The following is a 132,794-nucleotide window of genomic DNA, read 5'->3' on the forward strand; positions in this document are numbered from 1 at the left end:
CTACCCAAAACCCCCACTCCTTACCACTTGAGCTATCCCCATTTTTGTTGCCACTCATTCAGCACTTGAATTTGTGTAAAGATGTGTTCCACGTATACTGAATGAAAGAGATTTTTTTTTTTTATCAAATTCAGAAACTAGGTAATACCAACTTTCTCTCTTCTATAGTAGAAACACAGAAAATACCATCCTTTTTAGTAAATAATGGAAGCAGTTCTTTAATCCTATTTCATAGGAAATGAAGACTGGTTAGCACATGCAAACTTTAGCCATTTTTCTGAACTGTCTTCCTTAATAGTGCTAATAGAATGCAATGTGTTAGTGCCTTCTCAACCTGCTGCCTTATGCATGAACATATTTGTGTATTCTCTTATTTGAAATTATTATCATTCCTGTTTATTCTGTGCAGGTCGTAGAGTGGGGAAGGATGAGTATGTGTGATGCTGAGAGGAGACTCCTAGCAAATGCACTGCTTGATATTTCCAATGAATGGTTCATCCTAGTGTCTGAGGCATGCATTCCTCTCCACAATTTTAGCATTATCTATCGCTACATATCAAGATCACGGTACAGTTTTATGGGATCATTTGATGAAGATGGTCCATATGGTAGAGGCCGATATAATTGGAACATGCAGCCTGAGGTCACACTTGCACAGTGGCGTAAAGGGTCTCAATGGTTTGAAGTGAATCGAAGACTTGCAGTTAATATAATTGAGGACACCACATACTACCCTAAGTTCAGAGACTTTTGCCAGCCAGCATGTTATGTGGATGAGCACTACTTCCCTACGATGTTGAGCATCCAAGCTCCACGTCTCTTGGCAAATAGGACGCTTACCTGGACTGATTGGTCTAGGGGAGGTGCACACCCAGCAACATTTGGAAAGGCTGACATTACAGAGCAGTTCTTCAAGAAGATGTTTGAAGGGCAGTCATGCACCTATAATAATCAACCAACAACTGTGTGCTATCTCTTTGCAAGGAAGTTCGCCCCAAGCGCTTTAGATCCTCTATTAAGTTTAGCTTCTAAAGTTTTTGGATTTTGATATAGGCATGGTTGGCTGTACACATAGTTTGAGAAAGTTTTACCTAGGTATGCGAGTTTAGTTGCCAAGCTAGCCCGCACTCTATCTTAGATATGGGTGTTCTATTTCAAATGAGTTTATATTACATTTTAAGCATTGATATCAAACCATTTCAGATGTATAGTTATTCTGATCCTAAATTACAGTTTTTAAACATCTTTGTTTAATAATATCATATTTCTCACCTGTTGCCAATCTACATTAATGGTTGAAGAGTCAAAAATTAACGATCAATAATGAAAAGGTCAAAAGCTAATAATTGAAAATCTAAACTTTTAGTGGTATAAATTATATTACCATTTTTGACGTAATAACTCTTGAAACAAGAATGAGAAAATGAAGCAGCATCCCTAGTGAAGGGCTGGACCACCTTCTCACATGCAATGTGAATAGCTGAAGGTGGCCCTACTCCTACAACCACACAGGTTTAGGTAAGCAGTTATGCATACAAATGCCTTGTCTGGTTCTTCACCAAACCACCAATTGGTCACCGCTGTGCATAGATTCTTTTGGGACTTGTCCATGCCACAAATCTTTTGCTGTTGATTTACATTAATTTGCATCATTAAGGAGGGTCCAGTTATTCCTGTAAGTGAATATGCTTCAGATAAGCTGTCCATGTTGAGTTTGGATATTGGAGAACTCATGCATCTAGCCTGCTTCTTTATTTACCTAAAGATGAACAAGTATCACCTAGCTAATTATTTCTATCTGGAAGGATTACAAAAACTCTCCTAAGTTTTGAGACATGATCATATTTTGTTGTCCCTTTCTCACTTTGTGAATATACTTTTACTCTATTATCCTACTAGGCATCAATAATCCCTTCTGAAGTAGTCTGCAAGGCGCATAAGAAGGATTTTGTAATGCAAATGGTTCAAAAGCCCTTCTGTGATTGAGGGCAAGAACTTAACATTCTGCTAAATGACCAGTTAACAGCACTTGATAAAAAAATAAATTCAAATTGGATATGTCAAATTTAACTTCAATAAGTCATATATACATCAGAAGCAGAATCACAATGTTGACCTGAAAAATTTTAAAGCTTTCAAGTCATCAAGTTTATATCAATTGTGAAGTCAGTCGAGAAAAATCTCACAGTTCGTCATGATGTGTTTCCTCTGGCAAAGGAACTTCTGTTTGGAATTCAAGAAGATAGTTAGCAGCCAATGATGCATGAAGTGCAGCACCATGAGGAAGGACATCTTCGTTAATTTCAAATAAGGGTGAGTGAGGAGATTGAAGCTGTTTACGTGTCTCATTCTGCATTCCAATAAAGAAGAAGTATCCAGGAATCACCTCTTGATAAAAGGCAAAATCCTCAGATCCCATTGATGGTGGCATATCTTTAATGTTATCAATGCCAAGCACACCTCCTGCAACAATTTTGAAATACTTGTGCAATTGTTCATTGTTCACAGTAGGAGGGTCATTCTCAAGGAAATCAATAGATGCTTTACACCTCTGTACAGAAGCTTGCCTTGTGATAACCTGTTATTGAACATGAAACACACTTGGTAATGATGGAATATAGGGCAACGAAATGGCAAACATGATTACAAGGTTGAAAGTACAATGAAGATGATAGCACAAAAATGATCATAGCAGGCGGACAAGAGATGACTTAAGATGGGAAAAACAGAAGAAAAGGAAAGCAAGTTTTATAAATTAAGGTTGGATTAAAGTAGATCATTCATAAATCACAACGCTTGAGAACAATCATTATTAAGAGTATAAAGCTCAAATTCAATAAAAATTGCCATATCATAGTTATAATAATTCACAATTCAGCAGCAATACCTCATTGATGCGCTGCCTAAGTTGCATAAAGCTTTCTTTTGAAAATGCTCGGAAGGTGCCACCAATTTTAGCAGAATCTGGAATAACATTGAACGCACCACCCCCTTGGAATTTTGCAACGGTCACCACCTGCAAGTCATGATAGTAATAAAATAGGGATAACAACAATTCCAACTATTTGACAACTCAAGAAATTTCCCCATTCTGCAAACAAAAGAAGTAAAGTGTCTTGTATTTTCATCCCCAACTTCCATCAGGGGATGAGAAAAGAAGACGGCTGTCCCGTGAGAATTAAAATTCTTTCTTTCAAGTTTGCTATGAAAACCTAATATTTATCTATTTATTTATTTTAATTAGCTAAAAATAATTTAATATATTTATCTAAAAAAAAAGAAATATTTTATTGGATGGTCTGCTTATTTATTTTTTTTATATATATTATTTTTGAAATTAAATATATATCTATAATCTGAACAACCCAATTCAATAATAACTCTTATTCCATTCTTCACCTAACCTAATAAAACTCTTGAAATATATAAACCATAATCATCTCTTTCTGCTAAATTTTGCTCTCAAAATCTGTTTATCATCTCCTTGTATACCAAATACTCTCAACAGGTATTTTTCATCATCTTTTATTTATTATTATTATTATTATTATTATTATTATTATTATTATTTTATATATATATATATATATATATATATATATATATATATTTACGATTTATAATCTGATGTGTGCAGATAATCTCTAAATTTTTACTTCTCTATTCATCACCTTCGATTTTATTTTCAAGGAGATTCGAATATTCAATCTGTCAGTTAAAATTGTCTCTCTTCCATTGAAAATAACTATTATCTTGGAGGTTCCAGGTGAGTGGTAATTATAGTACATGACATCGTTTTAGCTTCTTTTAAAATTTCTTAGCATTAAATTTGTTATTAAATGAAATTTTAAATCAATATTTTAATAATTATTTTACATGTGATTTTCTAGAGTTTTATTTTATTATTGAATTTTATTTCGATTTTGATTAAATAATTGATTTTGTCAACTATCTCTGCATTAGAGCCATTAGGATTCCGGGAACAGGCCTTTAATGTATTTATATTGATTGATATTTGACTATAAAATTTACCGATGTGTTACACTGAATTGATTTGAGATTGATTTGATCTTATTGACTCTCTGAAATTATTGAAATAAACTATTGGAATTGCACTATCAGTTATTATTTGTTATCTGAAATTTTTTATTGATTTTGATTGATTTGTACAAATTGATTTTCTGTTTTGAATTAGTACCTATGCCCAGTATCTGTTTCTATTGTCTGGCCCCACCGTGTAGACATCACGGTATTAGGTTGCATTGTCAAGTCATGCATCATTGCAGTTTATGGTTTGCATTAGTATTATATGCATTGATATCTGTGAAAAAGCAGGAAGGTATCTAATATCTGGCAGCGCGCTTACCATCTGGTCTTTGGTGATGTGGGGTATCATCACCCTGGTGCACTGTACTATAAGATTTTTATTGAATGAATTTCTTTTATATATATGTTTTATGAAATTATTTTATTAATGATTTTGACAGCACGAGCATGATTTTATTGAATAGAAAATTTATTGTGAAATTAATTAAGCGTCTGTCTGTTCCTTTTCTGTTGTGTGCTGTAATTATCATTCACTGAGCATTTAGCTCAAATCACGTTTTCTCTGTTTATTATCTGTTTCAGATCAGTAGAATTCTGTAGCTGATTCAAATATTCAGTCAATTTTCTAGAGAGGGACAATCTTTTATTTGTTCTCATGGTATGTCCGAATTCATGTTTTCTCAGGCTAATAATTAGTTTAGTTTATTGAACAGTTTAAGTTTTTATTTGAAATCTGTAAAGACTCAGCATTTTACTTATGAGATATTTATAATGTTTATTCAATATTTTGTTTATTTGAATTTTGTCTATTTTTTTGGATTAGTAAGTGATAATATATTTATTTAAGATACTCTGATAAGGTTGCATAATTTAAAAATACTTAAATTATGCGCCGGTCAAGGCTCAGAATTTTGGATTGTGACATTTTCCCTAGAAACATCCTCAAAATAATGGCCCTTCGCCACATTTTATATACACAGGAACAAGTAATGCCGTTATACTCTAGCTTCTTGCAGCCATACCTTCCTCTACAACAACAGAGCTTGACAACATTATCAAACTGTTGGTTTCTCAAAACAATCCACTAACCAAACCAGGGTACTATTCAATGCTGCACCAAACCTTTAAAATGGCTGGATCTAAGACATGCTAAATTTTATAAACAGCAAAGTAAAGGGCTTGAATTGATCATTTAACTAAAGTATATCTAAGAGAAGAATCAAGTCTCAATAGGAGCTGTCGCAAGGGTTTTGCGGTCGCCAAACAATTCTCACCGAAGTAGGAAAAGTGAGGAGTTGCCACTTTAATTTTGAGGGAAATTAAAGAAAACCATTTGTAAAAATTTTTAAAAAAAAAAAACCACTTTGAAAACAGAGATTCTAGGTTCGGGATCCGTATACGTGTGGGGAAAATTAGGCACCCCACCTCGTCTCTCAACGAGGGTAAGCAGATTTAATATTGTGCTCTTTATAAATTGATAATTTGGGGGTTGGAATGATGATGTTAATTCTTTGTACGGATAAAAGGAATATTTGATATTTCACTATTTTGGATTGTCCAAGAACACGAGTACATGAGATGACCCTTCAGTAAATAGGTGTTGTGTAATAGATTTTTTTTTTTTTGGGTTAATATGAATACTGAAGTTGTGATATTCTCAGGGGGGAATTTTTGTCCTATAAATGTGAGTGCCTTGAGGAGAACTCTCCATCGGACCTCAACCTAGTATTCAGGATACTTTGGGAAGACCTCTCCCGTCGATCCTTTGGTGTATTAAGCATTTAATTCGGGTAAGAAATCTCCCCCAATCTCTTAGTATATTTTAATTTGAATTTAAGCTAAGAAAATTCGGGTAAGAACTCTCTCCCAATCTCTTAATGTATTCTGTTAAAATTTAAGCGGAGGATTCGGGTAAGAACTCTCCCTGACCTCTATATATTTTATTAAGATTTTGTCTAAGAATTCAGATAAGAAATCTCCCCCGATCTCTTAATATATTGCGTTGAAAATTAAGCTGAGTTCGGATAAGAATTCTCCCTCGATCTCTTAATACATTGCGTTAAAAATTAGAATGAGTTCGGGTAAGGACTCTCCCCTGATCTCTTGATATATTGCGTTAAGAATTAGGCTGAGTTCGGATAGGGACTCTCCCCCGATCTTTTGATATATTGCGTTGAGAATTAGGCTGAGTTCGGGTAAGAAATCTCCCCCGATCTCTTAATATATTGGGTTAAAAAATTAGGCTGAGTTCGGGTAAAAACTCTCCCCCGGTCTCTTAATATATTGCGTTTAACAATTAGACTGAGTTCGGGTAAGGACTCTCCCCCGATCTCTTAATATATTGCGTTAAGAATTAGGCTGAGTTTGGGTAAGAACTCTCTCCCGATCTCTTTTTTAGTTGCTCGCCCGAGATCCGAACTTGTCTTGATTCCCGATCTATTGTCTTATCGTCTGGGCTCATTCCAAGGCCCGATCTCATAACTTATTTGTTTGACCTAATCTTGTTTCCAACCTATCCGACTTTTGCTACACCTATTTTCCTTTATCGCTTTTCATTTGTTTAGACCAAAACTCTCATGTTAAAGTACTCCTGCCTATATTCTTTAGAGTATTCACGAGTCGCCAATGACTCAAATACCTACTCTTGAAAGGAATGAAAACGAGGTGACGATAAATGGAATTTACGAGTAAATAAAAAAAAAGAAGACAAAGAAAATAACTACGAGCTAAGATAACCTATTCTAAGATTTAGTGTGAGTGGATATATATGAATAAAAACTTTAAAAGGAAACTTGAGAAAACAAACCAAGGATATTCGACAAAATGACAGTTTAGACGCTTAGCTGTGGAAAGTTTGGGAGGCAGGCGAGCCAATTCTGGTATCCACAAATCTTGGAGAGCTGACGACCGAAGAGCTTGAGCTTACCCAAGGTAATAGGAATAGAGAGGAATGAGGTTGAGGTCAGAAGGCAATGCACAGATACTAAAGTGATGGGAATGAGGCGGTGCGAAGATAGTTTCACAGAGTAGTGCACAGGTACTGAAAATGAAAATATCAAGATTTAGAGTTCCTTTCGATGAAATATTTCAGAAAACTGATTTCTAAAGTTTCTCAATACTTTGAAAGCTCCGAATGACAAGCAGCAAGACTGAATCAAAGTCCAGAGTTTTTCCACGGTAATCACCACCCTCTTCCTACAGTATTGCATGCAGGTATTTATAGGGAATGGGTGTCCAAAATGAAAGGTCAAGATCTTATCAAGTGGAGACGGAAGGCTTAGATTCAAAAGGACATAATCTGATGTCTGAGAGTTAAAGAGAATCAAAATGGAGCGTCGGGATTCCGTTCAGAATATCTGTCATTTCTTCCCTTAATCCAACGGTCAAGGGTCTCACCTTACGAAATGGATCCAAAGCTTGGGAATAAAAGGCGCCGAATTTGTAATCTGCTTTTGATCTAAGGGCCCTAGATCCATCCTTACAATTATAATCAATGGTGGAGGTCGAAATGTACAGGGCTGCTTTAACCATTTGGCATCTGGCAGCTAGGAGGGCGTCCTTGCAAATGAGATGTGTGGTGAGGATCTTATCATACCTGCAATGCTTTAACTAACTTAGATCTAACGGTGAAGAGAGTTAATTGAAAGTTCTGACCGGAAGTTATTTAACTCCTCTGCGCTCTCCGATCTCTATAGGTCGTCTCCTGTTTTTTTCGATCTTGTTGTGACTGACCCATCCTAAGATTATTATTCCAATCTCTATCTTCTTTTGCATCCAGTCTTTTTATTTCCCGATCTCACTATTTTTCCAATCTCCTGCTCAATCTAACCTGTATCGGTCAAAGCAATAAATTCTTCGGTTATCGATGAGCCCACTTCGAGTTCCGCAATAAATGCCAGGGCCCTATATATATGCAGCAATAGGAAATCACCTTCATACTTCACTTTTCCTTTTTCAGTTTATTTTCAATGCACAACTTCCCCAATTCTAGCTTTTCCGGTGATAATTCTAATTATGATAGCCATCTTTTTTCGACTGTTTTCTTCGCCCCTCGGCTGAAAATTTATGACCCCGGCAATCGGAGAGCTATGAGAATGTCATCTAATGACAGCGATGAAATCGGACTAATTTACCAATCAAGGTCGAAAGTGACGGCCGTGCCGATCTCGAATTGGTCTACCGGTACAATCGGTAGACCGATCTCGGACAAGAGGACTGCTAATTTCAATCTTGATATTAGTGACCGCCTCTTGAAGTTCATTTGGCTTCCAATCATATCGGGCGTCCCGACTGCAGCTCGGTTCTGATCAATGACATCGGCAATGACTCTGCTCAATATCATGAGTCATAGTCACCCTATCTGAGCTGCACATCTATCCAATATTTGTAGGTGGCTTTCTGATCAAACACATCTTTTGATTCAGCCACAAGACTAGACTTTGACATAGGCCAGCATTCTGAGCTTCGGAGTAGTCTTAAGCTAGGTAGAATGTAGTGTTGATTTTGAGAGATCACCCAAATGATATAATCAGATCTTTTGAGATTGCCCAAATGATGTAATGTGATCTTTTGGAAATGAAATGAAATTTTTACTTGAATGTTTTTGTTTTGTTATTGCACAGGTTATTTTTCCGATCTCTGATAAGTGTACCCGATCTGATCCCTAGACGAATCGCCATTTGCCGATTCGTAGGTTTGGAAAATTGTTCAATCCGATGACCTCAGTTGACCGATCTCATTTATCCGACTTTTTTTACTATGTTTCTGGAACCTTCTTGTGACGTGTCATGGAGGCAGCCCGGTCCCACAAACCGATGCGTCATTTGGGACTTCGTGAGCATTTAATGCTCAGACGGGTATAAATAGGGGAAAGGTTAGTCATTTGTTTCCTTATGTCATTTTTAGACCTTCCCCTAGCGATTTCAACAATTCCTCTCGCTTTCTAAAGTTTTCAGGCACCGATTTACACTCCGGTAAGGGTTTTAATCTTTTCTCGGTTGGTTCTCACTTTTGTTTTCTGAAAATGAACGTTACCGATGGTCAGAGAGCTGCTAGTTCTCCCTCCATTCATATCTCATGGACATCGGACGAAGTTGAGGTGGTCAGGCCGAGAGGGCGACCCGAACCTTCTACAATCTCTGTCTCCGCCCACAATCAGGTGGCGCAGTCAAAACAAGTATCTTCTTCAGGGAAAGAAAACTTACCCGTGGATGAGTTGCCGTCCGTCCTCAAGGAAACCGATCTGCAGTCCATTAGTCAAGAATACAATCTTCGGACTGACTCCTTAGAGTTCATCAGATGTCATAGCGATCTCCGAGCTAATCATTTCTTTGAAGAAAACAACATGATCATGGTATATGAAGAACAATTGAAGGCCGGGCTTCGGTTCCCCCTGGACGAATTCTTTAGAGCCGTTCTGAAGTTCCATCATGTATGCGTAGCTCAAGTGCACCCGAACTCTTGGCGGACTCTGGTGGCTTTCAGAGGCTTATACCATGCTAACAAACTCAACAGCAAAGGTTTTCGCTGAGTTGCATAGGCTCACTAGGCGAAAGGACGATGAGTATTGATTTTTCTAAGCCAAGGAGCACTATAGGCTTTTTACCGATCTTCCTTCTTCGTTGAAGAATTGAAAGAACCGGTTCTTCATATTGAGGAGTAAGATCTCGAATAGCTTTGAGGGTATCCCGTGCAGTTGGCAATACCTGGACCCTTCAATTCCAATGAAGATAACCCTAAATAGAGACGAGGACGTCATGGTAAAGGAATTGAAGGATCAGGCGGCTACTCACAAGTATTCATGTCTAGATACAGTTATGGCAGAACTGAAGTGGTAACTAATGCAGGTGATCGCCCATGAGGATTATGAGCTGCAGCTCTCTGACCTTAGACCCGAGATTGGTATAACCTAAATTTTTAGCCTCCTGACTTAGTGATCTCACTAACTTGTTTTCTGTGCAGGTATAGCTGGAGGCGAGGGCGCGAAGGAGAGCCGTAAGCGAAAAAGGGAGGTCGCCCAGAAAGTAAGAGAAATGAAGATTGTTGTTGTATCCCAGACGTCATGGCGAGACTCGGTAGAAGTGTCGGACTCTTTGTCCTGACCTTCGGGACAGCCGACCCCAAAGATAGAGATCGCTCCTTCCTCTCCTCGACAAGTTGAACCGCCACCTCCGCCGGTTTTTTCAAGTGCGAAAAGAAGGTCTTCCCAACCTGCTGTGAGGACCCTCTCTTGTGGTGCCCAGGTCCTCATCCACTAGCTAGAGAAGAATCGCTCGGTTCGGGAGAATCCTGGCCTGGCCAAGGTTTTGGGTGCCACCATCTACTTTCAGGACGACCGAAATAGGCTGACTCCGGATAGCATTGACGACCTCCTAACTCAAACGATAAGCTTGAGCATAGAGAGCCTTGTGAATCAACATATAATCAGAGAAAAGGCTCATCTCTTAAGACAAGAAATTCTGAAGGCGGTCCAGGATGCTGCTTCCACCAAAACCCAACTTTCGTCTGCTCAGTACTACATCGCCGAGATTGAGGGTCGGGCAAAATCTTATGAGGATAGGATAGCTGAACTGGAGCGGGAACTTGAAGAAACTCGGGCCTGCCGAACTGCCGATGTCACTCGCCTTACTGAGGAGATCAAAGTGAAAGAAAAAGAGGCCGTAACAAGGGAAGCTGGTGCTTATGTGAATGCTCATTGCTATCTTCCGGCCGAGCTTGTAAGCCGCTATCTTGAGAAAGACTTCTCCTAGATGGTGGATCTTGTCCCTAGAGGTAAAGTGGAGAGCGAGGAGCCTGAGAGAGAGAGAGAGCGGATGATAGAACTGATAATGTACCCGGAGAGCAAGTTGAGGGAGACCCTCATGCCGAATAACTTGTACATTTTTTATTTTGAAATGAATTGGAGTCTTTTATGTTCAATTTCTTGATGATATCGGAAAGCATCCAAAACAAATTGTCTGAGTACTTAATTGATTGAATGCAGATGAATATTAAACCTGAGAGCAACTATTAATCAAAAGATATCAAATTACTCCAAGAGATCGGAAAAACATTACACGCGGACATGAGATCGGACGGAGCCATGACCAAATACCGAATGGAACTTTAGAATATTAGAATTGTAAAGATTTGACACTGACTTGAACTTTTAAGGTCGGAACCATTATTCGACCGGATAAAAACCTTAACTTCATTTTAAGGAATATCTAGGCAATTCAAGCGAGAAGCCCGATCACAACATTAGTCAAATGGAATTTTGCAATATTTGTACATAGAGAGATCGGAGAATAACAGCAGGCAAGATTGGATGGTCCAGAGATTCAATATTGACTCAAACTCATCTGATAAAGATCAAGAGATCGGAAAGCAATCTAACTTGAGCGTGAGATCGATTTGTTCCAGGGACGAGCGATCGATAAGTTCGGAAAAGCTACCTGTGATCGGGACATCGGTGGAGAACGGATAATAAAGTTTTAATTTTAAAAGAAACTTGCCTTCGAAGTTCAGCCAAAATATGGTGTCTATAGGAGCAAACAAGCTACATAAGAATATAGAACGCTTTCATGGCTTTATGCTTTGAAGAATTGTAAAACACAAAAGAAGAATGTAAACAAATAGCACAACTTAAAATGGCAACTGAATAATGTATAGAATTTAATGCAAGGAGAAGAAAATGAAAGGCACCTGTGAGTCCAGTGGATCAGCTTCCCTTGAAACAAGATGCTGTAAGTTAACAATCACATTAGAAGCTGCCAATATTGGGTCAATTGATTGCTGAGGAATGGCAGCATGACCTCCTTTTCCACTTATTACCGCTTCAAAGAAGCCATTCCCAGCCAGCAGAGGACCAGGTCTGGAAGCCACTTGACCTATTGGCAACATGGGATCAACATGCAACCCAAAGATAGCATTGACATTCTCTAAAGCTCCTGCATCTATCATTTTCTTTGCCCCCCCACCTCCTTCCTCAGCTGGTTGGAAAACAAGAACAACAGTACCCTACTAACATAACAAAAATTGAATTTCATTAGGCATCTATAAAGACAATACTGTGAAATAGAAGAGTTTTCAGTAAAATCCATGTGCTCTCTAACTCCCCCCCACCCTCTTTTTTATATCGTGCATAAGATGACTGGGTTAGAGTCTCAAACAAAATAGCAGATTGTCTCAGTGCTAGACTACTAGTTACATAATCTAACCTCAATTAGCTCGTTCAAAACACTAGGAATTCAAGTTGCAAATAACTATCTGACAGGTGCCAAACAATAGTAATTTTGCAATAGAGAATTCAATTTCTTCTATGATCTATTACCTAAAAGGTGTCATGGCACATTTCAATCACTTTTTTAAGGCATTTTTAAAAGTTGGTCATCAATTGCAGATCCCTTCTCTACAAACAATCTGATATTTCTTTGTTCATACAGTTTATGGCTTGATCACTGCCTAAAGTTTAAGATAAAGTAAAAACGAAAATAGCTCAATAAGCATGTCCTTCAAAAGACAGATTGGGCTTAAGTTCAGCAGAATGTTTGAACCTTGGCATGGTTTTTTTTTTAGTAGTGCCGGACACATCCCCGGGCCCATGATATGTCTATTTTGATTTTATCATCAATATAGACAGATAGACCAAAAATTAATCAAACACCGGGAATGATGAATTGATGATTGATGTTATTTAATCCCAGTGATTATGATTTGTTATACTGCAGTAACATAGAGAGTTACAAAGAAGCTTATATATCCCATTTACACAAATAATCCCTTACTAATTACTATAAGACTTTAGTGAAGATTTGCTTCCATTATGTCAGGTAAAAATTACTTATAATCCAACTTCTACATATTATTTCATCAAAATATGAAATATCTTTACATTCTTTGAAGTTCTGCCCAAGTACACATAATAGTTTCAACTATGTTTGGTATTATCATCTCTGAACAAAAACAGCAGCAGGAAATACCACCATCCTAAATCTCATGTCTTGATGCCAAAACATGCAGTTGGGAGAAGATTCTTTTAGTTTCCTAACAAGTCTGAATATACTTTTGTGCATAACCATACCTATGAAGAAGTGCTCAAGCAGAGAGGACTAGCGAATGTCCACTGTAAATTTACGGCAGAATAATGAGATCCTAGAGATATTAAACAGCTAATAAGACAATAAATTGTTTACAAAGCATAATAAGAAGCCAAACAAACCTTTAACTCTTCCTGATGCTCCTGAAGGATCTTTGCAGCACCAAGAAGCATAGTGACATGAGCATCATGTCCACAAGCGTGCATCGTCCCAGGAACTTTACTCTTGTGCTTCCACTCTACCATTTCCTGTCAAATTCAAATGTCAATTAAATTCAAAATATTCTCTCATTAAAGAAAGGCGAATTCCTAAACAGATTATTAATTGAAGTATCATACTCGAACAAAATGACCAAAAGCAGAAAGAGGAACATACTATTAGAAGTCAACCTAATTTGGTTTCTGTGCAAAGATAATAACTATCAATTGAAACATTTGCCCTCTAGATATTCCCTATCAATTAAGACACCATCTCTAAATTCCGAACCACTATCGTATAATGAAACAAATCCTCAAAATCAATACCCAGAAATAGAACTCTTTTCTTTCATTTTGGGTAAAAATCCAGACAGAATAAAATTATCCATTCTGCAAGAATCAAACTAGTTAGCACAATTACCATTGAAGAAGACCAACAATAAAAAAAATAAAATAAAACCTTCATAGCAAGAGCATCCATGTCCGCTCTTAGCGCAACAAAAGGAGGTTTGCCAGTCCCAACGAAGCCAACAACACCAGTAACTGCAACTGGGTATTTATATTTGATACCCATTTTATCCAATTCTGCTCTAATAAGCTTACTGGTCTCAAATTCCTCATAACCCAGCTCTGGATTCTCATGTATCTTCCTCCTCACACCCACCATCCAATTGACAAGCTCCTCTTTCTTGGCATAATTCAGAAACCTTATTGAGATATCCAATGCCAACCCATTTAAGCTCAAAGCAGGGCTCAATAAATGCAAGATGAACACCAAAAAAACCCAGCTAAAGACCTTCATGGCTTCGCAAAGAACTGATGAGATTATAAAACAAAGAACAAAACTTTAATAGAAAGAAAGGATTTGGGCTACTAGAAGGAATCGATAACAGGAAGAAGACACTATAGTTAAAGTTGCAGTAATGGCGTTAAGTGGTTTCAGAAACGCGAAAATTGAGGAATGGGTGGTGGGGGAACCGTGAAGCAATGTTCGTAGAAGTGGCCCTCACAGTTCATATGCTTCACATTAACAACACAACCGGAGGAGAAGCCATTTTTCCTTATAAAATGGAGTGACGGCTGCGGCTGGGGACCTTCTAGTACCGTACACGTCAGTCACAAACTCTCACTTCTAACCCATGTGCCAAATTTGAATTTCTCACGTGCTTTTTCCTTCTTTTTTTTTACTTAAATTCATAAATTACTATATCTAAAAAATTTGGTATTATCCTAATTATATATATATATATATATATATATTAATTAAATAAATTTATATTTAATAAATATAAAAAAAATAAAAATTTAAGTTTTTAATAAATAGAAATAAAAATTTAAGATGTTATTAAATTTTCCAACCAAAGTACATAGGTGATTTATATATTTAGCCTTAATTTTATTAATTATCATTATTTTTTAAGAATAATTAATTGACTATCATCGTAATTTTTGAACTATTAGAAACAAGAGATAAGATTATATAATTATCCAAAATTTAAAAATTATTCTTTTAATAATTTTAAAAAATAAATTAAATTGGATTGATTTCTAATTTATATATATATATATATATATATATATGATCATGATCGAAGGATCAAGTGAATCCATAATTAATGTGAATTAAAAGGTATTCAACAACATAAAATGTCTTATTTATCCTTTTACCCTTTATATTTTTTGAGGTAAAATTTCCTTCCATCTTTTCTCTTTCCTCTTTTAATACTTTCCCTCCAACTACATCCTCTTTTTTAACAAATAGTAATAAAATATGCTTTTATTTAAAAAAAAAAAATTTCTCCTCTACACTTGTTTACTCTACCTACATTAAAGAAAATATATATAATTATTTAAATTTTAATAATATATACTTAACATTTAAATTTTAATTTTGAAAATTTATTTTAACTTTACTATATTAAAGTTTTAAAGAATACAATTTACATGTACTTTTTCCTTTAGCCAATATTTGTGATGAAATAATTTTTTCTTAGTTAATATTTATTATTTAAAGGCCTTTTTATTTTTTCCCTCAATTTTGTACCAATTGACAATAATCATGTATATTACATAAAATATGTAAGGTACAACATATCAAATTTTCTGCCATTTAATCTGGCTAGCTTAATTAAAAATAAAATGGCTGGTTAATGTTAGGATTAACTTTAATTAAATCAAATTATTCATATCACTTTTAATTTTAATTTTTGACTTTAATTAAATTTAATTATTTGATTTTTAAACAAAAATGATTTTAATTTAAATTAAATTAATTAATTATTATTCAATTTAAAATTAATTTAAATTTGATCTATGATACGAAGTTGAATTAGACAATGATAAATAAATTAATATGCTTGTTTGGTTTGAGTAAATAGGATGAATCTATATGAATTTAATTTAATATATATTTTAATCATTAAATAAATTAAGCATGTGACATGTCACATTGATTATATCAATTGTAAAATTATATTTAATTGATTCAATTTAATATATATTTGAGTCAGCTGAATCAATTTGAGTATTTGACATATCATATTGATTATATATTTTACTAAATTAAGCTTATAATTGAGTCAATTGAATCAATTAATTATGTGTAATATCACATTAATCATATATATTTAAGTCAGTTATATATGAAATTATAATTCAGTTGATTTAATTGAATGTATATATTGGAGTCAACTGAATTTTTTTAAATATGTTGCATGTCACATTAATCATATATTTAGTCACTTGAGTTTTTAATTGAGTCAATTGAATCAAATTGATTATGTGTAATGTCACACTAATTATATGCATTTGAGTCAATGGGAAAAATTATAATTTAATTGAATATATATTTGAGTATATTGAATCAATTTGAGTATGTGACATGTTACATTGATCATATATATTTGAGCCAATTACGAAAATTACCATTTAACTTATTCACTTGAATATATATTTAAATCAATTGAATTAATTTGAGTATGTAACATGTCACTTCAATAATTTATTTTAGTCAATTGAGCTTTTAATTGAATCAATTGACTATGTGTAATATCACATTAATCATATATATTTGAGTCAATTATAACAATTATCCTTTAATTGATTCAATTGAATATATATTTAAATCAATTGAATCATTTGAGTATATAACACGTTACATTGATTATATACTTTAATTAATTGAACATTTAATTGAGTAAATTGAATTAACTGATTATGTACAATGTCACATTAATCATATAAATTATAGGTTAATTGTGACAATTATTATTTGAATGATTCAATGAAATATATATTTTAGTTAATTTAATCAATTGAGTATGTGACATGTCACATTGATTATATATTTTAGTTAATTGAATTAACTGAGCATGTGACATATTACACTGACCATATATTTTTCTCAATTGAGCCCTTAATCGACTAACTTGAATCAATTGAATATATAACATGTCACATTATGTCAATTGGTCATATGTATTTTGAGTCAACTGAATCAATTGACCATATATATTTTGGGTCAATTGTGACAATTATTATTAATTGAGTAAATTGAATATATATTTTAATTAATTGAATCAATTGAGTATGTGATATGTCACATTATGTCACATTATTCATATATATTTGTATGAATTATAACAATTATCATTTAAATGATTCAATTGAATATATATTTCAGTCAATTGAATCAATTAAATACGTGACATATTAGATTGATCATATATGTTAGTGAATTAATCCTTTAATTGATTTAATCTAGTAAAAATATATAATTTATTTGTATAAAATATATTTTTTTAATTAAATCAATTGAATTCATTGGAAATTATAATATTAATTAATTATTTACTATTATATATACATTAATTGAATGAATTTAATCAATTTTTATTGTTAGTTTAATTGAGTTAATTTAATCAATTAAATTCAGATTGATTATTTGTTTAATTATAATAAATTAATATATATTGTAATTTAAACATAAAAATAAAAATAAATAAATAAAAATATATTATTTATTTTTATTTTTAAGTTTTTTTTTTAATTTACATAAATAAATTTTTTACTCTAAATGTGTAAACCAAGTTAAAAAAAAAATCGTTGATTAAAGAAAAGATGAGAGAGAGAAAGTAAATAAAAATTTTAATTTGTATTGAAATTTAAAGTTATAATAAATATAATAGACATAATTTAAAATTCAAATTTTAAATTTTTGTATTCTCCCATAAAAATAGTTTAAAAGATATTTTAGTAAAATGACCTAATTTTTATACATAAAATGACTTTATTATCCCTATTATTCCATATTTAATACAGATTTACTTGATCCCTCAAACTTTTTCCATAAGCATTTTTTATTTAGAAGCTATAGTCGGTCATCAGTGATAAATGCAAATTTTTAATTTTTAAAAAATTAATTTTTTAAAATAATTTTAAAAATTAATTAAAAAATATCAAATATAATCTAATTTAATATTATGAAAATTAAGAATTCAAAAATAGTTAACCAATAATTAATATATGTATTTATAATGATTAACGCTTAGAATAATTAAAAATAATAATTTTAATTAAAAAATAAAATATTTATGATTTCTAAATTTTAAAATATTTAAAATTTCATTTTAGTTTATTTTTTTATTTTATTAGAATGATTTTTATTAAATATGTATTTAAAATAAAATAAAATTAACTAAAACTTACCTTTAAATTAACAAAATATGAAATATCAAATATAAATTGTTTTCATTTAAAAGTTTTACCTATTTAAATAGAAATTAAGAATGATCTTTATTTATTTTGATGTAGTTTAGAAAAATTGAAAATGAAAACAATCAAAATTAAAAAAAAAATAGTTATATTACAAAATTAATATTACTAATGAAATTAAATTTAATATATTACTAATGGAATATTAAAAATAAAATGTAGCTATCATAATTTTATTTAAAAGTATAAAATATTTAGAAAAAAAATAAAATAAAATTTTTTTATTTAGTTCAATGAAATTTTTTTTATTAAAACTAAACCAAATCAATTAAACTAGTTTTTAAAAAATTGAAAATTAACGAAGAAAATTATTGAATAAAAAAATATTAATTTAAAATTTTAATTTGAATTATTATTTTGATTTAAATCAATATTTATAATATAATAATTAAAATTTTTGCTGATATATAAATAAAATAAATATTTTAATAGGTTAAAATTCACTTAATTTAAATTAAATAAAAATTTAAATTATTATTGCTCATCGCCCAAGTGAATAATTAACAAGTGCATGTTTATATATATATATATATATATATATGAAAGTTAAAGACTCAAAACTATTAAACCAAAAGTCAGCACTTAGATTCACTATCAATTTGACATTTGGCATAATTAAAAATAATAATTTTATTTAAAATTTCACTTTCATTTTTTTTCTAATTGTAAATTTAATTATTAATTTTAGATAATATTTAATTGAATAAGTTTATTTGAAAATATATAATTTTTTAAATTTAAAATATAAGATAAAATAAAAACAAGCTAGAATTTTTAAATGTTAAAATATTTAAAATATAATAATTTCATTATATATATCCACTATTAATTAATATATAACATAATTAAAAAAATAATTTTATTTTAAAAAATAAAATATTTAAAATTTGATTTGAAAAGTGAAAATAATTTAGGAGAAATTTCATTTAATTTAATTTTTGTTAATTATAAATTTAATTATTGATATTAAATAATACTTAATTTAATAATTTTATCTTAATTGAGTTTAAATTTTCATTTTAACATGTATTTTTTTAATTATAGATTTAATTATTAGTATTAGATAATAAATAAAATTTGACACTTCTAAAAATTAAAAAATTGATAATTTTATTTAAAAATATAAAATATTATAATTCTATCTTTTAAGAATAATTTTTTACAGAATTTTTTATGCATTTATTTTACTTATTTTGATTTAAATCAAGTGTTACTAAATTAATATATATTGTGATAAAAGTTAGTACAATAATTAATTTTTTAGTTAATTTCAAGAGTATTACAAAGATATTTTAGTTAATTATTAATATTTTTTTAGAAAAATGAGACTATCAATTTTTTTTAATTATTATGTAAAACCCTTAAAAAACATTTGGAATGAGATGGAGGGAGTAAATTATCTTTAGGGAATAGAGAGATAAATATTCAAGGCATATAAAAATATAGTTAAAAGGGATTTTTTTAATATATATATATTTTAGGCCCTTTTATTTTATGAAAAATAATTTATATATAAAAAATAATTTTTAAAAAAAGTTTTATAAATTTTTTTTTATTATTGGTTGCGATACTAATAGTATGTATTTACTTAATGAATGTGTAATTATTTCACATTTTTTCTTAAAAAAATCTATTTTTTTAAATATCACGCTAAAAAATGTGAAAAAGTATTTTTTATAAAATATTTTTTATAAAATAAATAAAACCTTAACTCAAAATATATATATATATATATATATATATATATATATATATATAACTCATTTATAGCTTCTTGTGCTCAATTCTTTCATCAAAAGGTAGTGACAATTATTTTCTTCATAACATTGAAAGCACTACTCGAATCAATTATTGGTAGTTTACAACCCTCACCCATCCACCCTCTCTCCTTTCATGTCACAGGTCAATCTCTCTCCTAACCCTTACCATGAAAGATTCAACCTTTACACACATTAGCTCTTAGATTACATAAAAAACAAAGTGAGGATCAAGGTAGTCATAGGCCAAAGGCTCACTCAAGCCAATAGCTACTTTTATCACCTCTCTCTCTCTCTCTCTCTCTCTCTCTCCTGCATTGTATGAAAGATGCAGCTTGACCCAGTGTTTTGTCCAAGAGTTGGAGAGAGATATAATGAACTTCATACTTGATCTTGGATTTAGATCAATGCAAGTTCCAAAACGAAGATGAGGAAATTAATGAAGATGAAGAGGGAAATGTTTTTGATGACACCCTGCAGAACCACATAGAGCAAACTAGCAAATTTGTTGATTTCTGGCCGCAAGTTAGGAGCTTGCAATGCCATTAACATGTCCAACTAGAGAAAACTTTATTTTACTAAACTTCACATTGATGAACAGATCATTCAGAATCTGATTCTCAGATGCCCTTTAATTGACGATATGAGGCTCACACATTCAGCGGACTGAAAACTATGGGAACTTATCAATTTTTACTTGAACTGCATCAAGTATATTGATGGACAGAGGAGAGGATCCAAGCTGCTGCAAGTATAACTTTCTGAAGAACAAATGTTGGCAGCATTTTTTTATGGATGTAAACATTGAGAACCTTGATAATACTGAAATTGAATATGACTGGTTGACTAGATGACTTGTTTTAGATTGAATTGGAAAGATTGATAGTCTATATAGTCAATTGGTTGGTTTTATGAGAATTTCAAATAAGAATTTACATATGGCACACATATAGGAATTCAACTTTGATGGGTTATTTTTCTGATTAGACCTTTCTATTTCTTGGGTTTATGAATTTGAAAATGCCTACGCATATTGATGAGCATTTACTGCAATCTACTTTCACAAACATTCATTTCCCATTACATATTCTGGATGACACCTCTTTTCCTGTAGTCAACTTTTCTGAGGTTGTAAATTCACATCACAAGTGTCAATAGATTTGATTCTTCTCTATCAAATTGAAGAATATAATTTCTAATAGAATAAAGGAATTTAGATATTTCACTTTAAAAATTGCCAAGCAAATATTCTTCTGTTCTTTTGCTCTTTTGCTACTAAAATTCTTCTACAATGATTCAACAACTGGAAGCCATTGCTTGCGTACTTGTGAAGCTACCTGCCCTTATCTTGTGAAAAGTTATAAAGAATGTTTTTGTTGGGACGTTGTCATTTTCTAATAAGTTGATTTTTTAAAAGTTGAGTGATTTTAATCGTGGAATTGCTCTTATGCTAGAAAGAGAATCTGATACTGCATCGCTCTTCCACTGGTTTCTCTGTATTAATATAATCATCTGCCAGAAAAATCATATTCATTCTCTCATATCAAGAGTCTCTGCTTTTCTTGCATTTCTAGTTTTCTACTCAACGTATATCACTTCAAATGGTAAGAAGTCAGAACCCCATTTTGCTTCGATTTGAACTAAGGATTTGTGTTTATGTTAGATAAAAAGATTGTGAATTTATTTTTATGTTTACCTTGAATAAAAGGATTTCTCTTTCTTTCTGCTTTATATATCCAAAGATTATATCTAATATCAAAGCCTGACTTTATAAACAAAAAGGAATTTCAAGTCTTCGTGACAAATTTGATCATGCAAATTTTGAGAGAAGTATCTATTTTTCTAGGAAAATATCAAGGAAAAATCAAGTGGGAAAAAAAAGAGCATACTTGTAGGACCATGGGGAGGAAATGGTGGGAGTAGCTGGGATGATGGAATGTATAATGGAGTTAGAGAAATCACCCTTGTTTTCGACCGTTGCATAGACTCAATCCAGGTTGTGTACGACAAGAATGGCAAGCCAGTCACCGCAGAAAAACATGGAGGAGTAGGAGGCAGTAACACAGCTGAGGTTATCTCTATTCTCATTTCTCAAATATGCCCACCAATTTGCACTGCATTTCTTTGGTAATCGCATAATTTTATGTTGCACATCATGGAAATTTATAATATACACCGAAAGCACTAAACACGAAGCATATGTTATAGAGAAAGTGTATGCTCCGAGAGCTCTAAATAATCCCGCTTGTTCAGATAAAGCTCCAATATCCAGAGGAGTTCCTAGTGAGTGCAAGCGGCCACTACAGCCCTGTGGTTCCCGGTTGGAGTCCAGTGATTCGGTCGCTGACATTGAAGAGCAACAAGAGAACATTTGGACCATTTGGAGTAGAAGAAGGGACACCCTTTACTCTTTCCATGGAAGGAGGATCCATTGTGGGATTTATGGGAAGAAGTGGATGGTACCTTGATTCTATTGGATTTCGGTTATCTCGTTCTCAATCTACTAAGCTTCTCCAGAAGGTTCAAAAAAGTCTTCAAAGGCTTACTAGTTCTGTTTCAAAATCTTCTGCCTCTAATAAGGATAGTGACCAGCAACAAAAGCCTTATTATTAAGTTCAATTGAGGCTAGCTGCTTACAACTTGATCTTTGTGTTTGTGTATAGGATCTTGTTTTGTATTATATGGGGTTCTGCTCACAAGAATAAATCTAGTTGATTTGCGAGATTATATCATATGAAAAATTCTTGCTTAGACTCTAGTTTATACACTTCGTTAATAAAAAGTTTTTAATATATATTTATACGTGAGACTTACTATAATTTTAGTTAATATGTTATTTTTGATACGTTCTTATCTAAAAGAAGTTTAAAGGCAAAGGACTTATGCCCACTTACCTAAATCACCTTACAAATGTAATTGCATGCTTATTCTTCAATAGTGCATCCACTTGCACTGGCAAAAGGATGAAATCGAAACCGCCTTTACAAGCTAAATAAATGAAACATATCCAAAGGACAAAGGTATGCAAAAACCAACTTATGATTTAATATTTCTTTGAATTATCTCTTTATCATGTCACTCCGACTTTGCCATTGGAGTGCCAAGCAAGTCTACTGCTTAGTTCTCTAACCTCTTATTTTGCAAGTTCCCATAACTAACACCAGATTGACACCCTTATTTAAGAAGGTAACCATTTTTGGCATTATCAATGACCTATTGGACAAATATAAGTATACGGCTAAAGGTCCATAAACCCGGCAGTTGGATTGATGTGTTATCTACTTAATTGAGACAAATTAGCAATTTTACACAAAGGAAAGCCAAGGATTTGGATTGTGATTAGTGATCAATTTAATACAACTCTATTATTTTAATTTTTATAATTAATTTGACAATAAATGTTATTGACTTAGTGATTAGATAATTAGGTGTCTATTTTATAGTCTAGAAAATTTAAATTTCAAACTTGGTTCTTTTTTCTAAAAAAAAAAAAATTACATAAACTAAATACAAATCCTAATTGAGAAATTTCTCAAAGGTATCTTTGGATTGAAGAAAGTAGAATCGTGCAAAAGGGCATTTGGGATTTCTAATTTCATTGCGTACGTTATTTTGTTCGTTAAATTGCATTGAGAAAAAAAGAAAATAAAAACTTTGCACAATTAGGAATATTTGTTTTTTTACTCGTGATTATGTGCAAAAGGGTATTTAGAAAAAAGGAAAAGCACATTGTATATATATATATATAAATATAAATTTTGAATTTTTTTTTTGTTTTCTTGAGAATCAGTATATTATATAAAAAAAAATTAAAATACATATGAATTAATGAAGGCTATATAAATGTACACATATATATAATTAGGGCTGAGCAGAATTCGGTTCAAACCGAAAAATCGAACCGAACCGAATTAATTCGGTTCAATCAGTTCGGTTTTAAAATTTAATCGGTTCGGTTCGGTTTTAATTTATAAAAATTTCGGTTATTTTGGTTCGGTTCGGTTTTAAAGAGAAAAAAATCTGTTAAACCGAACCGAACCGAATAGTGATTTATATAGTCAAATCGAACCGAATCAATTTTTGAATTAATTTATTTTTATGGAAAATTTATGAATTATATTTAATTATATATATATTAATTGTTTAATTTCATTGATTAATGGTTATTAGGTTCAAACCAAAGTTAAAATTAGACCAAATAACTTGAAAATCAAGTCTAAATTAAAAAATAATCAAAAATCAAACCGATCGGTTTAAATCAAACCAAACCGAAATAAAGCGGTTCGGTTTGATTTCTAAAATTGACGATTTGATTTTTATAATTTAATTCGATTCAGTTCGATTCGGTTCGATTTGAACCGATTGCCCACCCCTATATATAATGAATCTTATATGGAGATCATAAAACGTACACAAATGAAATCACTTCAAATTTTGATAATAATATAATTTTTGGTATAAGTAAAATTATTATTAAAATAATATTAAAATTTTATTTATATTAATTATAATATTATTGAAAATTAAATTATTTATTAATTTAATTTATTACATGTTAAAATTATTAGCGATAGATAATTTGTCATTAAAAGGAATTAGCAAACACAACTGAATATAACAAATTATATATATATTTTTTAATTTTATAAATATGTTATAATATTTGTATAATGTTAAAAAAATGTTTCTTTACTTTTTCTATTTTGCTGAATATATGTTTAATTAGAGTAATCAAATAGTTTATTTATATTATAATAATTTTTTTTATTTTTACTAAAAAATTCAACTTTAATTTATATTCTTATCACCTTACATATGTTATAATAAAATAAATTTTAGTTAGAAAGTAAGCTTTGAAAAAAATAAATAAAAAGTAGGCTTTAATAATTCATTCATATTCTTCGTTTCAATTTATAGTCTTAAAACTTTTGTGAGTTTTATTATAAATTTATAAAAATCATTTTTTTATTTTTTAAATATTAATATAAAAATAAAATTTTATTTTGAAATTTAAGATTTTTAGATATAACTAAGTAATTTTATAATTTCCTGCATTAGTGTTTGAATTTTACTTATATTAAAATAGAGTTATTAAAAGACAAACAACTGATATGCTTTCCCAAGAAAAAATATAAATAATATAATTAGTATTTGTGAAAGTGATAATCTAAATTTTTTTATTTGAGCTACTAAAATATTTTAAATCTTATTTTTATTAACTTGATTAATAATATATAGATTTTGATAAAATAAAATTAGAAATTTTTAAACATAAATTATTTTTGAATCATTATTTATATATTTAAATATATATATGATATATTTATTTTATTCAACTATATATTTAAAGAAATTTATTATTTTATTAAATAAATTAATTAATAAGATATCAAAAAAAATTAATTATTATCCATAATATCTGTAATTTGATATGACCTCTATAAGATTTGAGATTAGATTCATTTTTAAATAACTTAAATTATTTTTAATGGCATATGACGTTTTTCTCCTGAATTGATTATCTATTTGTCTGCATTATATAAATTTGAAACTCTATCTACTTTATGTGTTAGTTTTGCTCTTATTCATTCGTTGATAATAACTCGTTTAAAATACAGCAGATATGATTTTGTTAATTCCATAGCTGTTATTTGTTGATTTATAATTCAATTCAAATACTTAAAAAAGTTTTGATTAATTTTTATATTTATTATTATTTCTCATATATATTTTTTTAGAAATAAGGTAAAAGATGAAATTCAACGTGAATATATAAAAATAATTTATAAAATTAGCAATAATTTTATGTATTCTTTTATTCCTCCGTCCAATGGCGAAAACGGGGTCATCGACATGGAAAAGCTCACGTGCCAACACGCAATTTTTCAAACGGTAATCTCATAATTCCAGCATCGCATCTAGTTTTCCTTTCTGTCAAAGCACAGTCTAAAAGTAATCAAATTTAATGATCTATTTCATTTAATTAGATATAGCTGATAATTATTAATTAATAAATATTATAATTAATTATTAATTAATAATTAATAATTAATTATAATTAATTTATATTAAATATTTGATATAATTATATTTAATTATTATTATTAATATATAAAATGACTAATAAATGTATATATTTATTATATATATATATATTGTATTATTTATTTTATTATTGAAATAAATATAATTATTAATTTAATATATTATATTATTTATTTTATTATTAAAATAAAAAATAATTAAATAATTTTAAAAATATAATTATAAAATAATAAATTAATTATTATTTTTGATAAATAAAAAGATATAAAAACTATTTTTTATAATAAATAAATATTTGATATTTTATGTTATTAATAAAATTATAATAAAATATATTTTATTATAATAATAAAAAAATATATTTTATAATAAAATTATAATACAAATGATAAAGTTATAAATGGAAAAATAAAAATATTAATGATATTAATTTTTAAGTTAAATAAAAAAATTTAATATAAACTAAATAAAAAATAAAATCAAATGGGTATTATAGTAGTTATTCGTCCGCTATAAATTTCATTTTATCAAACATTACAAGCCACCGTTAAGTGTTATTACCAAAAAAAAAGAAAAAAAAACACTCTTTTAAGATGCTAAAAATATCCTTTCTGGGTAAGGCAATGGATTGCTCTCCTTTAAAGGTCTTCAACTTTGGTTTAGAAATACTCTTCCATCTTCTAATGGTTCCAATTGCAATAACAACTTAGTTGATGCTACACGTTGCCTTTCTACCTTCGTAATTTCATGGGAAGCTAAATTTCAAAATGAATGTGAATTATCAGTATCATGCCTTTGAAACAGAAAAGGAACACTTGAATAAAAAAAGAAAAAAAAATAATGAAAAAGAAAGAGCACAAGAACATAGGAGATGATTCCAATCTTCCATAGAATATGGTTTAATGCAACAGGAATATCATGTCCAAGAGGTGAATTGATTGAGTTTTGGAGTAATCTGATTGAGCTAGTTATAAACTTGCAAATTTCAGTCGACTAATATCAAACAAATATGTGATTGAACTAAGAGGTGATACCTGAATAATTGAGTATTATGCTAACTTTTGCGGTGTCTTGCAACTTAAATTCAATCCATTTATTTGGCTTAAGAGCTGAAGAGAGAAGAATGCATTGATCAAGCTAGCAATATATAACCAACAAAGGAGAAAATATCATAATTAAACCAAATATAACCAACAAAAACAAATAAGAAAAACCAAAGAAAATATGTATAATATTAACTTAGCTTCCAAAACTGAATCTAAACTTCGCAATCCCAATACGATAATCTTAACAATACCCATTTAGCCAGTGATGGAAGACCGATAGAACCAAAGAAGTTCTATAAAAATATTGAATCTCTAACTTGAAGCAATTTTCATTAACATCTAAAAGAACCAAAAAATAAACTGCCACGAAAAATCCATGAGCAATACTCATTATAAGTGCCATTCACCCATGCTTGAATTAAAGCTGAAATTTAATTAAATGATATGAATAGAAAAGAAGCACTAACCAACAAGGGACCTTGAAGAGTACCACTGCCAAAAGAAGACCCAAAAGAAAACGAGGCCACTAGGAGAGGCATCATGAGCCATGGCAAAAACCCTTTAAACAAACGCAAAATTTCACCCCATTCTGAATCGGAATCTTGAGATCGACAAACGCTGAATTTAATCTAAAAATACTTTCATATCAATTCTATTATCATTAAAGGCTATGAGAAATGAGTAAAATAAGCACAAATTCACTGACCTCTAAGTAAATATAGAAACATATACTAAAAATGGTTTCAATTTTCCAGTATAAGGGAAGAAAATTTAGAGTTGAGACAGAGGCGACAAAGAGAAAGGGATTGGTTAAAAAAATTAGATGTTTTAATATTGGCATAATAATAAATATGAAAAGATTTTAAGAATATTTTTATTCATAAAAATACTATAATATGCTGCCAGTGTTTCTTCCAAACCTGTTTTTTCAAAAAAGCACCTCGTTTGCTGCTTTTTCAAAATTAGAGTTTGTGATGGTTGAAACTCTGTTTTAGAGGGTAAATTTTAATAATTATTTCTAAATTTATATGGATATAATATTATAATTTTTAAATTTTAAAATATAAAATAAAATTTTTTAAATTTTTAAATTTTATATAATAAAATTTTACTAACTTTCAATTATTGATTTTTCAGTTAAAATTTGATGTGAACAGTTCTGCATGATACTTAATCAATATTTATTTCTCATCTCTTATTTAAATTGTAAAATTATTTTCTTTGCAGCTGAAAATCATTCTGTTTACGGTGAGAAAAAAGATTTAATTTACACATAATTTAAGAGAGAAAAGAGAAATATTAATTAAGTTTCACGCTAAAACTGTTCAGGTCAGCGTGTAATTGAAAAATCAATAATTAGAGGTTAGAGAAATTTTAGTGTATAAAATATAAAAATTAAAAAAATTTTATATTATATTTTTAAATTAAAAGGTTATAATATTATATTAAATAAATTCAAGAACGATTTGTTAAGATTTATCCCTATTTAGCCCTTAACCATGAGTTGGCAAAAATGCTTTTTATATCAAACCTGCTTTTTCTTATTCCCTCCGCAGCGCCAAACAAACTCTTAAATACCCAAATCCTATTCGGGATCTTCTCTAAATTCACAAAACTAAAAACCCTAGAATTTCTTATTTTTCTCGATAGCCAAATCCTATTTGGGATCTTGTCTAAATTTACAAAATCAAAAACCCTAGAATTTCTAATTTTTCTGATTTCCAGGCATGGGTAACACGGAGAAACTTTTGAATCAGATCATGGACCTCAAGTTCACCTCGAAATCGCTGCAAAGACAGGCCCGGAAGTGCGAGAAGGAAGAGAAGTCCGAGAAATTAAAGGTCAAGAAGGCGATCGAAAAGGGAAACATGGATGGGGCTCGGATCTACGCCGAGAACGCTATCCGCAAGAGGAGCGAGCAGATGAACTACCTCAGGCTTGCGTCTAGGCTCGATGCCGTCGTCGCTAGGCTCGATACGCAGGCTAAGATGACCACCATTAACAAGTCCATGGCCTCCATCGTTAAATCGCTGGAGTCTTCTCTAGCTACTGGTAATTCTTTTATTATTGTTTATAATTGATGAATTGCGGTTTGTTGATTTTGGAAATATTATGTTTTTGATTTTTCAAAATTTTGGATTTTTTGCTTATCAACCAATCTGTCGATAAATGAGTAATGTCAATTGTGGAAAAGTAAAGCTTGATCGCGATTGTATAATGCTCGATCTGGGCTTAGAGATTTGTATTTTTCTTGGATTTTGTCAATTGATCATAATTGACCCTATAAGTTACTATGGTATCATGCTGGATGCTTGATGAGGGTTTATCTTTCAAAAACTTACGTTTTAGGAATTTGCAGGCTCTTTTTTTTTTCAGTTGTTTTTTTTTGCTTCTGTTCTGTTGTTGATTTTTTTTTTCATGGGTCTAGTGATGACCTGTGAGAAAGGTGTCGATAATGAAAAGGGGATGCATGGAAACTCAAAACTTCAAAATTTTGATGCTCATTTTACTTCTGTCATCTACCCTAAGAAAATGCTAGTTGATTTATTGTTGTTGTCGTGGGTATTTTACTGTGTGTTGCTGTTCTCTGGCAGGCAATTCTTTTATGACTGAATTTGCGATGTAGTGATTATATTTTGAATCATCCTTGGCTGCAGGTAATTTGCAGAAGATGTCAGAGACTATGGATCAATTTGAGAAACAGTTTGTAAACATGGAGGTCCAGGCAGAATTCATGGAGAATGCAATGGCTGGATCCACCTCATTATCTACGCCTGAGGGTGAGGTCAACAACTTGATGCAGCAAGTAGCTGATGACTACGGATTGGAGGTCTCTGTTGGGCTCCCACAGCCCGCTGCACATGCGGTGGCAACCAAGTCGGAAGAGAAGGTTGATGAGGATGATTTGTCAAGGCGTCTTGCAGACCTAAAGGCCAGGGGGTAAAATATGTAATAGGATCTGGTCTTATGCCAATGTGATATATTGTTACATTTCTACTTGGTGCTCTGGATTATGTTTGATGGCGGAAACTTCTTGTGTAAATTTGGATAAATTGAGATTAAAGTTATGTTCTAGACTCCGCAGGTTGAATATGAATGGAAACTCATTTAATGAGTTGCTTAAATCATTTACCAACTTTCAAGTGCAAGAGAATGAAGGATTGCATGAGATTTGATTATTATTTGACATAATGCATCTAGGTATGTTGAATTATGAGAGCTTTATAATATTTTTCTAATAAAAAGAAGGCCAATTGACTTATTTGTAGAAATGTATTTGTAATTAGAAAAAAGAGGATTTAACAATGTCCACTCAAGCAATTTTGGGTAATTCATACCGAGCCTTAGATATGCCTTGTTTTGTAGGCTGCTTCAGTTCCACTATTGTCTGCATGGCTGTGTGCTTGTTTTCTGCAACATAAGAATTTTGGTCGTTGCTATCCAAGGGGATATGTAGCATGGAGATATATAAATGATGAATGATTACATAGATAAGAGAGTGTCCATTCAGAAGGGTTGGTCATGCTTAATGTAGAGATATTGATGCGGATTTGCTAAATCACGAAAAATGATTCATATGGCTGATCTTAACTAGCTTGAAATTAAAGTTTAGGTTAAAATTAAAGTTTAGGTGGAAAAATGATTCATATGGCTGATCTTAACTAGCTTGAAATTAAAGTTTAGGTTAAAATTAAAGTTTAGGTGGTGGTGTTATGTTACGTAGGGGGATATATATTTTATGATGAAATGCTAATTTTCTTCTATATTACGTTGATCATCAAAGATTTCTTTTCTTGGTGGGTGGAATGCCTGTCTTTCTTAGTGAGTTATTCATGATTCATGAATGTGGATATATTGATACCTTAACAGTCTCTTTTGCCATTATGCTGAAATTCTGCTTAATATAATCAAACAAAATTTCCATTTCAATGAATTTGATCATGCCAATCTCAGAATTTGTTTGGAGAGCCAGAAATTTAATTAGCAGTTGAATTATAGTGGTCCATCTTCCTCGATTGTCTTCTACCACTAATTCGATTAAGATGAATGGAAAATTCAATCTGCACGGCATTAACTTCATTAGTTTAATATTGCCGTATAATACCAAAATTTGTCTTGATTTTGTAACTCTCATTATCTGCTCGAGTTCGGCCATTTTTTGAACTATTAGCAGGATCATCCAATGGCATGTAGACTACAGAATTTCACAAGTGGTAAGAGTTGTTCTTACGGTGCCATGAAGGGAAGATTAAAGGAATAAATGCACAATCCTACAACAAAATGCTTTTGGTGCCTGATGATGTAATTGCTTAGTGCAAAAGGATAATGGCCGTAGCACGTCTCTGTCACCAACCAGGCCGCTACTCGTAATTATATTCAATATGGATAAAATGTTTCCAATTTCTTCCTTTTACAGTAACCGAGGATTACAATTATATTTCTCCCAAAACGGCAGCAAAAAACCAAAGAAACCGTTATCAACTTCTCCAATTCCGCGTGTGTCTCTCTCTCTTCTTCCTCTCCATTACAATAAGGAATAAGCTCCCCCCAATACCCGATCTCTCAGACACCTGTTCTCTCTCTCCCTCTCTCTTTCTCTCTCTCTCTCCCCCCATTACAATAAGAAATATGTGGTGGTTGGTTTAAGGGTGGGCAAGGCCGCGCTATTAAACAAGTTATGCTACTTGGTTTGTTTTGTGATTTGAAGAAATTGCTGCTGCAACTTCAATCCTTTCCTGCTGTGGGACTCTCTCAAAGGTTAATCTCATAAAAGTTTTGCATGCATTTTTCATGGCCTTTATGCATTGGATGAATGGTTTCCAGCCATAAAGAAGGGAATTTTGAGAGGTATAACTTTGTGGATTCCCTTCAACTATTTGCCACTTGCAAGTTGTACCTAATTTTTAAAATTTAAATTTCTATTTAAACTATTTCCGTCCAAATTCGTCAATTTTCAATTAAATTAATGACAAATGGAAAATGTGGAAATATGTCTTGATTTTCACTAATACCAGTTTTGCCCTTCACATACCTGTTTTCCAATTATTTTTTAGAGTAAATTGAGCAATTTGGACGAAAATGCTTCAAACAAAGTTTTGCAAGTTGGAGGGTTCAATCAGAACAGTGTTTAGTTGAGGTAATCAAAAGGGTGTCTGCGTGAACTCTTACATTTTAAAATCTTAGTGATTCTTATCTATATATATTGTGTGAGATTGTACGGAAATTTACTGGTAGAGTTGAACCAACAAATTCTTAATTCGTGATACTTCAGGCATAGCTATTTCTCATTTCTTTTTTTCATTTGCTCTGTGGTGGATTAAAGCAAATATGTCATTTAGATATTGGATTCCTGACTTTCTGTATTTTTCTGCATATTGCATGTAATGTTAGGATGATGATCATATTAATATTTACCAATTACTTCTTTTGGCTAACACTGCGTCTTTGCATTATTGTGATGCTTGAGTTTATTTGTCAAGTCTGTTTTCCTTCTGTTGGCAGCACCTCTAGAGACATTGGGGAAAGCTGCAGCTGAGTTGCAAATGAAGAAGCTTACTCATATTTGTAAGTAGTAACCATTATAATTATCCTAAAATGGCTTCTTCCTTTTTTTCTTTTTTTCCTTTTCTTCTCTCTCTTTTTAGATGAATTAGGACACTTCTATATTGATTATTTAACCTTGATTGTGAGGTACTAGTATTTCTATATCTTTTACAGCAAAGTATGTGCACGCAGGAGAATTAGTGCTATGCTTAACTTTAATTTCAGGAATGGATCTACAGTTTAAATGGAAGGAGGTCAGAGCATTTGTGAGACAACCAGATGGCTCTTTGTTTAGCTGTTGTAAACGTTTTGAGTGCTACCATCATTTATTATATGGGATTGTAAGATCTTTTTATCAATTTGTTACTTCTTTTTTGCTACTCTCTCTTTCTCTTTCAAACACACGCAAGCGTTTAGATTATCTGCTGCAATCAATAAATTTAAAAATCAAAATTTGTTTCCTTGAGGGTATGCCCCATTTCACATTTGGAAAATTCAAATTCCATTAGATAGGGGTGAGAGGAGCTCAAGAAAAAAATGTATAAAGCGTTGTCTGGGTGACATAATGCTCAACATCACAACCTGGTCTGAGCCCCCTCTCTTCAGAGGGAGGCAAATAGTTCCTGTCACATATGCTTAGGTAGTTTAATGTTGCCATACCTTTGATTATGTCTAGAGTAATTTAATGAACTGATACTCTGTTTCTTTATTTATAATACAACACAAAAATCCAAGTTTTTCTGGCTTTGCAAGGCTGTTTGCAAGTTTGTCTGGTGTTCAAAATGAATTTACAGGTAAACAAGAGCAAGGTAGATGCAATGTTAAAATGGGACAGCAAGGAGTATCTCTGGGAAGTTGGGGAATCTTTGATGCGAAGGTTGGAATCTGCAGGCATTGCTAAACAAGTTTTTCCTCTGGATGGTATGATCAATTTAACTTGTTACCAAATTATCGGTAGTTTTGATGTAAATTCTAAAGTTGGGTGAACATTGGTTTATAGTTGAAATTAAGGGAAAGGAGCTTCTGAGAGGCTGGGTGCTGAACTGGCGGAACTTCACAAACCATCCAATTGATGACATGTATTCCTATTTTGGCTTGAAGGTAAATGAGGCTAGCCACATGTATGATATATCCATTGTATTAATTAAGTCATGGATTATGATTCAGGAATTTATGCTCGGTAGATTGCCATCTATTTTGCTTTCCTTCGTATTTATACATGTTGGATGCTCTTTCCAGCTGTGTATGGACTTATTATTCAGTTGGTTGACTTTGGGTATGTGAAACCCCTTACCCGCTTGCAGTGTAGCCGAGCAAGACATGTCACACTCGGTGCCGGAGCGCCTTTGTGACACCCCTTACCCGTGTACAGTATATCCGAGTAAGCAATGTCACACGGTGTATCGGCACATTCTATTTTACCTTAATTAATTTTTATCATGGTTTTGAATACAATTTATGAAATATAATTCATTTAAGCCATTTATCGAAATTATAATTTATTTGAGGTTTCAAAAATTTTATAGAAAATCCGGCAGAGTACCGGCTAAAAATGGAGAAAACAGTTCTTCGGAACCTGTGAAAAACACTTCCTATGATTATATTCAATCATCTCAAACTCCAATATCAAAATCTCAATATTTTTCAACCATTCATTTCTCAATCATTCATCTCATTAATAATCATGTACAAGTCACAGATAGATATTCACTTTTCCATTCACAAATACAATTTTCATTATTTACATGAACATCAAAATACATTACATAAGTTCAAATACATATGAGAAAATAGAAATTAGTTACAAAATATCAAAATGAAACCTAGTGTCCTACCAATGCACTGTGGATGGTGAGGTGACACAGACACTATGCAGAGCTGCAGGATGGACTCACCCAGTCTGCGGTCTACTGGGCTCTCGATCAGTATCTCCAGAACCTACGCGTGGCAAAAGCAACGCGCTAAGCAATAATGCTTAGTGGTGCAATAATAAAATAAAAGAAAATAGCAGAAAATAAATATGTATTGAATGTATATGTCTTATTTGTTTTGTATTTGTTATATTCATTTATTTCTTTAACTTTGTCCATTTTCATTCATTTGGTTGCCCAAGTAACCTATACTGGACGACTGGACTGGATAAACGGGTAAACTGGCACTGGGTATCAAGTACCTCGGGCCGTCACACCATCGGTCACATATGTATCTCCCGGTGTGCAACAGAACAGCTAACAAGCTGTAAATAATATTAGGCACGAGGCCAAGTCTCAACACAATATCAAAATGGCTAAAAGCCATAAAATCACAGAATGGCATAATGCCATGTGCAGTACTGCTAACTGAACCCTATTGGCATGCCAAACTATCCAAACCAATCTAGTTAGGTATACTAGGGCATTTGATACTTTTGAATTCTTCAATTTTTGAATTTCAAGTTTTGGTGTCACTATTCACTTCATTGGTCAACAAAAATGTTGACTTTTGGATAGAAAATAGGTGCATTGGTTTTAACACTCCCAATGTACCACATTTTGCATTTAAAACTTGTTGGAATTAATCACCAAATCCATTTCCAAGCTTAGCACTAAGGGGCAGAATTTTCAGTTTTTGTACCATAAGTTTACTGTTCCATTAGGGACTGTTACAGTGGAAATTTGAGGAAATGGTAAACATGAAAGTTGTTCCTTATTTTGTCTAGTTGAATTTCTTTTTTTGAATCACTCCATTTGGAGTTTTGTAGCTCCAGATATGGTCCAAAAACCACAGCTGGCCGGATTTCAAATCTGCAGAATTTACCAAATCTACAGTACAATGAACAGTGACTGCCACTGCCTTGTTGAATAGGTTCTGGTCATAATTTGGGGTAGGTTTCTTCATGAAAGTTGTTTTTCTATATCTCATCTTGTTGCTGTAAAAATTTCAGGTCAAATGGACCATTCTACAGTGAGTTATGGTTACTGTTCATTTGGTCATTCTGCAGAATTGGCTTGCAGGGTATCCGGATTGGGGCCAACTTTTGGTCCACTTGCTTTGGTCTTTTGGGCATGGTTTCTTCAGCAAAATTGTGCCATTATAAGTCTAGTTTCATGTCCAATTGGCCAAACACCAATTGAACCTACACAGCCAAAGATATGGCAGTCCAAACAGGCTGGACTCACAACCTCCCTGCTGCTGTCACTAGGCAGCCTACCAAAACACTTTGTAACACTCTAATGCACTTCAAATTATGGTTAACTTACCTCAAATGGTCACTAATTGACCATTAGAATGTTCTTTAACAATTTCATAAGCAAAGTCAAATTTTCACTCCCAAACCCTAACTCAAATTCAAGGTTTATACAAATTACCTTAGTTAACTAACTAATTCATTATCCTTATGTTTGTATACTTTAAACATGATTTCTAGTTCATTCCAAGTCCATAAAAAACACTCAATCTTGTTCCTTCCTTAGGGCTGCCGAATTTCCATGGTATACATACACATGCATTCTTTTCATTTAATTTACAAATTCTTGCTATATTCAAGTCTCTAACATGAAATAAGAAAGATAGGTGTATAAATAGGCACTAACCTCTTTGCTCAACTTATTGAACTTGTAAAAACTCTAGAATTTCTCCTCTTCGTGGCTGCCTAGAGTTGCCTTGTGATGTGGGGATGAATTCTTGTGAAAGAATATTAGGATTTTAAGATTGGAGTTTGGGAGATTTCAAGCTCAATTTGAGCAACAATGGAGGAAGAAAATGTTGGAAGGGTGCCGGCCATGGGAACAAAGAAGAAGATGAAAATTTTTTTCTATTATTTGGCCTTATTTTATATCTTTCTTATCCCTTAATAAAACTTGTTAATCTCCCATTGGTTTAAAAATTTTAATTGAGGTCATCATGACATCATTTATATTAATCTTATTTCTTTTCTTTTCTTTATTTCTTTCACTCATTTTTAATTATTTTCTCATAAATATTAATTCATATTTTATGTCATAATAATTATTTTCTCAACTGGATAAGTCGGCCAAAAATCGTCTCTGAAGGCGAAATGACCAAAATGCCCTCCGTTTGGCTTAACGGGTCAAAATTGTCTGTACCGATTGAAAAATTTTTCTAAATATTTTCTTGGCATTCTAATGCCATAGGAACCTCAATGACCCTTCTCTGGAGTCCCAAAAATTATTTTATGAATTTTTCCCCGGGTCTAGGGCTCCTAGTTGCGAGAACCGCAACTTACCTCTGGTTACCCATCGCTTGGGCACCGGCTCATTTGACTTGGTTGTATTTTATTTCTAAAATTTTTACTAAATTTTTCTTGTTAATATTTGAGTTAATTATGGTTTCTGACTTTAGTTTAAATATTTTTTCGGACGTTCTAGCTGTCCGTACCGACACCGGTCACCGGAACAGTAGAATGTACGGAGTTGATACAGGGAGGGTGTTACAACTCTTCCCTTATCTTATTACATTTATTGTAATGGCCAAGCTCCAACTACTAGAGGAATTGTCCGCTTTGGCCATTACAGGGTAAGCCTCATTATCACTTACTATGGTTCCTGGCTGTTAATATGCTTCATGATTTTTGCTGGTGCATCTGGTGTGACATTGCATGTGAATTAGTCATTGCATATTTTCTTTCTCCCCTTTCAGATCGTTGCAGTTCCTAGTTCTCCCAGTATTTTTCATAAGCATAATACACATAATTATATTTTCTTCTACTAAGTGATACCTTTTTAGTTTATATCCTTTACTGATTTTTTGCGGTGCAGATGGCAGATACATTATTTAACTAGTGCTGCCAAGGATATAAATTTTTGGGCATGGAATGGAGTTCCTTACAGTCACCTCTAGAACTAGTAAAAAATTTGGGGATTGATAAAACAAAAGAGGAAGAAGCACATCGAAGATATGAAAGGTTTGGTCATCTCATGCATTTTAGAAATAATGCTATGATTATTTTGAGTGTTATCTGCCTTCAGTTGCCATTTGAGTTGGCCTATGCTCATCTTATGAGGTTATGGATTTGGATATGATGAAGTAAGATTATGTATATGTGTTATTTGATTAAATTTATATCATGTTTATGATTTGCAGCTGGTAGCTTCCGTCTTCTGGAAGTTGATTATTCCTTAATTATGTCAGTGCTATTACTTCATGGTTGAAATGCTTTTATTGTATATTTGTATGTTTGTAAGTTTGTTATCCTCTTCCTTAGCTGTCCCAATATCTTGATCTTGTCAATCCCTTTAATGATTTTGCTGTAGTATATGATTCTCTTACCAATGTTGATGTTAGTACTATAGTTAATTTTGTTATGCAAACTCTTGATTCACATCTTTCGTTTGAGCCTTTGTTGGGAGATAATTGTTCCTAGATTTTTAGTTTTGACGAATTCCAGTTAAATTTTTGTTCTGACTGTCAAAGTAACCCATCCAAAAAGAGAAACAGAAAAGACAAAAAAAAAAAAGAAGATTAGTCCTGATTTGGAGTTAAAAATATGTTGATCTTTTCTTTAATATACAGATATTTTTGTTTATAGTTACTGCATATTTAATTCCATCAATAAATCTATTTTCTTCCTCTGAGATTTAGTCTCAATAAGGTATAAAAGAACAATCAAAATTAAAACAAAGCTTTGAAAGGAGAAGAGAGAAAGAATCATTTGACTGCTGCAACCTTTACCTTGCAACATATATCCCAACGCAGAGTGATTCTGCCTTCTCTGAAATTTGTGACAAAAACCTTCTTTCCTACATGAATGCATTGCATAATGTAGTTTATAGGATATTTATCTAGTTTACTTCATCTTTCCTTTTTAGCTGTGGAATAATGTCATATAAAGTTGAAGAGTTGGGCTTTGCCTTCAACTCTTGTAGAAGAGAGTATTGTTACACAACAAATGCCGTAACTTCCTTTTCATATCTTTAGTTACTCTTACTCCATCAACATCCTGCAACCATTGCTAGTGTAAATGCCCTTATTTCTCTCAATGCAGCAACAGGTTTTATTACAGGACAGCTCATGATGTTCATATTGAAAATTCTATATGTTTCAATTCACATTTTCGCTTTTTGAAAGCTGATTGTTGAGATCAGTGTCTGAATTTGCCACTTCTTGAGTGCTAATACTGTATGCAACAAAATGTGTCTTCTCTTTTTCTTTCCTCTGATTTTGCTCTTAAAAATTCATTTCTTTTTGTTTCTTGATAGGTAAAAAAAAAGGAACTACCCATCCTTTTTATTTTTAATCTTGAAACTGGAAGTGGATGATGTAGATAGTTTAATAAGCTAGGGATGAAAATTCATCAGCTTGTGCCTTCCACTTGAATTTGAACTTCATTTCTTGCCTTACGAGCGTTCTAGAAACTCATGTATATATTTAATTCAGGCTACTGTAGAAGACGGACAGCAGAAAGCTTATAATACTGTCCATGAATAATTCAATGAAATTTGACTAGTGTTTCATTCAACTACAATGAACACTTCAATGTCTCCTGAGCTTGGATTTATGGCATGAAACTGCTTGATACCAGTGATGCTCCTGTGTTTCTGCTCTTCAGGTTATGCTTATCTTGTTCTCATTCAGTATTTTATGAAGATTGGGGGCAAGATATCATTGAAGCTCATACAATATGAAAACAATGAAAACACAGAATATCAGGTCGACAGCTTGGTTTACAAAGTAATGAGTGTAAATTGGTAGATCTATTTCACTTTCCTTCTACTTTGGGTGGAGCTTTGCATCAAGGATTCACTTTATGTTGCAGGTATTTGGCCTTTATTTTATGCAGTCATATATAGGAGTTTTCTATCACACCTTTCTACGTCGCAACTTCTTGACTCTTCACCAGGTTTTAATTCAGCGTTGATAGTGTATCAGGTATAAAGTTCTCTTTAATATATTCTCCTTAATAATTATGATCGCTGATTATTATTTAGATCAATGTGCTCTTGAAGTGAAAAATGTTATCCAGGTCTTGGAGAATTCATTATCCTATCTCAAGTATAGCTATAAAAAATATAGGGCCGTTAGGTAAGCCTATCTTTCTCCTCATGAATTTTAATCTCCTCAACACTGACTGTTCCTTGAACTTACATTTGATTTAAATTTGAATTAAATGCTCAACACCTTTTCTATTTCAAGAAATAAGAAAAAACCAGGAGAATCAACCATCAAATGTGAAGATCCAGCTCAATTCCAGGGTGGAGAAAGAATACCTACAACCTTCACATTCTGCAAGTATTGGTGAAGAACTGGAAGATTGTCTTTTTGATGGTAATATGCTATTACACTTGCGATACCAAACGATATATGGAGACATTTCAAGCCTATGATATTTACAACGATTCATCTTGTTCCACGGCAATTAAAATAAGCACTTCTCAGGAAGGACAGCAAAAGGGCGGGTATGGGGGACCCCAATTAGGAATGTGTTATGGTTGACATAAGGCCTCTTCTAATTTGATTTGTTGAGGTAGATTATTGTAGCCAACCCAACCTTGAAATGATAAGAGATCTATAGATTTCAAATCTAGGTGAAAACTTTGGACTGTAGCCTGTACTGCCGAGAAAATTTTTGATCAGTTTCAAACCATTCTTCTGCTAATCAGGAAAAAACAGGAAAAAAAACTGTGTTGAGACTTTTTGCAGTTAACATTGCAATTTGGAATGGTCATGATGTTTGCTTTTGCTTTCCCTCTTGCATTTGCCTTTCCTGCTGTGGTATGTTATTTGTGTGCTTTCACTTAGTTGTCAGTGCTGTTTGGATCTTGCTAGTATAAATTAAATTCGAGTTTTCCAATGTGGAACAGCTTCACAGAACTTAGAACAGATGCATTGAAGTTGCTCAACATGTTGAAAAGGCTGGTTCCTCGTACTGTTGCCACCATTGGAACTTGGTTAAACATATTTCAGGTACTCTGGCCTCTTGATTTTGCCCTTTCCACTCAAGTTGATATTGCAGCAACAATAAATGATTTTGAAAGTGCAGTTAATGTGGGAACTTTTCCTAGGCATGTATAATGAGTAGGGGTGGCCACCAGGCTACTCCGGACCCAATGGCATATGCACTTGACTAAATGAGGGATCCATTGGACCCTCTTTTTATTATATATATATATCTCATAGTTTTCTCATTCTTGATAAATTAGTGATCCAGCCGAAATTTCAAAGTAGTGATTCTCATGGCCTTTATTTTCCTTAGGGCAACTGGGGAAAATTTTTCATTTCATAATTTTCACTAGATTTAGTTACCAATTGATCAACAGGAATCCTGTCACAGTAATTAGCTCTATCCAGAGTTAAATTAAATGCTTATCTTTTTGAATGCTTGCTTCTCATCAATAGTGAAGAATTAATGCTATCTTAATCATCAATGTTTTTTGTGATCAATTTCAATTTCTCAGTTCTTGACATTTGATGCAACCTTTACTGGTGGCAAAGTTGATTTATCTTCTCAAGTGTTCAGTGTATTTTGTTATTAATACGAGGGAATCCCTTTGAACTCCAGTTTCTAATAGTGATGTCAATCTGCACCAACTCTGCACTACTAGTATGCTTATATGACAAGGAGGGAAAATGGAAACTGGGGCCTGGGCTCGCTGCAATTCTGATCTTGGAGCACATTCTGTTGTTAATTAAATTTGGGTTGTCTCGCTTTCTTCCTGAGGTGACCACATCCTATACCGATCCTCCTATCAAAAATTCTCTCTTCCACATTCATCTTCTCTGGGAGAATTTTGTTTTGCATTTAAAGGGAATCATAAGCATTATGAAATTTCTTTCTTCAACAGGAACCTGCTTGGGTAAGAGCCAACCGAGTGAAGAATGCAACACAGGCACAGTGCATGTATTCTAAACAGCTTTGGAAAAGCATTTCATCTCGGAGTTTTTCCTTTAAGATTTAGCATGAGTTGAACTCAGAAACAAACTTTTCTGGTGCTATCAAGCACGAGTTGGTTCCTCAGGAAACACTCACCAGAGTTTGAATTCCATTCATTACATTTGAGGTTAATTGCATGTATATCTACTACCACCATTTGCAGAGGCAATTCAATTGCAAATGAGATGAAAGTTGTAATCAAAATTTTCAAATAGAATTTTTTCTTGGAATTTATTACAAGATTCAAATCATACTTAAAGAGGCACAAAATGGTTATTGTTGCATGGAAGGCCTCAAACTTAATAAAATGAAGCAATTTATTGAATAAAAAGAATGAAGAAAAAAGCAAAAAAAAAAAAAAAAAAATCTATCTCAAAGGGCAGAAACTATACAGAACCCATTGTATATATACACAATGACTCCAGTTTGCTCCATTCTGAGTTTGGCCAGAGAAAGAAAATCTATATGTACATTTATCTGACCTAATTAAACAAAAAAAAAGTTAGAATAAAATTGTACATAAAATTCAAGATTTCACCTAGGTAGAGCCCTGTGAAAAATCACGGGAGTTTCCAATAGGATCATCTCTTCTTCTGGAGCTTCCAAATCGACCACTAACCTGGCGAGCATATGCTACAACAGCCTTAGCCCATCTCTTGATATCAGCCTTGAACTTGTTAGAATCCAGGTCTTTAAGGGACTTCCCTGGCTCTATAGATATCTCCTGCTCCACTGAAAAGCATCGACCAAACCTCCCACGTTTAGAAGCACCAGGATCATTATTAGCCTTAACAACACCAGTTTTTCTGCGGTTCAGGGAAAGGGTTTTCTTGATAGACATGGTTGAAAGTTTTCTTGAATGTTTGAGCAGCAATATTGCTGATGAGCTAGCTGCTTCCTAAGAAACGAAAATGTATTGGGTTTTGGTATTTATATATGGTTGGAGAATTACACTAAGGCAAGCAACATATTATATTCCAAAAGGAACCAAGCGTTATTCCGATGCGTGTTGCATACTTGTATCATTGACTTGGGACTTTTCAACCTTCTAGGAATAGCTTATAGCTGCTTGATTTTATTACAATCTATGAACTTTTTGTTCTCTGAGTTTTTTTTTTGGAATTTTTTATCAATGGAATCATATTACTAATGTAATAAGAAAAGTATTAATTGGTTATATATTCTGTGCATGGTTGGGTTTAAGTTGTATCTTGGACAAATTAAGGGTTCCAAATACTTGTTCATTAAGTTAATATCCTACCCCTTTGATATGGTCCAAGACAATGCACATCACTAAATATAGAAAATCAAGGCAAAAACTAAATCATTTCTAAGAAATTTAGGCTATGAATGAGTTAATTCAATTAATAACAACAAGAATTCTTTTTTTTTTTATCAATTAAAGTTCAACTCCATTAAAAAGTAATTTAAAATTAATAACTTAAATATGCTTTTTTTATTGTTATCATATATTTTATATTTTGTTTAACGTTTAAATTTAATTCTTAATTTATATATTTTATCAAATTAAATTTGATGGACCTCACTTTTTATTAAAATGACATAAGCATTTTAATTAAATGAGCACCATCTTTTTAAACCCATTTCTTTCTCTTTTACCCAACAAAAGTAAATAATATAATAGTAGAAGACCAAATCAGCAATTTTTTACAAAAATCCAACAGAACCCTTTAGGCCAATAAGCCTGTGAAGAAACATTCAATATCACGAAACTCTTGTTATGGACCTTATTGTTTGCTTCCTCTCCTAATTATTTATGCCAGAGAGCCTTCTCTGCTCCTTCTTTCTCTCTGTGCACCGCAACCTCTTATTTGCTGATCAAAATTTAATCCGGGTTTTCATTGCTGTACCTCCTAGAAATCAACCATGATGCCTGAATAGTATGATCTTGATCTCTCCTTCTTTAACATACATACAAAATCGCACCCACGTTATTACGCGGTTGCGTTAGTTTGTTACCTGGGTCTTATTTTTCTTGCGATAATCTTTTATTGATTCAGCTATTTTATTGAGATGAAAAAGATTAAAAATCATCAAATGTAATATAGTTGTTTCTTTTTAATATGGATGGAATTTCGGATACTGGTTGGCTTATGCTTTGCTTGTGTAATTGTGCGAGTGAAATGAAGGCACTGAATAAGATCAATGCCCATGTAAGAGGAGTATATCTACATTCATATTATCCATATTGTTGTGATTTCCAATTCTACATAGATATAATTTCTCAGATGTTTGCTATGACTGGGAGAGAATGCATGTTTGAATATATTTCTTTGGGTGTAGAAGGGAGATGATGTTGTCTTAGATGTAAAGCACATTGTGATTGTGATGTTGTACAGCATATGTCATTAACACTATGAAATAAGATGGGTAAATCAATGGCAAGCACAGAGACAGATAATTTCCTCACAGATCTCTGAGTGATTCCTGATCTTTTTAAAGGGTTCAATGATTTTGCAGTGACTACCTGTTCAAGCTATTGCTCATTGGAGATTCTGGTGTTGGCAAGTCATGCCTGCTGCTGAGATTTGCGGTGAGCATTTCTGAGGTTTTATGTTGTTGAATTTTTTTTTGTCCTGTGCCTTCAAATTTTCTCTGCTACATGACCCCTCTTGTGGGTGACTTACAATTCTAACTCTTTTCATTTGTTTCCAAAAAGGTTGATTTACGATGTTAGTTATTGTTATATCATAAGTTAGAAAGCTTAATTATTTGGATTAATATCCATAAAATGAATCAACTAACTTGATTCTCATGCTACATAGGATGATTCTTATATTGAAAGCTACATTAGTACCATTGGTGTTGATTTTGTAAGTATGGCAAAATTATTATATTTTAACATAATAAGTGCTTTAACAATGTATTATTGTCTTCACACATGTTTACTTTTCCTACTTAGAAAATTCGCACAGTCGAGCAAGATGGAAAGACCATCAAACTTCAAATTGTAAGTATTTCAAAGCATTCTGCTCTTTGTTCAAGAAATGATGTACACCATCCTTTGCTGATAGAATTCCCATATTTTCTGCGTAGTGGGACACTGCTGGTCAAGAACGATTTCGTACAATCACAAGCAGCTACTATCGTGGTGCACATGGAATTATCGTATGTAGATATATCTTCATTATTGGATGAATATCTCTCACATTGTCTTCTGCAAATGACTTTACATGATGCTGTGATCTTGTTTGCTAGATTGTCTTTGATGTCACAGATGAAGAAAGTTTCAAAAATGTCAAGGCATGGCTGGCAGAAATTGATAAGTTTGCAACTGATAATGTTAATAAGCTCTTGGTTGGTAACAAATGTGATTTAACCTCCAAGAGGGTGGTATCCAATGAAACTGCCAAGGTATCATAATCTTCGAATTTTATCTTTTTTATATCAGTTTCGTGATTCAAAACTTTAGAAGTTCCTTTCTTTCCTTTTCCTCCCTTTTTGAAGGCGTTTGCAGATGAAATTGGTATCCCATTCCTGGAAGCTAGTGCCAAGAATGCTACCAATGTAGAGGATGCCTTCATGACCATGTCTGCAGACATAAAGAAAAGGTTAGCTTATAGTCTTCATTTATGTTTCTGGATGTCTTCTAATTGTTTATTACACATCCCAATTGTGCTTTAGGAATTTGGGGTGCTGCAATTTTTCACAAAATACCCTTAGTTTTCTAGTAACTGATCTATGATAGTTTATTCAAATTATTACTAGTATTTTGAGACAATAATATATCCACAAAGTTAGCTATTACAAGTTTACAACATTATTTTCACACTTTCTTTTCTGGTTCAAATTTTGTGGCAGAATGGCTAGTCAACCAACGGCCAGTGCTGTTAGACCCAGTACAGTGCCCATCCGTGGAAAACCTGTCAACCAAAGTAGTAACACTAACACTTGCTGCTCATCTTGATTTCTCCCGGGATACCATGGATTGTACGAATCAGTAAAGCTGAAAGAAAACTAGCCGGTAGATGCAAGGGGTTGTTACTTGCATGCCTATCTTCTAATGTGTACAGAAACCCCGAGAACATATTTCTGATGCACCGCACGAGCAGACGGTCACATAGATTTGTTGGATTGGAAATTTTCACATTAACTTGATTTCTACACGTACAATTATGATTGTCATTTTTCTTTCTCACTAGTCCCTTGAGTTACTATGATGCCATTTGCGCTTCTATCTTTTGAAGATTATGGACTAGCCTGAATACAACGATCAATGAGAATGAACGAATTCAATCTAACTATTGCTTAGTAATCGGATTGAATGAAACTGCGATTTGTCCTTGTCTATGACCTGGTCAATGAGTTTAAAGCTTGCTAGCACCTTTAACTTGCACGTTTAAAGTGAAGACTCGGGCAAAACTATGAAGATACAATTAATGCACTTTGATCGATTGATCATAGATCATCGTATGTAGAATGGTTATACTTAATAATTTTCTTGTAGAATGGCTTTGTCACTCATTTGCCATGATCTAGAGAACTGCATTACATGGCCCTCACCTCTTCCAGGCGTTCAGGAAGGGCTTTTGCTTGCCAAAAGTAGCAATTTGATTCGCAGATCATGCATAAAGAGAAAAGATTCGACCAGCCATGATCTCAATCTTAACATTTCAACAATGAAAACATAGTTGGAGAGTGGTGACAATAACATTGCGCCTTTCTCCACCTCAGCTTTCAGCGGTACAATAAAAAGAAGCTCATAGAGCCATTTTGGCCATCGACCTACCATGAGACGAGAGACTTTTTGGAAGCAGATTGGCTGTCATATTCAGCATCCCATTTCAAGGAAAATACTGCTTGCTTGTGAAGGACGAGCAATTTAAAAGTCTATGTTTACACCTCCACTCCACCATCCTGAAAAGATAAATCTGAATTTTCAACAATTGTAATCAAATTAAGGCCTTTCCTAAATGAATAAAAACCACAATTTCGTACAGCGCTAATGTAATTGATTGATAGTCATATGATGATTCTATCAACCAATTAATAATAATAATTATTATTATGTCAGTTTGGACGCCACTGACAGTGGAATCCACAATTTTTGTCCATGGTTTGAAATATCTAACTCAGTAAAATTCACCTCTACATGGTAAATACTTTCTTCCCAACCCCTTTCGGTAATTTTATTTTTCAATTTCATTTATTTGAAAAAAAGCCCTATTTCTGTATCTTCATTTTTGCATTTAAATTTGCTAAGCCAAAAATATATAAGAAGAAAAGACTGCATTAATACCCAAAACTTGATATAAAATATCACAACACAAAATTAACCAGGAAAAATAACAAGCCCTATAGTTCAGCATCTAACATAAATCAACATACAAACAAAACAAAAACAGGATTCGGGAATTTTCCACTTGTCAATTAAAGTTGAGAAGTAACAGAGAATATCTTTCCTTCTCAACTCACTATTCACTTCCTAGCACTGGTCTTTTGAGCTTGTCTATTTCTCTTCTTGACGCCAGATTTAGCAACCTTCAGACTCCTATGCACAACACTTAACCTTGCAAGAGCTGCATTCTTTAAATCAGGTCTGTAATAGTTATCCCCAACCTGCAACAATAGAGACACGTGAATAACCAAACACTACCTAAATCTACTCAAGAACACAGCAAACCTTAAGGGCCAGTTCAGCAACTTAGTGGAGAGCTCCTCACTGTGCTGACTATGATCTACCCAATTTATTAAGATAAAGGAAGAATAATACACAGCAAGCCAGATGCGATTGGTTGTGAGATCTGGTATTTAGTAATGACACACTTTCAAAAATGCTCAGAAGCCAAGCGTAACAAGTATATTTCATCGAAGAAACTCTGAATAGAGTTCTTCTTACATGTTAATAGCTCATCACTGCAAAGTAACTCAACATGATTTGTCCAGATGGACTTGAGAAATGGATTATATGTTTTTTTAAGAGCAAAAAGAACTGCATTATATTTGATATATTCAAAGTCTAATGTTTTATGAAGTTCGCATTAAACAATAAAATCATATGCCATGGATACATCCAGAAAAAAGTCAGCAAAAGTGTTAAAAAAAATTAAAAAAAAAAAAGACAAGGTTAGAAAATGAAATACAACGAAAAAACAGGCACCATGTAGAAAGATGTATGCCAAGTAAATAATCAAATGAAGAACCAATCAGTAAAAGAAGTAACAAAACTTTATATAGGCCTCGATTGAGGCTGAAGCTGGGAGGCTAGAAAAGAGACATTGGCAAAACAGGTATATTTCACAGAAGAGACACCATGAGAGAGTTCTTCTCACATGTTAACAGCTCATCACAGCAAAGGATCTCAGTTACAAATCATCCAGGTGGTTAACTTAGGTAATCCATTTTATTTGACATAATCAATCTAAAAGTGCTATATAAAGTCCCATGGTAATACATTGGATAAACAATTTAAAAACATCATGTTTCAATATTGAAAAGCAAGTGAACAAACAATAGGAAACACTGCTTATTTGCTACAGATCCATTTGCAATGGTTACAGATCATTTGTCATGTTTCAACCACTAAAAGCAATTTAACAAAGAAGCAAATAAGATAATAAAGCCCGCTAAATTACCTGATTTTTCACAGCCTTGGCCATCCGGCGGAACTCCTTCTTCATGACAGACTTATGAAGCAAAGCCACAGGTTTGTTCTGTTTCTTGGTCTTAGTTGTAGCAAGAACCACAGATTGGTCTTTTCCTGGCTGAATGGTGATTGTTTTCTTATTTGCCAACCCTATTTAACCCACATCAAAATCAGCATCTAGATTCCCCATTGTCACACACCAGTAAAGAAACACAAGCCAAAGTATCATAGAAACGAAAGGAAGTTTCTTTTGCTCGTATCACCATGAAAACAAAGCAAGGACAACCCACTTTCCCCGATTCTTATGGGATCACAGTAGACTAAAGAGGAGCAATCTAGCAAAATGAAGAAAGCATGAGATGAGTACCAGAGTGCTTGAAGGAGTTGAGATTGTAGAGATTGTTAGACTCCTTGCTAAACTGAACGCTAGCGGATCCTCTGCCGAACTGTTTCACCAAAAATGAGTTGTTCTTCTTCACTATCTCCCATATCAACTGACCAGGTACCGTCGCCATCGCTATCCTCCTTTCCTGCAAGACCAACCACACAAGATCTATCAGCCTTGCTCCATCTAATGCCCTATAATTATAACTAACTACATATATTCACGTAATGTGATAAACAAACCTGCTTGGGCTCTTTAGCTTGGTGGCCACAAGTGTTGGGAACGGAGAGCGATAGGAAGAATCGGCAGCTGATGATCATTTTATAGGGCGAAAAACCTAGGTTTTGTATTTGTTTTTGTGAATTACCCAAACTACCCCGTTCAGCTTAGGAACCATTTTACGTTTTCGGGTCGGTTGTTACCGAGCACAATTTTTCTTGGAAAAATTATTATTTAATTTATATATTTAAATAAAATTAATTATTTAATTTTTTATATTTTAAAAAAATATTATTTAATTTTTATATCATTTAAATTACTATTTAATTTATTTATTTTATGAAAATTAATTAATATTTATTTTTATTTTTAAAAAATTAATTAATATTTATATAAATACTATTATTTAGTACACAATTTTAGTAAAGTTAGTCAATGTATTTTAATAAATATAATATTTTAAAAAAATATATTATTAGATAAAAATAAAAATTTTAATATGTAGGGACTAAATTTAAATTTATATTTTTTAAAATTTTTAATACCTTAAACATTATTTTTATATTTTTATTAAAAAATAATTTTCTTTCAGTACTTATAAATTTATAAAAACTAATTAATTTTTTGTATAATCAAATTATCTCATTTTTAACAACAAATGTAAACAAAGAGAGAATGAGAGGAGAAGAATGTAGATATAAAGGAAAAGAAATATAAAAAAAAAATAAAAAAATAAGATAAGAGGGAAATAAGAAGTAAAAATTTTAAATAGTTTAAATATAAAAAATAATTATGAAATTAAATAATAAATAGAGTCAAATTATAGGGATTAATTAATATATTTTTTTGAAATATAGATACTAACTAATTAGTTTCAGTAACAAAGAAATTAAATAATTTAACAAAATCAAAAATCTAAAACTAAATAATATATTTTTAAAATAAAAAATTAAATAATTAATTTTACTTTAAAATTAAAAAAAAAACACTAAATAATTAATTTTATTAAAACACATACACTATAGGAATTTACCCATTAGAGTTCAATTCTCGTATAAGCACAATTTTATATCAAAATAAGAATTTTAATATAAATATTTAATTAAATAATTATTAAATTCCATTTACGTATAAAGTTTAAACGCATTCTTTTAACATAATAATGTGTGAATTTTTTGTTAATTAATTAGATTCATAAATTTATTTGACCATACAAAAATTTTAAAACTCAACTAAATAAAGATTTGAAATACAAACAATAGGACATTTCAAATAAGCTGAATTTAATATTAAAATAATTTCAATCAAATTTCTTTATTTTAAATCCTTTTATATGATGCGGCAAATTAAAAAGTCTCACCCAACAATCTAATTTAACTTAACAAAAAAAAAAAAAAAACTAAACGCCCGCGCCGTCAAATCTTCCAGATGAGAGAATTATCGGATATTTTAAAGGTTGAGTAAAGAAAGAAGGGATTCTACTATCTGAGCTCCGTCGAAAATAGTAGATATTTCCACTGGGTTATCAATTGTAGATGAAAGTGTTCTTTTGCACGCAGAGGCTAAAAGGGAGAGAAGTGAGACTTATTAAATCAGATGGTGAAGACTAAGTTACTGTAACAGACGAAGGCGTAAGTGTTTGACAACCCATGTTGTGTGAACCCTACCCACTTCTCGTTGAATTAAATGACACTCAGTCATTGTTCGAATATTTAAACCCATTTTACACAGTGTATTCATCTATATTAATAATCTCCTGCGCTCTTTTCAAAAGATGGTCGGCCCATAAGAAGCTATTGACCTAATTCCAGTCATTGGTCCACCATCATGGAAAAATGCTTAGCATTTCAAGCAATAAAAAAATGAAGAAAAGGTGGCTTGGAATAAATTGCTCACCATGTACCAGACCAGTCACTGAAAATTAAGTTATTAGCCTCAGCCCCATGAACCAACCCTGAATTCATAAATTAAACCTAATATCAGGCCACGAGTGCCTAATACCAGATCACCATCTTTACATCTCAACTAATGTTACATATATACACAGCCAAAGCAGCCTCCATCCATATTACTCCTAGACTTCCTTTTCTACAACAATGAAATTGGCCATGAAATTCTACAGAGGAATTCTGCATATTGCCACTGACCAAGCATGGTTTTGAATAACCTGAGATCCCTGTAATTATAAAATTCCCAGAACACCAATAAACCATATTCATGGACAGAATTCCACTTTCCGCAAGTTTTTCAAAAAACCAAATTCATGAGTTGCTTGATGTTAAGGCACGATGTGTTTGTCGTGCCGAACCATTCACTGCCTCGTTTATCCTACTAAATACTAATTTAAGAGGGACACAAACTATAACGGGACCCCTGAGTTTCTCCACCACTGGTTTCCTTTCATCTTTATTACCCGTCAATGAAGATAGTTTCCGGATCTTTTTAGACAAAAGCCCACATTTCCTTTTTGGTGACTTACTTGGAGAAAAACGTAGTTGCATTGTCATATGCTTGGCAGGAATCCTTCCAGGTTCTGAATTTCGCATAGCTGCATGGCCCAGTCCAGTACCTTCCAAAGCAGATACATGAGTTGGATCACATTCATTGCTACCGATAAGATCACAGTAGCCATCATCCAGAACTTCAACTGTTAGAGGGCGACCAATAATGGCTTTACCATTCAATTTACTCATAAGGGAAACCAATGGAACATTCTGTGGCTGATAATTTGCTCTGACCTCAACCTTAACATCATAAAGTTTAGAATCATTTATATTTCTGCCAGGAAAATCTGACATCTGATATCTGGAGTTTACTGTGAAGCGTGATTGACGATAGGGAAGTGACCTTTGAGGGGGCAAAGACACCTCTACCATTCCTCCTCTGATATGAGATTCCCTGAGAGAAAAAGGTTTGCTCCAATCCTGAACTCCGTCTACCTCGTCATCAGCAATCTGTTTGGTTTTCACTTGCAAGTTGCAACTGTATGAAGCAAGGGACCTCCTAGTGCCATCACAATCCACTTTCTGATCAGAACCTGAAAAGAATCCATCCAAGTGCTCTATACCTGCCAAATATGCATCAGGTTCATCATCCATAGCCATATATTTTCTCTTGTCTTGTTTTCTATTTTTATTGATATGTCTTGAATTCCTCTTTCCTTTCAACTGCCACTTTGATGTGCCTTTCTCCATCCTCTGGCTGATATTATTCGCATGAGTAGCCGCTGAACTGGCAGAAACAGATTCATTGAGTCCCTCGTTTTTCAGAGATACAGCCTCTGCTTGACTACTTTGACTAGATTGCCTCCCCAATCCACCAACTTGATGCTTTCCTGAGGAAGACACAACCATAGGAGAAAAACCTGTAGCATAAAATAAAAAATCAGTGCTAGTTTCAAGTCCACATCTGGACAAAAAGTGGCGTAGAAAATGCTAACTGAAAAAAAAAATTATCTGCAATGGAAAGAAGAGAGAACTTTTTGTCGGGTATTTAAAATTTTAGGCGTAGCAAGATGCATAGGCCAAAGATTATTTAATAGGCAACAAAGGATAGAAGCAAATGAACTAGAAGTCCTAGCCTCACACATGATATCAAACTATCAAGTGCTCAACAATACATGTCCAGCCAGATGAACAAACAGAATACAATAAGAAGTGATTATTCAATGAAAATTGCACTATAAAACAATCCATACACCATATAAATAAATTCGCTAAATGCACATCGATTAAAACAAAGATATTTCTTCAGGCACTGTCCATTCAATCCATGTGAGGGTGCACAACCACAGGCTTGCATGGACATAAGCAGACATTTAAATAAAGGTCTTGAGTTTGCTGCTGTCCTCTCTTTTTCTCAGGCCTGTCAGGCTGTCACCTTGTGCAAACTCAAAGAACTTTGGTAGCACAGCAGTACAGCACACATCATAGAACTCAGAGAGACAGATCCTCCTAAGCAATTTCTTACCAATGTTCTTATTGCAATTTATATTATATAGACATTATAAAACATCGGCATAAAAAAATTCACAGGCTAAAAGAAATGGATAAATATTCTTCTAAGTTCACAAATATCTTAATCAGATATACCTGCTGAGTGTTTATCCTCCCCAACAAATGGCACATCAAATAACCTGTCTAATGAATCATTCTCGGTAAATCCTGATACACCAGGAGCATCATTCTCTGTTCTCAACTTGTAATCAATGTGGGAAGCATCGAAAGCATGTTCGGAAGGATTCAAAGATGCACCATTCTCACATGAAACTCCAGTACTATCTGAGTTATTATTAACTACAACACAAATGCTTTTTCTAGACTCATTAGAATCTATACCAGAAACCTTGCTGTCAGAAAATCCATTAAGAGGTGAGCCACTTGAATTGGGAAGTCGATCACAAATAACTGGAACAGATACCATCGCTGTATTCTCCAATACCTTCGTCAATGGTCGACAACGATTTTTTCTTTTCAAGAGTTCATGAACATTTGCTACTTGTGATCTCTTTCTTTTCATGGACAAGTTATAACCTTTGCTACCATTTATGGGACTGCCATTTGACAAGCAATTTCCAGCATTTGAATCTCCTACAACCATTCCAAGATCCTCAAGTCCTCTCATGCGCTTTATTCCTTCTGTTCCATCATCCTCTGAATCATTTGGGGTTTTTCTTCTCTTTCCCTGTACAGATTGCACCTTAGAAGCACCAAAATGATTTGGCTCTTCGAAAGATATACCAGATTGAGATAATTCTGGTGCTGAATCTGAATCTGACTTATCTTTGGTAGCACCAGAATCACTCTCTTCCTCTGTCATACCCACATCTTCTTTGCCAGAACCAGAAATGCTAGCCAATTCTTTGGCTGAACTACCAACCTCACCAACTGAATTATTGGTGCTAGAAAAGAAATCAATACAGTCCTTCCCCAGGCGAGCATTCTCAATTTCAAGGGCATGAAGAATGGCATCTTCCCTCCGCGCATATTTCACTGCTTTCTTATTACCATTTGCTGCATTTGCCTTGGCCTTCTCAATACATTCATCATATTCCCCACATCGAAAAGCTTTCACCCTCTTAGATTTTTCAAGATTATACCAGTCCCTAAAACAACAATAGAAAAGGGGTTTTTTTTTTAAATTATGTCAGATTATATGCACATAAAGAGAAGATATTAGTACCTGAAAAAAAAAAATAAAGAAATCAAATCCTTCAAGCAAAATTTATATTCTTGAACCACAAAAAACAGAAACTGAAAAAAAATAGTAGAAATATGATTAGTCTCCTTTGGAAAGAAAACTACTAGTGCATGCAAATGTCGTTATGGCATTAACTTTATCATACAACAATTTCACACATAATCACAGATGGAAGTGTAAACATAGAATATAAGACAAAGACGAGCACACATTGCATACACATACATTTGAATGTCTACAAATCTTGAGAAACCACACTAAGAATATGGCAGAAAATCTCAACAGACATCTATCATCATCCTTGTATTTTACATATTTGAGCACAATTCTTGTATACAAGTGAAGTATGCATTTTATACACATGTCAAGCCTCAAATTAAGTCAAATGCCTCATAAACACCCAAAAATCTGCCAATGTAACATTGTAGGCCTTTCCTCTGCACATCTTCCTGCAAAAATAAATATTCGCCCAACTAAGGCAACCATCTACAATTCTACATTACTGATAACTCTTTGCTTATCAGATAGCGGAGAAGGGGGGCAGGGTGTTCCATCCATAAGTTGCCTACCTCCACAGAAATACCATTCCCATAAACCACAATGAAAATGTACAAGCAATTAAGCAAACCAAACAACATATTAAAGCCGAAAAAAACAACTTGCATTCCAAATGTGACCCCTTTATGGATGTTCTCATTACATCTACATGTAGAAAAGCAGCATCACAGTGATCTTTTTTTTGTGGAAGTTGGAACAAATGCTCTCCAGCTCTACCAATTATATGCCACTAGCACCCATTAAATATTCCCCAAATTATTCACATCATATTCCTTAGCACTCAAAATTGAACAATAAGAATTATGATAGCCACAGAATACGTAAAAAAGCAAACATATGCATAGACTCTGCAAAACATTAAGTATAAAAGGGCGCAACATAAGCTCTCATTAATTGATATAAGAGATGTTTCCTCATGTAAATTTCACACTTCTCTACTATCAGTTTCTCAACTCTTTCGTCACACGCTAGCTTTGTAGAATGGATATCCACACAGAAACCTGAGAAAATTTTATTCACTGAGAAATTGGATAGACTCCTAAAGCATAAAAAAGGTTACCCTGCTTCCACATTTCAGAAGATTTTGATTTTTTTTATTACCACGAGATGGGAATTGGATATCAAATTAAGAGTGTCAACTTGTTACAAGTCTCAAAGTTTAGCGAAACAAACAACATTTTGTCATACTAAACACAAAACAAGCAATATGCCTTTCAAAAAAAATGACTCTGTGAAATGTGGCAGCATAACTTTTGATGTGGTAGCATTTGAGAAGCGAAAATTATTACACATGGGCAGTTATGTAATGGTGCCGTAGCCAATGTTGGACTAGCAGCAGTCATAGAAAACAAGTATTAAAAAGATGACAGGGTTAAGATTAGCAGCTGAAAAGACCGGTAAACAAGATTGGAATCAAAACACATCCTAGACTCATATGGGATACATATAGAGGTTCATAACCAACAGAAACACTTGTATTAAAGTAATTGAAGGTACTAAAGTAATTGAGGGAATTCTAAGTGGCAATACCTAATTAATGCTTATGAATGAAGAATGAACACACTTATTTTACTGATAGTAAATAAGAAAACTCAGCATTATAAAATATACTCCCATCAAAGCATACCAAGGTATCACCCAAACACAGTTATTCTTACCAATGGTGAGGTTTTTGACAATAAACATAAATTATGCAGCCCCATCAAACAAAAAAGGGCTGAAAGGAATGAAAACAGATCGAAATGTTTTTACAAGAGGAAAAACATAAAACAGTGAAAAATGCTCCAGGAAACAACATTCCACACATCACTAAAGTTGTTGCCTGTGAGCCTATCTCCAAACAATTCAATGGTCATAAAAGGATCCAAGGAAATTACAACGTATATCTAAAATCTACCTACTCTAGCACAGATATGGATCCAACGCACAAAAATACAATTTTTATTTCAAATCCAATACTAAAAGCATCACCAGAATGTCTCCTATCCTTTTCTGTAACTTTATGGATTTAGCACTGGATGTAAAACTGTGAATAACAATACCATCAAAATCACAAAAGTATGAACTCAGGAAATTGCAACGTTAGATAATTAAAGAGTTTTCATTCTCAGGCCAGGAAGCACAAGCCGACTCCAATGACAATCCACACAAGTACCAAAACTCACACAATTATCAACATCAATCCAAAGAAAACCTGCCACCAACCAACAAAATGCAATCTATGAAGCTGACCAATGCAAAAACCACAAAGAGTCGGAGGAAAGAACTATGAAAACAAGAGTAATGCACACTTACACACTGGCATCCTCTCGGCCGAGGAGTTTGACGGGAGTGCCTGATCTTGGCGAAACCAAACTACCCTCCGAAATTTCGTCAAGACCCATAATACGGCCTGGCCACCATGAACCGTTTCGACGTCGGACCCAAACTAACCCGCCCACCGACGCATCAATAGCCTTGGAGTTGTTGTTGGGGTCATCAGAGCTACCCATCTCAAAAACCCCAACTCAGTTTTCTAAAACAAATTCAAAACAGATAAAAATGAACATTAAAAAAAAAAAGAAAAATTGCTATATCACAGAGAGAGATCTTTAAAATTAATGGTATTTCTCTATTTTGAAGTGAACACAAGTGCCAAAAATCACTATAAACCTCGCTTTCATGGAGAAATGTGTGTAAACCATTTATAACCTGAAACCCAAAACAAAATAGCTAACAAAATCAGCAGAGACACTAAAACCCAATCTCGCATGCAGCACAAAAACCCTTAAAAGAAGTACGAAAAGAGAAAACGAACAGCAAAAGCGAGACCGCGAGAGACACCTATATATTGAAGGGTCTTGTGAAGGTGAGAGATCTGGGAGGAGGGGAAGAAAAGAAAGATCTAAAGGGTTTTCCTTTATCTCGTTTAATACCATGGTTCTGGAAAGTGGAAAATGTTATCTTTCCCCTTTTTTTCTTTTCTTTTCCTTCTCTTTAGTGGGCGTTCCAATTGTGGATATAAGTTTGGGATTTTTTTTTATAGCTTTCACTTGTTTTCTTCTTTAAGATTTCGCAGAACCATCATCCAAGAGTGCAGTTGCAGACACAAGCACAGTTCACAGAGAGAGAGAGAGAGAGAGAGAGAGGTGGGAAAGGGAGATCGAAAGGCAATGTTTGGATCAAAAAACGTACCTTTGGGTATCTTTTTGGCCGAGAGAGTGAGTGTGTTTTTTCTCAAGAGAGAGAAAATAGGAAAAAAGAATATGGTTCCCATGCAGTTCTGTTGGTACATTTTCTTAGGTTGCTGTTGCCACCCAAGCATTACGAGGGCAAATCAGCCTTTATTATGATTTTTTCTCTCAAAAAGTAATTTCATTCTTCAATTCAAATGCCTCGGTCGTTCGAAATTTAGTGATAAAGAGTAAATTTAGGGTTTCTTTATTATGAAAACTCAAATTTGTATTAGAGCTTCATTTAAATGGTAGATTAATAATCAAAATGTCTTCAATATGATAGATTAAGATATTGGTCAACACGATATTCTATTGTACTACTTTGTGAATGATTCTCCTTTAATTGTATACGATAACTAGCATAATATTTATGTTATATGTGAATAATTTATAATTTTTATTTTTAATTTAATTTTTAATTATATTTTAAATAAAATAAATTATTATTATTATTATTAAATTAATTTTTAATTAAAATCTCTCTTATTTAAATTGATTTAATAATTTTTTATTTATTATAATAATAAATTTTTAATTCATTTATGATATAATTAATTCAAATATATATTTAATTTTTTTATACATATATTAATAATAATTTTTATAATTATTTCATTTAAAATATAATAAAAGTATTTTATTCAAAGAATAATTTAAATTTCATAAAATATTTATATTTTATTTCATAATTTATATAAATTAATATTTATTTTTATAAATTATAAAAAAATATATTAAATTAATGAACAAATAATATCATTTTAAAAATATAAAGATACAATATTTTGTGTTATTAATATAATAAAAAATATTAAATTATCAACAATAAATTGAATTATTTAATTTTAATAATAATGAAAATATATAACATATTTATTAGTTAAAAATAATATTTTATTATATTATTTTTTAAAACATATTGTATTTAAGTGTAATCCTTTTTTTATTAATTTAGTATATTTTTTATAAAATAATTTTTTGACAAAAATGTTATCAATTTACATAAATTTATAATATAAAATAAATATATTTCACAAATATTAAAATTTTAAAATATCATTATTTTTTATTAATATAATAAATATTAAAAATACATATTATTTTTTAAAAGTCAAATTTTATAATTTTAAAATTTTAATTTTAATTTTTTTAATTATCTTTATTTTTAGCTAAATTTTCTATACAATCATATTTATAATTTATTTTTAAAATTTTTCTACTATATACAAATATAATTTATAAATAATTTATATATAAAAATATAAATATTTAATTAAAATTAAAAAATAATGCTGACATATCCCTCTTTCAATATCTATAAAATCTACTAAAAAAAGGCATTAAAATATATTTACTGCTTTACCCGAAAATAAGGAGAGAGAGACCTTTCTCTTAGAGTCAACTTGGAAAGTAGTGATGAAAGAGTAAATGAAAATTAAGAGGGATAAGTAATTATTTTATTCTTATTTAATTATATGTGAGTTAATGGAGGGTCAGTATAAGTAAATGTCAATTTTACTTTTTTTTATTTTTTAAAATTAAATTTTTTTTACGCCTCAAATTGAAGTGTAAATAAAGGTAAGGAGAGAGATATAAGAGTTATAAATATTTTTATTTATACATTCACTTAAATTTATTCTTCCTTCACTTCTTTTTATTTTCTCTTTATCTTTTTATTAATTCACCCCTTCCTAAATATGAGATTTTTTTTTTATTATTACCCTTTCCTTTCTTTATCTTTTCTTACCTTTTATTACTTACACTTTCCTTGTCTCCGTTCAAACAAACCCTTAACAGGTAGGAAAAGATACCCTTGGAAAGGAAATAAGTTAAATTTTTTTTTTTATACACTAATAATGCCCCTTATAAACCAACAAAAAATCTATTTAGCTTTTATTAATTTGATATACCAGGGAAAAATTAATTTATTTGTTTTTATTAATGAGATAACAAACAATATAAATAATGTTTAACTGCATTTTTTTTCCAATTCCTATTCTTCATATATTTCACTTTTTACCTTTTCGACCATTTAAGATAAATATTACTCATATTTTTCATCTCTAAAATATAATATAAAAAATTGTATTTATTTTATTTTACTTTTATAAAAATAATATGTCAAAAATAAATTAAAATATATTTTAAAACTATATTTTCAATATTTATTTTAAATGATAAAAAAAGGTAAATATAAAAAATTGTATTTATTTTATTTTACTTCTATAAACATAATATGTCAAAAATAAATTAAAATATATTTTCAATTTATATTTTCAATTTTTTATTTTTAATGATAAAAAAGCTAATTAAATAAGTCATTATTTTTTTACTTTACAATTTTATTATTTTAGACAATAAAACAGAAATAAAGATATAAAATATTTTGATGTTAATATTGATTTTGTCCACAATTATCAATTTAACAAAATTATTTTTTTTTAAGAAAGCAAAATTAAATTTAAAGTGATTATTAAATATTAAATATAATAATAGTACTAATTGTATAAAATGGAAAAACTAAAGAGTCCAACCGTGTCAAGTAGCACGTGGCAATGTTACATTTCAGCTGACATGGCGAACTTGGGTAACTCACCGGCCCTCCGCAGTACAAACTGTAATGTAACGTAAGCCCAACTAAAGGCAGTGTTCGGAATGGGCTTTCTCAGGTTCTTTTCCTACTTTTCTTTCATCTTGCTGCCACATCCATCCGTCCGTCCCTCCCGTTTTCTTTATAGAGATATCTCTCATATTCCAATGTTCATGCAGTAACTTACAATGATGTACTCCAACTTAATGGCTTGTAACAATAAGGTATTTCATTTTTAATTTGTAATAAAAAATTATTTGATCTTTAATTTTATTAACATAAAATTTTCATAATTTTTAATAGCCTATTTTTTGGTAATTTTCTAGTGATATAGTATTTATTTTATAAAAAAATTATACATTTTAAATCTGACACTAAATTATTTAATTAAAAAATATATTTCATAGTTAATTTCTCCACTTCTCTCTCTCCTCTCTTATTCTCTTTCTCCCAACCGCCTCTCCCTTCCTGGTTACGCCCAACTTATCCTTTTTCCCAACACAAAAACTCAATACACGTTTCAAACTTCACCCCACTCCCTCAATACTGACCACTCTCACTAACTTGTGCCAAGACCAAACGGCACCCTCGGTCAACCTTCACAACTGTTACCATCTTGACAAACCCAACCCTTTACCCATGCCAAAAATTTGTAACCCATCTCTGCAGATGGCTTCTCAATCACACAACTGCTGAAGCAGATGAGGTAGCAATAGAAATAGATTTATAATAGACCCATCTGCTTCAACACCCCACACCCATTGCCTCCTCTTCTCCCCTCTTTGATCGGCATATGCCTAACTTCTTCAATCTAGCTCACTACCTTTGAATAATATGCAAAACAATAGCTTGCTGAGGTTGGGGACATGGCCTGTACATAGGTTATTTGGGATATCTGGGCAAGAAATTAGAATTGAGATAAGCAAGAAAGGAGTGTAAAAATGGCGGAGGGAGGAGTAACTTTTTTTTTACTTTTGAGACCCAATCAGAATAGTATTTTGATGTTGAAATCTTGAATTTGCGATTTGGGGAGAGAGGAGTACAAGCATAAAGTGAAAGTTTGATTATGTTACAAGGTGGCTTTTCAGTATTCTTGGATAAAGAACTTAATGATGCGGTTTTGTGCTCTTAGGTTTCGTGTGAAGTTCGCAAATTGCGTTTTGTACTCTTTGGTTCTATCCTTCTTTATTAAGCATGAAGAGATTGAATAAGAAATTTGAGAGATTTTCTTTATTTGTGTGACACCCCTCACCCTTCTATAGTGTAGCCGAGCGAGGCATGTCACACTCGGTATCGGAGCACCCTATCTTATCTTGATTTATTATTTTAGTAATTTTGAATTCGTTTAATTTAATATCAATTATTTTTCTATGGAGAAACCAGCAAAATTTCCCCTATTTTATTTCTATTTGGCGCATTTCATTATTCACCTGCTTGAAAATTCAACAATATTTTCACAATAAAATCTTATTCATACTAATAATAATTATCTCATCAATTTGAATATCCTCTATATAATTCAATTTCATATTCATTTCCATTCATTCTCAACTCATATATGATAATTTTCAATCATCATTAATTTACATGATATACAATTTAATTACATATGAAAAAGCTAATTTATTAATTTATATCACATTAATATTACTTATAAATTATTAATTTACATTACAACATATGAATTACAACATATGAGATATTTATAACATACAAAATACATAAAGTGACATAAATGAGATCTAGCTATATGCATTGCTGAGGAGGTAACAACTTTTGATACTCTACAGATCTGGACTCCCAAACTTCCCAATCAAACGTTCATTGGGTTCTAGTTTCAGTACCTACGCGAAGGAAACAATTCCATCGCACTAAGCATTGTTGTTTAGTGGTGCAATAATATAATAAAGAATAATGTATACAAATAAAATAATTGGAGCATATTTTCTATACTCAATAATTTTTTTACTGAGTTCATATGAAATTTGCCATACAGTATATTTTTCGTCATTTATGTTGCTCTCTAGAATCTCTTCTGTCATAAGTTTACAATAATCATTTATATAATGTATAAATAAATCTAAATATTTAGTTTATGTTTATATTATTATGGATGATGCATTTCTAATAATTACTTACGTTATGCTTATTTTACCAGTCTTTCATTTACTCTCTTAATATTTCTATGTGTTGTGGATCATTTCGTAATAATTAAATTATTAATACTAGTTTAATACCTTTCAAATTTTTCTTACTGATTTATTTAGTTTCTAATATTTTAAACTTATTTTAATAAATTTTTCTGCCTAGGTAACCTATGACAGGCTGATTAAACTGGATAACGGGTCGTTAGCATTGGACACCGCGGTGCCTCGGGCCATCATACCATGGGACGCGAAACGTCAACTACGTATGCAGTCAGTATGGCTAAAAAGTCATGATAACACATAATCGAGCATAAAAGCTATGAGTGCAGGCATAAAGCCATGAATGCGGGCATAAAGCCATGAATGCGGGCATAAAGCTATGAAAACAGGCATAAAGCCTTTCGCAGTACTGTTAAAATAATACCCTATTGGCATGCCAATCTATTCAATCTGACACACATGTCTAGGTAATACAAGGGCACATAATATCATTAAATATTAATATATTGTGTTTTTTTTTATTTCATTATTTCATGACAAATTTCATCATTTATACATTCATCATAATATTCATACATTCCTTACATCATTTGTATTGATCACAATTCACAACAATGGTGTTCATGTACCATTGTACTCAAGGCATTCTTCCTTTATCTCATAAAGAAAACTAATGTTTCATTCATATTTTCATGTGATTCATTTATTCATTATAATATTTATATAAATTCATAACTCATACAAGGCGTTATTATCTTATTTGTAATGGAAACATAAGTCATAATATAAACCTCATCCCATTTATACTCAACAATCCATCTAGGTTAATTTTATTTCATATTCAAGTGGTATCACTTATATTTTATTAGACCTACTAGTAATGGGAATACAAATCTTAACTATATACTCATATAACTTAAATGTTCATTAAGTCATTTAGGTGAATTACTATTTCTATTCTAAGTAATCCATGAATATTTAATGGATTCCAAATTTCATACCTTAATTTCCTCTACCTATTTAGTTATTACACTTTGTATCTTTGTATTATTATTCACATTACTATTCACTCAAATTGTTGACTTTTTAATACATAATAAATTTATTGAACCTAAGTTCACCAAGATACCACATTTGGCATTTTATTTTTGTTGGTATTGATTTCCAATACCATTTTAAAGCTTATTTTATGTTATTCAGAATTTTTAGATTTCATACCTTAAGTTTACTGCTCTATTGGTCATTGTTACAGTGGAAATTTGACAAAATTTTATTCATCAAAGTTGTTCATTTATGTGTCTTCTTTAATTTCCTTTTTGAATCACTCTAATTGGAGTTTTGTAGCTCAAGTTATGGTCATTTTACCATAACTTACCGAATTAGGCAGAATCCAGAATTCTGGGCAAAACTGGTTCTGGCAGATTTGGTGACCTAAGTTTATTTGGCAATTTGACTAGGTTATTGTCAGAATTTGGATTTGTGTTCCTCATGAAAGTTTTTCTAAATTGTCTAAGCTTTCTGCTGGTAAAATTTTAGATCAATTGAACTTTTCTACACTGAGTTATGACCATTTGAACAAACACTGTTCATTTGGTCATTTTACAGGGACAGCATGTTAATCACCCAGATTAGGGTAATTTTTAAGTCAACTTAGTTTAGTTTTCTGGGCAGGATTTCTTCACCAAAGTTGTGCCATTATGTGTCTAGTTTCATGTCAAATTGGCCTTGCACCAATTGAACCTATACAACTCCAATTATAGCTACCCAAACCTGCTGGACTCACACCAAATCTTGCAGGTCACCAAGGGCAGCATGCCTAAGCTCAACTCCATTATCCTTACTCACTTCAATTCCTCCTCACACACATTCAAATGGTCATTAATTGACCATTACAATGTTAATATACCACTACATAAGCAAAACTCTAATTTTTCACAAACCCTAATTTCCAAAGTATCCATTTCATGCTATCCATGCAATCTAAAACATCCAACGCACATAATTCAACATCTAACTCAAGTTTTGTAATGATTGGGCTCCAACCACTAGAGGAATTGTCCGCTTTGACCATAAGCCTCACAGTTTTATCCCATAGGTGGAATGGAAAACATTCCAGGAGGTCACCCATCCTAGGAGAAATAACTTAATGATGCGATTTTGTGCTCTTAGGTTTCGTGTGAAGCACGCAAATTGCATTTTGTACTCTTGGGTTCTATCTTTCTTTATTAAGCATGAAGATATTGAATAAGAAATTTGAGGGATTTTCTTTATTCGTACATAGGATCATTGAGAGTGTTGAGGGACACTTGAAGAGCCATGCTTGAGGATCTTGTTTTGTTTTGAAACATGTTTGTGTGGATTTCGTATATTGGGATGGTTTTTATAGAAGTGAGTTACTGCGGGGGAGGAGGGATGAGTGAGGAGAACAAATGTGAGAGAGAAGGTAGAGAAAGAACAAAAGAGAAAGAATGTAGAGAGAGAAAAATTAATTATAAAATAATATTTTAATTTATTAAAATTATTTTAATTTATTTAAAATTATTTTAATCATCATCAAATGAAGAAAGATAATATAATTTTTTAATATAATAAATGTCACATAAGTAAAAATTACCTGAAAAACTAGTTATTATAGGTTATGGTTATAGGGTTTTTATGTTGATCAAATTAAAGATTGTAAGGGTTTTCTATTACAAATTAAAGATGTAGCATTTTATTGTTACACACCCCTAAATTTGGATACTGTCAGTGTAATTTATCATAGTTTCATGTTATAACTATTTTTATGTGAATATGCAACGTATTATTTTTTAGTACACTGAGTGTATTGTATAGTTTACCTAAAATGACTAATAAGCACAAGTATTTTGAGAGACAATGATTTACTATCTTTTTTCTTTATAATTCATAGATTAAAAGTGCTAACCTAACATCTTTGTTAGTATTGAAAGGGGGCAATTAAAGAAGGATTCAATTGCAATGAAATTCAAAATTTAGGTATATTTGTTAAAGAAACAATTTAAACACAATTGTGAAAAAATACAAAATTTAAGTTTTTTTAACATTTTCAATACTAATGTGGCAAAGTCCATTATTTTTAACAGCAAAATGGACAACAATGTATAATTATAAAAAAGTTCAAAGTTCAGGTTATATTGTATTAAAAAAATTATAGAGTAAAAATGGTAAAAACCTCAGAGTTGATAATTTTTTTTTAATATTACCCCAATATTTTTATAGAATAAATATTTTATCAATAATTATTATCAGATATATTTTAATGATTATGAAAAAAAATTAATAGGTACATTGATAAGATTCAAATTAATGATAAAAAATATAAATAAAATAAAATAAAAATAATATAACGGTAAAATATCACTATTATAACTTCAATAGAATTTTAATTTTTTAAAAAAGAATTATATTTCAAACATAATTAACTATGTTACATTATGAATGATGAAATAGATCATAAATTAAACCAATATACTCTCCTATATTCCAACAACTAAAATGATAAAATTTATAGTAAATAATATTTAAAGCATAGAAATTGTAATATTTTAAATAATCAATATTTTCTCTCCATTTTTTATCTGTCGTGTTTAAATTTTACATGATAATTAAGAAAATAATTAAATAAAATTAACTAAATTACATTTTTATCTCACCTAATTACTTCGTATATAAATATTTATTATATTTAGTGAATATAAAGATTAAAATTATAAAAAAAATGAATGCTCATTGTTTTTTTAAATGCGACACATAATTTCAAACAAAAGAAAAACTCAAATATAACAAATAAAAATACACAAAAATATAAGTTAATAACATGAGTTATTTAAAAAATTACTACCTCCATTGATTTTTATTTGTCATGTTTAATTTTTCTTTTGTGCAAAATTAATTATGGCATTTAAAAAATTAAGGAGCATTAATCATTTTTTTTTCTCAAATTTTACCCTTTATATATATTAAATATAATAAATATTTATATAAAAATAATTAGGTGCAATAAAAGATAATTTAATCAGTTACTAATATAAAATTATCAAATCATTTTATTAATTACAAAATTCAAATGTGACGAATAAAAATGAACAGAGTTAATATTATTAAAATTAATAAATTTTACATTTTCAATGTATAAAATAAATAAAGATATATTAAAAATAATAAATTAATTAATATTTTTAAAAAATTCCTATAATTTGTGACGGATAAAAAAAATTAAATCTATTTCTATAAAATGAATTGAGTATGTATTTAATAATTTTGATATTACATATTTCTAATACTAAAAAAACATTATTTATTTATTTATTTTAAGAGAGCAATCTTTTGATACCACTAAGGTTCAATTCATGATTAAATTTAATTCTTATCAACTCAACTAATATATGTGTGGTTATTTATATATTATTTTTTATCATTCACCACATTCCTTTCTCAAATAGCATTAATTAGGACTAGTTTTCTATATTTTGGTAATTAAATATTCACAAATTTAGGATGTACAAATAAAAATTTGAGTTAAAATATTGTATTATATTTTTAATTTTTAAATGTAGTTTATTTTTAATTTAAAAAAGGCTTTATTGGTCATTTACTACTAAAATAATTGCACAAAATTTTCATCAATATATATGAACTATATATATCTTTTTATTATAAATATTTTAATTTATTAAATTTAACAATAATAATAATAATACAAAATCCATCCAATTGTTAACCAAACTTCACACTTACGCCATTGTATTCTCAAATGCGCCTTTGGCCTTTTTTTTTTTTTAAAGCAAATTTCAATAAGAGATTGTTTGGGAGAAAAGGGGTCGTTTGGCAAATCGTGACTTTATCCCAAATTCATTCCCTCCGCCAGCTCCCCCTTCTCCCAATTGAATCTCTTCATCCACCTCCATACCCAGAACTACTCCACTCTCTTTACTTCCTCTCTCATGCTCTCTGTCTCGCCACAGATACTTAGTTATTGATTGTACACGCAGAGGCCTAAATATTTAACGAGACCAACCAATGTACGGTGCCTCCTCCAAGCTCGGCGGCCGAGGCGGCGCCCGCGGGGGCGGTGCAGGAGGCACCAAGCGTCTCTCCTCGTTTCCTCCTCCGCCGCCTCACCGGTCTTCCACAGCCTCTAACCATCGCCTCTCCCTCGGTGGCAATTCCAATCATCGCAATCGCTCAGCTCCCACCGCTGCCATGTCGTCTGCAACAGTAGCTGTCGAAGAGACCTTCTCTCTTATTCCCGGTGATAACCCACTTGCCTTTTCAATGATTATAAGACTGGCGCCCGACATGGTGGACGAGATCAGAAGGGTTGAAGCCCAAGGTGGCACTGCCAGGATTAAGTTTGATTCCTTGGGTAGTAATACCAATGGAAACGTGAGTTCAATTTTTTTTCCCTCTCTCCCAATTTGTTTTTATTGGGTTATTTTTGTGGTTGCTTCCAATTGGGCAAATGGGATTTTGTTGGCTGTCTTCAAGTTTCCATTTTTTTAGTGTGGATGTGTTCGGAAATTCTTTTGAATAATCCTGAAGGGCATGTGAATGAGTTCTAATTTTGCTTCCATAGATTGATGTTTTGCACTGATGTTGGAGTTGTTGTCCAGAATATTGGGAAAAAAAACACGATGTTAATTTAAAATAAAATTTAATGCATTTTAGTCATAAGACCTCCAAATAACAAAATATATTTTTTTTTCATACTATTTTTTCAACTCATTCAGAATGATGCTTTTTTCAAAAAGCACCATTTTGGCCCCCTAATCTCAACCCTCAGACGGGGGCCTTTATATTTCTTCGTCTGTTGCCAATCAGGCATTGCTATTTTCTTATTGTTAAGGGAACATTTGCTCAGTGATATTTTTCTATGGATTGTCTCTGTGAAAATTGAGTTTCTTGATGTAACTTGAACCGAGTGAATCTTGCTACTCTGAAATGTTGGCTAGGCGTAACTTAGTTATGTATTTTCCTATGAGGGAATTTTGCCATTTGCCATTTCATTTATGTTTTTGTTAAAATTTGTAATGATACAGTATCAATAAAACACAAATTACTCCTTTATACAATCATCAATCTACTCATTGATGTTTGCTAATTAATCACATGATTTTCTCATAATCATGTGATTCTTCAATACTCCCCATCAAGTTGTTCATGGAGTGATGATGAAATTCACAATTTACAAATGGTGAAGATGGATAATTGAATAGAACCAAAGTGCTCATTAGTGTTGAAAGATGGAACCTTGTTGAAATGGATTGGCCAAAAGACTGATGATGCGGCTGAATCACTTGTAGGATGGAATCATATTGAAATGGATGGGATCAATCCATGTGGATACTGTGTTATAATTTGGAATGGTGCACTGTCAATAAAACACAAATCACTCCTTTATATAAGTATCAATCAACTCATTGATTTTTGCCAATTAGTCACATGATTTTCTCATAATCATGTGATTCTTCAATAGTTTTTATAGGCTTAGTTTTTTTTGAGGCACCACTTTTGTTTGTGTCTATATGGTGGCTTATTTGTTTTATTTTCAGTTGAATACTGATATTTAGCTGAAATTTGTGTAATTCTTGATCAGTTGCATAGAATGATCCTAGCAGAAATTTCCTTATGGTTGTGGCTTACCATTTGTCAAGCAATTATATCTTTAAATAATTATAATTTATCAGGTTATTAATGTGGGTGGTAAGGAATTTAGATTTACATGGTCAAGGGAATTTGGTGACCTCTGTGACATTTATGAAGAACGTCAAAGTGGTGAAGATGGAAATGGTTTGCTTGTTGAATCTGGGTGTGCCTGGCGTAAGGTGAATGTCCAACGTATCCTGGATGAATCAACTAAGAACCATGTTAAGATGCGGTCAGAGGAAGCTGATCGCAAACATAAATCGCGCAAGTATGTCATATGATGTAGTTACAAAATTTATTTTGCTATTTCATTTCTTGAAATTATTTTGTTTTGCTATGCACCTGGACTGTTTACTTTTATATTTTTCTTAAACTTGTATCTATCGAATCTTTCTTTTTCTATTAGTGATATTCATGTGTATTGGATATATTCAAATGAATTGGTTGATTCTGATGTGTGATGCAAAATTGCAAATGCATGTAGTGCATTCATTGTAGACTGAGTCTCATTGATATTGCTTGAATTATTGATCTTCAATTCTGTTCCTTCTTTTTCTGTGTTGGTTTTGAACTATTGTCTTTTGAATCCTTTTTTCTTGCCACACCAGGTAGTTGAAGCAAGATATTTTTGGCAAGTTCTTGCCGCATATGCTTTATCCTTCAATAGTTTGCATTGGCATTCCATAATAGTATTCTTGAACTATTTGGTTTTATTATGTTTATGGGTTAAACTGCAGATGATCAAGAATAATCATTCTTGCAGTGTGGGCTTCACATGGACAAATCCTTTTGATTTAGTTCCTTCACTGGATTTTCCTTTAAAGTTTTGAGTTCTTTTCTGGTTCTCCCTGTCCATTTTCCATACTGATCTTTGATTAATTTCCAAACTTAAGCAAACAGAGTAATTGAATTTGAACAATTTGTGTGGTGGCTTTGTTGTTGAAACTGACACATAAGCTGTTTGATGTGTTTTTTGCTTGAACTATTTAAGTTTTCCCTGCTCCTTTTCCTGATTACAGAGCTATTGTGTTAGATCATGGGAACCCCTCCATGAAGAGTCAAATAAAGCAATTGGCAGCTGCTGAGGGTAAGTTTTCATTGTTTAAATTCTGTGTGTGTCACACATGTACACAAATATATCTCGCTGCACATTGCCCTTTAGAAGATTTAACTAATAAACGTTAATGGCATATTTATAACTAAATATTTTATGATGAATTTGATTGGATCTGGACTACATTTTCTAATGAAAACATTCTCCTGATGGCTGGTTGAAACTTGGGGCTTTAACTTTAATTCTTCAAATATCTAATGTCCCTCTCTTGTTTCCAGCTAATCCATGGAGGATGCCCTTTAAAAAGAAAGAGCTTCCATTTAAAAAACAGAAAGTTGAACCACCGCTAGGTACACTTCGTGAGTTCCTTTTTATTGAAATATGTATCTTATTTTTGCATACAATCTCTGTGGATAAATTCAGAAATCTAAGATTGGTATACAATTGCTTTTTCCCCCCTTTATTAGTGTGTTAGAATGTACATAACCTTCAGCATTTGCAGTCCCCAAATCTACCTTTAAACCTGGAGTTTCTTCAACTACTAGTGCAAAGGGCAGACACTCATCTTCACCTCTGCCATCTACACCTGAGCAATCTGGCACTCCAGCATCTCCATTTGTAACTGGAAATGTTGCTAAGGTGAACACAGAAGAGGTGACACCGACACAGTCTAAAAGTAAAGAGAATGCCACTAATACTGAGAAAGAATTCCAGACTAAGGCTTCTAGTGCTGCATGGGAAACAACTGGACATGAAGGGAACTTTGGGACCAAACCAATGGATTTACAGAGCATGTTAATTACTCTACTGAGTGGGAATCCTAAAGGGATGAGCTTGAAGGCATGTGATGGAAATAGTTAAAATTTTGAATATTTGTTTCATTATTTTATGCTGCCTGCTTATTTATTTATTTTTTTCCCATTGTTCTTTTTTCCCCCTCTCTCTACTAACACATGACTCTTTTCTCTGGGCTCCTTCAATATTCGATGTCTTGGATCCTAGGCCTTGGAGAAAGCTATTGGGGATAAAATTCCAAACTCTGCTAAGAAGATAGAACCCATTATTAAAAGAGTATGTGATCCAACTCCTAGCTACCATTAGTCTTAGAATAGTGTATGATCCTATTTTGTTTAATTTAATCGTGAGCATCAGATTGCAACTTTCCAAGCTCCGGGAAGATATTTCTTGAAATCAGGAGTGGAGTTGGAAAGCTTCAGGAAACCTTCATATGAAAGTGGAAGGTACCTACCATTTTTACTTGATAAAACTGGGCTTTGATTTGATTACTTCTTTGGTAAGGTTGTTAACATATTCTTTTCTTTATCTCTTTTTAATTAATTCTGGGTATTAGCATGAAATGAAATTAGTAATTTTAGCAGAAAAGCCTAGTGGAAATACAGAGCACTATTACTTAGATGAGAAATTGATCTAGCTATAGCAAGGAACTATGTTATGCCAAGTACCTATTTGGCATTGAGGTTGAAGAGAGAAATTTACTTTTCAGGAAAAAATATCATTTTAGATGTTGTTAAAAAAAACAGTTTGAGGAAAACTATTTTATTATTTTAATGTTCTTGTGACTAAGACTTATCAAATTTAATTTTAAATTATTTTTTTAATACTCTATGACTAGTATATCTAAAAAGTAATTTTCTCAATAACAATTCCAACAATAATGCCAAATAGGTCCTAAGACTCTGAATTCCTACACATTGATTTTCCACTGTAGCTGGTATTGAGTAGGTTTTTGTTTTCTTTGTTCATTTTAAGCCAATGGATTTGAACCGTTTTGCTTTCTCATCTCGCTATAAATGTTATGCGACTTGGCTGAAGCCTTTTTTAAATTCTGTCTGTTACTTTTGATATCTGTTGTAATTTTTTGCAACTGCTTGGGAGATCTTTTCTTTTGTTTTTGATTAATTGTAATTATATTTGCTATCAAATGATGATTTAGGATACACCTCATTTGATGGTGCTGTTACCATCTAGTAGCAATTAAGGGACCAATCTATATTGTTGTTCTTCATACTGTGCTTAAATATTTATATACCTTTGATCATTGAATATGAATTACTCATTTCATGGGGAATACGTTTCTGAAGTTTTTGAAGTCCATCTCTTTTTGTGTGTATATTCAGCACAGAGTTATTACATGTTTTATTTTTTCAGTTCTCCTGAAGACAACTGTCAGCAGGCACTTGTTCCTGAAGACAACCATAATCATAGACCTCCTCCAGAATCACGATTTGTTGAGAAAAGCCCTGCTGTTGGATTTGAGGAACATGCACAATCAAACTCTAAATTTGAAGAAGAGTCAACTATAGAAAAAATTGATATCCAACAGCATTCACCTGATTTGTTTGGTGAGAAGAAAGCTTCTGACAATAGTGAGGGGCAGGCAGGCAGCTCTAGTGATAGTGGAAGCGACAGTGATAGTGATAGTGATAGTGACAGCAGTGACAGTGGTAGTGACAGTGGAAGTTGCAGTAGAAGCAGAAGTAGAAGCCCAGTAGGAAGTGGAAGTGGGAGTAGCAGTGATAGTGAAAGTGATGCTTCATCCAACAGTAAAGAGGGCTCTGATGAGGATGTGGATATCATAAGTGACGATGACAAAGAACCCCAACATAAACTACATGCATCTGAACCAACATTCTTAGTATCACCAGTTCAATGGAGGTCTGAGCAGAATGGGACAGGTGAGAAGCAAGATGGCGATGGATCTGATGCAGTTGACATTGATGGTCCTGGCTCTGCTGCCCATGATGTTGAAGGTCATGAGTCAGATGCTGTTGACATTGAGAAAGATTTGGCTGATAATGAGAAGGAAGTTGAATTGGCTGCAAACGATAGTTTGGTTCCCAGCAAAGAAGGCAACAAAGTTGTGGAAGGATATAAATTTAGTTTCTCTGATCATGATGCCATTCAAGAGCGCAAAACCTTCATAGGAACACTATTTGATGATAATGAAAATATGGTTAGGGACAGCTTCAGGCATGAACAATCTGACAGCTCTGAGCTCAAAAGTAAATCCAAAAGGGGTCCTGATATTAAGCACTTTGATGAGAAATCTGAACATGCTAAAAGATTGAAAATAGAAAGCTTAGCTCAAGCACCAATTTCTGAGGTTAGGGATGCCCAGTTATCTGAGAGTCCTCACAATAGAGACATTGAAGAAACTTACAGGGGCGCTGCTGTTCAAACAATTAATAGAATTGATAGGGAAGGAAATACTGATTTTGGATCACAAAAGGCTTACAACCAGGCATTTGCTGGAAAACCTAGTTCAGATTTTCAGCAACTGGGACAAAGGTCTTCTGAAAAAAATGCTAGGTCAAAGGCTTCCGATACGAGGAGATCCAAACACTCTGAGAGCTCAGGACATGGTCGTAAATTCTCTGAAAAGAGTTCTCATGTGCATGAAGGTTATCCCATTCAAAGAGAAAAGGCTTCTAGAGACGCCCAAAATGAGGATAATTTTACGAAGGAGAAAAAGGCGCCAAGAAACCCCAAGGAAGGTGGAGCTGGAGGCAGACACTCAGCTCCCTTTGATTCCCATCACAGAAAACAGGGTGAAACATTTGGGAAATTCAAGGAGGCTACACAAATTACGAACTCACACATGGGGTCTTCACCAAAGGATGGAAATAGAGTTGATATGGAAAAGTTTCCAGCTGTCAGTGAGAGAACCCTCCAAAGAGAGCTTTCAGAATTGGAGTTAGGAGAATTTCGTGAGTCATTGCTTGAAGAAACACCTGTTAAAAAACAATTTGGAAGGAAGAGTTCTTTTAAACAGTCAGAGAACAAACAAAGCACTTCAGACAACTGTAATTCTGATTTAAGTAAGACAAAACCTGTTGTAAAGACAGCATTGGACTCAGGAAAACCTTCTCCACCCAATCTAGGTAGTGGGTTTAAGGAGAGCCCTGATCATCCTATTGAAGATTTAATGAGATCAAACCATAAGTTTCCACAGTCGCATCCACAACACCTTTCAAGGGTAGATAACAGTGAAGTATCACATTTTGGCAAGTTGGCAGATACAAATAGCAGATTAAGACAGAATGAAGCTGTTGCAAAACTAGGAAATAGTATGGAAGGCTATGGAGAAAGCCATAAAGGAGCCCCTGCCAATGCACAGCAGCTGCATGATTCTAAACGTGGGCAGCTTTCCCACTTGATAAAGGAAAGTAAAACACAGACATCTAATGTGATGGCTGACTTTGTAGAGGGACAAAAGGATCCAATTTTGACAGAGGTCAACAATAATGCTCAAAAGAGGAGAGAATCTTCTTCTGAGGAAGACACCACTTCTTATTCGAAGTATGAAAAGGATGAGCCAGAGCTCAGGAGACCTATTAAGGATTTTCTTCAGTAAGTAGTTCTATTCATTTTTGTGTTAAATGATGCTATTTTCTTGCCTAGATAGCTTATTGTGTCTGTTGTAGGAATTGAATTACATATTTCTATTGCATGGGATTTTAAATCACCTGTTTTATGTTTTAATATAGGTACAAAGAGTATGTGCAGGAATACCGTGATAAGTATGATTGTTACTGCTCCTTGAACAAGAGCCTAGAAAAGTACAGGTACAGTGTGGATATTGTCGCATGCAAAGTGTTGGTAAATTTTTATGTGGGCTTTTATTTAGATGATCTGATGATATTTTTTATTGCTGTTTTATTACATCTATCTCATCTGTTATATACAGGAATGATTTCCAGAAAATGGGAAGGGACCTTGAATTTGCAAAAGGCAGGGATATGGACAGATATCATAAGATCTTGCTGCAGTTGAGGGAATCTTATCGTCATTGTGGAGCGGTATCCATTATGATTCATTTCATTCTATGCATTTATCTTTAAATAATCAAATCCACTAGTGTGTGTTAGAAATCTGTTGGCCAGATTTAATTTGGATAAACAAATTTAATTTACTGGGCAATATAAATTAGGGATTAAATGGTGCCTTTGTCTGTTATGTGTGCTTTATGGATGTATCATTGAAGCTAATGATGAAGGTTAGATTCAAAATTGTTTTAGGTGGTTTATAGGCTGAACTTGCAGTACACAGCTTGCAACTATGTTTTCCTCACGTTCCACAAAGGAAGGTAAAAAAGACCAGGGGTTGGATTGGGCTGGTTGGATTAGATCATGCTATTGAACCCGTAACCCTTATTGGAGCATGCAGTGAATTTTGTGATAATTTGTTGTTTCTTCACATTCAACTTTCTAGACAATGTTGAAGTCTTGGGTGTCCAACTCATTTTAGCATTTTGTTCAACGCTTGTTTAGATTGGGAGCCAGAAAACATTTTACATCAGTTGTTTCTTATTATAATAAAGAAGTGACATGCATTAAGTGTCAAAAGTAGGTGTTTGTTTTGAGGATAAGATCATTTAGGAGTAGGAGTGGGATGATAAAGTTGGAAATGATTGCACTGTGTTATTGGCAAGAGTAAACCTTAGGCAGCTGTTTCTTGTTGTGAGGATGAGGATGAATTGACTAATCGTGTGACTCACATGCCCCAAAAACTACACTCACAACTTCTTCTCTAGTGAGATCATTGTATAGTGACTATGAGACAATTAACTAGTAAGCAACTTCTTGTGAGATCATTGGATTGATTGAGGCACAAATAATACTCTTAGGGGATTGGGGAATTTTGTTTCAGTAATATAGCTTGCATTTTATATTATTTAATAGCTTTTTGAATTTTCTATTCTTGAGTATTCTTATTGGACGATGACTCGCAGAGACACAAACGGTTGAGAAAGATATTCATTGTGCTTCATGAAGAACTGAAGGTGATACACTGAAATGCAGTCACCCTTTGAAACTTCTCACTTCCTTTTCCCTTTATTTTTTTGGTATTATCTTTCAAAAGTTGGTTTTGAGTTACTAATTCTACATTTTTTTTTTAATTATTGCAGAACCTTAAGCAAAGGATTAAAGAATTCGCTCTCCTGTATACAAAAGATTGAACATTTCTCATTTCTCCCCGAGAAGCAATCCCATTTTTCCTATGGAAACCAAACCTGTGTACACCCATGGCAATGGATAGGGTGATATAACAAAAAGGAAAATTTTCTAGTTCTGACAAATAAAATCTTTTATATAACATTCTAATCTGTGTGAATTGCATCTATTCATAGAATTCCAACCTCCCATTGCCATATGCCCAGAAAGAGAGAGAGTTATTTATTGCCATGCCAATCAGAGTGGTTTCTGGCCAATCTTCAGTTGGTGGACGAAAGTTTTCATAGGAAAATTTAATGGGATTCATTTTTATCATACGTTACATTTACACTTCAATTCCATGAGATTTTTACGAAGTTGTTATTCTGCGTTCTATCCATTTCGTGTTAAGTAATTAATTAACTTATTTTTTATTTATTCATATAAATATTTATTATATTTAATAGAAATAAAAAATAAAATTAAAAAAAAATTAATATTTTTTTATTTTCTAAATGTCATAAATAATTTTTTTTTGGCAGTAAATCATAAGTATGTCTAATCTTGCTTGTATTGGGGAGATTCATTTTAGGGTAAAGTATGTTCAGCATTGATTTTCTCTATGTATAATGGATTGAACACTTTATTTTATTTAAGAGAGAAAATTTTTAATCATTTATAAACTTTCATTGATTGTGATAAATAATTTTAAATAAAAGAAAAATTTAAATGTAATATATAAAAATATATACAGAGGATGCCTAAATTATTATTTAGTATTAAAATTTGCTCAACTATTATACTAAGTGCGGGTATTTTTGTCATTTAACATGTTTAAATTGTTATAATGCAAATAAATTAACTTTTGATTATATATTCTAATGGGTTCTAGCACTACTTAAATATGCATTAGTTATAACTTTTTTTCTATAAATTAACATAAAAAAATAGTCTTATAAGAAGGTGTCTGTGAGTTTATAATTCTTTTTGTACTTCTCTTTTATTTCAATGTATCTATTTTTTAAATAAATACCAAACTAATAAATTTTAAAAAATAATTTTTAATTTTGATACTGAAAAAAACTATACTTATAACTTAATATGATTAAGTATTTTACCATATTACTTTAATTTAATTTTAAAATTTTATTATATATCTTGTTTAATATCTATTTTTACAATAAATATATTTATAAAATTTTTTTTATCAACTGTATTACCTACTTATCAATACTTATAATCATTTTAACAATAATTATTTTAAATTTTAAATACTTATAAATTTAAGTTAATTAATATTTATAAGTTAATTTTTATAAAAAAAATAAATTAATTTTCATAAACTAATAATTAAAACAATAAAATAATTTTAAATTTTTTAACAATTTTTAAAATTATACTTTTCAGATAGATAAAATTTGTTTAAAAACACTGATAGGATGTCCAATATCACTTATATATAGATATTAACAAAATTTTCCATTAAAGGTTGCTATGATAAGTGATGATTCCCATATATTACAATTTCTTTTTGATAAATGCAACTCTATTTTACTATTTTAAAAAAATAATAAATTTTTACTTAAAAAAAAAAAGGTAAGATTCCATTTGTGCTGTATCTCATTCATATTTCACCCGAAAACAAATGCAATTTGCGGTTATATTAAAAATCCACTAAGCGAAACCAGAAGATAGAAAAAAGAAATGGAAAAAAAAATCTTTTTATCTAAAAGACTTGCTCTAACCATGGTCTATGATGTCTGGTTTTGTACACAAAAAGGGAGAAAGGATCACTGATCAAGGAAAACTCCCACTATATCCCTTACCTTAGGAGCTCGATCTACTGCAATAATATATATCTCTTTAGCACGTTCGATACTTGTGTTAGTTAGCAGTGGGAGCAGTTTTTTGTGGAGATAAGAGTTATTTAAGACGATAGAAAAGAATCAAAGTTTTGAGACGGCAACTTTGGCTACTTCTGTTAATCTTAAGGTACTTGTTTTTGTTTTATTTTAAATTAAGATTCTGGGTATTTTATAATATTTAATATTAATGTCTGGGTATGTTGAAGAACGGAAATTTATGATTGTATCGGTTCTGGGTATGTGAATTTTGTTTAAATTAAGATTCTGGGTATTGTATAATATTTAATATTAATGTCTGGGTATGTTGAAGAATGGAAATTTATGATTGTATCGGTTCTGGGTATGTGAATTTTGTGCTAAAAACTATTTTTTTAAGTAAATTTCGGGATTTTCTGTGCTCAGATGGTTCTTCGGTGATTGATTAAGGAAGTTGGTTGTTGAATTTTGATTTTCGATGGTATTGTTGGGGACCTCTTCTTAAATGTTTATTTCTGAGTGTAGTGATTGGTGAATGGGGAAACAGGTTTTGGAGGATTTGATCGTTTAAAATGTGATGTATTTTTTCTTTGAAAATGCATTAAAATGTTTATGAAGTTGCCTAGTTGTTTACTAAGGTTGGATCAAATTGTCTGTGTGTGTGGTGCTATTATTGTTATTTCTTTAATCTTAAATGAGCAAGTTAAAGGATATTTTGGTGGTGAATTGTGAAACGGAAGCTAAATTCTATGGCTAGAATTTACTGGGGTTTTTATTGCTATGATACATGTACAAAATGAAATTTCAATGGAATGAATTTATTTCATGGCATTGGATTAAATCATGGCTTCATGGTTTTTTAATTTTATTTCAGGGAATGTATATGTATATTCTTTTTATTTGGTAAATTAGATAAGTAGAGAAAACAAAGACAAACTACCTCTCAAAATCCACCCCTACATGATCTGCTTGCAAAAGCAAGCTGCAAGACTCTATGGGAGTCTGCCATAACGTGATAACATGGGCACAACCATGGCCTAACTTGGCTAGATCAACAAATGTGGAACCCAAATAAGGCACATATTGTTAATAAGATCATCAGGGTTGAGATTTACTTCTTATTTTGTCAAAGTTATTGTAATATGGATGATTTCTAATTTTTGTTCTTTTTCCTTTCTGTTGCCTTTCTCTAACCATTTTGTCTTATTAATTTTATATTGATGGAAATTAGTTGATTGGGGAGTATGCTTTTCATGCAATAACAGAATCTGGAGGATTTATGGTGTGGTAAGACTGTCATGCTGAATGTTGCTGCCGTCTGGTGGAGTGGGGATGAATTCTGCCATGGATGATATAAACTTGATTCAGCAGGCACAGAGGCATCACTTGGTGGTAAGGGAACTCGGGGAGGAGATTGATCTGGAGATTGGTCATGGGGATGATGACCCTTCATTTGCTAACACGCCTCTCATCAGTGGCCCACCGCGTGAACCTTCTGCTGAGGAGCATGATGAGGCCAAGAATCTGATGGTTTCTCAACTTCCTTCTGAAGATCAAGATATGTCAAAGGCACAACCAGTAAAAAGAAAGAAAAAGGTGGTCAAACGATGGAGAGAGGAATGGGCTGATACTTACAAGTGGGCATATGTGGATGTGAAGGATGGAACAGCGAGGATATTCTGCTCAGTTTGTAGAGAATATGGTAGGAAGCATAGAAGGAACCCATACGGGAATGAAGGCAGTAGGAATATGCAGATGAGTGCATTGGAAGAACACAATAATAGTTTGCTTCACAAGGAGGCTCTTCGTCTTCAGATAGCCTCCAAGGACAAGATCATTGTTGATAAACCCATTTATGTAAAAGGTTGTAAGCTCCTTCTATACTTTGTTGGTTAAAAGTTAAGAACTAATAATTTAATTGAAGTATTGCTGTGTGTGGTTACATATTTATTCTGAACCATCTGGATGATGCAACATATAACAAAATAAGATTTCCTTTCCCTGAATTTTTTTTTGGCTAATTTTTTTCCATATGGCTTCATTATGACATTTTTAAATTGAAGCTCTCATGTCAAAAACGGCTGGATCAATTGTTGAAGCTGCACTTAAAAGGGATCCTCATGAGGCTGAGTTTATACAATCAGTGCAAGAAGCTGTCCATGGTCTAGAAAGAGTAATTGCAAAGAATGCTCAGTGAGTTTACCATATAATGAATTTCCTGTTTGTTTTAATTTTAATCCCTCTTCATTTTCTTAGTCATAAATTGGAAAAGATTCAAACCAAGCTTATTCTTATACTCATGACATGTTTCAGTTATGTCAACATAATGGAGCGCTTGTTAGAACCCGAACGCATGCTTCTTTTCCGAGTTCCTTGGGTGGATGACAGGGGTGAGACACATGTCAATCGAGGGTTTCGAGTACATTTTAACCAGGCATTGGGTCCATGTAGGGGTGGCATTCGTTTTCATCCTTCTATGAATTTAAGTATTGCTAAGTTTCTTGGTTTTGAACAGGTATTCTTTTTCTGTTTTTCAATGGACCATAAATCTGTCTTTGAAATTCACGTTGATTTTAATAGGTTTTGGCGGCTCCTAAAGTTTTGTTGAAAAAGTTTTATATAAGGAAAAAACTTTATACACAGAAAAGGCTTAATTCTGACATTTACCATGTTATGTTGGGGTCCACTTTCTTCCAGACATTAAAGAATGCCTTATCACCATACAAATTGGGAGGAGCTGCAGGAGGAAGTGATTTTGATCCAAAAGGAAAAAGTGATAATGAGGTCACAATCATTCTAATTGTGATGTTTTATATTTTGCAGTTTCTAGATTTTTTCTTATATTTGCTGAAACCTACACTGGCAGATTATGCGCTTTTGTCAAAGTTTCATGAATGAGATCTTTAGGTATCTGGGTCCTGACAAGGTTAGTGTGAGAAGAGTCTGTTGCTCTTATCTTCCAATCTCTAATTGCTAACTCTCTGTTGAGCTGTCTGATTTTGTGTTATATACATTTTAGGACCTTCCTTCAGAGGAGATGGGTGTTGGTACTCGAGAAATGGGATATCTCTTTGGGCAGTATAGACGTCTAGCTGGTCATTTTCAGGTTCTTCTTCAGATCTTGCTATTAACTTGAATGTTTTTAACCCCTTTTAGATTAATGAATGTTTCAAGTTGTGTGTGTTTATCCTTCCTTTAATGTATGTTTGGTGGTCTATGGAGAAGGACATGGGGATGGAAAGGAAAAGGGGATACTGGTAAAGATGATTAACATTATATCCTTAAAACTGAAGGAGCTGAACTCTTAATTTTTTAAACTTTTCTAGAAATATTCTACTTTTCTGTATGCTTTTCTTTTTTTACTATTTTTAAAGGATTTTTATAGTTTGTGCGTGCATTGGGATTGCTGTTTTTGGGGTTTTTATCACTATCACAGCTCTTATACGTATATAGCTTATATTCTAGTGTCTCTTTGTTATCTTAATTGCTCTTTAACTTATTACCTATGCAAATATTCATCATGGGAAGAAGGTTAAAGTGACTTATCTACATGCCTTCATATGTATGCCTTACTTATGCAGGGAAGTTTTACAGGGCCAAGGATATTTTGGTCTGGCTCTAGCCTTCGAACTGAAGCTACTGGCTATGGACTGGTAATAATAGTCTCATTTTCTATACTCTTAGATAGTGCTTCTGGTTGAAGTGCTTGTATGCTAACAATATGACTCACATGTGTGAAATTTCCCATCCTCTTCTTTACTACATATTTACTCTTGTAGGAAGTCCAGTCAACTTCTTATATGTTATGTGTCTTGTTTTAGGTATCTGGGAGACTTGGAATTTAATGAATTCTCTATGCTTCTAGCAGGTTTTCTTTGCTCAGCTTATGCTTGCAGACATGAATAAGGAACTCAAAGGACTAAGGTCCCTCACTTGACTCTGTTTGCTTAGTAAAACTGTTTATTACAAGCCAATAACATAGCATTCGAATTTATATTTTATTCATATAGGGTACAGTTTACTTTTTCTGACTGCTTAGCTGAACAATCTGATGTCTTGTGTTTGAGAATTGAGACATTATTATGCTGTTAATTCTTGCAATACAAGTGTAATCCATGCTACATTATCTAATTATTTTATTAATAATGATTTTTGGTTAACTTCATAATGCAGAATAGGAAACTTAGAATTTTATTTAGGAATTTTAATTATTATAAAATTAGGAAATTTAAAGAGTTTATTATTATTAGGTCAATTATTTTCTAATTTATCTTATTTAGTGTTCCTAATTAGAGTTAAATTAAGATTTCTATTCTTAATTTGATTAGGGTTGTAAGCTCTATAAATAGAGCTCATTTTTATTATTCAATAGCTTTGGATTTCATTTAGAGTGGAGAAAGCGAATACATATGGCCGACCCCAAATTTTTGGAATAAAGACTTAGTTGAGTTGAGTTGAGTTAGAATAGCTTTGGATTATGATTATATTGAGATTAAATAAAATTATTGAGAATTAGTTTTCATTTTTAAGGATTGGTCCTTGATTTCTTTTCTTCTTTTTTTTTTTTTCCCTTTGTTCTGCATTAATTTTGGTATCAGAGCGTAAATTCAATCCAAATTTCCATGGCTTCCTCAAACTTTCAAAAAACTTTCAACCTCTTTTCTAACCTCTTTCAAAATTTCCTTCGTTTACCCTGTCAATTTTCATTCAGCTTTCAAAACATATATTGCCTAGTTTACTGTTTATTATTAAAAAAAAAAAATCCAAAAGTTAAAAACAGATTTTCTGGCCATTTGACTCCCAAGACCTTCTTCGATTGCCAATCTACCCATCCCTATTGTAGAAAGTACTGTCCGCTGCCCTTAGCGCCAATTCCTTTCAAGTCAGGTCAGATCCAACTCCTGAACCCGCCACAGCTTGAAGTAGATCTCACGCAGCTTACTCTAAGTTGTGTTGCAGTAGATTCCATTCTCTGTTGCTCTCCTTTGCCTCCCACATCACTCTCCAACAGCAGATTATGCCATAACTAAAAGGAGAAGTTGGAGTTTTCTTGGATGAGGTATGCTTATTTAATTTGAATCCCACGGGGTGGACCGATAATGAAGGACTACATAATGGAATTACTGATTCTAAGGTACAATCAGATGAATTATGGGATACAATTCAAAGAATACGAGCTGAAATTGATAAATATTATGAACAACTTAATAAAATATCTTATTTGATACATTTATATGGTAGTCCTAATTATGCTCCTTGCAGTTTATTTGATGAGTATCAAGATATACAAATAATCTTACAATATGGGGAGAGAGCACTTGAAGAATGTAAGAATGAGTATCATGGTCAATAGACTTATCAACAAGTTAAGGATAAAGAAGTTGAATATTTTGAAGAATGGAAAGAAGCACAATTGTTTCAATTGAGAGAACAGTTGAATACAATAAAAAGTATTGAAAATATAAAGGCAAAGAGTCTTGAAAAAGCAAGGCAACAACAAGAAGAACAACAAGAGGAGCTTGAATTTGAAAAGCAAGTTGAGGTTGAAGATGAAATTGAAAAAGAACAACTTGAAGAATCTAAAATTGAAGAATCTGAAGATTTGAGTATTGAACATACACCTGTTGAAGAGCCTATTCTAGAGCAAGAAACTGATGAGGTTATTCAAGCCATGGAAACTTTAACGGAGATTGAAGAAAATCAAGTTATTCCTAATGATTTGAAGAGCCTTTCAACGGTTAATAAGCTTGATTTTATTTGTCCAGATCCTTTGAGAGATGTAAAGAAAAGCATGAAGTGCTTGATTTTAAGGTTGTCGCTACCATACAAGAATGAAGAGTTGATTGTTCTCCTAATGCAGATTTTGATTCTCTCGCACTTCAAGACTCGAGGTCAAGTTTTTTCTAACTAAGGGAGAAAAATGCAGAATATGAAGTTTAGAATTTTATTTAGGAATTTTAATTATTATAGAATTAGGAAATTTAATGAGTTTTTTTTGTTATTTAGAAATTTTATTATTTTAGATCTATTATTTTCTAATTTATCTTATTTAGTATTCCTAATTAGAGTTAAATTAGAATTTCTATTCCTAATTTGATTAGGGTTGTAAGCTCTATAAATAGAGCTAATTTTTATTATTCAATAGCTTTGGATTATGATTATTATTGAGATTAAATAAAATTATTGAGAATTAGTTCTCTTTTTTAAGGATGGGTCCTTGATTTCTCCTCTTCTTGATTTTTTTCCCTTTGTTGTACATCACTTCATTATTGCTCAATCTACTGAAATCGAGCTTCAGCATTTTGGTGAAGTTTAGCAGTTCCTCATTCTAAAAATTCCTTAGTTTAATTATCTTTCTCATTTCCTGTTCAGATGTGTTGTAAGTGGTTCTGGAAAGATTGCAATGCATGTTCTGGAGAAGCTTATTGCTTATGGTGCTCTCCCAGTCACTGTATCAGGTACTTTTTGGTCCTTGGTAAATCTCATAGGTAATAAACATATTTTGACTTTATTATGACAGTTTGACTGCAAATAATCATTGGCAATAGAAGTCCCATTTTATTTATGAAAAAAAAAAAGAAACGAATGCCTTTGTTGTATTCACCATTTGTTCATTTTGTCAGTTGGTACTTAAACTTTTGGCTTAGAACGCGTTGCTAACGATTGTTTGTTGTTTGTCAATAAATATGTTTTTCATTCTTTAAAGTCTAATCTTGCTGAACTTCATGTTGATCTAGAGCAATTTTCATGTTCAGAAATTTGTCTATACTTACTGAATTATAGTATTGTGTGATAAATTTTTGAATGTAACCTTTTTCTGAGAACAAGTGATTAATTTTCAAAAGATAGCTGTGGGAAAGGGGAAACTTATTTGATGAAAAGTGACAACAGGCAAACATAATTCTGGAATATTTGGTTAATTGTATTTATCCAGTCTTTGTATGTGTTTTATTTCATAGTTTATGTTTTAGAAATGAATTTATTAAGCATATTGGTTGAGTTTTTAGTTGATATGATATTTGTATTCTTTTTATTCAACTGCTTCTCTAAAAAATGTTCTCTTCCAACTTTTTAAAAGTGCAGGAAGTGTTATGTCTATAAGGTTTTGCACCTTTTATCTAATATCTCAACAACAAGAACCTTTTCTGTTTCTTCTTAAAATTTTGTATCGTCGATCCTTCAGATCAGTAGTTTTCTTATTTTAGGAGTTAGATGGCTGTAGCATGGTTGACGTTTTACTGTGAAGTACAATTATATGAGCAACTCTTGTGATGCATACCTTGCAAAATATTGCACAGATTCTAAGGGATTTTTAGTGGATGATGAAGGATTTGATTACATGAAAATATCATTTCTTCGAGATATCAAAGCCCAGCACAGAAGTTTGAGGTATGGGTTTCCACAGTCATCATTCACATATTTATCAAGTTGGTATCTTCATAACTTCAGGATGTCATTCTTACATGTGACATCTGCAGAGATTACTCAAAGACTTATGCTCGCTCTAAGTACTATGATGAAGCAAAACCTTGGAATGAAAGGTGTGATGTTGCATTTCCTTGTGCTTCCCAAAATGAAATTGACCAATCTGATGCCATTAATCTGGTTAATTCTGGTTGTCGTATACTAGTAGAAGGTAGTAGTAGTTCCGAGCATGATCCATTTTGGCTTCTGTATCTTTTTTGTCTTCTTCAAATTTCATTTCAGTTGATAGGAGTATCACATTATTTTCTGTTTCCTAGGTTCAAATATGCCCTGTACACCTGAAGCGGTTGAAGTCCTGAGAAAAGCAAATGTTCTTATTGCTCCTGCTATGGCAGCTGGCGCTGGAGGGGTATGATACTCGATTTGACCTATGCACAATAAGCCTCTCTCTTCTTTGTCAATATATATATATATATATATATATATATATATATATATATATATATATATATTATGAAATTTCTTCATAGGCAGAAATATATTTGAAAATTGAAAATTGAAAATTGAAATATCATCATTCCATAGCATTCTATCTAATATAAGGCGAATACAAAGCAAGCTTAATTTATCTCATAAAGAAGATGCATCTTAACAGGTACATTCAGGATAAACTTTTTGTTTTCATTTTGCAAGACTGGAAATCCAGGCAGATTAATATTAAAATCTTTGAATTTGCAGTTAAATTTAATGATTTAAACTTCTTTGAAGGTGATTTGTAACTTTAGGAAGCCCTCAGGATATGATTGTAATTGCTAAGTATCTCATGATGTTGCTCTGCAAGTGTAATATGGTGGCATTTAAGGGTTTTTGGTCTTTAAAGGTAGACAGATAAGATCGCTTGATTTTATCATGATTTATTCTTTTAAGTATCCTTAATGATAATTAGTATGCCCTTTATTTATGCACTAAATATGTAGTATACTTGGCTGTAGGTTGTTGCTGGGGAGCTTGAATTAAACCATGAATGCAACTTGATGCACTGGTCCCCCGAGGACTTTGAATCTAAATTGCAGGTGAGACTTTATTTGCATTTATTATTTCCTTGATATGATTATTTTCAAACTGGAAGATGGATCTCTACAATTTTGGAACCTCTTGCCTCAAATTGGTGAGCCAGTCAGTCATTTACTTTGAAGAACCTAATTATCCATAACCCCTGTGTTGGAAAATGATCTAATGCAAAGCAGTTTTGAAGTTGTTAAAAATGTCATTTGTTTTTTATGATTAGAAATTTTATTATGTTGCTGCCAAAGTAGCCTGAAGTGTCTCAAAGTAACTTTTCCCAATATCAATACATGACGACACAGTTCGGTAGCGTGATAACATAGACTTACTTGGCTTGATTTTGGGTTAAGTAGGTTTCATTTATCTTTTGTGGTTCACTAGTTCTGTCCTCATCAGATTAATGTTCAGAAATTGGTACTTTTAAGTTGCAATTTATGGTCATTTTTCTATTTTTTTTTTCTTTTTTTTTTTTTTCACTTTTACTTTGGACTGGCAGGAAGCAATGAAACAGATATACCAAAGAGCCCTCAAGGGAGCAAGTGATTTTGGTTACCAAAAGGAGAGTCCTGAGTAAGTGCTTTTCTACATTAGCACTATAATGATACAAATTTTCTTTGCCACTATAGGTTGTGATATAAATGAACTATTCCCCAAGTGGCTGTGGAATTGCGGGTATCAGTTTTCCATATTTTTTTGAATAATAGCATCTAAAATGCATACATTTTATTAATTTATATTGTTTATATTTTTTCTATAAAACAAACAAGTAAATAATTTTTGCAACACAGATATCAGCATGATGGCGAGTCACCTGTTCCAGTTGTGTAGATGTGTGTATGCAGGCTTTAGTACCCTTTCACTCATGTTTTGCGTGTCAAAGTAGAATGTAATCGAGGATTAAAAGCAATCCCAACATAATGTGCTCTTCATATATTGAATTCTTGTTCTCCGAAAATTTTACACATGATTGCACCACAATATCACGGGAAATCTGCAATTTGAGTGTACATCTACCTGTGTGAATAATGGCACCAAGGTGGTGATAATAAATGCTTTATGAATGTCCAATGTGTTTGGAAACCCAATTCCTCTATGTAGCATTTGATTTACTGAAAGACATGGTTATCAGGGGACAGCAGTGCAATACAGCAAATCTCTTTGATTATATCTGAATTAGAGGATTACAGATTCACATCCTGGTGATGGCTGGTCTTAAGAAAATTGTGTAGAACAAAACCTAAAAATGCTTTTGTGCCTGCATTTTTTTCTTTGAGTGTAGATAATTCAACCAAATGTTGTGTTTCTAGGAACAAAATTAAGCTTATGGTGAATGTTAAGCATTTATCCTGTTGATCAACTTTGCAGGCCTTCTGCATGAAATATGTGGTTGCAGATTTTATTATTATTATTATTATTATTATGATTATTATTATTTGATCGTGGTTGAGGGTTGAGCTGTACAGTGGTTTAGCTCACTTTGCTCTCCCAATGCCCTCACCTCAAATGCCAGTGGATTTTATTGCAGTTAGCTTGTAGGGACAAGGACAACTTTGCAGGCCTTCTGCATGAAATATGTGGTTGCAGATTTTATTATTATTACTATTATTATTATTATTATTATTTGATCTTGGTTGAGGTTTGAGCTATACAGTGGGTTAGCTCACTTTGCTCTCCCAATGCCCTCACCTCAAATGCCAGTGGATTTATTGCAGTTAGCTTGTAGGGACAAGGAAAAGTTGATTTATTCAATCTACATTATCTGACGACCACTTGATATAGTGGATGTTATGCCAATACCTATATATCTACAATAGTTGATATTGTTCTGTTCTTGTATTGTATTCTTCTCATTTTGCTTCTTTCAACAGGGCCTTGGTACATGGAGCTGCCATATCTGCCTTTCTGACTATTGCTCAAGCTATGACTGATCAAGGATGTGTATAGAAGGTCAAGGATAATATACAATTGTTTGCATCCTTTGCTCAATCAGTAAAGATCAAAGGACACTCCTTGACAGGATCTGAAGATCATTATCGGCATTATCATCTGGATTATGTTCATCCGTGAAGATGCGAAAGAGAAAAAAAAAAAAAAATTGAAGATTCTACAGGTCTCTGTAACATGTGTAATATTAACCGGGTTCTAAAATGGGTAACTGGAGCGGAATTTATTGGAGCAGAGTCAATGTAAAAAGAGGAACAAAATTGGACAGTTGTAGTGGTAGAATAGGAAGAGCCTCCTGAAGGGAGTTCTTATTCTTGGCGCTTGAAAGGCTGTCTAGATGCCTGATGCAGTGCTTTAAAATATTGGGTTGTTTATTATCAGAAATAAAACTTGAATATTCATTGTGATTGGCAATATTTTTACCATGTTTCTGCACCGGTGCCTTCTTCATCAACATTGTTTTTCATTTATCTTTCGAACCATCAAAGGATAACTTTAAGAAATAGAAAATGCCTTTTTACTCCATTTTCTTTATGTTCTGTTTATTTTCATTTCATTCTAAATGATGCTGATTATGCAATGGTAAGGTTGGTACTTGGTAGTCACCATGAATTGCATTTAAAGGGTTAGCCAGCAAACTGACGTCCACCTTTTCATGCTGCTCTTCAATCAATGTTCCGTCTACTTTTATACAGAAAACAATTATGTTAATCAAGTTCATTTTATATGAACTAACAATAAGAATATATTGCACAAATATCGGTGTAACAGCTCTTTTTGCCCTCCAAACTTGGACATTTGAGGAAGCCACTTATGGTGTTGGCTTTCTTTCTCCTTGAAGCATTATGTAGCAAATGCACTGAAGAAATTCTCCAAGTTCTAAATATATTTCTTCTCCTCATGAGTACAAATTTCCAATTGCACTTTCTAATAATAAAAGAAAAATGTAACCACTAATCTACATTTCCCTCTCCACTCCAGAAATAGCAGGGAAAAAAAGTACAATATCCAACAGTCCCAACAAAAACTGCTATATTTTGGTAACAACAAAAACTGGTATATTTGCCATGCAATGGGTACTCCATATAGAAGCCCAATACCATCCATTTCCATTTAGTTGGCTCGCCTTGAAGAATGGGAAGATGAGTCAGATTTCTCGGCCAGATAGTGCTCAAGCATATCTTCTTCATCATCTGCCATCATATCAAAGAGAAAATGATTCTTTGATCATATATGATAAAGCTTCAGAATCACATTATGTTTACCCAATCAAATTATGCATGTAAATATCAAAAAACATAAAATCCTACAATTACAAACACAAAGAATCACCTTCAAAATCATCATCATCAAAGTCGATGTCCTCCTCATCTTCCTCATCAGATCCTTCTTTAATTGGGGCTGCTCCTTTCTGAAATTGTGCTCACAAAATGCATTAAAGTTATTTGCAAGAAAGTGGGAAATTTACAAATGATTTGATCTTATGGACTCTCCCGTAATTTAGACCACCAGGATTGGCACCATAAAGAATCATCCTTCTTTACATGAGTTTAGAACTTCAGAATATGGAAGCTACCATAAATTAGAGTAAATCTCAAACTGCTGAATAGCAAGCTCAGCTGAGTGATTTACAGACTGATGATGTCAAGAATTGATTTTTCATTATGATGTTCTATTCATAATTTCATCATATGACTGCATTATATATTTGCTTATACTCTCAAATCATGCAAATGGAAAATGTCTAACAAAGGTTCTAATAATGGAAAGGTATGAACGCTACAACCAAGTAACAGTGCAACCATTACATTACTCAAGATTACTAGCAATTCGAAGTTGATTTCTGAAGAGTAGTATACTATGCACCTAATTTGGAATAACAATACAGGAGCAAACAAGAGGAGAAACATACCGCTCCACCACTTTCAAACCACTGTCTGCCTGTAAGCTTCTTCTCCTTAGGGGCCGTAAGTGCAGACTCGGGCATCAGCCTGAAAAATTGTGGAAGTCATTGGTCATGAAGTAATGGTTCAAATAAAATAATTCCAATCTGCCTGTATTTAAAAAAGTATTAGTAGGTTATCCAATGTGGCACAGTTATTGAATTATGTGTGTTAAATTACAAGAACATTGGTCGCATCTCTTTTCTCCTCTCTTTCAATGTCACACAAAGCAGAATGCATAAAGGAAATGGATGAATCAATCAATCAGAAACAAGGTTTCTGATTGAAAACTAATTCAATCTTAATGTGTACTTCAAAGAACTCTCCTTATTCTCATTGATGTCCACCAATTAGCTTTAGCAAATTCCTGTTTTCTTCTTTGCTCATTAGGCTAGTTAATTTTTCAATATCCCATGCTATTAAGGCCATCCTCTGTAGATGCCAAGCCAATTATACAGTTAAACCTTATGTTGCTAACCACAAAATCACACTTCCCTCACTGATGAAAGTGAACACTACTTTTTCCTCCCCAAAGCCTAAAAAGTAATGCAAATTTATTTATCTCCCCATCCCCTACAATTTTCTTTTGAAATAGTTCAGGTGGATTTTCTTTCTCTCACTTGGTAGTGGCATGCTTTATGGCAAGATCCATCCAAATTTGAAATCATTTGGCAACCAGTTTGTAGCATAAGATTAGGTTCTCAATTCCCATGGTACTGGATCTTGCCAAAAGAGCCACCATCATGAATCCAGCCTAATGCAGTCCAAGAAGACTCAATTAAGGAATTATGTTGAATTAAATTTTCATTGTAAAATTATGAAGTTTAGAGTTCTATTCTTTAAGAATATTAGGTTTACTATTTTCTTAAAGTTTATTTAGTATCCCTAATCAGCATTGAATTAGTATTTTCATATTTTGAGATTTCTAATCCCAATAATAGTACGATTAATATTATACTATAAATACCTGTGACTTTTAGTTATTTTGGCAGTGTATTTTTCATGATTGACAATTAAAAATAATAAAAAAATTGAGAATTTGTTTCTCCCTTTGACAATTTGTTTCTCATCTCCTAAGGTTTTTCTCTATTGGGTCTACATCACAACTGATGCATAAAAATCAGATCTGCAGGGAGATCTTAGGTGTTATATATATGGGTTTGTAAACCTCTCCTTCTGAACTAACTTTTGAGGTGGAGTTAGGCAGGTTTATATCATTTAGTATCAGAGTCTCACTCTGTATGGGTCGGTGGGCCATATACAAAGGTTCCCTTACGTTCTTCGGGAGAGGTCGGGTTGAACTAGTCATTACCCCAATTGCTTCATGCCGACATTCTGTCTAAAGAGATCGGGAATGATGCGTCTCACATCGGTTTTGCAGGGAGGTCTTGAGGGTTATATATATAGATTTGCAAACCTCTCCTTGTGAGTTAACTTTTGAGGTGGAGTTAGGCAGGTTCGTATCAACAACCATATAGGAAAATTATCCCAATTCTTTTCTTTTTATAGATGAAGCCAATTAATACTTTATTTAGGCTAAAAAATTCTTGATATGAAAACAAGCAATAATACAAGATGAACCATTTCATTTTCAAGATCCTGAACACCACACAAGATAAAGTCAAAGCCTATTGTAATCTTATTGAATCAGTACAAAAGGCAACTAAAAACCATCACAATTACCAATCATGTATGATGGTGGCACCATCGCAGTCCAATTAGGTTAACTTAATGCCAAATTTGACTGAAAATCACAAAGAAGGGGAAAAAAGAACTGAATGCTAAAATAATAACATCATAATGATATAACTCACTTGGCTCGCTCAAGTGCCAACTCTGCTTCAAATCTTTCTCTCCATGCCAGAAATGTATCAACAGTAACAGCTTCTCCATGTGGTACAATTATCTGTAGGGGAAAAGGTGAAAAGTGGCTCCTTGAAAAAAATAAAATAATAAATAAATAAAGAATAAGACCTGAAATTGCAAATGCACATTAATTTGGCAAGTTTGGGATCTTGGGGGCATTTCACTAAGGAATTCTTAGAAAAATAAACCATGTTTAGACTTAAATCTAGCTAGCATATAACTGAAAACTGATGGAAATCTAAAAGCACAGAAAACATTCATACATCTTCTTTTGCTGCCTGTTCGTCTTCAATGTTCTCATTGCTTGCATCTTGACCATATTTTTCAGATAACCACTCTTTAGCTGACGTAACCAGAGTGTAGATCATAGCCATACCAAGATTTTCAGATGCCTGAGAAACATTATTAATTGGTCAAATAATCTGCATGACCAGACAAATGCACACAATTTCTGGAGTTGTACATCCACTTTTATGTAAGCACATTTTACCAACTGAACAGCCATACCAAGATTTTCAGATGCCTGTGAAACATTATTATTTCGTCAAGCAACACACAATTTCTGGAGTTGTGCATCCACTTTTATGCAAGCATTTTTTACCAACTAAAATAAATTCATCCCAGCATCATACAATCTGTTAAAAAAGAAAATTCACTAACTAAAAATCCCCTTATCCCTGAAGATTAAGGACATGGCATTTGCTACTCTGAAGAACAGTTCGCTAATCTTCAAATAATCACGTTAAATTATATCACCTCAGACCCTGATACTCAGAAGCAAGTTTTTGGAGTTTGAATTGAACCTTACAATACATCAGGGCGGATAAAATGGGCATATTAACGTAGCATTTTCAATCAAGGGAACTTCCAGGAAGCTAAATTGTAAGTATAGTAGCTTCAGATATTTCAAAGAAGCATGAACTGAAAATAACAATGAAAAGACCATAGTTACCTCTTGTTCAAGCTTTTCTTTCAAAATTCTAAGATCAACAGTTTGTATACCTCGTATGCTGCAAAGGAAGAAAGGGATAAAAAATCAGATGTTGCGACACATGGTTCATCTATATACTGCACCCTAGTTCATACAGTTATCAGTACATTAGTTATTTTGACCATTGTTACATAACCACAGTCAGCTCTCGTGCCACAACATAGTCCAAGATCAATTGAACAGAATACATGGCTTAAATAATTCCTCAATTTGGTCTTCTGTAAGACAGCAAACCTCACACATCATTTACATGAGTAGCATAGCGAAAAGAACTTAACAGGGTAGTTATGTTAAAAGAAAATAGAGAATTTCAACACATAATTATAAATCAAAGGTTTCCTTTTGGCAGAGTGCTATATGTTACCAGATTGTCTCCAGCCACTTGACAAGCATTCTTGTTGACTTACACATAATTATAAGAAAAACCAATTTTTAAATAAAGAATAATATAACCAAAAAAAAAAAAACTCTTTACATAACCTGCATAAAAATGACACGCTACCTTTTCACATTTAGTAATGGAGACTCATCTGGATACTTCTCTGTGTGTGAGAAAATGAGAGCTAACTGAACTGCAAAAAAAAGAAAAAAATGATTTGAGAAGCAGCAAGATAAATAAACAAATCCAGGAATCAAAAAAACTGCAGGGTAAGGGAACCAAGGAAAACAGGTTGTAAAACTAAAACATGAACTTGACTTCGATGAGATTTTTTTCAGGAAAAAAATTCCCAAATTTTCACATAATAATATAATATTAAGACAATAACCTGGAGTGTCCATTGGATCATCTGCATCATCATCCTGATGAAATAAAACAGACAAGATAATTACGTGGAGAAAGAAAACCTTTGCTAAAGCAGAACTAAAATAAAAATGGAAGTAATTTGGGTGTGACTGCATTTGAAATCCAATTGACCAACATATATACCTAAAATTTGTACCCTTAAAATCTACTTTTCAGCTACAATATGATGAATACACAATAAAAGGTTAAATTTATTTCAACCCTCTATTCTGATTTCACCATATTCTTTTTTTGTGAAAAAGCTGACGCAGAACAAATAATGTCATGGCATGAAGCAGCAAGCCAAATTATTTGGTCAGGTCTTATATCCTTCAAAAATAATCTAAAAGAGGTGCATTCAAATGCCTGAGCAAAAGAAATAGGCAGACTACTAGGTGCTTGAAGACTTAAACAATTAATACCGAGTCTACTTCTACTCAACGGCAATGCAATGTTGTCAAAAAAATTGCTATTAAAGAATTCAAATTAACCTAATAGAAGGATAATATGTACCTGTGGAGATATCGTTATCTGAAAGCATCGATTTGAAGTATCTAACCCACTCTCACTTGAATGAATTTCTACAACATAAGACAGTATTAGATTACATTTCATTAGTGGCAAAGCAGCAAATGGTAACATGTGATTAATCAACCACATGTGTTCATCAGCAGAATTGGCTCACACCTTTGAAATCATCCATAAGTATAGCTTCTAATGCTTCGATTTCCATTTCCTGCTCCGGTCCATAGTCTGCCAACACAGATTAACACAAGTGAACATGTAATACCATAATTAGTTCGTCTTGATTACAAAATTTGTAAAATTTTCTCATATATTAAACTCTGCAAGCTTTCCTAGTGAAAACAAATCCATCCATTCAAATAACCAATGCCATTAGCTAATGTTCTATTGGATAAATCAGTGTCACTTAATTACATCATTTAGAGATTAATTCCACCATTAATTATGCAATCAACCAATCACCATTAAACCCAAGTCCTTAATACTTCCATTCATCATCAAATAAACGAAATCCATTTGATTTGACCGAATAAAAAAGCCACTGCAGCTTCTGGGTACGTGTGATTCCCACTAAAACGGGTCTCTTGAAACTTCACCATACTCATACTGATATTTTAAAAGCAAATAAACCCAAAAACAAAATAAGGGAAAAGAAGAAGACGAAGAAGAAGAAGAAGAAAAAGAAGAAAAGAGAACATTACCAGTCATGGTTGCGAAGTGCTTTTATGGATCAGTCTCACCTTTCTCTTGCAACTTGCAAGTGTGTTTGATCGAAATCACTGTAAGCTAAAACCTAGAGCTCCTTTAAACGCTCCGTTTTAAGGTTACATATATATATATATTCTGTGTGTGTGTGAACTTAATTAGTATGTGGATTTTTTTTATTATATGAATTTGTTAATGATTTTTTTTCGTATTTTGTAATTAGATGATAATTTTTTTTATTTGCTAATCATATTTACATGGTAGTCAAATTTTATATTATTAGATTTTTCTGAAAAAAAAATATATTATTAGATAAATAAATTATTAGTAATTATATTAATTGATTTATCATAATTGCATTTCGAATTATATTTGATATTTGTTCTTTTTTTTTTTTATTCAAAGGAGGGAGAAAAAAAAAACGAAAGGCTCCTCTCTCGAGCAAACTCCTCCACTTTCTATGGAAGAAGCAAACTTGGTTCAACGTGGCAGCAAAAAGGTCAAGTTAAGAGATGGATTCAGGGGTGATGCTTTGATCCTTGTACAAGAAGATTCATCTGTTCACCCTATAGAGAATCATCGCAAGTCGTCTTTTAAAGACGCAATTCTTGGCAATGGTGTTCATGACTTCCCAATGGATGATGGGTTTATTAATGTGGAGGACATTTCAGATGATGATTCGGGTGGTGAGGAGGAAGATGATGAGGACTGTGATTGTCTCACTATTCGTTTGACTCAAGCTGAGAAGCAAAGAAACATACTCTTATTGTTAAGGTGCTTGGTAGATCTATTGGCTTTAGTTATTTACAGAAACACCTCCGTCAACTTTAGTCTCTTAAATCACCAATTGATATGATTGATTTGATTAATGGCTACTTCTTTAGTCCGTTTTAGCAATGAAATGGAGTATGATCATGTGCTTTTCGTTGGGAGTGGAGGCCAAATTTTGATCCTAGTAGCGTGGTGATTGATAAAGCCAATCGAGTACTATGCTTGTAGTTTCTTATTGAAGATCGGGAGTAAGATTGGTCGACCTATTCTTATGGATAACTCAACCAAAAAGGTGGCTAGAGGCAAATTTGCTTGTATGTGCATGGAAGTGGACCTTTCAAAGTTTCGATTTAGTAGGAAAGTCCAACGCATTGAGTACGAGGGTATTCACTTGATATGTTTTGCGTGTGGGTGCTATGGGCATCAAAGTGATCAGTGTGATGCATTTACCAACCATAATAATACAACTCCCTTCAATCCTAGTGATGTTAATGGTGAACATGGAGATTCCAGCATGATAGAAAATGCAGGCTAGGAATTAGCTCTACCATTAGCTGCTCCTTTGGTTAATGATGAACATTTGCCATTGGATGAGATTCCCTCTGAAATTGTAAACCGCTACGACCTTTGGACGGTGGTAAAGAAAGGCGAGAAAAGAAGTGCTAATTTTGGGAATTCAAAAGGTAACAGAAATATTGGTAAGGGTATAGATAAAGGAAAGCAACATGCTGCTAGCAATTCAGTTGTGCACGAGAAAATATCAGGATCTCGAATTGCTGCCCTTTATGATAAGGTGCTGGAGGAAATTTTGGAAAAAGATGAGTTCGTTATCCTGGAAGATGAGCATGTTTCTAATGCATGTAATGATTGCGTTCTTAAAGATAATCCATCTACTATTGTCCCATTTGGGCTTGAGCCTCAATTGTAAGCTCTAACTAAAACCCATACCAAGAGTACTGCCTCAAAGAATAGTTCTAATGCTGCTAAATGGGCTCATTTGGAATCTCAAGGCCATGTTGAGGTTAATAAGCTTGCGGGGACACTATCTGCGACTCATTCAGCACGAGATGTGGGATCTTCTGAATGGGTACCTCCTTCCTCTGCTCAATCTCTTCATTTTTCTAAAGCTGCTGCATCTGGAGAGCATGTGGTGGTAGTTAGTAAAGTCAGTACATAAGTCATTAATCGATGCACAGTCGTTGATGAGGTTCTAGTTAGTAGTTCTAGTGAGGTCCCAATTATTCTTAATGGCTTTGTTTCATTGGTTCATCCTGCTGAGATTAACCCAAGTCATCCACCAGACTTGGTTAGTGACACTCCTGACATTGTTCTCGTGGAGGATGGTAACGTTGACCGTGAAAACCCATATACATTATTATTATTTTATTTTAATTAGTTAATAATAATTTAATATATTTATAAAAAAATATATATTTTCTTAGATGATCTACTTATTTATTTTTAAATATATATATATATTATTCTTGAAATTAAATATATATCTACAATCTGAACATTTCAGTTCAATAATAACTCTTATTCCATTTTATACCTAATAGGACTCTTGAAATATATATATATATACCCTAATCATCTCTTCTGCTAAACTTTGCTCTCAAAACCTGTTTGTCACCTCCTTTTTCTACCAAATACTCTCAATAGGTATTTTCTTTATCTTTTAATTATTGTTATATATGTACATATATATATATATTAAAATTATTTTATTATTATTTAATATTTTTCTTTTATATTTTGGATATGTAGGAGATTCAAATATTCAATTAGTCAGTTAAAATTGTCTCTCGTCCATTGAAAATAACTATTATCTTGGAGATTCCAAGTGAGTGGTAATTATAGTACATGGCACCGTTTTAGTCCCTTTTAAAATTTCTTAGCATTAAATTTGTTATTAAATGAAATTTTAAATCAATATTTTAACAATTATTTTATATGTGATTTTCTAGAGTTTTATTTTATTATTGAATTTTATTTCGATTTTGATTAAATAATTAATTTTATCAACTATCTCTGCATTAGACCTATTAAGATTCCGGAAACAGGCCTTTAATGTATTTATATTGATTGATATTTGACTACAAAATTTACCGATGTGTTACTGAATTGATTTGAGATTGATTTGATTTTATTGAATTGATTTGATTTTACTGACTCTCTGAAACTATTGAAATACACTATTGGAATTACACTATCAGTTATTATTTGTTATCTGAAATTTTTTATTGATTTTGATTGATTTGTACAAATTAATTTTCTATTTTGAATTGGTACCTGTGCCCAGTATCTGCATTATCCGCCCCGTAGTGTGGACTATCACGGTATTAGGTTGCATTGTCGAGTCATGCATCATTGCAGTTTATGGTTTGCATTAGTATCATATGCATTGATATCTGTGAAGGAGGAGGAAGGTATCTGATATCTGGTAGCGCGCTTACCATCTAGCCTTTGGTGATGTGGGGTATCATCACCCTGGTGCACTGTACCATAAAATTTTTATTGAATGAATTTCTTTTATATTTTTATTTTTATGAAGTTATTTTATTAATGATTTTTGATAGCATGAGTATGATTTTATTGAATAGAAAATTTATTGTGAAATAAATCAAGCGTCTGCCTGTTTCTATTCCGTTGTGTGCTATAATTATCATTCACTGAGCATCTAGCTCAAACCACGTTTTCTCGTCATTTATCATTTGGATCGTAGAATTCGCGGTGATCCAAATATTCAGTCCATTTTCTGGAGAGGGACAACTTTGATTTGTTCTCATGGTATGTCCGAATTCATGTTTTCTCGGGCCAATAATTAGTTTAGTTTATTGAACAGTTTAAGTTTTTATTTGAATTCTGTAGAGACTCCGCAGTTTACCTATGGGATATTTATGATGTTTATTCAGCATTTTGTTTATTTGGATTTTGTCTATTTTTGAGATTAGTAAGTGATAATATATTCATTCAAGATACTCTAATAAGGCTTGCATGATTTAAGAATACTTAAATTATGCGCCGGTCACGGTTCAGAATTTTGGGTCGTGACATTGACACAGCTTTTCGATGATATTGCTCAGGTTGAGTGTGCGCCCCAGTTGGGTTTGGAAGATGGCGGTAACGCAAAGGAGATGAAGTGTTAACTCTTTTCTCATAGTTTTGATTTGTGGTTTTGGACTTGGTTTTGTTTGTGTCTCTTTCTATTTTTTCCTTATGAATTGCTTGATTTGGAATTGTCAAGGCATTGTAGGCAATCGCAGCCAGCATGCTTTCAAAAATCTTTGTCGTCAAGATAGGCCTATTATTCTTGTTCTTGTTGAACCCAAGGTGAATGGTGACTGCACAGATTTAATTATGGATAATTTAGGCTTCAGTGATTGGACTAGAGTGGAATCTGTTGGCTTTAGTGGTAGAATCTTGGTGTTATGGGATGTAGGTGCTGTGCAGTTAAGGGTGCTTTTTACTCACTCTTAGTTTGTACATTGTGAGATTATTGATGGTTATGGGTTGAAATGGGTTTTTACGGCTGTCTATGGCAGTCCTTATGAGCATTTACGTGCCACTCTTCTTTCAGATGTGCATCGAATTCAATCTCATAATAGTCTCCCATGATTATTCACGGGCGACTTCAATATGGTGGCTTTAGCGGAGGAAACTAACAGTCTTAGCGATTCTGTTTTTGCTCGTTGCCAAAGATTTAGAGACCAGATACATTATATGGGTTTATTGGGTTTGGGTTTCTCAGGCTCAAGGTTTACTTAGTGGCGTGGTAATGATGCTGCTTCACGTTGGGCTTCCAAACTTGACAGTTGCCTATGTAATTTAAGTTGGAGAAGTCTCTTCTCTATTGCAGATGTTCTCCACCTAGAATGGGTATTTTCTTATCACTGCCCTCTTCTTTTTGTGGTGCTATCAACGTGGAGTGAATATGCAAAGGTTGAATTTTGAATTTCAATCCGCCTGGTTTTCTCACAGGAATTTCCATGATTTTATCCGTAATAATTGTGATAGAAATTCTACTCTTTTGGATGTAGTCCAGATTTTACATCCAAAGCTTCAATCATGGAACAAAGAGGTGTTTGGCAAAGTTTACCACCACAAATGATGACGTTTGGCCTGTATTCGAGGCATCCAAAGTAAAATCAAAATAGGCAGCATGTTCACAATGGTTTGCTAGCTTTGGAAAGGAGACTTCGGGAAGAGCTGTATAAAAGAACTAAGAAATTTTGGAATAAAAATTCTGTTGTTTATTGCCCAAGAAATTAAAGATATATATAAAAAATTACAGCTAACAAATAGGTTCGTAATCAAGCTAAACTACCAAAATTGTATCAGAATCATACAACAAAAGGTAAGAACAGATATGCACATAAAAATTTCTAAACAAATGCCCTAAATAAATGCAAAATAAATGGCAACTAACAGCTAAATTTCCAATACCCCCCTCAAGTTGGAGCATGGAGATTTCGAATGCCCAACTTGCGAAGAAGAAAGTTAAACTGATTCTTTCCCAACACCTTTGTGAAGATATCCGCAGGTTGCATTGAACTACGTACATAATCTGTTCGAATGTTATCATTCAATATCTCATCACGGATAAAATGACAATCCACTTCAATATGCTTGGTACATTCATGATAGACAGGATTAGCAGCTATATGCAGAGCTGCTTGACTATCACAATACAAATTCATAGGTTCAGTATGCGCCACACCAAAAGAATTCAATAATCCTTTCAACCATTTAAGTTCACAAGTTGTAGTACTCATAGACCGATATTCAGCTTCAGCGGATGAGCGAGACACTGTCTGTTGCTTTTTAGTCTTCCAAGAGATAGGGGATTCACCCAGAAGAACAAAATAACCAGTCAAAGACCGTATTGTCAAAGGACAGCTAGCCCAATCAGAATCATAGTAAGCAGACAATTTGAGATCACAATTGGCATGCAGTAGTATACCCTGACCTGGATTTCCTTTCAAATAATACACAACTCTAACAGCTGCCTCCCAATGAGCTTTCTTCGGTTGTTGCATGAACTGAGCAAGAATATGCACACAATAAGACAACTCGGGTAGAGTTATTGTTGGATAAATAAGCCGTCCCACCAGACGCCTATACTAAGCAGGGTCATCCACATCATCACTCTCGGTAAGGGCCAGCTTGTGATTTTGTTCAAGAGGAGTTTTAGCCGGCTTGCAACCCAGTAATCCAACTTCTGAAATTACATCCAACACATACTTACGTTGACACAAAAAAATACCATTCGAGTTTCTGGCTACTTCAATCCCTAAGAAAAATTTCAGCTTCCCCAAGTCTTTCATATGAAAGCAACGACTCAAATAGTTCTTGAATTTTTGTACAATGAAACATCATTCTTTGGAGATAATAAGGTCATCCACATAAATAAGCACATTCAATTGAACAGTCCCAGCTCGAAAAGTGAACAAAGAGTAATTTGAATATGATTGCTGAAATCCATAAGCTTTCAGAGATGCAGCCAATTTTGCAAACCAACATCTAGGTGCTTGCCGCAAACCGTATAGAGATTTTCGGAGTTTACAAACCTTGCCTGGTGATTGAGAAGCAAATCCAGGCGGCATCTTCATGTAAACCTCTTCCTCCAAATCACCGTGTAAGAAAGCATTTTGGACATCCATCTGATGGAGTTTCCAATTCTTTGCAGCCGCAACGGCAAGAAAGGTGCACACAGTAACCATTTTTGCTGTAGGAGCAAAAGTCTCCTGATAATCTATGCCTTGTATCGTTCAACACTTCCATCAGAATTGTATTTAATTTTGTATACCCACTTGCTTCCTATTGCTTTCTTCCCAAATGGCAGATTTTCAACTGTCCATGTACCATCCTCCAAAGCCTGTATTTCTTTTCTCATAGCCGCTCTCCACTGTTCATCCTTAACTGCTCCTGTATAAGAGCTTGGTTCATGTCCTGTAGTAATGGCTGCCAAAAATCATCGGTGTTGTGCAGAGAATTTATTATAACCCACATAATGTGCTATAGAGTAAGGCGTACCTGAGGTGTAACACCCCGTTGCATAGCCTAGTATATTTCACTGTTCAGGTGACCGGTGTCGGTCCAGATAATTAAGGAGATTAGAGCCACATTTAAGACAACTTGAGAAGCCATGAACACAAATAATTAGTAATGTTTAATTAGTTAACTATAAATAAGAAAAACAGAACATAAGAGGTTAAACGAGCCGAGAGTCACAGTGATGAGTGACCTCCTGAACGCATCGAAGTCATTTTTAACTGATATTTCGAACCGTAAAAAGTGTCGATTCGGTCCTTAGGAACCTTATGAACACAGATGGAAAGAGAAAATCATGAAAAAGAAGCGTAAGCGGTCAAATAATTAGGTCGAGGCCGGAAGAAATATTGGATTATTTGCAAATCGGGATGAACAGCGAGGGCAATTTGGTCAATTGACCAGAGTCGACTCTGACCTAATCACAAATTAAATCGGAGAAAAGAAAATTTCAGAATCGAGAATTAAATTAAAGAACTAATAGAAAAAAAATAATATAAATAGAAAAAAAGAAAAGAAAAGGAAAGAGGTTGGAAAAGTCAAAAGGATGACATCATTTATGATGTCATAAAGGTTTAATTTAATTATTTTATTAATTAAGGAATTTTGGTCTTCAAAAAGGGATAAGACTAAGGAAAATAAAACAAAAAAAAAATTTAGAAAAGTCTCTTCTTCCTTCCAATCTTGCCGCCCCATTTTCTTCCTCTTAGCTCCCATGAAAAATCCTTCATTAAGCTTACATTTAAGCTTAATTTGCTCCACTTAATCTTCATAAATCCCATAAAAACCTTGTTAGACCTTGCAATCTCAACTTAAGCACAAGAAAGAAAGAAGAAAGAAGGAGAGAAATTGGAGAATTGGCAAAATAGTTGAGGTTAGTATGCTAACTTACTATTTTTCCATTCAAATGCATGTTTAGGTAATTAAGTGAGCTTAGAACTTGATTTAAATGAAACAAATATGGGGGAAGAATTAAACTGAAGTTTGGGCGACTTGAGAGGAGTGTGGTTTGCATGAATATGATGCAATTGAGTGAGTTTAGAAACTTTACTTAGTTAAATGATTAACATTAAAATCATTAGAAGTAGTTAAATGCAAGAGTTAGTGAGATTAGGGTTTCAATGCTATGGTTTATGAACCAAAATTTGGAGAAATGCATAAATGGCATGTTTAACCTATTGTGACATGAAATAATGGTCAATTATGACCAAATAAGTTGTGTGGGAATGGTAGGAAATTAAACCAAATTCGTAGGTCAATGGTCATGCTGCTGGCAGCATGACCAAACCCACTTTGAAGGAACCATAGCCAAAAACTGACCAAAACTTGGTGAAACAATTGACCAAAGTGAATTGATTGCAGGCTGCCACTGCACTAAACTGACCAAATGAGCGATGCTTGTTCATTTGGTCATAACTCGAGTTAGACATGTCAAATTGACCTGAAATTTGGCCAGGGGTTAGAGGGCATATAGATCTAAAACTTTCATGAAGAACATCACCCCAAACTATGCCATTAACCCATACAAATTATTGAGCAAAGTTAGGTTACTAAACCTGCAACTCTGCAGAATTTTCAGTGAGCAGCAATGTTTGGATGGCTATAATTCCCTCTAGAAAACTCGGATTTAGGCGATTCTTGAACCGATGGAAACCTAAGACATAGTAGAACATTTCATATGAAGAAAGTGAGACCAAATTATGAACTTAACTTGATCAAATTATTGACCAAAGTTGGATCAAAATCTGCCAGAACCCAAAATTGTAGCATGAACAGTGCACGTGAACAGTAAACTTATTTTGGCCATAACTTGAGCTACAAAACTCCGATTGAGGTGATCCAAAAATGAGAATACACTTAAGACAATAAGGAACATTTTCTATGAAGGAAGTTTTGTTAAATTCCAACAGTAGATCGACCAATGGAATAGTGCAATTTCGGAGAACCAAAACAGAAAATTGGCAATTTTGCCAAAATGACCTAAGCTTTAAACAAATGACCAAAACCAACAAGTTTGGTGACCAAAATGTAGTATGTGGGTGAAGTTGGAGTTCCCATACCTATTAAGCCTTAGAAAGTCAATAATTTGACTTGAATAGTGCAGTGAATAGTAACCCGAAACACAAAATTTCGAGAACGTCGAATTTAACACGTTAGAGCTAGGTAAATGTAAAGTTAAGTTTATTTTGGATTTATTTTAAGTTTTAGTACTGAAACATTGGAAAATTTCGTGTTTCAGTGGAAAAAAATATCGGGACAGAACCCGAGGAGTCGAGTTAAGGCCAACAGGCAACTCGTTTAAGGTTTGTGTACAACATATACTTTTATAATCATCTTTTGCATATCGTTTTGAATAATATGAAATATTGGATTATGGCATTCTTATGATGTTTGATCTAAATTGTTGAAAGTTATTATGTATATTTGAAAAGACAATGTTTAGCAAATTGTTAAGATAAGTTTTGAAATCACAGTGTCATGACCACATATTTGAACACCTCACTAGCACGACTAGTGGGGGTAATCAGTTTTGAATTTTGATTCCTTCTCTGGAGAAGTGTTGAGGTGTGCCAGTAGAAGAGGATGTGAATGGATATCCATATATTTGAGCTAGCTAGCCTTGTGATATGATTTCTCTTTAGCCTCTGGCTATTGAGATTCTATTTGTTTCGAATGGCGTGATCTAACTGTGGGTTTTATGAAATGTGTTTTGATACTTTGAAATGAACTTGGTTTACATGTAAAATCTCACAATGCATGATTGTATTTAATTTTCATGTTTAGCCAAATTTTTCAATGAATGTGCTTAAAGCTTTGCATAAAGATTATTTTAGTATATTGTGCACCACTGAGTCCTAGTACTCGTGATAGCTTTATTCTTGTCAGATCTGAGAGACTAGAGGAGCAGCAGACTGAGCTGCTGAAGTGTGTGAAGTCATCAGCTTGAAGCCTTCGGGTATAATTTATACCCTAACTGTAAATACTTCTTTTGATGTATATATTGCACATAAATGTATGGACATGTAAAAATGGGTCTTGAGCAGCTTGTACACAAATTTGTATGAAGTTTGTAATAAAGTTTAGTTTATGTTTTTTTTGATATAAATTTGTAAGGTTGTATATAAATTATTTTGTTTTTAATGAAATATGAATAATATTGATTGACAGTATTTTGAGAACTATTGAACTTGTGAATTTTGAGAAATTGACTGAGTTTGATTGTGAAACCGAAGTAGTGGTTGAGAAAAACTTTTAGAAGTGCTTTTTACAGGTATTCGAAGAACGGTTTTCTCAAAATACTGAAGAAACTCACAAAATTTTTATAAAATTTGCGGAAAACTAAAATGGCCAAAAATATTAATTAGTTTTAATTTCAACTAAATGTTTTTAATACTTATTAGAAATGCTCACCACTTGTCAAAGATAAGAAAATTGTTTTAAAATCCCTTGTAGGGTACTTAATGAATTATCGGTAGGTGAAGTTCGGTAGTTCATTAGGTATTCTACGGGAACATGTTATGCCTTACAGAGGGGTAAGGTGTGACATGAGGAATTAGATTGGGAAGGTGAGCATACCGAGGGGCTTGTTTTGATGGCGTTTGTCACATAATCCTTCAAACGAACACTAGGTTACTTGGTCCTTTGTCCCCTACCTAGTTGCTCTTCAACAACTTCACCTCTATCCACTCCCTCACTGTTTTCATGGATCAATTCTTCCGTTTCAGGATTCACCTCACTTTCTCTACCCACACTTTCAACGTGCTCCTTTCCCAAGTTATTCTCTAAACCATCAACTTCATCACCCAACTCTTCAATTCCATTTTTAATGAGTTCATCACCCATTGTTTTCTCATTTGCATATGGAAATTCTGTTTCAGCAAATATCACGTCTCTTGATACAAAGTATTCTTTAATTTCCAAATCATACAATCTCCATCCCTTCTTTTCAAATGGATACCCAACAAAAACACACCTACGACTTCTACTACCAAATTTATCTTTATCCAGATTCAGATTATGCGCATAGCACAAACAACCGAAAACCCGAACGTTTTTGTAAGAAGGTACTTTCCCAAAGAGCATCTCATATGGGTTTAATAACATAGATGGAGTCTTATTAATCAAATACCCGGCTGCAAGTATACATTCTCTCCAAAATTCTATGGGTAAATTTGCTTGGAAATGCAAGGCTCTTGCCACATTAAGAATATGACGATGTTTTCTTTCCACTCAGCCATTTTGTTGAGGTGTTCCTACACAGGAAGTCTGATGCAACATCCCTTGTTCATCAAAATATTCTTTCAAGCACATAAATTTACTTCCGTTATCACTTCTGTCAATTGTCACATTTTTTTCAAATTGGTGTTTAACCATCACAACAAATTTCTTAAGAACACAAGCTACTTCTTGTTTTCCATTCAGCAAATATATCCAAATAGCACGAGAGTAATCATCAACAATTGTTAAGAAGTAAATTGATCCACAAGAAGTTGGGACTCTATAAGGTCCCCACAAATCACAATGTATCAATTCAAAACAACCATCAGCTTTATTGTCACTAGAAAAGAAAATCTCTCTTGTTTGCTTTGCTCTAAAACAAACTTCACAAGTTTTATTAGTTTTCCTAACTATGCTACCAGCTTCTGGAATTAACTCTACCACCTTATAAGAAGGATGACCCATTCTCTTATGCCAAAGCTCAAAAGACCCCACATGAATTACCTTGCAAGCATGTACCGATGTCACTCCCTTGAGAAAGTACATCCCCTCGCGTTGCTCACCCACTCTAATCAGGTTCCTCGAATTTAGGTCCTGTATAGCACAAATTTTGTTAGTGAGTTGAATAACTAAATTTGAATCATTAAGTAGTTGTGATACAGAGATCAGATTGCAATTCAAATTTGGCACATAAAGGACTCGTTGCAATTTCAAGTCTCCTCCAAGCAACACAGTTCCTTCTTTCACCGCTAAGGTCTTTTCTCCATTAAGTAACCCGACTGAGCATGGCACAATATCACGCAATTCACTCAAAAATGCCAACGTTCCTGTCATATGATGGGAAGCTCCTGTGTCAATAATCTAAAGAAATATCCTCTGCGTACCTGTCAGCCTCTCATTGCCACCATTCTGACAAGAATTCAACATGCCCAGCAGAGCAACCCACTGCTCTTCATTTAATTCACTAAGACCCTTTCGATCTGAATCTGTCACAATTCCACACCCACCATCAACTCCAGTTGCTTGTGTGGCGTTGGTAGGAGCAACTCCTCCCTTACTACATCCTGCTCCATTACCACGCTTTTGACCACCTCGTCCAGCAGAAGTTCCCCGTGGTCTATTACCCCACCATTCTGGATAACCTATCAGCTGGAAACAACTTTCAGCATCATGTCCCTCTCGGTTGCAATTAGAACAAATTGAGGATTTGTCTTTATCCCCCCCTGAATTTTGACTACCTACTTGAATTGTAAAACTCATAGGATTGCCTCTTTCTTCCTTGGTTCGTGTCATAGTTCGCACCCGCTCTTGCTGAACAACCATAGCATAGGCACGATTCAAATTGGGCAAGGGTTCAGTGCTCAAAATATTAGAGCGCACTGTTCCGTATCCTTCTTTATCCAAGCCCATCAAAAACTGATGAACTCTCTTTTCACGCTTTCTTTCCAATTCAATGGTAAGATTGCATCTGCAGCCTGTATAGATACACACTGATATCTGATCATAGTTATTTTTTTCATCCCATAATGTTTTGAGTCTTTCGAAATAGGACACGATCGGTTGACCTTCCTGCCTACAATTCGCCAGATTCGATCTCAGTTGCTGCATTCGTGGATCATTCCCAATCAAGAACCTCTATTTAATATCCTCTCACAAATCCTTTACGTTCTCCCTGTGAGAGATGGTCGAGCGAAGCGTCGGTTCAATGGTGTTAAACACCCAATAAACCAGCATAGAGTTAACCGTCCACCAATCTTTGAGTTCTAGTGAGTCATCTGCTGGTTGCTTGACAGATCCATCAATAAAACCATATTTCTTTTTTGCCCGCAATGCAGTCCGCATAGCTCGCACCCATTCTTCGTAATTCTTGCCCTTCAACTGAACTTGGGTAATCAAGTTACCTGGGTTGTCATTCGAATTCAGTGTGTAAGAACTAGAAGTTTTCTTCCCTGATCCAGAACTCTCATTTTTCTTTTCATCAGCCATGGCTCTGATACCATGTAAAAGAACTAAAAAAACTTGGAATAAGAATTCTGATGTTTATTGCCCCAGAAATCAAAGATATATATAAAAAATTATAGCTAACAAATAGGTTCCTAATCAAGCTAAACTACTAAAATTGTATTAGAATCATAAAACAAAAGGTAAGAATAGATATACACACAAAAATTCCTAAACAAATGCCCTAAATAAATGCAAAACAAGTGGCAGCTAACAGCTGCCTTTCCAATAAGCTGAAACTAGTTCTTGATCAAGTGGAGAAGATCTGGTTTCAAAAATCACAAGAGTAATGGATTACTCAAGGCAAGCGTAACACTGCTTATTTTCATGCTTTAGCTGTTCACCGTGGTTATAAAAAGCATATTATGTGGCTTCTAAATCAAGAAGGTAAATGGTGTTGGGATCAAAGTATGTTGATGCAGCAAGCTCTTTCGTTTTATCAGACTCTCTACACAGATGATTCTATTTTGACTTCTAATGCGCTCCCTACTGGTTGCTTTCCTGCCATGTCTAATGATAATCTTCTTCTTTTGTGAAAGCCTTTAACTAATCATGAAGTGCAAGATACGGTCTTCTAGATGGACCCTAATAAAGCTCTAGGACCTAATGGATTTCATGCATCTTTCCATAGGAAATGCTGGGAAATTGTTAGTTCATCCATTGTTAGTTTTGTGCTCAATATTCTTAATGGTGGTTCCATACTTGCAAATCTTTGTGCTATGTTAATAACATTGATTCCTAAAGTTTCAGCTCTTGAGAGGATTAGCCAGTTCCATCCTATTAGCTTATGTAATGTCTCTTACAAGATCATAATGAAGGTCCTAGTGAATAATGAAGGGTGTTCTTCCATTTCTTATAGCTACCACTCAAAGTAGCTTTATTCATGGGCGTTTGCTTCATGATAACGTCATTGTGCTTCAGGAAACTCTCCATACAATGCGCAAATGAAGGTCTGGGGTTATGTGGATGGTTATAAAAATTGATTTGGAGAAGGCTTATGATGGCTTGCGATGGCCTTTTATTGTTGATTCCTTGAAAGATGCAGGTTTCCTAGATAGCTGGGGTGAGTTGATTCTACAATGCTTACAAACGACATACATGAAGGTTATTTGGGATGGGCAGCTATCCCCCGCTTTTACCCCCTCTAGAGTTGTTCGCTAAGGGGATCCTATCTCCCCTTACTTATTTGTCCTTTGCGTGGAACGGTTGGCACACCGTATTTTGAAGGATGTTGATAATGGTGTCTGGAAAGCTATTTGCTTATCTCAACGAGGGCCTAAGCTAAGCCATTTATTCTTTGCAAATGATCTCCTCCTCTTTACTAGAGCAAGTTCAGGTTATCAAAGATTGCCTTCATGACTTTGGTTGTCAATCGAGTCAAAAGGTCAATTTCTCCAAGTTTAAAATTCATTTTTCTGCAAATGTGCCACCTACTTTAAGGAGTAGTATCAACGAGCTTGCTGGTATGACTGAAACTAAGGAGTTGGAAAAATATTTGGGCATTGGACGCATGAGGAAAGGCGATTTTGACTTTCTCGTCAAGAAAATTGATAGTAAACTTGGGGGGTGGAAGTCACAATTTTTATCTTTAGCAGGGCATGTAACTCTGGTAAAATCAGTCTTAAACATGATTCTAATTATGTTTTTCAGTCTCTCTATGTGCCTCAGTCAATTTGCGACCATATTGATAAGCGGATTCGCCCATTTGTCTAGGGGGATCAATGCGGCAGGAGTAGAATCCATCTAGTGAACTGGCAGCAACTTTCATCACCTTCTAACAAAGGTGGTCTGGGCTTGAGGAAGTGTTGAGATATGAATTTTGATTTTCTTAGCAAGGTGGGATGGAGATTGCTCACTGGTGCTAATGGCTTGTGGGTAGATATTCTTCGGTGCAAATATTTTGGCAATAAGATAGGATTAGATGCCTTAGTGGATCATAGTGATGCTTCTATTATATGGCGTGGTATAGTTAGTTGTAAACCAATTCTCCTTCAAGGCATTTGCAAATCAATTTGTAATTGTATGTTAACGCTCTTTTTGGATGATGTTTGGTTGGGTAAAAAACCTTTAATCAATCGCGCTATTAATAATGTTCTAGATGAGCTCCGTAATTCTATGGGTTCTCAATTTTGGAATGGTCATGACTGGAAATGGGATGTCCTTAGACCTCTTTTGGATGATGTTGCATGCCTGCAACTTGAGTCTGTCTTCTTGATTAATGATGTTCATGCATATAATTGTCTTACTTGGAAATGGAGCAGGATTGGTCATTTTACTGTCAAGTCTGCATATACTATATCTTGTGGTGATGATATCTCTAATACTCCTCTGCTATGGAAACATCTTTGGAAGCTCCATGTTCCTTAGCGTGAGAAGATTTTTCTGTGGATTATGTTATTGGACGCTTAATGACGAATGTTGAGTGGTGCAAAGGAGCTTTGCCTCTGATCCCTCTTGTAGTCGATGTGGTAATGTAAATGAAGATCTCCTCCATGTGCTCCATGATTGTCCAGAGGCTCGGCTGGTTTGGTCTAAAGTTTGGGATTATTCTTCTCTTCAACTCTTTAATAATCTGGCAGTGGATGAATGGCTTTTGAGGGGTAAGGATCTGGTTTGCTCTCTTACAACTAATGCTCTCCCAGTTCAAATTATGAGCATCACGCTATGGTGGATATGAAAGTGGCGCAATGACCGCATTTTTAATGACAAGCTTTATAGTATTGAAAGTAAAGTGGCTCTTCTCCTTAGTCAATTTAATTCGAATGCCTCTGCCTGGGCTAATTGTTCTAATACTGGTCATTACTCGTGTTTCTCGAATTTTTTCTCATGTTGCTTGGACATCTCCTCGGGAGGGTTGGTTAAACTCAATACGGATGGCTCAAGCAGAGGGAATCCGAGATGAGCTGGAGCTGGTGGTCTTATATGGGATGAGGTTGGAGTTTGTAAGGGTGGCTTCCTTACTTATTTGGGCGTGTGTAATTCAATGCAAGCAGAGCTCAATAGTTTGATTCAGGGTCTTCGTTTTGCTTGGGACCTAGGATTCCGGAAGGTTGCGGTTGAAATGGATTCTCAAATCTCCCTTGGTTTGTTACTGGAAGCTACGTACCTAGCATTCATATGATGGGATTATTAATGCACTGCAATGATCTTATTCGATGCCCCTGGTAGCTGAAATTCAAGCATTGCTATAGAGAGGCTAATATGGCTGATGATAGATTGGCCAATCTAGCTATCAATGCTCCCATGGGAACTCATCGGTTCATTAATCCTCCAAGAATGCTTAGCTCTTTTCTTTGAGAGATAGGCATGTTGTAGCTTGGCCGCAACTTGTTCAGGTTACTTGATTTCTTTTGTCCTCTAGGTTTGCTCCCTCCTTTGAATCAAAAAAAGATATTTGTTTTGTTTTTATTGCCTAGTTGTTATCAATAAGTATTTTTGTTTTTGATATTTAAACAAGGAAAGATTATAGAATATTCTTGATGTACATACTACCCTCTGTAACAGAAAAGTGGGTTTTACCTGTAATATGAAGAGTGAATTATCTATCCCACATGATTGTGAAAGATAGTACATATGCACCGAGTGTATCTAATAATCTTTCATATTTTTTTAAGAAAAAAAAATTATGTTATTGTATCAAAAGTGATTTTTTATTAATTAATTTTATAAAATATTATCTTATCTATCGTATTTGAAATTTTCATATAGTATATATTTATAAAATTTTTTAAGTAAGATAAATAATAATTTAGTTAAATTATTAGTATGTTTTTATAAAAACAAGTTTATTTAATTATTTTATTAATTAATTTTTTATCTAAAAAACTATTGCCGAATAAGATCTTAAAGTATGTTTGATATTACTATTAAAATTGTTGTGGAGAAAAATATTTTTATATATATATTAATTAAATAATACTAAAAAATAATTTAAAATTAAATTTAATAAGTTTAATTATAAAAATAATAAATAATAAATAATTTTTCCCAATTATTTCTTTTAATAATATTTAAAATAATTTTTAAAAAGCAATTTCCAACCTCCAAACTTAGTGATTCTATAATCACATGATTTGAACATCTAGGGCGTGTTTACTAAGAGAAAAGTGTTTTTTTGTTTTTCATCTCTTAATTTTTTAGAAAATTGAAATGATATTGTCTACAAAAAATTTAGAGAATATGTTTATTTATCAAAGTTGGAAAAAAGTTTTCTTTTTAAAAAAATGGAGAATGTGTTTATTCGTAAGAAATGAGAAAGAAATTTTCTATTTTAAAAGAAATTTTCTATTTTAAAAACAGGAGAATATGTTGATTTATAAAATATTTGGAATTGTTTTCCAAATTGTAAAACTAAATATATATTTATATTATGTAAAAAATGTAACACCCCAAAATTTTAAATTTTATTATTTTATGAGCATTTTTGGTATTTTAATTTTATTTAAATTTTAGGAATTTTTTTGAGATTTTTCGGATTTTAAAAATCAGGTTCGATTTTCCAAAAATATAAACTTTGATGATTTTTAAAAATTAATTTAAAGACCACGTGATAAAATTAAAAATATATTTGGAGTCTACATATTTTTCTGAGTTTTCTGAAAATTTTTCGAAATTTTTGGACCTCATTTTCGGTCCCAAGGCAGAGTAAAAATTCAAAATTTTGTATTCTGAATCGAACCAACCGAATCGAACCGGACCGGATCGAACCGATCGAATCGGACCGGCTCCTTTTTCTTCTTCTCTTTTCTTCCGCGCGTCCCGACCTCCTCCCCTTCTCTCTCTCTTTTCTCTCTCCTCCCTCCTCCCCTTGCCGCGCCGCCACCTCCCCTGCCTTCCCACCTCGCGGCGCCGCCTCGCCCACCCACGCCGGCCGCACTGAACGGAACGGCCCAGAACAACAGCGCGCGCGCGACTCCTCAGCTTCCCGGCCAAAATCCGGCCTATCCGGTCACCAATTGGACCGGGTCTTGTGTCTAAAATCATCTACTCGTCAAGAGCTTTCCATAGACACCAAGAACACCGAAATCCATCAAGCGGTTTGTCCAATTTTTGCCCGGGAAATTTTAGCCCATTTTGACTTTTGGGCTAAATTTCTCGCAAACTGTGAATCCCACGAGAAAACCGAGAGTACCAGAGCGCTCCACTAGTCGAGAGCTTCGCGGCGACATAAATTTTAAATTTTTCCGACACTGTTTTTCGGTGGGTCCCACGGAACTTCGCAGTGTCTTTTCGAGCATTAAATGAGCTTAGAAAATTCTGAAAAATTTATATACTAACCCCCGTGTTGTGGGCTTCATGTAGGTATCCTCAATTCGTGGAAATTCGACAGTTGACCGAGTCTGTAAATTTCCGGCCAGACAGACCCGTTACCAGAAAAGTCTCCGAATTGGACCGAGGTTTTGGCTACCCCCCATTGTCAAATGTCTCGAGCGCGTCCCTGAAGTCAGAATCGGCAAAGGTAAACCCGAACCTTGCTTTTTCGTAATTATCTAGTGCTTAAATAGGATTAAAAATCCATAAAATATTCGTGGTAGCTTAGAAAATTATGATTCTTTTTGCAATAGCCTAGTAATATTGCTAAGGACCGCGGGGCAAAGTTTTAGAATTTTTAGAGTTTATTTGGGTAGTTTTTGCAAAAATGATCAATTATAAGGACTAAATTAAAATTTTTCATACTGTGATGAATGACTGATTTGTTAGGCCCAGGAGGGGTTGTGTGATGTGATTGAACTGAGGATATATGAGTTGCGAATATAGAAGTGTGATTTGAGCCTTTTTGCAGGTTGGGTAGGTCCTAGGTATAGGGGAGACTCTGCCGGATTTTCGGCACGACTTAGGACGTATTTGGTATTTTCTTGAGTTGTATTGAGTCATTTGTATTAAATAATTGTAACGTAATTATCAGGTGAGCCGGGACAGTCTTCTTCCTCCGCTCAGCCGCCACAGTGACCGTTGTCAAGTCTGTGAGTAAAATATTAATTTTAATTGTAATTTCACTATTATTATATGTTCGAGCATGCCCATGCATCACTTATATGCATATATCTATGTAGATAAACTTTAGGCACGATTTATGTTGCATTCATAACTGTGAAAGTGCCATGTATGTTGTTTGTGGTAATTTGGAGTAGTGTGCGTGCGTTGGCGTGCGTGTGATGTGGTGTGGACTATGGATAGGATGGGTAGACACGGCTTGAGATCTTCGCTGGGACCCGGTCCTTCGGGGTAGACACGGCTTCAGTTCTTCGCTGGGACCTTGATTTGGTTATTAAGTGGAAGTCCGAGTTGAGTTCTTCGCTGGCACAGTTGGAATTAAGAGAGCTGTATAGGGGATCAGCTCCCATATATATTATGATTGATGTTACTGGGTGTGTGAGTGCTCCAAATTACCTTTTTGATGTTATGATGTGAAATTATTGCTGGTGTTGCATTTCACTCCACAGGGTGCATTAGTTTTAGATAGTTATAGAGATTATGGTTAAAATTGATATTTTACTCTCTAAGTCGAACGCTCACTCCTGTTCAATATTTTTCCAGGCCACAGGAGGATATTTTTGAGGCTAACCTGCTTTCTTCCTCGCAGGTCAATTATTAATGTTTGTATAAACTTGTTAAATCTTAGAATTTCCGCACGTGTTAGAAATGTTTATTTGATTTGGGTCTGTAAACTAAATTATTATTGTGGACTTGTAAACCCAATATTCTATGCATGTTTGATGGATTGGATGAGGGAGCTGAGCTCCCATTTATTTTTATGCTGATGAGTATGTGAAGGGTGAGCTGAGCTCCCCAATTGAGTATTTACTGTGTTTACAGGTCGGGTGAGTCATAAACTCCCCGTTGGTAGGTCCATTTTATGGCCGGACTCTGTCCAGTTGATTTCTTGAAATTGGGCCCAAATGGGCCTTAGAGTTGTGTTAAGTGAATAGTTAGGCTTACTACGGGCCTCGGGGGCTTTAGGCTGGCCCAGGTCCTAATGCTGGTCCGGCCCATAGGTTGGGTCGTGACAAATGTGGTATCAGAGCTTAGGCTCCAGATTCTTAAGGAATGTTCATCTATAGTGTTGGGAAGAGTCTACTAGGAGTCACATGCGGAAAAAATAGGGTCCACATTCGTCTTGCATTGTCATCTTTGCTTCTAGTTTCTGCTTCATATATTGTGTGTAAATATGAGTTTATAGAGCTGTGTAATGAGTAGTTTTGAGTTTTGTGGGCTAATGCTGCTGAATTTCAAGAAAATGCGTAGAAGCAAGAGAGCTTCCACTGCACCAGAACCAGATGTGCCTGACGAGGTGTCGGCACAGGATGAGGCGCCTGCCCCGAGGAGGCGGGGTAGGAGGCTTAGAGCTGCTCAAGTAGAAGAGCAGCTACCAACAGTTCAAGATCAGTCTTTCATGGCACAGGGTCCCATGGACCCCATGGCAGCTACTCTAGCTGGTTTGCAGAGGACCATCGATATGATGGCGCAGTATATGGTCCACCCTCCACTGCAGCAGCAGTCCACCGCACCAAGAGGGGAACCTTATAAACATATCATAAATTTCAAGAAGTTAGTGCCTGGTACTTATGATATGTCAGACGATGCATATCGGTTTTTGGATTCCTGTAGACAGGTAGGAATAGAATTGCAGTTGACTGATAGAAGACTTATAGAGTGTATGCAGCATGTCATGGGGCCTATGCCTAGACAATGGATGAATGACTACATATTACCTCGGATGGAGGGTTTGTCGTGGACTCAGTTTGTGGAAATGTTCATCAACCGGTTTGTACCAGAAAGCTTCAGGGATCAAAAGCAGTGGGCCTTTGAGGCCTTAAGACAAAATGGCAGGTTTGTAGATGAGTATGCTACAGAATTTCTGGAACTGAGCAGGTATGCCCCCACAGCAGTATCTACAGAGACTATGAAGGTGAAAAGATTCCTAAAGGGACTTGACAGGAGGTATGCAAACCTGGCCATAATGTCTGATCAGTCGTTTGATGTGGTAGTTGATCGAGCCAGACAGATAGAGATTAGCTATGCTGCGGATGACAGCGGAAGAGCAAAGAAAAACAGAGCAGAGGGTTCTTCAGGTGTTCCCCACATGGGTACTACGGATAGTGGTGGCCAAACTAATTACAGAGGAAGAAGCAGGAATAAGAGGAGTGGTTTTAGACACAAATCCCGATGGTCTGCACTGCACTGATCCAAAGAAAGGGTCACGCTGGGTACAGCAGCCTGGTGCAGTTCAGGATCCTCCTTGGCACCTTGTGCACAGTGTGGAAGAGGACATTCAGGACCTTGTTTGATGGGTTTAGGAGTATGCTTCAGGTGTGGCCAACCAGGTGACTTTGCTAGGGAATGCCCCGTGTTCAGCGAGCCACAGATGGGGTCACAGGGTTCTGTTGCGAATGTTCCTCGTCAGTTGTATCCGGGTGCTTCCAGCATGGCAGGCAGTCAGTTCAGTGGCCAACAGGGCCGAGGACAAGGGGGACGTGGATTTGGGGGCAGATCAGGAGGGAGAAGTCAGTATCAAGGTTCTGCCACTCAGGGTAGGGGTCAGGCTCGGGTTTTCACCCTGACCCACCAGGATGCTCAGGCTTCCAATGCAGTTGTGGCAGGTATTCTACTAGTCTGTTCCTACGAGGCTCGTGTTTTGATAGATCCGGGTGCTACGCACTCATTTGTCTCCCCTGTGTTTGCCATGAGATTGGGTAGAAACCCTACAACTCTAGAATGCCCTTTGTCGATAGCTACCCCACTTAGTGACAACATAGATGTAGATATGGTTTTTTCGGGTAGCCCAGTAGTAGTGGATGGAAAGATCCTCCCAGCAGACTTGGTTCCTTTACCAGTAATGGATTTTGATGTAATTTTGGGGATGGATTGGTTGGCAACTCATTATGCCACCTTAGACTGCAGGAACAAAAAGGTGTATTTCCACATACCTGGTGTGGAAGAGTTTAGCTTTGATGGTGACAGGAGCGTGGCTCCATATAACTTGGTGTCAGCAATTAGTGCTAGAAAAATGTTGAGGCGTGGATGCCAAGGGTATTTGGCATTGGTGAGAGATACATCTGTAGAAGGTGTCAACATGGAGAATGTTCATGTTGTCAGAGAATTTATGGATGTCTTCCCTGAGGAGCTTCCAGGGTTGCCACCAGAAAGGGAAATAGAGTTCTGCATTGATGTTGTTCAGGGTACAACTCCCATATCCATGCCACCCTACAGGATGGCACCAGCAGAATTGAAAGAGCTAAAGGAGCAACTACAGGAGCTTTTGGACAAGGGTTTTATACGTCCGAGCACTTCACCCTGGGGTGCTCCGGTGCTATTTGTAAGAAAGAAAGATGGGTCATTGAGGTTGTGTATTGACTACAGACAGCTGAACAAGGTGACTGTGAAGAATAAATATCCACTTCCTCGGATCGATGATCTGTTTGATCAGCTCCAAGGAGCTAGATTCTTTTCCAAGATAGACCTGCGATCAGGCTACCATCAGTTGAGAATCAGGAATGAGGACGTGTCCAAAACGGCATTCAGGACAAGATATGGTCATTATGAGTTCTTGGTGATGTCTTTTGGACTCACTAATGCACCAGCAGCCTTCATGGACTTGATGAATAGGGTGTTCAAGCCGTTTTTAGACCGTTTTGTCATCATATTCATAGATGACATTTTGGTATACTCTCGGACCGAGGAAGAACACGTGTGGCACTTGAGGATGGTGTTGCAGACTTTGAGGGAGCACCAGCTATATGCCAAATTTTCGAAATGTGAATTTTGGCTAAAAAGCATCTCATTCTTGGGACACGTGGTTTCTAGTGAAGGTATTCAAGTGGATCCCAAGAAAATTGAAGCAGTAACTGATTGGCTTAGGCCTACAACAGTCACTGAGGTGCGAAGTTTTCTGGGTCTAGCTGGCTACTATAGGCGTTTTGTACAGGATTTTTCCAGGATGGCAGCTCCCCTAACTAAGTTAACCCGAAAGAATGTTCCATTCATTTGGACAGATGACTGTGAGGAGAGTTTCCAGAAGCTTAAGGAGTGTCTAACCACTGCCCCTGTGTTGACACTACCTAAGAGTGGTGAAGGATACATCGTGTACTATGACGCCTCCAGAGTTGGCCTAGGGTGTGTTTTGATGCAGAATGGAAAAGTAGTGGCTTATGCTTCAAGACAGCTGAAAAGGCATGAGCAGAACTACCCCACCCATGATTTGGAAATGGCGGCTGTAGTCTTTGCACTAAAAATCTGGAGACACTACCTGTATGGTGAAGTGTGCGAGATATACACCGACCACAAGAGTTTGAAGTACATCTTCCAACAGAGGGATTTAAACTTGAGACAGAGGAGATGGATGGAGCTTCTGAAAGACTATGATTGCACCATCCAGTACCACCCTAGGAAAGCCAATGTAGTAGCAGATGCTTTGAGCAGAAAATCTTCTGGCAGTTTGACGCACATTTCAGCAGAGAAGAGACCGTTAATTCAGGAGGTACATGAGTTGATGGATCAAGGTTTAATCCTAGATCTTTCAGATGAGGGGGTATTGCTGGCTCATTTTTCAGTGAAGCCAGACTTGAGAGACATAGTTAGAGTTTCCCAGCACAGAGACCAATAATTGATGAAGATCATAGAAAAAGTACAGCAAGGTGAAGGTGGTGAGTTTGGATTTGCCAATGATGGCGCCTTAGTGCAAGCCCGATGTGGACAATCTCAGAAATGAAATCATGCGAGAGGCACACTATACACTGTACAGTGTCCACCCAGGTTCCACCAAGATGTACCATGATGTGAAAGATAGCTACTGGTGGAATGGCATGAAGAGAGACATAGTAGACTTTGTGTCCAAGTGCTTGACTTGTCAGAAGGTGAAGTTTGAACACCAGAGACCGTCAGGGAAGCTGCAAGAGCTCCCTATCCTAGAATAGAAGTGGGAAATGATTACTATAGATTTTGTGACTGGGTTGCCTCGTACCACGCGAGGATATGATTCCATATGGGTAATTGTAGACCGCTTAACCAAATCAGCTCACTTCTTGCCTGTGAAGACTACATATTCTGTGGCACAGTATGCCCGGCTCTACATCCGAGAAATAGTCAGATTGCATGGAGTTCCGGCTTCCATAATATCTGACAGAGGGCCCCAGTTCACTTCTCAGTTTTGGAGAAAGTTGCAGGAGGCACTTGGCACACAGTTGAACTTCAGTACGGCTTTCCACCCTCAGACAGATGGACAGTCCGAAAGGACAATCCAAACACTGGAAAACATGCTTCGCATGAGTGTCTTGGATTTTGGAGGTCAATGGGATGATCAGCTAGCTTTGGTGGAGTTTGCCTACAACAACAGTTACCATTCCAGCATAGGGATGGCACCCTATGAGGCACTATATGGAAGGAAGAGTAGGTCTCCTCTGTGTTGGACGGAAATGGGGGAAGCGAAGGTGCATGATGTAGACCTAGTGCAATACACTTCAGAGGTAGTTCCTTTAATCAGGGAATGATTGAAAACAGCTTTCAGTAGGTAGAAGAGTTATGCAGACCCCAGACGAAGGGATGTGGAGTTTGCAGTAGGCGACTATGTATTCCTGAAGGTTTCTCCAATGAAGGGAGTCATGAGATTTGGAAAGAAGGGCAAGTTGGCACCTCGGTATATCGGACCTTTTGAGGTTACGGATAGAGTTGGAGCAGTTGCCTACCGGTTGGAGCTACCACCCAACCTTTCTCACGTTCATCCCGTATTTCACATCTCCATGCTCAGGAAATACATTCTAGATCCTTCTCATGTACTACAGCTGGAGGTAATAGAGCTAAAGGAGAATTTGACATTTGAGGAGCAACCTGTAGCCATAGTGGACTACCAAGTGAGACAGCTAATATCAAAACAGATCCCTATGGTTAAGGTCTTGTGGAGGAGCCAGTCAGTGGAAGAGTGCACCTGGGAGTCAGAACGGGACATGCGTAGCAAGTACCCTTATCTGTTCAATGTATAATCATGTACTTTATTCTGCCTTGTGTAAAATTCGAGGACGAATTTTCTGTAAGGGGGGAAGAATGTAACACCCCAAAATTTTAAATTTTATTATTTTATGAGCATTTTTGGTATTTTAATTTTATTTAAATTTTAGGAATTTTTTTGAGATTTTTCGGATTTTAAAAATCGGGTTCAATTTTTCGAAAATATAAACTTTGATGATTTTTAAAAATTAATTTAAAGACCACGTGGCAAAACTAAAAATATATTTGGAGTCTACGTATTTTTCTGAGTTTTCTGAAAATTTTTTGAAATTTTTGGACCTCGTTTTCGGTTCCGAGGCAGAGTAAAAATTTAAAATTTTGTATTCCGAATCGAACCAAACCGGATCGGACCGGTCGAATCGGACCGGCTCCTTTTTCTTCTTCTCTTTTCTTCCGCGCGTCCCGACCTCCTCCCCTTCTCTCTCTCTTTTCTCTCTCCTCCCTCCTCCCCTTGCTGCGCCACCATCTCCCCTGCCTTCCCACCTTGCCGGCACACCGCCTCAGCCCTCCCCCATGGCCGGCCGCCGCCTGGAACACCGGAAAACGGCCCCAGAAACAACGCGCAGCGCCCGCGAGACTCCTCGGCTTCCCGACCAAAATTTGGCCGATCCGGCCACCAATTGGACCGGGTCTTGTGTCTAAAATCATCTACTCGTCGAGAGCTTTCCATAGACACCAAGAACACCGAAATCCATTGAGCGGTTTGTCCAATTTTTGCCCGGGAAATTTTAGCCCATTTTGACTTTCGGGCTAGATTTCTCGCAAACCGTGAATCCCACAAGAAAACCGAGAGTACCAGAGCGCTCCACTCGTCGAGAGCTTTGCGGCGACATAAATTTCGAATTTTTCTGACACCGTTTTTCGATGGGTCCCACGAAACTTCGCAGTATCTTTTCGAGCATTAAATGAGCTTAGAAAATTCTGAACAATTTATGTACTAACCCCCGTGTTGTGAGCTTCGTGTAGGTATCCTCAATTCGCGAAAATTCGACAGTTGACCGGGTCTGTGAATTTCCGGCTAGACAGACCCATTACCGAAAAAGTCTCCGAATTAGACCGAGGTTTTGGCTACCCCCCATTGTCAGACGTTCCGTGCTCTCCCCGAAGTCAGAATCGGCAAAGGTAAACCCGAACCTTGCTTTTTCGTAATTTTCTAGTGCCTAAATAGGATTAAAAATCCATAAAATGTTCGTGGTAGCTTAGAAAATTATGATTCTTTTTGCAATAGCCTAGTAATATTGCTAAGGATCGCGAGGCAAAGTTTTAGAATTTTTAGAGCTTATTTGGGCAGTTTTTGCAAAAATGATCAATTATAAGGACTAAATTAAAATTTTTCATACTGTGATGAATGACTGATTTGATGGGCCCAAGAGGGGCTGTGTGATGTGATTGAACTGAGGATATATGAGCTGCGAATATAGAAGTGTGATTTGAGTCTTTTTGCAGGTTGGGTAGGTCCTAGGTATAGGGGAGACTCTGCCGGATTTTCGGCACGACTTAGGACGTATTTGATCTTTTCTTGAGTTGTATTGAGTCATTTGTATTAAATAATTATAATGTAATTGTCAGGTGAGCCGGGACAGCCTTCTTCCTCCACCCAGCCGCCACAGTGACCTTTGTCAAGTCTGTGAGTAAAATATTAATTTTAATTGTAATTTCACTATTATTATATGTTCGAGCATGCCCATGCATCACTTATATGCATATATCTATGTAGATAAACTTTAGGCACGATTTATGTTGCATTCATAACTGTGAAAGTGCCATGTATGTTGTTGTGGTAATTTGGAGCAGTGTGCGTGCGTTGGCGTGCGTGTGATGTGGTATGGACTATGGATAGGACGGGTAGACACGGCTTGAGATCTTCGCTGGGACTCGGTCCTTCGGGGTAGACACGGCTTGAGTTCTTCGCTGGGACCCCGATTTGGTTATTAAGTGGAAGTCCGAGCTGAGTTCTTCGCTGGCACAGTTGGAATTAAGAGAGCTGTATAGGGGATCAGCTCCCATATATATTATGATTGATGTTACTGGGTGTGTGAGTGCTCCAAATTACCTTTTTGATGTTATGATGTGAAATTATTGCTGGTGTTGCATTTCACTCCACAGGGTGCATTAGTTTTAGATAGTTATAGAGATTATGGTTAAAATTGATATTTTACTCTCTGAGTCGAACGCTCACTCCTGTTCAATATTTTTCCAGGCCACAGGAGGATATTTTTTAGGCTAACCTGCTTTCTCCCTCGCAGGTCGATTATTAATGTTTGTATAAACTTGTTAAATCTTAGAATTTTCGCATGTGTTATAAATGTTTATTTGATTTGGGTCTGTAAACTAAATTATTATTGTGGACCTGTAAACCCAATATTCTATGCATGTTTGATGGATTGGATGAGGGAGCTGAGCTCCCATTTATTTTTATGCTGATGAGTATGTGGAGGGTGAGCTGAGCTCCCCAATTGAGTATTTACTGTGTTTATAGGTCGGGTGAGTCATAAACTCCCCGTTGGTAGGTCCATTTTATGGCCGGACTCTGTCCGGTTGATTTCTTGAAATTAGGCCCAAATGGGTCTTAGAGTTGGGTTAAGTGAATAGTTAGGCTTACTACGGGTCTCGGGGACTTTATGCTGGCCCAGGTCCTAGTGCCGGTCCGGCCCATAGGTTGGGTCGTGACATTATTATTTTAATTTTTTTCACAGGTTGTTATTGATTTTATTATCATTTATCAATTATCTAATGCAATTTCAAAGGAACAATTTATTTTGATTATTCTTTTAAATAAATAAATTTCACTCATGTTATATAAGAAAATACAATTTAGAAAAAAACTATAAATAAATATAACTTCAAATAGTAATAAGAGAAGTGAAATAAAATATAAAGAAAAATTTATCATTAATTTGATTAGATCATAAAATATTCTAAATTCTATTACAATTATTATAATCATCAACAGATCACTTCCCTTTTGAGTTCCCAATTCTAGATTTTTCACCTTCAGATATATGGATGCTTCTATTTAGAAATTCTTCCTCTGTCTGACGCTCTTCATTTGAGGGAGGATGCAATTGTGTAGAAGCATGGGTGAAGATGCTCGGTAGCAGTAGATTTGCTAAAAACTTAACTAAGTAGGTCATAATGTTTACACCCTTTTTTTTTTGTATGCCCTAAAGTTTTTATGTTTTTGCAATTTGAAAAGTGCAGTATATCTCCTATTGCTAAAAAAAAAAAAAGAAGACTTTTCAAGCAATCAATGTAAAAAAATTTTAATTTAAATTTCTTTAAATAATAAAAATAAAAAATTACTTTATAAAACATTTGCCAAATATCTTCTGCAGCAAAAATGATGTTTGAGTTTGAATCATAAGTAACACTAGTATGTTCCAACAAATTAAAAAATTGCCGATACTTTGCACGAAGACGATTGAATTTTCCCTTTAGCTTATCTATACTATATCTCTCTCCTATTGCCCAATAGAGCTCATCATCCATTTCTTACCAATCACTTTGTTTAAAATTGGGCAATCCATTAGAATCCTTTTTAACTCTTTCATACAATATTCTTAGAAATGCAACTTCATTTGTGTCAGACCATTCTTTTACATCTTCACCAACCCCAATATCTCTCTCCTTTTATGTACCAATTATAACACAATATTTATATGTAGCAAATTAAATATTCAAATAAATATATCAAATAAATTAATAGCAAATTAAATATTTAAATAAATTAAGTCCTACCAACTTAGTATATATAAATCAAGCTAAAGAATATATGTAACGCCCTCACTTTAGGTAATCCGTACATTTTACTGATCTGACCACTAATGTCTGTTCGGACAGTTAGGATGTCTGGAACTACACTTAAACTAGAGTAAGGAGGCATAAATTGACTAAATAAAGCTAAAGTAAAATTAAAGAAAAGTAAAACAAGCAAAGTGCAACTCGGTTAAACGAGCCGAGGTCACAACGATGGTTAACTATACTGGGAAGTGACTGCGAAAATAGTTGCTGACCCCAGATCCATAAGGAACCCTAGAAAAATAATTTTTAGGACCCAATTAAAGGTTTACTAAGGTATAATTGACATTAGAAATGTCAAAAAAAATTTAGGAGAATTTATTTATCGGTACAGATAAAAATAACCCGACGAGCATAACGAAGGGCATTTTAGTTATTTCAACCCCAGAGTTGAAGTTTGACTTGAATGTCACTTAAAATGAGAGTGATTAAAATACGTAAAATAAATTAAATCATGAAATTATGCTTAGAAATGGGAAAAGAAAAGAAAAGAAAAAGAAATAAAATATATTGCATGAGCATGATGTCATAATGACATCATAAAAAGTGGTAACCAATGGGAGCTTAACAAATAACTAATAAGGGATAAGAAAGAGTATTAAATGAGACAAAAATTCAATAAAAGCCTATCTTCTTCTTCCTCTTGCTCCTATGGCCGTCCACACTCCTCCATAGCTCTCTCTCAATTTTCCTTTTTCAAGCTTAATTTTCCTAAGCTTTTCCACCTCAAAACCCTAGTTTACCTTCACTAAAATTTATCCCCACATCACAAGGAAGCTCTAGGCAGCCAGAAGGAGAAGAAATTTCAAAGACTTAGTAAGCTCAAGAATTGATCAAAGAGGTTAGCGTACTAAACAAGTTCTTTTCCTTCTTTAATCTTTGTAAGCATGCTAAATCAAGTAAATATTGCATGAAATCAAAAGAAAATCATGAGTAAATAGAACATCTAAATTTTGGCAGCCATGAGAAAGTTTGAGAATTGTTGGTTTTGATGAAATTAAGTGGTTTATTTATGTTATTGATGAGTATAGATCACAAATAAAGTGATTAGTATGAGTTTGGTATGTGTATGCCTTGAATTGGAAATTTGAAATTAGGGTTTTAGTGAAAATTTGGGAATTTTGTGTATGGCTTGAAATTGATGATGTTGAGATAAATTGTTGACTATTAGAAGTGCCATGTATGTCAAATGAAGTTTGGGAGTTGGAAAAATTGAAATTGGGAGTGTAATTTCTCTTACAGGAAATTTGGACCTATGAGTCCAGTGAGGTTTTAAACCATATATAGAGTTGTGTTGCTCCAATTGGTATGAGGCTAATTGAAAATGAAACTAAAGTCTTAATACTCTATTTTTCATGAAGAAAATATGCTAAAAAACTGTCCCTAACCTGGCCTAAAATTAACTTGAATCTAGGTAACCCTAATCTGGATCTGGAAAAATGACCAAATGAACAGTAAATGTTCAAATGGCCATAACTCACATTAGGAAGGTCAGAATAACCTGATTCTTCAACCATTGGAAAGGTTAGATATAGGAGCACATTTTTAGTGAAGAACATAGAACCCAAATCTGTCTCTAACCAAGTCAAATTATTAGCACAAGTTAGATCAACAAAACTGTCTAGAACCAATCTGCCCAGAATTTGTTGGACTTAGGCTCACCCAACCAGTTTTGGCAAAAATGCCATAACTTGATCTATAAAATTTCAAAAGCAATGAAACCAGTGTCAAAAGTTTTATAAGACATAGATCTACAATATTGATATTTTAACCAGAATCCAAGGGAACTAAGTCAAATTGTTAGAAAAATTTAGTTCACCAAATCCTGAAATTTGCCTCAACTACCACCTGACCCCAGAACAAAATTTATATCATAACTTTCACTAGGAAATCCCAAATGGGATGAGCCAAGCTGTTCTAGAAACCTAAGAGATAGGGCTTCAATTTTTGTTTAGAAACTTTTCTTAAAATTTGAGTGTAAGGACCCTAAAATGAGAGTCAAAGCCACTGACCTAAATCTGGAGTCCTGTAGACACAGGGCACCTGAGTCCAGGCCAGTTAAATTGCTATAATTAATTCTACAAGATCTAAAAAATTGTAATTGAAAATTCTAAGTAATCATAAGACATAGGGTAACAACTTCTATGAAGAACATTAGACTTAAAAGTGACTATAACATGTCCAATTAATTAGACAAAAATAGACTCCAGAATCTGGACCCAGAAAGAGACCAGGAACCAGTTGTGGTTATTTAACCATAACTTGAGTTCTAAAATTTCAAATGACATGATCTAAAAAGTAAAACAAAACCAAGACATATTAGAACAACTTCCATGAAGGAAGTATAGCCAAACAATGGCCACATCTTGGCCAAATTGCTAGGAGAAAATAAGATACCAAATCTGGACCTAAAGAAAGGTTTAAGTTATTATGTGATACATGACATGTAAATTACCTATATGAATTGCTAAATGCATAAGTTACATGAAAATGAAAGGGGAACCTACTTTCCTACTATAAATTGACATGAAACTACTATAAAGCACTAATAGTGAATGACATAAAATGATAAGATCATAAGTAATTAGAAATATTTAATTTGCTCAAAGTACACCTAGACTTATTTATATAGCATGGATCGATTGGTATACCAATTAGGTACTACAGATTATAGTACTGCCCATAGAAATAATCATTGACAGACAACATATGTCTGATATGATTGTTCTTCAGGCTTTAGGCCTACCCGTTGGCCATAGTGCCTATTATTATTATTCCTGGCTTTAAGCCTACCAGCTGGCCTTGTGCCTAACATGACAGATGTATACATGTTAGACATACAGATGTTTAACTAGTATACTCCCGTGCATCCAGTCTTTATAATCTGTCATAGGTTACTTGGGCACAGATATGTGTAATACACTTTAAGTTTAAATAAATACATGAAGAATGTACTAATATGGATATAATAAGATTGAATATGTAATATATGAATAAAAAAGATCCCGATAAATTATTTGTTCCCAAAGTTTCATAAATATGTAATTAATTCAAAAATTTAGTAAATTTCATATAGAATAATTATTTCTATTATTAGTTATTTTTATTTCAATTTATGCACCACTAAGCAGAAATACTTAGCGCAATGGATTGTTTCCTCGCGTAGGTACAGGAGACTACTACCAGCAGTTGCAGCAGCAGTAGTAGTGTCACACCTTACCCCTCTGTAAAGCATAACATGATCCCATAATATACCTAATGAATTACCGACTCCGTCTACCGATAACCTAGTAAATACACTACAAAGAATTTTAAAATAATTTTCTTACTTTTTGAAAGTGGTGAGCTTTTCTAGTGGGTATTAAAAACATTTACTTGAAGTTTAAAGATTTGATAAAATTTTTGTCCATTTTTATTTTTCCATAAATTTTGAAAAAATTTCAGTAGAGTACCGGCTGTATTTGAGAAAACCGAAAATTTTAACCTGTAGAAAACACTTCCAATATAACACTTCATCAAATCTCAACCACCATTTCAACTCAAATCGACACAAATTAGCTCAACTCCCATAATTCAAATCAAAATTTCATAACTCAAAATTTCAATTCAAATATTTTCGAAAATAGTAATAATTAGTTTCATACATATTTCATAAAAAAAAAATTAAGTTGCATTCATCAGTCCAGAAATTTTATCTAAAAATCCAAAATAATAATATTACAAAATCTATACAACTACTCATGACCAATTTACAAATGTACATACAGTTAATTACATCAAAATAAACATGTACAATTAGGGTATAAGATTATACCTGACAAAAGGTCCAAAAGTAGCTCTGAAATCCTTAGCAGCTCACTCCACTGCTCTACTAGTCTCTCTATCTGTGACAGCAATAAAAAACTATCGCTGAGTACAATGACTCAGTGGTGCACAACATAACAGAAATACAATTTTATGTGTAAATCAAATCACATTTATTCAATTATGGTACTGAAAAGGAAAAGCAGATACAAAACAAAATTTATACTTTTAGTCAAACATTCTCATTTCGGAAGTCACAAAATAATTTCATAAAAACACACAGTTATATCATGCCATCAGTACAATGTTCATCTCAATAGCCAGAGGCTTATGAGTAATCTCAAGGCTAGCTAGCTCAATCTATGGGTACCCATTCAATTCCTTCCTCTACTGGCATACACCTAAACACTTCAGCCAGAGAGGGAATCAAAATTCAAAACTAATTTCTCCCACTAGGCATGCTAGTGAGGCATTGAGATATATGGTCATAACACTGCATTTTCAAAACTATCTTAACATTTTACTAAACATTTATTAACAATTCAAACACATATAATTGCATTTCCAATAATTTAGGTCAAAAGCATAATATTCATTTCAATCACAAATTTGCAATAAAGATAAATCATAATTTATTCATCAAAACAAAGTGTCAAAGAGAATTTACAGAAAGATTTTGTGTTGTGCACAAACCTTGTACCAGTCACCTCTAGGCCTTGACTCGATATCTCGGATTCTTTTCTGGTATTCTTTTCAATTGAAACACAAAATTTCACAGTGTTTCACTCAGTATCACAACTTATAATAAATCCAATAACAAATTCACATCTACTTATTTCTAGCTCTAATACTCTTAAATTAATGTTCTTTAAATTTTGCATTTCGGGGTTACTATTCACGGTACTATTCAAGTCAAATTATTAACTTTCTTATACTTAATAGGTATGAAAATTTCAATTACATCCACATACCACATTTTAGTTACCAAATTTATTGGTTTTAGTTGCCCTTCAATTTTTAGGTCTCCTAATTGCATTTTCAAAATTTCAGATTTGGTGTCCTGTTTTGCACTGTTCTATTGATCAAGTTGCTGTGGAAATTTGATAAAGTGTTCTTCATAAAAGTTGTTTCTTATTGTCTTATCATTAATTCCCTTTTGAATCACTCAATTTGGAGTTTTGTAGCCCAAGATATGTCCATTTGAACATGGCTGGCCGGATTGGTTTAACCCAGATTTCTGAGCACCTAATTTGGTTCTGGCAGTTTTAGACCACTAAATTTAAGTGGCAAAATGACTGGGTTATGGGCAGAATTTGGGTTGGTGTCCTTCATGAAAGTTGTAGTGCTATGTTATACCTTTCCAATGCCATAAAAATCAGGTCATTTGGACCTGTATAGCCCAAGTTATGGCCACACTATTCAATTGGTCATTTTGGTACAGTAGCAGTGCACTCCACCCGGGTTTGACCTAATTGTTCACAATGTTAATGTCATTTTCTGGGCATGGTTCCTAAATGAAAAATGAGCTATTATGTGTTTATTTTCATTCCCAATTAGCCTCACACCAATTGGGTTGGTAAATTTTAAGTTTTAGTCCTTGAAAGAGACCTAGGTCAAGCTGCCAGAATAGTGACCCTAACCAATCCGAATTGCACTTGGTTTCTACTAATTCAAACATACCATAAATGGTCCCAATTGACCATTTTCAACCTCTATTAAGGTCATTTAAGTCATTTGACCATTTCCTCAATTTTCCCAAATTTTCAAGAGGGTTAAGAACCCTAATTACATAATTTTGAAATCTAATGCAATTAAAGTGTATATTCATTGTTTACATGCTTAATTCCACCTAATTACCACTTTAATTCCATCAAAATCATTCAATTTAACCTCCACCTAGGCTGGCCGAATTTCCCTTTGGTCCCCCAACAATTGTTTTTGTTTTTATTTTCTCTAATTCCTAAATATATATAATCACAAACATATAATTTAAACTAAAAATTGTAAGTTAAACACTAACCTCAAACTTTGAAGTTCAATCTTCAATTTTTCTCCTCTTTTCTTCTTTCTTTCTTGCTAAATCACCTTCTCAAGGGAAGAAAACAAGGTCTTGTGAACTAATTATGGGAGAAATTATGGTTTAATGGGGGATTTAAAGCTTGGGGTAAGTTTTAATAGAGGTTTGCACAGGGAGGGCTATGGGAGATGGGGCTGCCGAAATTGTGTGGGAGAGAAGATAAGTGATTTGCTTTTAATTCTTATGTATTTGTATTTTATTAAGTCAATTTGACTTAGTAAAAAATTGTAGGAAATTTAAATTGATTTATGATGTCATATACATGAGGTAAGGTGATATAATAAAGTGATTTTTCCTTACTTTTCCCTTTTTTTTTCCAATAGTTTTTTAATTTAATTATCGATTCTGAAATTTTCGTTTCTCCGATTTTATTAGACAGTTAGGTCAGGAGTAACCTCTATGGGTGAATTGACCAATTTGCCCCTTGCCGGTTTGATCCGGTTTGTTAGTTATTAAATATTTCTTTCGGATCTCTAACCTAATTATTTGACCTGATTAACAATTCTTTTTTGTGATTTTCTCTTTTCCACTATGTTCGCCATAGTCCTTAGGACCACGAAGTTACATTTTTTGATTCAAAATTAGGGTTATGATGGCCTCCGCAGTCACTTCCTGGGAAGGTCACCCATCGCTGTGACTCCCGGCTCATTTAACCTTTTATATTCTATTTTTTTTATTTATACTTAACTATCTGGCAATCACTAATTATTTGAGTTCAGGGCTTATCTAGGTGTCTTAAATGTGGTTCTAATCTCCTTAATTATCCAGACCGACACCAGTTACCGAAACAGTGAAAATACCAGGCTATGCATATAGGGGTGTTACAATTCTCCCCCCCTTAAAATAAATTTCGTCTCGAAATTTTTACCTGGTATTAATCTTTGAACAGCTGTGGGTGCTGCCTCCTCATATCCTCCTCACGTTCCCAAGTAGCTTTTTAGCCTGAATGATGGTTCCACAACACTTTTACCAACGGTATCTGCTTATTCCGTAACTGCTTCACCTCATAAGCCATAATCTCTATGGGTTCTTCCTCATATGTGAGGTTTGGATTTACTTCAATTTATTCCACTGGTAACACATGAGATGGGTTAGATCTATAACTTCTCAACATAGACACATAGAAGACGTTATGTATCTTTTCCAACTCTGGAGGTAATACTAAATGGTATGCCAAAGGACCCACTCTTTCCAGAACCTCATATGGCCCAATGAATCGAGGACTCAGTTTTCCCTTTCTGTCAAATCTCATAATTTTCTTCTAAGGAGAAACCTTGAGGAATACTTTCTCACCCACTGTATACTCAATATCCCTTCTCTTTAGATCAATATAGGATTTCTGACGGTTGGATGCTGCTTTGAGTCGATCTCTGATTAATCTGATTTTCTCCTCAGTCTGTTGAACAATTTTGGGCCCAATCATCTTTCTTTCACCCACTTCATCCCAACACAGGGGAGTTCTGTACTTCCTGTCATACAAAGCTTCATATGGAGGCATCCCAATGCTTGATTGGTAGCTGTTGTTATAAGCAAACTCAATCAGAGGCAATTATGTGTCCCAACTGCCCTCAAACTCAATCACACAAGCCCGTAGTATGTCCTCTAAGATCTGAATTACCCTCTCGCATCAAGCATCTGTCTCATGGGTGGAATGTCAGATCTTGAAGTTCAATCTAGTTTCTATGGCTCTCTGAAGACTACCCCAGAATCTAGAAGTGAACCTAGGGTCTCTGTCTGATACAATTGATACTAGCACTCCGTGAAGTCTCACTATCTCATCAATGTATAGCTTGGCCAATCTTTTCAGGCTATAGTCCATCCGGACTGGTAGAAAATGAGCAAACTTGGTCAGTCTGTCCACTATAACCCATACTGCATCATGACTCTTCTGTGTCCTCGGAAGTCCCATCACAAAATCCATAGTTATTCTCTCTCATTTCCATTTCGATACTGGTAGTGGATGTAACAAACCAGCTGGTACTTGATGTTCTGCCTTCACTTGCTGATAAGTTAGGTATTTAGAAACAAATTCTGCTACATCTCTTTTCATACCCATCCACCAGTAATGTTCTTTCAGTCCTCTATACATTTTAGTACCACCAGGGTGCATAGCAAAAGGAGATTCATGTGCTTTCTTCATAATGATCTGTCTCAAGTCAACGTCATTAGGAATGCACATTCTGCCCTGGTGTAGCAGTAGACATCTTCTCTCATTGAGAACTCAGGTTTCTTGCCCTATCTGACTTCATCTAATAGCTTCTAATATTTCTGATCATTCTGAGCAGTCATTCTGATCTGATCAATCAACACTGGCTGTACATCCCTTGCAACTGCTGTCTGCCCCTCATCATTAATCTCTAAGCTAGCATGTAATGCTCTCAACTCATGTACCATAGATAAAGGAGAAACTCTCAGACTTGCCATAGTCTTGCTACTTAAGGCGTCAGCCACTACATTAGCTTTCCCTGGCTGATAGTCTATCAGACAATCATAGTCTTTTATCAACTCTAACCATCTCCTCTGTCTCAAATTCAACTCCTTCTGAGTGCCCAGATACTTCAAACTCTTATGATCTGTGTAAATGTAACACTTCTCTCTATATAAGTAGTGTCTCCAGATTTTAAGAGCAAATACAATAGCTGTAAGCTCTAAGTCATGTGTCGGATAGTTCCTCTCATGCGATTTCAGCTGGCGTGATGCATAAGCAATGACATTCTGATCTTGTATCAATACACAGCCTAACTCATTGTGAGAAGCATCACTATAAACTATATATTCTTTACCCGGTGTAGGTAAAGTAAGGACTGGAGCTTCTGTCAAACATTTCTTCAACTCATCAAAACTCTACTGGCATTTATTCGTCCACTGAAATTTCACATCTTTTCGAAGTAGTTTGGTCAATAGAGATGCCAACATGGAGAACCCTTTCACAAAACGGCGGTAGTATCCAACTAAACTTAGAAAACTGTGAATTTTTATGACATTCCTGGGTGGCTTCTAATTAAGGACAGCTTCAATCTTGCTGGGATCTACCTTAATGCCTTATGCAGATACTATGTACCCCAAAAAGGAAATTTCTTTCAGCCAAAATTCACACTTTGACAATTTTGCATATAGCTGTTTCTCTCTCAAAGTCTGTAATACAATCCACAGATGTCTATCATGCTCCTCTGCGCTCCTCGAATACACCAAAATGTCATCAATAAACACCACCACAAACTGATCTAAGTATGGTCTGAAGATAGTGTTCATCAGATCCATAAATGCAGCTGGAGCAATAGTTAACCCGAATGGCATGACTAAGAACTCATAATGGCCATATCGAGTTCTAAAGGCAATTTTTGGGATACTCTGCTCTTGCACTTTCAGCTGATAATAACCAAATCTCAGGTCAATTTTGGAGAACACAGCTACACCCCTCAATTGATCAAATAAGTCATCAGTGCGGGGCAATGGGTATCTATTCTTTATTGTCACCTTGTTCAACTGTCGGTAGTCAATACATAAGCGGAGAGTGCCATCTTTCTTCTTAATAAA

General features: G+C 33.9%; 10 protein-coding genes, 2 non-coding genes and 1 pseudogene across 24 annotated transcripts in view; 7 read left to right on the forward strand and 6 right to left on the reverse strand.

The window, feature by feature from the left end:
• The window catches only part of LOC110639076 (glycosyltransferase BC10), a 5,033-nt gene extending 3,760 nt beyond the window's left edge, over nucleotides 1-1,273 (forward strand). The window contains exon 2 of the mRNA XM_021789876.2: nucleotides 410-1,273. Within this exon, the coding sequence (XP_021645568.1) occupies nucleotides 410-1,048 (639 nt within the window). The 3' untranslated portion in view covers nucleotides 1,049-1,273. The remainder of the gene's footprint in view (nucleotides 1-409) is intronic.
• A 760-nt stretch (nucleotides 1,274-2,033) lies between these two features.
• Nucleotides 2,034-14,368, reverse strand: LOC110639077 (IAA-amino acid hydrolase ILR1-like 4). The gene is made up of 5 exons (XM_021789879.2): nucleotides 13,782-14,368; nucleotides 13,247-13,372; nucleotides 11,731-12,045; nucleotides 2,888-3,016; nucleotides 2,034-2,578 (listed from the first exon to the last, which is right to left on the reverse strand). The coding sequence occupies exons 1-5, from the start codon at nucleotides 14,121-14,123 to the stop codon at nucleotides 2,183-2,185; spliced, it is 1,308 nt and encodes a 435-aa protein (XP_021645571.1). The 5' UTR covers nucleotides 14,124-14,368; the 3' UTR covers nucleotides 2,034-2,182.
• Nucleotides 14,369-21,296: 6,928 nt separating this feature from the next.
• On the forward strand, nucleotides 21,297-22,578 carry LOC110639060 (jacalin-related lectin 19). The gene is made up of 3 exons (XM_021789842.2): nucleotides 21,297-21,455; nucleotides 21,698-21,922; nucleotides 22,105-22,578. Exons 1-3 carry the CDS (start codon nucleotides 21,453-21,455, stop codon nucleotides 22,462-22,464), a joined length of 588 nt encoding a protein of 195 aa, XP_021645534.2. The 5' UTR covers nucleotides 21,297-21,452; the 3' UTR covers nucleotides 22,465-22,578.
• Nucleotides 22,579-28,469: 5,891 nt separating this feature from the next.
• On the forward strand, nucleotides 28,470-30,070 carry LOC110639081 (ESCRT-related protein CHMP1B). The gene is made up of 2 exons (XM_021789887.2): nucleotides 28,470-28,994; nucleotides 29,600-30,070. Exons 1-2 carry the CDS (start codon nucleotides 28,670-28,672, stop codon nucleotides 29,884-29,886), a joined length of 612 nt encoding a protein of 203 aa, XP_021645579.1. The 5' UTR covers nucleotides 28,470-28,669; the 3' UTR covers nucleotides 29,887-30,070.
• Nucleotides 30,071-31,125: 1,055 nt separating this feature from the next.
• Nucleotides 31,126-41,589, forward strand: LOC110639051 (anoctamin-like protein At1g73020; annotated as a pseudogene).
• A 1,436-nt stretch (nucleotides 41,590-43,025) lies between these two features.
• LOC110639072 (GTP-binding protein YPTM2) lies at nucleotides 43,026-45,615 on the forward strand. Its single transcript, XM_021789870.2, has 8 exons — nucleotides 43,026-43,256; nucleotides 43,837-43,909; nucleotides 44,142-44,189; nucleotides 44,279-44,326; nucleotides 44,413-44,484; nucleotides 44,575-44,730; nucleotides 44,824-44,927; nucleotides 45,178-45,615. Exons 1-8 carry the CDS (start codon nucleotides 43,243-43,245, stop codon nucleotides 45,281-45,283), a joined length of 621 nt encoding a protein of 206 aa, XP_021645562.2. The 5' UTR covers nucleotides 43,026-43,242; the 3' UTR covers nucleotides 45,284-45,615.
• A 973-nt stretch (nucleotides 45,616-46,588) lies between these two features.
• LOC110639073 (60S ribosomal protein L28-2) lies at nucleotides 46,589-48,740 on the reverse strand. Its single transcript, XM_021789871.2, has 4 exons — nucleotides 48,590-48,740; nucleotides 48,330-48,492; nucleotides 47,952-48,112; nucleotides 46,589-46,935 (listed from the first exon to the last, which is right to left on the reverse strand). The coding sequence occupies exons 1-4, from the start codon at nucleotides 48,665-48,667 to the stop codon at nucleotides 46,795-46,797; spliced, it is 543 nt and encodes a 180-aa protein (XP_021645563.1). The 5' UTR covers nucleotides 48,668-48,740; the 3' UTR covers nucleotides 46,589-46,794.
• Nucleotides 47,150-47,239, reverse strand: LOC131170024 (small nucleolar RNA R24). Its single transcript, XR_009140972.1, has one exon. It is a non-coding gene; the product is annotated as a small nucleolar RNA R24 (small nucleolar RNA).
• Nucleotides 47,595-47,672, reverse strand: LOC131170035 (small nucleolar RNA R24). The gene has a single exon (XR_009140983.1). It is a non-coding gene; the product is annotated as a small nucleolar RNA R24 (small nucleolar RNA).
• A 1,770-nt stretch (nucleotides 48,741-50,510) lies between the features above and the next one.
• Nucleotides 50,511-57,146, reverse strand: LOC110639062 (uncharacterized protein At1g51745). 6 transcript variants are annotated; one of them, XM_021789855.2, is made up of 5 exons: nucleotides 56,646-56,989; nucleotides 56,475-56,513; nucleotides 56,118-56,337; nucleotides 52,658-53,670; nucleotides 50,511-51,930 (listed from the first exon to the last, which is right to left on the reverse strand). In XM_021789855.2, the coding sequence occupies exons 3-5, from the start codon at nucleotides 56,312-56,314 to the stop codon at nucleotides 50,828-50,830; spliced, it is 2,313 nt and encodes a 770-aa protein (XP_021645547.2). In that variant the 5' UTR covers nucleotides 56,315-56,337; nucleotides 56,475-56,513; nucleotides 56,646-56,989; the 3' UTR covers nucleotides 50,511-50,827. The 6 variants fall into 6 exon arrangements, with proteins under 6 accessions (XP_021645547.2, XP_021645549.2, XP_021645548.2 ...); XM_021789857.2 differs by lacking the exons at nucleotides 56,475-56,513; nucleotides 56,646-56,989 and adding an exon at nucleotides 56,997-57,146; XM_021789856.2 differs by lacking the exon at nucleotides 56,475-56,513 and having other exon boundaries at nucleotides 56,738-56,989.
• Nucleotides 57,147-66,548: 9,402 nt separating this feature from the next.
• On the forward strand, nucleotides 66,549-75,619 carry LOC110639056 (uncharacterized). The gene is given in 13 exon segments (XM_058150525.1): nucleotides 66,549-67,180; nucleotides 68,482-68,708; nucleotides 68,939-69,016; nucleotides 69,460-69,527; nucleotides 69,773-69,844; nucleotides 69,997-70,334; nucleotides 70,497-70,565; nucleotides 70,647-70,735; nucleotides 71,664-73,865; nucleotides 74,003-74,080; nucleotides 74,203-74,314; nucleotides 75,247-75,297; nucleotides 75,424-75,619. Coding segments are annotated over 13 exon segments (3,801 nt in total). The 5' UTR covers nucleotides 66,549-66,814; the 3' UTR covers nucleotides 75,475-75,619.
• A 1,451-nt stretch (nucleotides 75,620-77,070) lies between these two features.
• Nucleotides 77,071-88,137, forward strand: LOC110639078 (uncharacterized). Of its 8 annotated transcripts, none has more exons than XM_021789881.2 (16): nucleotides 77,071-77,440; nucleotides 78,555-79,153; nucleotides 79,353-79,482; nucleotides 79,603-79,804; nucleotides 79,987-80,073; nucleotides 80,156-80,215; nucleotides 80,309-80,395; nucleotides 80,871-80,942; nucleotides 81,158-81,213; nucleotides 83,662-83,747; nucleotides 84,588-84,678; nucleotides 84,768-84,925; nucleotides 85,032-85,123; nucleotides 85,707-85,787; nucleotides 86,276-86,349; nucleotides 87,648-88,137. In XM_021789881.2, the coding sequence occupies exons 2-16, from the start codon at nucleotides 78,595-78,597 to the stop codon at nucleotides 87,721-87,723; spliced, it is 1,911 nt and encodes a 636-aa protein (XP_021645573.2). In that variant the 5' UTR covers nucleotides 77,071-77,440; nucleotides 78,555-78,594; the 3' UTR covers nucleotides 87,724-88,137. The 8 variants fall into 8 exon arrangements, 5 of the variants coding, with proteins under 5 accessions (XP_021645573.2, XP_021645575.2, XP_058006513.1 ...); XM_021789883.2 differs by having other exon boundaries at nucleotides 77,122-77,440; nucleotides 78,521-79,153; XR_002491838.2 differs by lacking the exons at nucleotides 77,071-77,440; nucleotides 87,648-88,137 and adding exons at nucleotides 78,194-78,392; nucleotides 85,483-85,594 and having other exon boundaries at nucleotides 86,276-86,338.
• A 454-nt stretch (nucleotides 88,138-88,591) lies between these two features.
• LOC110639079 (uncharacterized) lies at nucleotides 88,592-94,682 on the reverse strand. The gene is made up of 11 exons (XM_021789885.2): nucleotides 94,534-94,682; nucleotides 93,995-94,060; nucleotides 93,821-93,888; nucleotides 93,291-93,324; nucleotides 93,026-93,095; nucleotides 92,485-92,542; nucleotides 91,796-91,924; nucleotides 91,481-91,572; nucleotides 89,636-89,714; nucleotides 89,056-89,134; nucleotides 88,592-88,916 (listed from the first exon to the last, which is right to left on the reverse strand). The coding sequence occupies exons 1-11, from the start codon at nucleotides 94,538-94,540 to the stop codon at nucleotides 88,837-88,839; spliced, it is 762 nt and encodes a 253-aa protein (XP_021645577.2). The 5' UTR covers nucleotides 94,541-94,682; the 3' UTR covers nucleotides 88,592-88,836.
• Between the last annotated feature and the right edge of the window lie 38,112 nt (nucleotides 94,683-132,794).

Source organism: Hevea brasiliensis, chromosome 1 (assembly GCF_030052815.1).
Source record: "Hevea brasiliensis isolate MT/VB/25A 57/8 chromosome 1, ASM3005281v1, whole genome shotgun sequence".
NCBI lineage: Eukaryota > Viridiplantae > Streptophyta > Magnoliopsida > Malpighiales > Euphorbiaceae > Hevea > Hevea brasiliensis.

Excerpts from the sequence above, each read along its gene's own strand:
- LOC110639077 (XM_021789879.2), bottom strand. The coding sequence starts at position 14,123 with ATGAAGGTCTTTAGCTGGGTTTTTTTGGTGTTCATCTTGCATTTATTG. Across the intron at positions 13,373-13,781 it reads TGGATGCTCTTGCTATGAAG|GAAATGGTAGAGTGGAAGCA; the intron begins GTTTTATTTTAT and ends TGAATTTGACAG. Across the intron at positions 3,017-11,730 it reads CTGATCCACTGGACTCACAG|GTGGTGACCGTTGCAAAATT; the intron begins GTGCCTTTCATT and ends CATGACTTGCAG.
- LOC110639060 (XM_021789842.2), top strand. Across the intron at positions 21,923-22,104 it reads GAGGCAGTAACACAGCTGAG|ATAAAGCTCCAATATCCAGA; the intron begins GTTATCTCTATT and ends CCGCTTGTTCAG.
- LOC110639081 (XM_021789887.2), top strand. The coding sequence starts at position 28,670 with ATGGGTAACACGGAGAAACTTTTGAATCAGATCATGGACCTCAAGTTC. Across the intron at positions 28,995-29,599 it reads GGAGTCTTCTCTAGCTACTG|GTAATTTGCAGAAGATGTCA; the intron begins GTAATTCTTTTA and ends CCTTGGCTGCAG.
- LOC110639072 (XM_021789870.2), top strand. Across the intron at positions 44,327-44,412 it reads AGACCATCAAACTTCAAATT|TGGGACACTGCTGGTCAAGA; the intron begins GTAAGTATTTCA and ends TTTTCTGCGTAG. Across the intron at positions 44,731-44,823 it reads TATCCAATGAAACTGCCAAG|GCGTTTGCAGATGAAATTGG; the intron begins GTATCATAATCT and ends CCCTTTTTGAAG.
- LOC110639073 (XM_021789871.2), bottom strand. The coding sequence starts at position 48,667 with ATGATCATCAGCTGCCGATTCTTCCTATCGCTCTCCGTTCCCAACACT. Across the intron at positions 48,113-48,329 it reads CAACTCCTTCAAGCACTCTG|GGTTGGCAAATAAGAAAACA; the intron begins GTACTCATCTCA and ends TGGGTTAAATAG. Across the intron at positions 46,936-47,951 it reads CCAAGGCTGTGAAAAATCAG|GTTGGGGATAACTATTACAG; the intron begins GTAATTTAGCGG and ends CTATTGTTGCAG.
- LOC110639062 (XM_021789857.2), bottom strand. The coding sequence starts at position 56,314 with ATGGGTAGCTCTGATGACCCCAACAACAACTCCAAGGCTATTGATGCG. Across the intron at positions 53,671-56,117 it reads GGCCGAGAGGATGCCAGTGT|GGACTGGTATAATCTTGAAA; the intron begins GTAAGTGTGCAT and ends TTGTTGTTTTAG. Across the intron at positions 51,931-52,657 it reads GGAGGATAAACACTCAGCAG|GTTTTTCTCCTATGGTTGTG; the intron begins GTATATCTGATT and ends TTTATGCTACAG.
- LOC110639078 (XM_021789881.2), top strand. The coding sequence starts at position 78,595 with ATGTTGCTGCCGTCTGGTGGAGTGGGGATGAATTCTGCCATGGATGAT. Across the intron at positions 79,154-79,352 it reads TAAACCCATTTATGTAAAAG|CTCTCATGTCAAAAACGGCT; the intron begins GTTGTAAGCTCC and ends TTTAAATTGAAG. Across the intron at positions 79,805-79,986 it reads AGTTTCTTGGTTTTGAACAG|ACATTAAAGAATGCCTTATC; the intron begins GTATTCTTTTTC and ends ACTTTCTTCCAG.
- LOC110639079 (XM_021789885.2), bottom strand. Across the intron at positions 89,715-91,480 it reads TTGGCACTTGAGCGAGCCAA|GCTGATGCCCGAGTCTGCAC; the intron begins GTGAGTTATATC and ends ACAATTTTTCAG. Across the intron at positions 88,917-89,055 it reads TGATGATGATGATTTTGAAG|ATGATGAAGAAGATATGCTT; the intron begins GTGATTCTTTGT and ends ATATGATGGCAG.